The 144,179-nt window shown below is 48.6% G+C and overlaps 1 protein-coding gene across 1 annotated transcript; it reads right to left on the bottom strand.

Annotated features, from left to right (window-relative positions):
- Positions 1-51,074: 51,074 nt before the first annotated feature.
- NID1 (nidogen 1) lies at positions 51,075-133,354 on the bottom strand. The gene is made up of 20 exons (XM_058309502.1): positions 132,981-133,354; positions 110,212-110,511; positions 108,064-108,290; positions 105,281-105,654; positions 102,487-102,636; positions 98,307-98,558; positions 95,981-96,181; positions 93,343-93,588; positions 92,198-92,341; positions 87,590-87,715; positions 80,765-80,914; positions 79,672-79,794; positions 65,822-66,040; positions 64,800-64,972; positions 61,608-61,734; positions 57,438-57,609; positions 56,426-56,583; positions 55,097-55,220; positions 54,290-54,402; positions 51,075-53,303 (listed from the first exon to the last, which is right to left on the bottom strand). Exons 1-20 carry the CDS (start codon positions 133,182-133,184, stop codon positions 53,182-53,184), a joined length of 3,705 nt encoding a protein of 1,234 aa, XP_058165485.1. The 5' UTR covers positions 133,185-133,354; the 3' UTR covers positions 51,075-53,181.
- Between the last annotated feature and the right edge of the window lie 10,825 nt (positions 133,355-144,179).

Below are 144,179 nucleotides of genomic sequence, written 5' to 3'. Positions count from 1 at the left end.
GGAGTGGTTTGCTGTTAGTGTCCCCACACTTGGTTCAGTCTACAGAGCTTTTGAAAAATCCAGGTTCCAGGGGCCCTTTCCAAGAGATTATAGTCAGTGCGTGTCCTGGTTTGTCTTTTGTGGGCCCCAGAAAATTAGATTCTTAGACTAACCCATTCCTGTGGCTAGAAATGCAGTGTAGATGGGCCCTTCTGCGTAGATTCAGTTAAGGGACCGTTTTAATTAGATCACTTGATTAGATCGCTTTAGGGCTTTTGGTTGGACTACATCAGTGAGGTGTGACCAGGTTGGGTCTCCGCTCTCTTGCTGGGTCTTATATAAACTGAGAACACACACACAGAGAAAAGGCATGCAGGAAAAGGAGAGCCACAGCCATCTTTGGCCGGCCACATGAGAGAGAGGACTGCAGGTTCACCGACAGCAGCAGAAAGGCAGAGAAGCCCCGAGAGGCTCAAGGAGACTGACTCAGGGAGAAGCGCCTGATCACCCAGAGCTGAGCTGCAGGAGAAAGGAGAGAGAGACTGGCACACCTGCCACCTTGCCTGGCCACGTGGCAGGACCACAGAATCTGCCAGCAGCTGATCTTTGGTGAGAAAGCATCTCTGATGATGACTTGATTTGGACATTTTGGCAGCCTCGGAGCTGTAAGCTTTTCCTGGGAAGCGGATGTGGCTCAACTGACAGGGCATCCACCTACCATATAGGGTCCAGGGTTTGATCCCCAGGGCCTCCTGACCCACGTGGTAAGCTGGCCCACGTGCAGTGCTGCCGCGCACAAGGAGTGCCATGCCACGCAGGGGTGTGCCCTGCAAGGAGAGCCACCCCCATGAAAAAAGCACAGCCTGCCCAGGAGTGGTGCCGCACACCCAGAGAGCTGACGCGCCAAGATGATGCAACAAAAAAAAGAAACGCAGTTACTGCCGCCAGATCATGTAAGTGGATGCAGAAGAACACACAGCAAATGGACACGAGAGCAGACAATGGTGGGGGGGAGAGAAATAAATAAAATAAATCTTTTAAAAAAAATTCCTATTATAAAAGCCAACTGGGGAGTGGGTGTAGCTCAGTGACTGAGTGCCTGCTTTCCATGTATGCGGTCCTGGGTTCAATTCCCGGTACCTTCCCTACCCCGCCACACCTCCCCCCGCCCCAAAACCAATCCATTTCTGGTATTTTGCACCTGCAGCTTTAGCAAACTAATGCAGTAGGTCTGAAGTGGTACCATAGGAACTACCCCGAAAACAAACAAACAAGCAGATGCTACCCTGACGTGCTGCCAGGTTTGAGAGCCACTTGGTTAAAACATACTGCTGTGTAAACAGGGCTGACCAAGGACTTGGACTTAAATATGAGATAATGCAGTTTGGTGATGCTAAGATTTAACCCTATTGTACTGTGCTAAAGCTGACATAAGAAGAGAAATGCCCATTAGTCATCAGGTAAATGCAAATCAAAACCACAATTAGATACCACTTCACACCAACTTGGGTGGCTATTATTTAAGAAAATGGACAATAAGTGTGGGCAGGGATGTGGAGAAATAGAAACCCTCCTGCATTGTTGGTGGGGATGTAAAATGGTGCAGGTGCTGTGAAAAATAATTTAGGGGTTCTGCAGAATATTAAATATAGAATTACCATGTGCCCTGGCAATCCTACTGTAGCAGTTTGATATCCAAAAATAGATACTGGATTATGTTTGTAAACCAGTCTGTACCTGGGTGTGAATAAATTATGATTAGGGCTTTGATTCAGCCACGTCAGTAGGGTATGTAGGTGAGGACTCACAGATAAAAGGCACAACAAAGGACAGAGTTGGAGATGTTTGATGTTGGAATTTTGATGTTGGAATTTGATGCTGAGCCTTAAGGTGGAGCCCTGGGAAGCAAGTGCGTAGAGAGCAGCAAGCCCCAGGAAGAGAGGAACCCAGGAAGCCTGGACCCTGGCAGATGTTGGCAGCCATCTTGCTCCAACACGTGGCAATAGACTTTGGTGAGGGAAGTAACTTATGCTTTATGGCCTGGTATCTGTAAGCTCCTACCCCAAATAAATACCCTTTATAAAAGGTTGGCTTGCATCAGCACCTCTCTGGCTGACCAATACACCTACTTCTAAGTACACCAAAAAGAACTGAAAGCAGGAACTCAAATAGAAAATTTCCCACTGATGTTCATAGCAGCATTATTCACAGCAGCCAAAAGGTGGAAGCAAACCAAGTGTCCATCAGTAGATGGTCGGATGAATGGATAAGCAAAATATGGTATATACATACAGTGAAATATTATTCAGCTGAAAAAAGTAATGAAGTTCTGATATCTGGCACAACATGGGTGAACCTTGAATACATCATTGTGAGGGAAATTAGCCAGACACAAAAGGACAACGACTGTATGGTTGCATTTATATGAAGTATCTAGAATAAACTAATTGAAAGAGAGAGAAAGGAGGTTGCAGGTTACCAGAGCTGGGGACTGAGGAGGGATGGGGAGTTACTGCTTAGGGGGTGCAGAGCTGCTGTTTGGGGAGATGGAAAGCTTTGATGATGGCAACACAACATTGTGAATGTAATGAATACCACTAAAGTGTACCCTTGAAAGTGATTAAAATGGGAAATTTTGAGTTATGTATATATTACCACAATAAAATGCTAAAACAACCCCAAAACAATCCCCAAACCTGCTGTTAACCGCTGGTGAGGAGGTTGGCTATCTGGTGTCCATATGAAGTGCAATGAAGCCCAGGGGGCAATTCCTCTCCAGGAGACTCCTCCCGTGGGTCATGCGGGAATGTGCACAGGGTGTTTGCTGCAGCATTATTTATGGGGAGCCGGAGGCCTGGGGTGACTGAGGGAGGGAGCTGTCAGGAGCCACGGAGCAGGTGTGCACAGAGCCACATGGGGATCTTAATGCACGGAAGGGAGTGAGAAGGGAAACGACAGGTGGTGGCACAGCACCGAGTATGGCCATCACCTTACAAAGGGACAGAAACAGATCCAGAGAAGGCAGGGTAAGGGTCACCTCTGAGGGGGGAGGGAGTCTGGAGGGGCGTGTGGGGCTTCTGGGGCTGGCAATGTTGTTTCTGGGCCTCGGTGCTGGTTGCACGGTGTGTGCTCCCTGTGAAAGCTTATGAGCTGTGCACACAAGGTGTGTACTTTTCTGTGTCTAGGCCACACTTCAAAGTAACATCAAAACATTTTTAAAAGGAATGCAAACGTCAGGTGTATGGTAAGGGACAAGACTAGCTCCTCATAATGAACATTCTAGGGTGTGTGTGAAATGATTATCGTGTACACACACACCCGAAGTGTCCAGTGACAGAGGCCGCAGAGAGTTACCGTAAGTAGGTGACTAAGAGGTGGCCAAAAAATGAGGAAAACGAGGGATTTCTGGAGGCGGCTTGCATTTCAGCCTGGGGAAGGTGCTGGGGCTGTGACTGCATGGTGCACAGAGCACTAGAAAAACAAACTCACCGCCTAAGGGGACACTCCCAGGATGAAGGCAAAGGGTTCCAAAGAAGAACGCTGAGAAAGCGCAGTTTTGGGGAGACGTATCCTGACCATGAAATGACATGCCAGGCCCAGTGATACATAAGAGGACTCAGGGAAGAGGGTCAAATAAAAGGGACATGGGGAAGTTGATGTGCCTCAAGCAGCTGGGCGCCAGCCTATTTCACCAGAGGTCCCGGGTTTGGTTCTCGGTGCCTTCTAAAAAAGACAAGCAAGACAGTGAGCTGATGTGACAGGCTGGCACAGCGAGCTGATGTGACAAGACAATGCAACAAAGAGACACAGCAAGGACACACAATGAGAGATACAACAAGCAGGGAGTGGAGGTGGCTCAAGTGATTGGGTGCCTCCATCCCATATGGGAGGTCCTGGGTTCAGCTGCCGGTGTCACCTGAAGAAAAGAAGAGAAATAGAGAGCAGATAATGAGCACAAACAACGAGGGGTGGGAGGGAGATATAAATAAAAATAAATCTTAAAAAAAAAGGGGTGGGGCATGAGCAGACCCATCTGAAAGGAAGCCAGTGGAGAACCAAGGGATGGTGGGTGAGCAGGGAGGTTGGGTGTTGGGGGGTGGTCAGATGGGGCGTGTTGCCTGGGGTCTGAGACTAGGCTGGGTGAGACGGGGCTGCAGGAAAAAGGCTGGCAGAATCCTTCTGCTATTTCAGTGGGCGCTCAGTATGGGCAATTTTAACAGTCGTGCTTAATTTCAGCAAATTCATTTTTGCAATAGTTTCTACTTGCTGCCTCAATAACTAGCAAGCTATCACATTTACCAGGTAATGTGCAGGTGCGATAGGGAAGCAGATTTGGGGTTCAATTTAAAGAACTTTGCACAAAAGCCCAAAATAACTCTTTTTTTAAAGATTTATTTTTTATATTTTTTATTTATTTCTCTCCCCTCCCCCCCCCCAGGTGTCTGCTCTCTGTGTCCATTTGCTGTGTGTTCTTCTGTGACCGCGTCTATCCTTACCAGCGGCAGGGGAATCTGTGTTTCTTTTTGTTGCGTCATCTTGTTGTGTCAGCTCTCCGTGTGTGCGGCACCATTCCTGGGCAGGCTGCACTTTCTTTCACGCTGGGCAGCTCTCCTTATGGGGCGCACTCCTTGCATGTGGGGCTCCCCTACGCGGGGGACACCCCTACGTGGCAGGGCACTCCTTGCGCGCATCAGCACTGTGCATGGGCCAGCTCCACACGGGTCAAGGAGGCCCGGGGTTTGAACCACGAACCTCCCATGTGGTAGGCGGATGCCCTAACCATTGGGCCAAGTCCACGTCCCCAAAATTACTCTTTATAACTAGAATCTGCTGGCCTTTCCCTCCGGGCTGGAGCGGGCGGTACTGGGGCCCATCTAGGTGCGGAGGTCTGGGGAGCAGAGCTGGCGTGCACAGTGAAGTCACCCTAAGCCATCACGAGGCGGGGGAACCAATGGTAAATAAAGGCTGCAACCTTTGGAGCGTTTGGCTTTGAAGGGACAAATTAGGGAAGCCCGGTCCGGGCTTCAAGGCCAAAGGGTCAAGGCAAGGCAAGTCTAAGAACGGCTGGCGCCAGGCGGGGAGGCCCAGGGTTGGAATCTGGTTAGAAGCAAGGGCCAGGGCAGGTTCCAAGGCAGAGGGTCCTGGGTGGCGGCTGAACGGTTTTTTCGGAACACGCTGTGCGTGGTTGGTGGGTAAGAGTAGCTCGGCTGTGCGGGCAGGGAAGGCCGCACCATGGGTGGGGCCCAGGGCAAAAGGAAAATGTCGAGCACCTCGTTCAGAAGTTAGTAAGAGCTTCAAGACGACAGCAGCACAGCCTTAGACCACGCGGAGGGCCCTTCTCGGTGTGGGCCTCTGTGAGTGTTTTATTTTTGTGGGTCTCTGTGTGACTACCCAGGCTGCATGCCCACGAAGCCGGCCCTGTGTGCCTGACTGGAGGAAGGGAAGCGGCAGCGCCCTTCTTGCCGGACGTGTGCGGCAGAGGCTGCTGGGGGCTCTGCAGTGGAAACGCCCGCACTGGGCGGAAAGGCCCAGCCAATGCCCTCTCCTGCCCACTCCGGTGTTAACGCTCTTTCTTTTTGCCAGCTAGGAATGCCCTTGGGATCTTGCAGTCGCCCACACATGGTCCAGACCATGCCAGCTAAGGTCCCTGGAGGCTCATGTCTAACAATTATAGGGCCTTTCCCGCCGTCAAGGTCCGCAGCCTGTCCTAGGCACAGGCTCTGGTCCTGCTGCCCTTTTAACTGGGAGCAAGGGCGGTAGCAACCACACAGACAGAACGAGGCAGGGGAGGCGCAGCTCACCATGTTAACTTTCTAAGGTTTCCAGTACATTCTTGGCACCAGAGGTCACAGGCCCTGCATCTATTTCAAAGGGTCTGTTTCTTTTCTGTGGCATCCAGTGATGCTGAGAGGTGAGAACAAGAAGAGTGGCAACTCGGGAATTGGGTTCCTGCTCTGATATGGTGACACTTGTGACTGAGAATAGATTGCAGTGGAAAAAAATACATTATTTGATTGAACCTAGTCAAACGGGTCTTTTTTTTTTTTTTAAAGATTTATTTACTTATTTATTTCTCTCCCCTCCACGCCCCCGCCCCGGTTTTCCGTTCTCTGTTTCTATTTGCTGCATCTTCTTCTTTGTCCGCTTCTGTTGTTGTCAGCAGCATGGGAATCTGTGTCTCTTTTTTGTTGCGTCATCTTGCTGCGTCAGTTCTCCAGGTGTGCAGTGCCATTCCTGGGCAGGCTGCACTTTCTTTCGCGCTGGGTGGCTCTCCTTACAGGGCGCACTCCTTGCGCGTGGGGCTCCCCTACACAGGGGACACCCTGTGTGGCAGGGCACTCCTTGCGCACATCAGCACTGTGCATGGGCCAGCTCCACACAGGTCAAGGAGGCCCGGGGTTTGAACCGCGGACCTTCCCTGTGGTAGACGGACGCCCTAACCACTGGGCCAAGTCCGCTTCCCACAAATAGGTCTTTATCCCTGCTCCTTTCAGAGGAAAAAACTGTTCTGAAATGTCGAGGTTATCAGCATGCAGGAAAAACTTAGAGGTCCCACAACAGCCTTTCAGCTGCCCGTATACACCCCATATGTGCATGTATTGAAAACACTGACGAGAGTTACCATGGCTCTCAACTTCAGTTAGGACCTATTATTATTACTTTTGTAAAGATTTATTTTTATTTATTTATACCCCACCCCCCTTGCTGCTTGCTTGCTGTCTGCCTTCTGTGTCCATTTGCTGCGTGTTCTTCTGTGTCTGCTTGTCTCCCTTTGTTGCGCCATCTTGCTGTGCCAGCTTTCCGGGGCTGTCAGCTCTCCACGGGCGTGGGCCAGCCTGCCTTCACAAGGAGGCCCGGGATGTGAACCCAGGGCCTCCCATATGGTAGATGGGAGCCCAATCAGTTGAGCTGCATCCGCTTCCCAGTCAGGACCTACTTTGTGGAAATAACTTTTTAACGGCATGTTCTAAACCCAGATCTGAATAAACAGTATGAGGAAAAATTATTCCCTGCATGTCTGTCCCTGTGATGGGAGATGTAAACATCTATGTGCTTATCACGAGCTTGTTTCTCTCCCCTTGATTTGCCATGATACATAGTTTGTGAAGCAAGTTTCTCCTTCATACAAAGAAACAGAGGGATGGGAAGTTAGACAGAAGACTGCCAACTGGGCATGCCAGTAGTGTGACTCAGCACCTTCTCCCTGACAAGTTAAATTGGCAGGTGAGAGCCTAGATTGGTAAAAAACTCCTAAAAAGTTTGTTGATTCCAAGCTGCCTGGAAGCCCTGAATTGACAGAGCTATAACCAAAGATTATGCATACAATCCAGGGGGATTTTGACTCCAAAATAAGGACCAGGGTGTTTTTTAAGTCCATTTTCTGTGGTTCCATGGTGTATGGTAAGCACTCTGGACTCTGAATGCAGCACTCTGAGTTCAAATCTTGGTGGGAACTGTTTGCTTAATGCAAGGAAAGTCCATTTTCTATATAAATCTGACAAGGCTGGGTTCGATAAATTGGTTACTGAGACAAACAGGTGAATAATGTGAAAGGGATCAGCGAGTTCTTATTCTTGTAAGGAATAGAATGTTTTAAAAAATATATAGTAGTACTAATGATTCATATAGATTTAACAGCAGAATTAGTTGAGTCATTTACTATTATACTTTTGTTTCATTTTTTTATTTTATTTTTTAAATATTTATTTTATTTATTTCTCTCCCCTTCCCCCCTGCCTTCTGCTCTCTGTGTCAACTTGCTGTGTGTTTTTCTGTGCCTGCTTGCACCCTCAGTGGCACCAGGAAACTGCGTCTCTTTCTCGTTACGTCATGTCGCTTCATCAGCTCTCCATGTGTGTGGTGCCACTCCTGGGTGGGCTGTCCTTTTTTCACATGGGGTGGCTCTCCTTGCAGGGCGCACTCCTTGCACGTGGTGCACCCCGATGCGGGGGCGCCCCTGCGTGGCACGGCACTTTTTGCACGCGGCAGCTCTGCGTGTGGGCCAGCTCACCACACGGGCCAGGAGGGCCTGGGGATCGAACCCTGGACCCTCCCATACAGTAGACAGACACTCTATCAGTTGAACCACATCCACTTCCCTATTATACTTTTAAAATATAAGAAAGAAAATGCTCAAGATCATTAGCCATTAGGGAAATGTCAATAAAAAACCAGGGAGAGGGAAGCAGATGTAGCTCAAGAGGATGAGCGCCTGCTTCCCATGTATGAAGTCCTGGGTTCAATCCCTGTTACCGCCTAAAAAAACAACCAACCAACCAACCCATGGTGAGACACCACTTCACTCCCACTAGCATAGCTTTTTTTTTTTTTAAAGAAAATAACAAGGGTTGGCAAGGATGTGGAGAAATTGGAATGCTCATAGGTACGTTGCTGGTAAGGACATAAAATAGTGCAAATGCTGTGGAAACAGTTTGGCAGTTCCTCAAAAAGTTAAAAATAGAATTACCGAATGTCCCAGCAATTTCACTTCTAGATATATACCCAAAAGAATCGAACTCAAGCTAACCACCAACGGTCTGTAAAAATAAAGCACTGATGGGGAGAAGAAAAGGTTGTGAAAGGGTTTGGTGATGGTTGTATGACAATATGCTACTTAACAGCACTGGATGATACACTTTAAAATGCTTACACTGGTAAATATAGATTTTGCCATAGTGAAAAAAGAAATTAATGAATGCCCACCAGACTTCTATTCAGAAGCGGCAATGAAAAGAGAATAAAAATGTCAAAGTTGCCAAAGCTCATTATCACATGACAGTACTTCAGTTTGTAGACACACAAACATTACAGTCAAAATCACATCTGCTCTAGGAGAATAAGTAACTGAAAAAAACGATAGACACCATGCTTGGCCTATAAGGCTAGCGTTAAGTCTGATACCAAATTAGAATAAAAATAAATAACAAGGACTGGAGGCTTTCAAAAGGAAATCCTCTAAGCCTAGAAGAGAAGCCTGCAGGGTAAGCAAACTCTGGCTCATAGGCAGGGTCTAAGCTGATGCCTGTTTTGTTTTCTTTGTCATATTCACATATTTATTATTATTGAACAAAGCAGCTTTGAAGCTTATCAGACACTGCCAAACAAAATGTTTAGTCCAAAAATCTGCTATGAACTTTTAAACTTTGGGCTAAGAGCCAACTATTCTATACAAGAAAACTGTGAAATATTTCATAGTTTTACTCCTGAAGCTACTTTTTTACCGGTTGATGCCAGTTTTTATGTGGCCTGTGAGCTAAGAATGGTTTTCACATTTTTTAATGGATGGGGAAAAAAAGTCAAGAGAAGAACACTTATTGTGACTTGTGAAATGATACGAAGTTCAGATGTTAGGGTCCTTCACTAAGCTTCTGTTGGAATGCAGACAAACCCACCGGTTGACCTGCTGTCTAGGGCTGCTTTGACGCGCTAAAGGTGGAGTTGAGTCATAGTGACCGAGATGAGACTACACGGCCCGCAGAGCTGAAAATATTTGCTATCTGGCCTTTAAGAAGGAGTTTGCCGACCCTGCTCTGGAGGCTTGTCAGTACTTCAGGAGGAAGGTGGACAGAGGCCACACTGAGGGCCGCCTTCTTGATCAAGTCACCCAACAGAAAGAAGCTCAGGGGCGAGCCTTCAAGAGTAGAGAATCCAGCCCAGAGCCCCCGAGGAACATTCTCCACCAGGCTGCAAGGCCCAGGAGGCTCACTGCGGGTAGCCACCAGAAAGCACCCGGGAGCTGAGACCTCCCATCGGTTAGAAGACCTCCCCTTTCCGTGGGTTCTAACACACCCTTGCCCACTTCCCCGTTGCTTTCTGAGGCATTTCCTCCTCCTTCCCAACCTTCCAAACCTTCTGTAGTTGCTCATGATAACTAAATGTTCCAGGTAGACAAACGTTAGGAGGGGGAGAGATGAAGCATTCCTGAGAACCTAGTAGGAGCCCCACTTTGCAGTGTTAGCTTTTTCAGGTTTCCCAACAAATTATCTGAGGTAAGTATCATTAGCTCCCACGCAGCAAATAACTTGAGCTAGGTTTTCAGTGCTTGTCACAGCTCGTGGCATTGGCCTGTGAGATTGACATAAATCAACGCCTTCAATCTGCACAACAACTCTACAAGTAGGAACAAGTAATTTTCTTATTTCACCACTGAGGTCATTGAAGCCAAGGTGTATGAAGTCACTTTCCCAAGGCCGCTGAAGAAGAATCCACAGAGCCAGGATTTGAACCCAGGTGTGCTGGTATAGAGTCAGGGCCTTAGCTTCTCTGAGCCCAGCTGCCATTGGCGCCAGGGCTGAGGGGTTCTGAAATGTGCTAAGGACGCACAGAAGGGTAGTGGCGGAGCTGGATTTCAAGCCAATGGTGTCCTACTTCAAATTCCATGTCTCTCCACTACCCTCAGCTGCTGCATCCTTCAAGACACTGATTCCACTGTGTGGGGAATTAGTAAACAGCCTTCAGGATTCCATGAGCCACTAAATTTTTTTAGTCTTAATTTTATCTGCTGATATCTAGCCAGAAGGATAGCTATCTTTGTCCAGTTCTCTAGGCAGAACTTGTTTTGTGAAACAAGTGAAACCCGTGGACTTCCTTCATTGTCACAATGGAAATTCTTCCTAGCAAGCACAGAAACATCTTTTTGTGTGTGCTGAGGCTGATATTCTGGATCTGGGTTAAAATTCTGGTGGGAAAGAACTGAGACCAATTTCCTAAAAGGGAAGAAGAGTTCTTAACTCAGTTGCAATTGTATGTCAAGGCTATGACTAAGAAGACAAGTGTTCTCTGATAGACTCCGTTTATCCAAGGAGGAAAGGGTGGGGTGGCTCTACTGGGTAAGAAAGTTTGTTGGTGGGGTGATCTTTGAGGGAAATTACCCATGTGTAAAAACATATTTGTAATAATGTATTATTCAGGTAGCAAAGACATGTGCTTTTTCCAAAAGAGAAAGAGAGAGAGAGATGTTCACAGCAAACTGTGCCTGAAATGGGCTGCAGCTTGTCAGCAGCTACTTGAAGAACAGGACACCATGAGGTGACTTGGAGGACCAGAGGTCAAGGCCACCAGCAGCAACTCCTGTTGCGTGTGTGGTTTTTTTAGCTTTGGGGGAAGGGGGTCTGACTCAGTAAGTGAAGGAGTAAACAGGCCCCAGATGGCACCAGAGAGATGGGTCCCGCCCCTCTCCTTCCTCAGCCTGCCCTGCTCCCCACCTCAGAGCCTGCAGTGGAATCTGACCTCTTCATCCTCACGATGGAGACGACCCACGCCTATGCTCTGGAGAGGCAGTTTGGGAATATGTAATTGCTACACTGGTGCCAATGGGAATACAGTGGTGAACTGGTAAGAATGTTAGTATAAATGAGAGCCAGGGGGAGGCGGCTATGGCTCAAATGATAGCGCTTCTGCCTACCATATAGGAGGTCCAGGGTTCGATACCCAGGGCCTCCTGGTCCATGTGGTGAGCTGGCCTGCGCGGAGTGCTGTCGCACGCAAGGAGTGCCGCCCCACACAGGAGTGCAGCCCGCTCAAGGAGTGGTGCCGCCCACACGGAGACCTGATGCAGCAAGATGATGCAACAACAACAAAAAAGAGAGAGACACAAAGAAGAGATAATATGAGACTCAACAATCCAGGAAGCTGAGGTGACACAAGAGAATGATCGCCTTTCTCCCACTCCAGGAGGTCCCAGGATGGGTTCCCAGAGCCATCTAATGAGAATACAACAGAAGAACGCACAGGGAAAGGGCACAGAGCGCAGAGAAAGGGGGCAGGGGGAGAAATTTAAAATAAAATAAAATTAAATTAAATTAAAAAAAAAAAGAGCCAGGAAGACCTACAGTCTGCAGTCCTGAACAACCAGAAAAAGAGAAAGAAGCCAATAAGGGGCAGTCAGACATCCCGCTACAAAAAGATCTGATAGCTCCTTGGATTTCCTCAATCCTAGATTCTATTCTACAGATATTTATTAAGCAGCTACTTTAGACCAGGCCCTGGGCCAGCTTCTGGGGGAACAAGATGACTCAGGCACAGGATTCAATCAAGGAGTTTACAATGTGGCATCTTCTGCAGACCTCTGAAGGGGGAACCCCCAGGTTTTAGCCTTGCTGGCTTTCTCTTTTGAGGGTAGAAATGCAGTGTGCTGGGCCTTGCAGCTGCCAGCCCCACTCTTCCCAGGGCCCTTGCTCACCTCGGTTCCCACTGCACGGAGGGTGGAGCAGTTTTGACAGGGCTCTTTAAGTTCAGCCACAAAGAGCTGTTCCACCCTTTGTCCTGGTGAGACTCTGGGCTGTCCTGTAATTATTGCCATGCTGCAACGTGGTGCCATCTGATAGGTATAGAGTTCCAAACAGTGCCCATCATTCCTGCTAAAGCCGTCCTGCCAACAGCAGGCCTGCTCGCTGATGCATCCACTCAGCCTCAGCCGAAGGGCGAGTGCAGGCGCTGGAAACGAAAACGAGATGTGAACTCAGCACCACCGAGAATCAGGTCTCACACACGCATACATCCATGTGCACACACCCACGCACACGCTCATACACCCTCTTCGTGGTGCCCTGGCTCAATCGCTTATGATTCCATTTCATATTTCGAGGAAAAGGAAGCTGTCTTGAGCACAGGGCCTTGGAAAATAAACGCGAGCGATTCCATGCTTACTGGAGAGGAGCTGACCGGGCAGTGGTGAGTTTCCTCCTGCTTGCACATGGGAAATGTGGAGGTGGAGTGTGCATGAGCGCCTTCTTCAGCCCCTGATCCTGGAAGCTGACCGCGACCGGGTCGTTCTGCAGAGGTCACCAGCACCCTGCCCCTAGGATAACTCCGCCATGCTCTAAGATGCAGAGAGAGGTCCTGGGACTAGACTAAGTTACTCTGGCCATCTTTTTAGGGTTTTGGAAGGGAAGAATACTCTTGGCAAAGAATTACCCAGAATGAGCTAAGGTCCAGGTCCCGCATGAGGCTTTATGTGCGTTATCCTCTGAAGCACCCATTTCACAGATCAAGAAACTGAGTTTTAGAGAGGTTAAGCAACTTGCCCAATCTATCCAGATGTGGAGCTGGGCTGTGAACCAGGGTTCCACACTCAAGTGAAGTTGGCCAAAGGCTGAGAGGAGCTCCCTGTGTCTCCCTTTCCCACTTCCTCTTTTTTTTGGGGGGGGGGGGGGGTGGGTTGCAGGGGTATCATTTCCACCTTTTGGCTATTTGTGACTAATGCTGCCATAAACAGTTGTGTACAAGTATCTGTTCGAATCCCTACTGTCAATTCTTCTGGGTAGTTGCTTAGGAATGGAATTGCTGGGTCATCTGGTAATTCTATGCTTAACTTTTTGAGGAACAGCCACACTGTTTTCAAGAGGATTTGCACCGTTTTACATTCCTAGCAGCAATGCAGGGGGGTTTACTGTTTGTAATTCTAGTTCTTCTTATTACTGTGCCAAGTATTCCACCCCAGGCTCTTTCACTTTAGCCCTTCCCTCAATGTCCCATTGCTGTGCTTTTGGTCTTTCCAGCTCTTATCACTCCCTGACGTGTGTGTGTGCAGGAGTGTGTGATATTTATTTATGTTCTGTTAGCACTCACTAACATGTCTGGGCCACGAGAGCAGGCACTTGGTTTTATTCATTGCTGCATCCCAGCTCTTACAGTAGTGCCAACCCACAACGGCTTACTAGGTGTTTGCTGAGCAAATGAATGAGCATCCACCACATGGTATTTCCCTATTTCTCCAGTGAGAAACAGCTAGGAGGTCTTTTACTTCCTGCTACCATCGACACCTCAGGGAGTGGAGAGGCCGGGCTGTGAGGTGTGTTCATATTTATTTCACTGAATACTACCAATGACTGCTCTTCACAATGGCTGCCCCAGGCAAATAGGGGACTTCCCATTCCCGACATCAACAGCAGCATTTGGTTTTAATCACCTTCCTAATTTTAGCCAATCTGATAATACAAAGTAGTATATCTCAAAGCAATACATATTTTGGTTAAGAGATATGTGATATGAAACTTAGAAATAGGTGTGCATGTCATCAGGTGATGAAAGAAAGCAAGGAAGTCAGGCGGAAAGATTAAACTGGAATTAGACCACTCTAGTGGATAAGGGAAGAAAGAGAAGAGAAAGTACAAATTAGGTCATTAGATTGGAACCATTCCTTTTTTTTCCTTCTTTTTTTTTTTTTTACATTTTTACACAGGCTTTACTGGATTTGTTCCCCTGAACTTTTTTTTTTTAATCCCCCCCCCTTGTGACTTGCATGCTGTCTGCTCTCTGTGTCCATTTGCTGCGTGTTCTTCTGTGTTGTTGCTTGTCTCCCTTCTTTTTGTTGCGTCACCTTGCTGAGTTGGCTCTGTGTGGCACTTGCGGGCCGGGCAGCGCTCCACAGCGTGCGGGCGAGCCTGCCTTCACAAGGAGGCCCCAGGATGCAAACCCAGGGCCTCCCATATGGTAGACGGGAGCCCAACTGACTGAGCCACAGCTTCCATCCCCTGAACTTATTGTGGAAACTTTCAAACCTACATTAAAGCAGACACTAGTACAATAAACCTCTATGTACCCATCACCCAATTTCAATGGTTATCAACTTGTGTTAATCTTGTTTCATCCATATTCTTAATCACTATCCCTCCAGACATCTAATTTCATCATTAAATAGTTAAATATATCTAACACAATATCATTATCACATAAAAAATCAACAATAATTTCTTAGTATCAAATATCAAATCAGTACCCAGATTTTCAATTGTCCTGTAAATGTCATAATTTTTAAAAACACATTTTTTAAAAGGAGGTACCAGTGATTGAACCCAGGACCTCGCACATGGGAAGCAACCACTGAGCTACACCCACCCTACCTTTTTTCATAGGAGTAAAAATACTTTTTTTAAAAAAGAGTATCTAAAGTTTCCTCTACCTTATTTTCTCTCTCCCTCTATACTAGGCAACCATTACCTGCCCCCCCTCAAAAAAAACACCCCCCAAATAAACAAAAACTACAAACCTCCACTGTTCTTTAAAAAATATAACCAAGTGTGTATGTATCTGTGTATATATATATATATTTGTATCCCTCTTTCTTAGATAATCTGTAGCATATTATATATACTTTTCTCCACCTTGACTATGAGTCTGGTTAGTTTAGGGAAAGGGAAGACTTGGGTTAGAGCTGAAGACCCGGCAGACAACATGGCTGACAGACAGCAGACAACATGGCTGACAGACAGCATGGCCGTGAGACCCTGCCTGGAAATCTCCTGAGTGGAAAGCTGCTGGAAAGATCCTGTGCGACCCTGGTCACGAGGTCCCATTTGGAACACTTTCCCGGGTCAAGGAGAAGCCCCAGATAACCCCAAACAGGCCTCCTCACTGGGCCCTGAGAACTAACAGGAGGGGATTACAAGGTTACCAATCAGGACGGCAGACAGCTGGGGCCCCTCCCCAGCATTAGCAAGGGGGAGGAGGAAAGGCTTTAAAAGGCCTAACCTGGGCCCCAAGCATGTCTCACCTGCAGCACGCCTGCAGTCCATGTCTCAGACTGCACTTTTCTAGTTTTCTTGTTTCCTAATAAATGCTTTACTCCTTTGCCTGCCCTATGGTGTGTCCTTAAATTCTTTCATGGGACATAAGCCAAAAACCCAGAAGCCCAGAACCCAGAGCCTTCTGCCCACAACTAGACTTCATAAATTTCCACTAGTTTTGGTAGATTTTTAGGGAAAAAAATCAAATAGCAGGAAATGTACTCGTTCTCTAAACCAGAACTTCCTAACAGAATAGAAGTGGGAGAGTCTGATGCCCGTGGCCCCGCTGGCAGCTGAGACCCCAGGCTGGTTGCCCCGCCTCCACCCTGTACCTGGGAAGGTTGGGAATCTCTGCTCTCCTTGTTGTCTTTTCCCTTGGAGCGCTCTCTTTTTTTTAAAGCTTCATTTTATTTACTTCTCTCCCCTTCCCCCCATTGTCTGCTCTCTGTGTCCATTCGCTGCCCATTCTTCTGTGTCTACTTGCATTCCTGTCATGCGGCACTAGGAAACCGTGTCGCCCCCTTCGTTGCGTCATCTTGCTGCATCAGCTCTCCATGTGTGCGGTACCACTCCTGGGTGGGCTATGCTTTTTTCACGTGGGGCAGCTCTCCTTGCGGGATGCAGTCCTTGCATGTGGGGCATCCCTACCTGGGGGACACCCCTGCGCGGCACAGCACTCCTTGCACATAGCGGTGCTGTGCGTGGGCCAGCTCATCACACGGGTCAGGAGGCCCCGGGCATCGAACCCCGGACCCTCTATATGGTAGGCAGACGCTCCATCAGGTGAGTCACAACCACTTGCTGGAGCTCTCTTTTCTTTCCTCCAAATTGGGTGAACAGAATCAAATTAATCCCCTGGGCAAAGCAGAAGTTTTGAGATAAAACTGAGTAGAGAGAATCTAAAGATTTTCCCATGAAAGCCAAATTTCTCCAAGGTTTTGCCAAAGCAGCTTCAGCTGTCCTCAGGGCCATGAGGAGGAGACCTTCCAGGGAGGGCCAAAGGAAAGGGACACCTTCAGAGCAAAATGTGATTTTTCAAAGGCTAAGATAAATGTAGATCGCTGCTGGCTTTGAAAAGAAGGAATCTGTGCTCTTTGAGGCCCTGTGCCAATTAGCTATGAACCAAATCCCCCCACAGGCCTACTGCCGAGGACTGTATCTTCCTGAGACGTACAGGACTTCAGGTCATACACTTTTTATTTATTTTGATTTGGCCAGCATATGGAAGCACCTGCCCTGTGTAAACCTCTGTGATAGGCAGGGGAAGGGGTAGGGAAGGGTGACAGGCAAGGGCCCAAGATGCAGACCCTGTCCTCAAAGTGGGGAGCAGAGGGGCAGGTAGAGAGGGCACAGGTAACAGCCGGGAGGGTGGGGAGCGGGGTGGAGGGTGCCGGCGGTCAGCCGCTGGGTGCAGTTGGGCTCAGCGGTGTCAGGGAGTGCGCTGCTGTCGGGTCTAATCTAGAAAGCGCTGGGTCCAGGTCTGAGAAGAGGATTAAAGCAAACACCAGGTGCCTCTCGCTATGCAGCACCCAGAGGACATCACTTGGGGTTGCCCAAAGTGCGTAATCTGAATCTAGTCCTGGTGAACAGACCTGACAAGCCCCAAAGCAGGGGCTTCTGCAAACAACTATGTACTTCTCAAAAAGGAAGACAGCGTGAAGGTCCAAGTAAGCTGGAGGCACTGTCCCAGCTCCAAGGAGAGGGATGTGGCATGGCATCTTGTAGGAACAGAAAAACCCAGTAAGGCTTAAATATTGAGGCTTGTTGTAACTGAAGGTTACGAATTTACAAATTGGGAAGAGGATGTGGTTCAACTGATAGAGCGTCTGCCTACCATATAGGAGGTCCAGGGTTCAAACCCCAGGGCCTCCTGGCCCATGTGGTCAGCTGGACCACGCGCAGCGCTGATGTGCGCAAGGAGTGCCGTGCCACGCAGGGGTGTCCCCTGCGTAGGGGAGCCCTACGCGCAAGGAGTGAGCCCCACAAGGAGAGCCGCCCACACAAAAAAAGTGCAGCCCACCCAGGAGTGGCGCCGCACACATGGAGAGCTGATGCAGCAAGATGACTCAACAGAAAGAGACACAGATTCCCAGTGATGCTGAGAATGCAAACGGACACAGAAGAACACACAGCAAATGGACACGAGAGAGAAGACAATGGGGAGGGGGTGCGGGGAAGGGGAGAGAAATAAATAAATCTTTAAAAAAAAAGAATTTACAAATTATCATGATTACTAAATCATTATATAGGTGCCTTTTTACTTCCAGTAAAGTATGGAGTAGCCAAAGGTTAATATCTGAGCCTGGCTGGATTTAGCCTAGACCTGCTATTATCACGGTCCTTCTAACCAGGTCTCACCCCTGTTTATGGTGACTCAAAATCTAGCCTCTTCCTTGTGTATACTTATTATTGTGATGGTAATTCTAGACTGAACTTACCTTTGTTTATGGTTATTTCAGAACTAGGCTACCCCTCGTAGACACTGGCCATGGGCATGGAAACCCCTCCACCCTCCTGTTTCTTACCCGTTTGGAAAATCTGGTGACTGACCCGCTACACTGTACTTTCCTATCTCAGAACCTTGTCCTCTGATGATGGCGACTTTGAAACTCACCCTGGTTTGGTACCCACCCCACCAGGTTCAACCCCTTAATGCTTCTTAGTGAAGGAACCTGTGTCCAGCCTCCTCCCCAATAATTCATTAGTACCCTGATGGTATAAAATATTAGAATTTCTGAAGTTCGGGCAGGCTGATTTGATACTATCCATCTCCAGCCTCCCGCTGGCCAGTGAACCCTCTTTCCCTTCCTAGCCTAGTTTGGTGTGTCTGGACTCTTCTGCCGCCCTGAGCAAATGACCCCAGCAGAGGAGCAGCCCAGACCCTCCTCAGTCTAAGAGCAAGGAGTGATTGTGGATTGAATCCTGGAAAACGGAGAGACAATTTCTGTAAAAGGCATGCCTGCGTCAGTTGGTGAAACTTGAAAATGGACTGTATGCTAGACAATAGTACTATATTAGTATTAAATTTCATAAATATGGTAATTGTATTGTGGTTAGATAAGAAAGCGTCCTTGATTTCAGGAGTAAAAGGTCAAGATGCCTGCAACTTAACCCTCCCCTTCCTTCCCTCCTCCCTCCCTGGCCCCTCCTCTTCCCTTAATACCATCCAAGGTTTCTGAGCCCCGAAGCCCCACAGGAATCACTGCGTGTAATACTATTTGTGGGACTGCGCTCTCCTGGCCATGCTAGCCATCTACCACCTGAGCGGCCGTTCTACTGGGGACGGTGCAGATTCCACAAGCCCCTACGGCAACCCCAGAAGAGGGAACAGGAATTCAGGAATTCTCCTATTAAAGGCAGATCAGTCCTGTAGACTACTTTGACCATTAGTTGGTCATTCCTTTATGAAGCTGGAACCTATTTATGGGTATAGAGAGATATAGAAAGAGAGAGAGAGAGAAAAATGGGAGAGAAAGAGAATTAGCAATTTGGAAAGGAAAATTTGGAAAAATGACCAACAGGAAGCGGTTGGGAATCAGACAACAGCTCTGATGGGCAAACAATCAAAACTAATCCAAGCATGACAAAGACAAGGTCAGAGAAAAATGAACACAAGGAATTTGGGGTTTTTTTTTAGGTAATTGGCTTGGTTAACTAGGAATTTTTCTTGCTTTTCTTCAGAGTCTGGAGGGTGTAAGGCACTTAGCTTCAGGCCACAGCTTGCTGGGTACAGGGTGAGGCCACCGGGGTGGATTTTCTTGGGGGAGAGATGGGGCCCAGATAGCTCTCCCAGGAGACAAAACTTTGAAAAGGAAGTTTCAGGTAATGAATGCATCCCAACACTTTCAAGAAACTGTAAATATTTTTAGGCCACAACCAGTAAAATGTGTTCTGGAACTTGAGGTCACACCAGTTAACATCTAACAGTATATTCTTAGCTGCCCCCTCACACTCACACTGTCCATGAACTGGGACCTCAACTTCTTCTAGGTTCTTAAGATTCCTGAGGGGATGGGGAAGCAGACTTGGCCCAGTGGATAGAGCGTCCGTCTACCACATGGGAGGCCTGCGGTTCAAACCCCGGGCCTCCTTGACCCGTGTGGAGCCGGCCCATGCCCAGTGCTGATGCGCGCAAGGAGTGCTGTGCCACGCAGGGGTGTCCCCCACGTAGGGGAGCCCCATGTGCAAGGAGTGCACCCCGTAAGGAGAGCCGCCCAGCGCAAAAAGAAGTGCAGCCTGCCCAGGAATGGAGCCGCACACATGGAGAGCTGACACATAAGATGACGCAACAAAAAGAAACACAGATTCCTGTGCCACTGACAACAACAGAAGTGGACAAAGAAGATGCAGCAAATGGACACAGAGAGCAGACAACAGGGGGGTTGGGGGCGAAGGAGAGAGAAATAAATTTTTTAAAAAAATCTTTAGGGAAACGGACTTTGGCCCAGTGGTTAGGGCGTCCGTCTACCATATGGGAGGTCCGCGGTTCAAACCCCGGGCCTCCCTGACGTGTGGAGCTGGCCATGTGCAGCGCTGATGCGCGCAAGGAGTGCCGTGCCACGCAAGGGTGTCCCCCGCGTGGGGGAGCCCCACGCGCAAGGAGTGCGCCTGTGAGGAAAGCCGCCCAGCGTGAAAAGAAAGAGCAGCCTGCCCAGGAATGGCGCCGCCCACACTTCCCGTGCCGCTGACGACAACAGAAGCGGACAAAGAAACAAGACGCAGCAAACAGACACCAAGAACAGACAACCGGTGGGGGGGGGGGATTAAATAAATAAATAAATAAATCTTTAAAAAAAAAAAAAAATCTTTAAAAAAAAACAGATTACTGAGGGGAAGCGTCTGTGGCTCAATCAGTTGGGCTCCTGTCTACCATATGGGAGGCCCTGGGTTTGTGTCCCGGGGCCTCCTTGTGAAGGCAGGCTGGCCCAGGGAACCACAGAGAGCTGACGGCCCATGTACCACAGAGGGCTGGTGCAGCAAGAAGAGGCAACAAAGGGAGACAAGCAGGTACAGAAAAAGCACGCAGCAAATGGACACAGAGAAGAGACAGCAAAGAATGGAACCAGCCACAAAAGGGGGAATAAATATGTAAGTAAATAAATCTTAAAAAAAACAAAGTTACTAAGAGGGTGATAAGCCACCATGGAAACACAGCAGAGGGCATAACCGCAGACCCAGCTTCCTACTCAAGGTGCATTTCTGTGTTTATTTTAAACGTGCCATCACCAACCTGCGTATTATTAGACCTCCTGTGTTGAAAAAGAATGTTCTTTGAGGAAGCTGAGTACCCTGGAAGGAAGTTGCTCAATCTGAGTGGAAACCAAACCCTAGCTTTGGTTTCCTTGGGAAATTTTTCAGTAACTGCTTCTTGATAATTAGTGAGTGTGAGGCTGAGTAGGTCCCTTGCCTAGAGACAGACGTAGCCTCGTTTAGACGTGAGTGTGGACAAACCCAAGGCCAACCACCTGGCCCTGCGCCATCCCTGAACCGTAGAGGTGTGGGGTCTTGGAAGTTTACCTTTGAAGGAGCTCTTGCAGGATTTTCTCTAGGTTCTTGGCTAAGCAACAAAAAATGAATTTTAAGTGCAAGCCAGTTTAGTCAGGCTAGTAATTTATTAAGGAATGGAGGGAAGAGAAATGGAAGAAAATGACAGATTATGAGTCCCAGGCAGAGAGAGGAAAGAGGCTGAAAAGAGATAAAGATGGCTGATTCACAGACTACTAGTCTCCATTAGAGGTTACAAATTCCCAGGTTTACTTGAGTGTTGTTGATTCAGGCAGGGGGAAAAGGCAAGAAGAGGGTTGTTTGGATTTCACGCTTGCTTTTTAAACCATTAATTATTCCACTCCTTTGCTAATGTCAGGGGAGGAATCCTGGTTGTTTGTTGTTTTGATTGGTTACCCTACCCATCAATCCCCCAGGAGGGCCCAATGATAAGGCCCCTGGAGACTATCTGGGGCTTCTCCTGGCTTCAGGAGGGACTCTCCATCTGAATGGGGTTTCTCACAGCCTCTCCCAGCAGCCATCTTGTGGGGTATTCTTGGCCCCACTGGTTTCCTGCTAGGTTCCAGATCCATCTATTGATTCCCTAATTTACTAGCCTGCCTCAGAACTCTCTCATGGAGAGTTGTGGGGCATGTTCCGGCAACTTCACTTTTATCTGTTGCATATGGACAGGTTCACATTTGAAGAGGGGGTCAATGCTGATAAAAGGCAAAGAGGACTTAAAAGCCATGGATTCATCTAACTTGGCTATCTTACCAATGAAGAAACGAAAATCCAGAGGATTAACTGACTTGCCCAAGATCACAAGTTTATGGCAAATCCACTGAGAGCACTGATGCAGTGGAGTGACAGCTGCTGTTGATCAGTCAATCGATAGATCAGTCATTTGTTGACTTCTAAAGCAGACAGCATCGTGCTAGCCTCTGGGAGGGATAGAAAGAAGTTTAAATCAGGTCTTCTCTCCCACCAACATGGACTGCATACTTGAAAAGACCAGACACAGACTCAAAACAGGTGTGACCGAGTATCAAAGGCAACATTCCTGGAAACAGAAGAGGGGCCTTGGTGAGGGGCTTCGGAGAGGCGGCGAGGCTGTGGCTGAGCTTCGGAGGATGTATTATGTCCACACAAGGCAGGCCCCGCGAGACCCAGGTGTCGACTGCAGAAATGGAGGGAATCATGGAGAGGTGAGAGGTAGCCAGGGTGGGGGTATACGTTCCTACTAGGAAATTCAGAGAGAGATGTTGGACAGGGAGGGCCTAGACTGCAGCCCGAGCAGGGCTGGAACCGTTGTTTTGTCACTTTTACAAGGCTGGGGGAGGTTCCTAAGAAAGAACACTGATGGGATGAGGGAGTGCCTGGGAAGGTTACTGAGCTGCAAGATGCCACTTACAGTGCTAGGAAAGGGCCGGAAGCCAGGGAGTCGATGGGCACCCAGAACTTGGTGCTGGGGTAGGAAAGCCGAGGGTGGTGGCCGGCTAGGACGGGTGGCCCCTTGTCCTCTCATCCAACTGACCTGCAACTCAAGAGAATTCAGTCTCTGGAATGCCTTTTGTGTTTTTTTAAGATTTATTTTTACTTATTTCTCTCCTCTTCCCCCCCCCCCCCCCGCAGTTGTCTGCTCTCTGTGTCCATTCGCTGTGTGTTCTTCTGTGTCCGTTTGCATTCTTGTCAGCAGCACCAGGAATCTCTTTGTTGCGACACCTTGCTGTGTCAGCTCTCCATGTGCACGGCACCATTCTTAGGCAGGCTGCACTTTCTTCCGCGCTGGGCGGCTCTCCTTACGGGGTGCACTCCTTGCACGTGGGGCTCCCCTACGCGGGGGACACCCCTGCGTGGCATGGCACTCCTTGTGCGCATCAGCACTGCGCATGGGCCAGCTCCACACGGGTCAGGAGGCCCTGGGTTTGAACCCTGGACCTCCCATGTGGTAGGCAGACGCTCTATCAGTTGAGCCAAATCCACTTCCCTCCGAAATGCCTTTGGAATCCACCCCCACGCCCAAGCCAGGCCCTTGGCAGCCTCCTCACAGCTCTTCTAGCCTTGGCCCTGCTATCCTTCCCTAGTCACAGCCACCGAGTCCCCTCGCTGGACAACCATTGCAAGCAGGCCTGGCTCTGCTCAGGACTCTTGGGGTGAGCCCACGCTCCTCAGCCTGGCGGAGCCCGCCCTTCAAAGTCTACTCGATTCGTCCCCGAGGCTCCAGGCCAGAGGCCTTCTCCTGACTCCTTCCCATGAACCACGCGCCCTGCCCTCCAGACCTTCCTAAAACCTGCACACCTTTCTGGCTCTGTACCTGTACAAGCCCACTTCCTTCCTTGCTGCAAGTCTTTGCCGGTTTTTTTCCTTGAGACTCCCCTCCAACGCACACCTCCTCCGTGGAGCCTTCCTTCCTTGATGCTAGGGGCTCAGGAGCCCGTTGTTCCTGGACCTGGCCCATCTGTTTAAGGAGCTGCCTCCTCTGCAGGCCCCAGCCCGCTGCCCATCCTGCACATTCCCAGGGCCTGGCACGACGCTCATCGGAAGGGGCTGTGTAAATGTTGCATGAACGGGTGGACGAGGGGAGGACGACAAGGAGGAGGAGAGAGTGAAGCCATTTGCCGGCCTCTGGGGCAAACGAGTGGGAGGCACTGCGGGCAAATGTGGAAGCACCAAGAGCCCGGCCGCGGGCCGCCTTGTGGAGGTCTCCTTCGTCCCTGTTCTGAGACTCCTTCCCAGGCCTCTGAGGTGGAAACTGGGTTCCAGGCTGACTGCAGCAATCACACCAGCAGGGGATTAACTCTCTGAACAATGATTTTACTCTCAAAAGCAAAAAACAACTTTACAGGAAGGCAGGGAGACAGAAAGAATCAGCCACGGGCCTGCAACCCCAAGGCATTTTCTTCAAATTCCCTCCCAGTCTTTCCCCTTACTTTTATGGTGGCAATTATGGTTCTTCCATATACCGTCAAAGCAGGATTTTATTTTCTCCTGGTGTTCTGCACGCAATGAGTGCCTAAGAGCTAATTTTAGGCAGGCCTACATCTATCTTGACTAAAAGCTTTCTTACAGGCTGTATCTCGGCTACAGCCACCCTGCCAGAAGGAAGCGGGTAGCAACTTCTCTCCTATCACCTCCAGATCTCTCTTTCCTGCCTTGAAGTCATAGTTTTCATTCATTCAACCAGTCATTTGTTCAACACCCAAGTGCACGCTTGGAGAGGGCGCTGCGCTGGGCCCTGCGCTCGCTGCGCGTGGCGTCCTCAGCCCTCGGCGGGCTCACGGGCCCTCCTAGGGGCTCATCCAGCTCATGTGAGAGCCCAGTGTGGACCTCGGCCCCTTCTATTGTGCTGGCTGTGCCCAGGAGCAAAATAATTGTCCAGCTGTCTCCAGATCAGCCAACGGTTCAGATTGTGTCAGCAAGTCTTTGTTCCCTTCCCATAAAGGATTGCCTATTAGGTAATAAATCCATTCCAAATGGAAAGCAAGCCTTTGCGAAGCCCTGAAATAGCCTATTGCCACATTCCCCTTCCAGCCCACAAACAGCTCTTTCACTGCAAAAGAGCAGGCCGAACCAACTAGAAAGACTCTCGAAAACATCTTGTCTAGCTTGTAAAAATGCGGAATCTGGCTTAACGGACGCGCCAGGGATTCTAACGTGAGAAGAGAGCTAAAGGTGAATTTAGTTAAGCCGGAGGGGGGCCCATGAGAACAAAACTGGCACTGTCCTTGGACGAAAGCCGAGTTTCTCAACCAGCCTCTCGTCCCCGCGGGGAAGGCCGGCGGGGGTGGGCTGGGGAAGGCAGCGCTGTCCCATGCCAGCACTCAGGGGCCCTGTGGCCTGGGTGGAGGCTGAACTCAGGAGGAAGTCGTCTCCAGATCCCGAGAGCTGAGAATCCTCTTGACCTGGGAGGTGACGCAGCCCTCTGCCTCTTCAGGAACGTTCCCCCACCAGGGCTAGGCAGGAAGGGAGGCTGGATTCCCTACATGCCGCAGCTCTGACAGGGCAGGCAGCCTCTCTAGAGCTCTCCAGAAGGGCAGGTGTTCTGTAAGGCACCCCCTCCCCGGCCCCTGGCCCGCGCACGCACATGCTTGCACATGCATACACCCACGGACACACGAGTACACCCACGCGCATACACACACGCTCGTCACACACACGCACTCCCCGAGCCCAGGCAGGGGGGTGCTTGTGGCTCGCACCCTCCCTGAGGCTGGTTCTCTTCCAGGGCGCAGAGGCTGTTTGCTCTCTTCCACGCGCAGTCCTCTCTCTGGTCCTTGAGTCCCTGACGCGGGCTCTGTGCCGGAGCCTGGCTTTCTCTCTGGTGTCTGGCTCTTCGACTCCCATCTCCCAGTTTGGGTCTCCTGGTCTTGGCCTGGAACAGGAACTGGGAGGGCTGGCCTCTAGGGACCTTGGGTCAGTAGCTCACCACTGTGAACCTCAGGATTCTCATCTGTAAAATGAGCACAGGGCTTGTCAACGTGCGGTCCCCTGGCCAGCAGTTTCAGCATCACCTGGGAGCTTGTTAGAAATCCAAATTCTTGGGGTCCATCTCAGACCTACCGAATCAGAACTTCTAGGGACTAGAGCTCAGAAATCTGTTTGATCAAGTCCTCTGTGTGATTCTGATGCAGGCTAAAGTTTGAGAATAGATGATCCTTGAAATTTCTGCCAGGGAATAAAACATCCTCCACTTGCTATAAAGGGAAAGGATGATAATTATAAAAGACATTATTGATGAAATGAAATAGAAGCGTGTTCCTGGCCCTTTCTACCCATTATCTCTAGAAGTGAGTAAAGTAGGTATCATTAAAAGCATTTTCCAGAAGAGGAAAAGAAGGCCCAGAGAGGTTAAGTAACTTGCCCAGGGAAGCCCAGCTAGAGATGAGCAGGAGGATTCAAATGAGGGCCGTCCCCCATGTGCTCTCTGCACTACCCCACATGGGCCATCGTGCTGACATCAGCAGCCCTCGATGAAGGCCATTTCCTGGTGGTTCTAAGACCTTTGGGTCCCTCCTCCCACCTTATCCAATCTCCTCAGCCTTGGTCACGGGCTCGCCTGATTGACAGTCCCTTCCAGCTCTGCCCCCACCCGTCCACCACCCAGTGCTGCTTTCCTGTGACAAGCCGAGCTCCACAGCCGTGCCTCGCAAGGCCTGACAACCGCACTTCAGTTCTACAGCACAACCACCCGATGCCACGAGCCTGCAGCCGGCTCGGTACTCAGGGGAAGAGGCCAGTCCACGCTCAGGATCTACTACCGTCTAGAGAGGTGCACCCTGCCCCACGGCCTCTCCCTAAAAGAAAAGCCTCCTGCAGGCCGAGGTTGAGAATCCCACCACACCTCCACGCCTGGGGGAGAAAGCGGGCCTCTAGTTCCTTCGATGAGGCCTGAGGCTCACGGGCCTCCACGCGGGGCCTGAGTGGGGCAGCGGGGCCACCCACAGGCACACCTGCCTCTTTCAGGTTGTATGGGGGGGGCCCAGGTGGCCCCTCAGCTCGCCCTGACCTCCTGAGTGCTGCATGGCTGGGCCATGCCAACTAGGATACGAGCCCCACGGCACAGGCATGTTGTCCAGTTTTTCTCTGCTGTAGCTTTAGCGCCTTTTACACACTAAGGGCCTAATAAGGATTGTTGGTTGAATGAATTGATTACTGCCCACTTCAGGCAGGCACACATGCACTTGCGCACACGTGCACACATAGCGACGCTTACGCTCCGAGCGGGCACCGGAGAGGGCAAGGAGAGAATACGGAGGAAGGGACGGGGTGTCCTTGGCAGAGGGAGCGTGGCAACAGGGCAGGAGCAAAGCACAAGGGAACTGGAGTGGGGGAGGAGGATGAGCGCACTGTGGGGGCCTAGAAAACAGAAATCCAGCCCAGGCAAAGGGAAAGGGTATCCTACAGTGGAATTCTGGCCTGACACCTGATAGCGGGTGGTTTGTTCGTTTTTTAATTTCTCTCCCCTTCTCCCCCCGCCCCAGTTGTCTGTTCTCTGTGTCTATTTGCTGCGTCTTCTTCTTTGTCCGCTTCTGTTGTTGTCAGCAGCACAGGAATCTGTCTCTTTTTGTTGCATCATCTGTTGCATCCGTGTGTGTGTGGTGCCATTCCCTGGCAGGCTGCACTTTCTTTGGAGCTGGGCGGCTCTCCTTACGGGGCACACTCCTTGCGCGTAGGGCTCCCCTACGCAGGGGACACCCCTGCGTGGCGCAGCACTCCTTGCTCCTGCACATGGGCCAGCTCCACACGGGTTGAGGAGGCCCGGGGTTTGAACCGTGGACCTCCCATGTGGTAGCTGGACGCCCTAACCACTGGTCCAAGTCCGCTTCCCATAGAGGGTGTTTTTGAAACTACAGATGTGATCTGCTTACAAAGCTCACTAAGTGTTAGTGCAAAAAGGGCACTGAAATGGGCCAAGATGGTCCCAGGCACCTAGACTTCCCCGTTGTGACGTTCCCTTATGTGAAGGGCTAATTTGGTAGTGTCCGGAAGCACACCAGGGGGTTTTGTGGACTAGACGCTCACCCTAGTGACACTAGTTTTGGGGCTCCATTTTCCGGTCAGAGAGAAATGTCCCCTAGTTTTGGGGAAGTGTTTTGCCTAATGTTATATACTGTGTGCCTTGCACAAGATTTCATTGCAACATACCAGGCTTGGTCACCACGCCTTCCATTACCTAGTGAAGAATGAATCCTCTTGCCCCAAGCGCTTCCTGCTCACCTGGGCTTGGCCCCTGCGTGGTCCGGTCATTCTGCCACCCAGGATCCAGCAGTGGGCAGAGTGGGCTCAGTTCCCCTTCTTCTTCTCCATTGCTCCCGGTATTCCTTGGAAAGTGCTGGGCCCCGCATGTGGTACCTTTGGATGGCCTGCAGTTGTGAACAGGTGTGTCTCAACTGCCCTCTGGAACCAGGTGATGGCTAGGGGGAACAGGTCCTAGACAGAAGGGCATTAGAACAAAACTCAGGTAAAGCAGGTGGTAAAAAGAGTGATCTGTCAGTCCTCTCCAGCAGTCTGCCTGAGCCTGATAAGTGGACATTTACTGAGGACACACCATATGCCCAGCCCTCTGCTAGCTGCTTTCCCACGGGGAAAGCCCATCAGTGTGAAGGCTCCACAGGTAGAGAGGAGGAGGTCTAGTGCCACTTGGAAGGTCACGTGCCATAGCTGGTAAAGAGGGAAAGCCAGGGCTCAAATCTGTATCTTCTGAGCCCAGATCCCATGTTCCTTTTACTGTTCTGTATTAGTCCAGCATTCTCTGGAGAATAAGAACCAGAGGAACACAAACACACACACAAGGAAGTTTATTTTAAAGAATGGTTGATGTGACCCCGGGGCCTGGTAAGTTGGAGCTCTGTTGGGTAGGCTGCAGGCTGAGGACTCCCATGCAGGTGATGATGAGTCCTTACGCCACATTCCCCAGGGGAGACAGGCTGGCTGGGGATTCTAGCAAAGGTTCAAGTTGAAGTAGAAGCAGAAATTCTTCGGAGAGTTGAAACCCTCAGTTCTGGTTTTCAAGACCTCCAGTTGATCAGATGAGATTAACCACATGGCTGAGGGCAAGTTCCTTTGCTGGTTGTAGATGCAATCAACTGATTGCTGATGCAAATCCCATCTGAAATACCTTACAGCAACAAGCAGGCCAGCGCTGGACCCAACAACTGGACACCATAAACCTGCCAAGTTGACATGTGAAATTAACCATCACCTATTCCATAAAGCCTAGTTATAAACAACTTGTAATTACTGGAGAAACTGCCTCATTGGAATTCAATAACCAAGCAGTGAAACTGTTCCAGCAGCAGTCCTCACTCAGCATTAGCAGGCGCCATGTCAGCCAGAGGGCCCATCTGTCCCATCAGCCTTCTTGCTCATGCTGTGCTCCCTGCTAGGGGCTGTGTTTGATGCCAGCTGAGGCCCCCCACCAATTGCCTGTATAAAACTGTAGAGAGTAAAACTACAGCTGTCAGCTTCCTCCTGCTCAGCAGAGCAGAGCATGTGGGTCCTTCTCGTATTCCTGTAAAGCTAATAGTACATTTTAAAGGGATTTGGTAGCTGTGAAGGTTTGTCAGTAAAACCTAACTATTGAGCAGATCTTTAAGTAGTAAAGGAATAAAGTAAGATGGTAAAGAAATGTAATCACTCATTAAGCCCATGCTAATTCCCTATTAACCGTGTCTTTTAGGCTTTCAAAGGATGTGTGTACAATGAACTGATGACACTGTGCCGCAGGAGAGGAGGTCAGTTTCTTCTTTGCTTATGCTCCAGGTGCGAAGAAAATACTACAAAAATGAAATGTCTGACCAATAGCTTCTTGCTTTTGGGAACACAGGAATAATTCCACAGTCCTCTCCCCAGGGGATATCCAATGGCAGGAAGCGCTGAGGAAATCAAAATAGTCAAAGACTAAGCTTGTGGCTGGATGCTCACAAAACCCAAGTCAACACATTGAGGAAAAGAACTCCAAATAGGAGGAGCAGCTTTTGGCCTCTGTGGCAGTTTGAAGCTTTCGTGGACCCCCAGAAAACCCTGTTCTTACAGCTAATCCATTCCCGTGCCATGTAAACAGATGGACCCTTTTGATTATACTCAGTTATGGGACCTTCCTTTTGATTAGATCACTTCAGTAGGCATGACCTAGGGTGGGTCTTAATCCTCCTATTGGAGTCCTTTATAAACAGAGGAATAAAGAGCCACAAACACAGAAAAAATGAAGCAAACAGAATCATCCAGAGTTGAAATCAACAAATGCAGAGGGAGAAAAGCCACACAGTCGCAGTCAGAAGCTGAAGGCAATGAGGAGAGGAGAGCGGGTGCTGTCAAGTGCCTGATCACCCACAGCTGCGGCTTGGGGCAATATCTTCAGGCCTTGATTTGGGCACTTTCACGGTCTGAGAACTGTAAGCTTTTAACCTAATAAATCCCATTGTAAAAGCCAACCCATCTCTGGTATATTGCTCAACGCAGCTTTTAGCAAACTAAAACAGCCTTTGAGGAGGGAAGTCAAGAATCTGATTGTCCCCTGAGAGCAGATGGGGTCACTGGGAGAGATGCCCAAGGCAGCCCTTTCCTCCTCCCACTCTTCAGACATCCCACGTCCTCTCTGATGCACTTTACTTTGCTTAAAATGGCTTCATTTCATTTTTCCCACTTTCCATTTCAGGTCAGGGTCAAGGGCACCTAAGGTAAAATGATTGCAAAGCCTTCCAACATCGTGTTCCAGGACACAGAACTCCTTATCATCCACAACATCAATTTTCCCTAAGCAGCAGCTATCTCAATTTCTTTGGGGAAAGAGGTGAGGTATAAAATATTTATATTCATTAAACTGAATTATTTTGTCTTGAAATAACATCAATTGACTTGCCTGTGGGCAAAAAAAATATCTCATTTGTCGATGAACACACCCATCTGTTTCTGCCAAGGGTACAAGTGTCTGCCAAACAAACAAAAAAACCCTGGGCAAATAAGCAGGAGTAGCACTGTTCCCTCATTAGGCCCCAGAGCAAAGGTCTCCAAACCCAGAGCTTACTCTTAGGTGTTCAGTCTCTGTTATTCTATTAGCTCTGGTCAGTTGATGATGGAGATGTGATTCAGGGGCCTGGTGGACCACCCATGCTGGGTGGGCACAGCCTAGACCTGTGGCCTCGTTCATTTTCCATTCCTTGACTCCCTGTAAATAGTGGCGAGGGGTGCACAGATGGCTACAGATGTCTCAGCAGCAGTCCTGCCACTACCCTTGGGTCCCTAAACCAGCCCTTGGCAGGACTGGGGAGACGAGTTTCCTGTGTGCAGAGATGCACCTGGGGAAGGCCTGAGCACCCAAGACCTGGCCTCCAGCTGCGTTGCCCCAGGTGTATGGACAGGGGAGTCTTCTCAGGGACCACCACCCATCACCGGTCCTTACAAGGGCAAGGTGGCCTCTTCTATGATGGTCCTGGACGGCAGGTGTTGGATCTGAGGGTCACACTTTCACCCATTCCACTGGTATAACCAATTAAATCATTGCATTCGAATAGTCCAACAATCCCTACCAATGTACAATTCCATAACAGCAAAAACTCATTCACAACAGGCATCGGGAAAAGCTTTCCGAGTGTTCTGTCAGGGATATTTGCAACCCTGGAGGATTGTCCCATTGTCCTGAGCCACCCACCCATGGCTCCGCCATGGAAAGCAGCCATATTTTGTACACATGACCCTCCTCTTGCTTCACTCCCCACCTCAGGCTCTGTTGATTAGAGCAGGGAACAGGTGCAGTCAGGGTGGGACAGACACCAGGTGAAGCAAAGTGGCTGGTGGGAGAGAAGAGAACGAGTGCTGAGAGGCAGAGGGTGCCTGGTGGAAACTGGTGCCCTCAGAGCCCTGCAGCCCTGAGCTCTGCTGGTTTAGGTTTCCTTGAGCGTCTGTGTTTTTCCTGAGGTGACAGAAGAGTCTCTTTGGGTTCCTTGTACCTCCCAGGACAGTGGTGACTTGGCAGTTTCGTCATGGTACAGGTCTCTCCTGGTGGCCAGTGGATGCTTCCATGAGGTTCTCTGCTTCAGCCAGTCCTGCATCTTCAGACAATTCCCAGCACTTTCATCTCTAGCCCCAAAACAGAACCTTTGGTTTTGTATTTTATTTTACCTTGTCTTAAATATTTAAGCAAAACAATATCTGTGTATAGTTTTAAAAGTCAGTTAGTACAGGGAAGCAGCTGTGGCTCAACCTATTGGGCTCCCATCTGCCATATGGAAGACCCTGGGTTCATGTCCCGGGGCCTCCCTGTGAAGGTAAGCTGGCCTGCACATGCGGAGAGCTGGTGCAGCAAGATGACCCAACAAAGGGAGACAAGCAGACACAGAAGAACGCTCAGTGAATGGACACAGAGAGCAGACAGCAAGCAAGCTGCAAGGGGGGATAGAGATAAATAAATCTTAAAAAAAATAATTAGTATACAGAAGTCCATATTCAAAAGGCAACAGTTCCCTGCCTCTTGCCTCTGCAGTCCCAGCCCCACTACCCAAAGGCAAGAGTCCATGGATTTAGCTGGCAGGTGCTTGCACATCTTAGCACAGGCCAGGTCTGGAAGGAGCAGAGGAGAGACTTGTTCTCTGTCCCAAGAGCCATCTTACTAAGGGACATCCCTTGGAAACCCCAGAGGAGCTGAAAGCAGAAGTATTCATGGGGAGCAGGAAATAATGGAAGTAGCTGCCCTGATTTGCCAAAGAGATTCAGGTACTTTAGGATGGGACTTGTAGGGTCCACAGCGTCCCCGTGGTCTCCTAGTCACAGTGCGATGACAGGATGAAGGGCAGAGCCCAAACTACCCAGATGGGAACAGACTGTCCCACTGCACTTCTAGGCCCCCAGCCCCCAGTATTCAGCCGGGCACAGAGGAGGCACATGCTTGGTAAATATGTGGTGGTGGTTATGGTGGTAGGAAAAGGTTATTACAGTTCTCCCTTCCACAAGCCAAATCTAGTTGGTGGGGGGGGAGGGCAGGCTGCTCTCCACGCAGAGACGCCGGATGAACTATGAGAACAGGCACTTGGTGTGCTTGTGTGTGTGTGGTGTGTCCTGCTACCTGCAGAGGTGCCAGGGAGACATGCCTCATCCTGCCCACATCCTGGGCAGCAGGCTGGTATGTGGGGCCACATGTAGGCAGTGGGGGAGTTAGGCTAGAGGAACATTTATTTTTGTGCAGCTTCCCTGGCATTAGCTGGATCCATCCATCTACTCCCCAACCACCCCCCTACCCATCGACCCACCCGTCCATTCAACCATCCACCCAGCCACCCACTTATCCACTTACTCATTCACCCACCCAGCCACCCACCCATCCATCCACCCACCTATCCATTCATCCACCCACCCACCCATCTATCCTTCCTGTGTTCATGGAGTACCTAGTATACCCTGCATGATACTAGACATTAGCCAAGCAAAGATGAATGAGGCAGAGTTCTGCTTTCAAAAAACTCACAGGTCAGTGCGGAAAGTAGACAAAGAAATAGATCATTTCCATGCTCTGCTGAGACATGCCCTGGTGCAGTGGGCTGTGGAGAAGGCTGCTGGGTATGGGATGATGACAGAAGGGAGAGGGAGAAATCAGAGGGAAGATGTCACCTACTCCATGGTCCCCAGGGACGCCTGAGGCACCTGCTGAGACAATTTCATGGGTGGGGTCTGTCCATGGAGGCAAAGGGCAGGGTGGCCCTCCCCACACCCCACTCTCACTGTCACAACCACAGCTTCCTCTTCATCAATTTCATGTTGTATCTTTGTCCCCAACAGGAACTCCTGCAAGGCTTTCAGCAGGCATGGGTGAAGCGGCCTGGAGGTGCGGTAAGCGCCTGCGAACCCTCGAGAGGCAATTGACAGCCCAATCTTGGGGGCAGCAACTATGGCTGCAGCTCGAAGTCAGCCCAGCAGAGGAACCCCGGGGGCACAGCAGGCATGGGTTTGCTCCCTAAAGGGTGTGGGGGTGTGGGGTGTGCACCTGTCTTCCTCCCCACCTCCTCACCCCTGCAAGTGGAGCACATACCAGGGCTCCTACTCAGGAGGATGGAATTACTCCATAATCACTGCAGTTGTGAAGGGGAACCAGGGGACTTCCCATATTCAAGGTTCTGCAATTGGCCAGATGGGGAAGTTCTCTCCCCACCTCTCTCAGCTAGAACGTCTTTTAATCATAAAGGTAATGCACAGTTACAGTAAGACATTCTGATGACGGTAGAAGGCAGTGGACGGTGGGAAGTTCTCACTAACCCCCTCACCACCGCCTTAACCCTCCCCAGACAGAGCCACTGTTGAGAAGTTCTTGTCTCTGTCCATACCTTCCTCTGTACAAATACACGTCTTTGGTTGTACAAAAACAGGTTGGAGAAGACATTCACTCGTGTGACTTCCTTATGCTCTTTTCTCTGTAGCTTGGACATAGTTCCATGTCATTGTATGTAACCCCATCTCTCCTCTTTTTTTGTTTTTAAAGATTTATTTTATTTATTTCCCCCCCACTCTGCTCCCGCAGTTGTCTGCTCTTCGTGTCCATTCACTATGTGTTCTTCTGTGTCTGCTTGTATTCTCATTACGCTGCTCCGGGAACTGATGCTGGGACCTTCTAGAGTGGAAAGAGGCGATTACTCTCTTGCTCCACCTCAGCTCCCTGTTCTGCTAAGTCTTCTTAATTTCTCTCCTGTGTGTCTCTTGTTGCATTATCTTGCTGTGCCAGCTCTCCGTGTCGGCCAGCACTCCTACACGGAGTGAATTTTCCATGTGGGCGGCATTCCCATGCAGGGCAGAACTCCTGCATAGGGCAGCATTCCACATAGGCTGGCACTCCACATGGGCCAGCTCGCCATGTGGGCCACCTTGCTGTCACCAGGAGGCCTTGGGCATCGAGCCCTGGACCTCCTATATGGTAGATGAGAGCCCAATTGGTTGAGCCACATCCGTTTCCCTCATCTCTGTTCTGTTTGTATCAATTCCTCATCTCTTTTCTAAGGTAACTGATGACCCCATGAAATGTCCTCCACTAGAACTAGCTGGGGTGCTGTCAGCCTCCTTATCAGTGGGAAAAGGCAAAAGAGTGAAGTGGAAAGAGCGTTTGATGGACTGAGCCTGGAATCTCAGCCTGCTAGCTCTGTTGTCTTGACAGATTTCTTCACGTCTCTGGGCTCGGATGCCACGTAACTCAAATGCAAGTAATACCTGGTTTAGCGAAGAGGCCAGAGTATAATGGCTTCAAGAATGGTAGCTCTTCTTAAATAAGCAAGGAGATATTCTATATTCATGAATTGATGAACTCCCTGGTTCTAAGATGGCAGTTCTCTCCAATGATCTATAGATGCAAGGCAGTCCCTAGCAAAAGCCCAGCAGGATTTTAATATTTTTTTCACAGAAATTGACAAGCTGATCTAAAATTTATATGGAAAGGCAAAGGACCCAGAATAGCCAAAACAAACTTGAAAAAGAAGAAAAACGTTGGAGGACTTCTCAATTTCAAATCTTAGTGTAAAGCTACAGTAATCAAGACAGTGCAGTACTGGCACAAGGACAGATATATAGACCAATGGAACAGAGCTGAGAGTTCAAAAATAAACCCACACCTCGATGGTCAATTTATTTTTGACAAAGGCCAAGACAAGTCAGTGGGAAAAAGATAGTCTTTGTGATAAATGGTGCTGAGACATTGGCAATCCACATGCAAAAAGATGACTCATTACCTCTGCCTACACACAAATTAGCTCAATTGGATCATAGGCCTACATGTAAGAACTGAAACTACAAAACTTTTTGAAGGAGAATAATGGTTGTGGCTCAAGTGGTTGAGCACTTGCTTTCCACATGGAAGGTCCTGGGTTTAGTTCCCAGTGCCTCCTTTTTTTTTTTTTAATCTTCAAATACAGTTTTTAAATAAAGGTGTAATGATCTTCTGTATACTGAAAGTTGCACTTCGTTACTTGTGCCTGAGAACGTTACACATAAAACTGATAGCAATAGAAATATTGAACAGTAATTTAATTTGCAACTTTAAACACTTGGGTAAACAAGCCATAAAATGTGTTGTACTGTACTGTGTTCGGTACAACCCAAACTTTTAAAATTAACAATACAGGTTTCATCAATCTTGGGTATTTTTGTATTATTTATATGAATACTATGGGTTTCATTAACAAATACTACTTTCAGCATACAGATGCAGATTATTTTCTAGTTATTACTAAATAGTAGGTGGGATGTTCATGGACGGGTTAAATCATTCACTTGGTTATTTGCTGCTGCTCTTCCTCTCTACCATTTCTTGTTGGCAAATTGTATCCTGTGCTGCTTGCTGCATTTTCTCCAGTTTTTCCAGAGTCAGAGATTTTAAAGGTAAAAGTTTGGGTTTACAAAGCACCAATGTGGTTACATCTTCCACAGACAACTGCCCTTGTTTTGGAAGGACTTCTGCCACATCTGAATTGTTGGATACAGTAAATTTGGATTGTTGGTTACTGTTCCTTACTTCATAACTCGGGTCGAAAATGGGCGCCCTATGGGCAGGATGGGGCACAGGCTATACCCACCCTGCCTCATGATCCCATGATGTGCCATTCCCAGCACTGGCAAACAAACGAAAAAACCAACTCAGGGGAGCCGTTGCGGCTCAGCGGTTGAGCACTGGCTTCCCACCCACCAGGTCCCAGGTTCGATCTCCGGCTCTGGGCCCTGGTATCTCAACAACAACAACAAACAAACAAACAAAAAACAACTTTTCGAAGGAAACATAGGAGAAAATCATTGTGACCTTGGGTTAGACAAAGTCTTAGATATAACACCCAAAGCAGGATCTTTAAAAGGAAAAAACCTGACAAATTGGACTTCATGAAAGTTGAAACAAAACAAATCTTTTGCAATTCAAAAGACACCACATGCTTCTGTACCTAACAGCATGAACTGTAGAAGTTAAGAACTTGAATTGAGGAGTCAGACCTGGATTCAAATACTCGCTCAGCCATGCACTCTCTTGTGACTTTGGGCAAGTTCAATGCCCTGTGCCTCAGTTTCCTTGTCTATAAAATAATAACACAGGGCTCCTCTTTAGAATGATGGAAATGTTTTGGTAATGGATGGTGGCAATGGTAGAACAATATTCTGAATATAATTAACAGCCCTGAACCATATCCCTGAATGTAATTAAAAGGTAGAAACATTAGGTTGTATGTATGGTAACAGAAAAAAAAAATTATAAAAATTCATGAAGCTACACTAGACACACAGTGAACCCTAGGTTAAACCACGGACTGTAGTTCATAGTACAGTTATAAAAATGTGCTTTCAGGGAAGCAGATTTGGCTCAACTGACAGAGCATCAGCCTACCACATGGGAGGTCCGCGGCTCAAACCCCAGGCCTTCTGACCCGTGTGGAGCTGGCCCACGCGCAGTGCTGATGCGCGCAAGGAGTGCTGTGCCATGCAGGGGTGGCCCCTGCATAGGGGAGCCCGACGCGCAAGGAGCACCCCATCAGGAGAGCTGCCCAGCGCGAAAGAAAGTGCAGCCCGCCCAGGAGTGGGGTTGCACACATGGAGAGCTGATGCAGCAAGACGACACAACAACAACAAAGGGAAACCCAGATTCCCGGTGCCACCAACAAGAATACAAGCAGACACAGAAGAACACACAGCGAACGGACACAGAGAGAGACAATGAGGGGAGGGGGCGGGGAAGGGGAGAGAAATAAATAAAAAAGAAATCTTAAAAAGAAAAAAGGGCTTTCACCAGTTGTAGCAAACGGTCCACACCAACGCAAGGTGTTGGTGGTGAGTGGAATAGGGACATCCTGTCTTTTACACATGATTATTCTGTAAAACCACAACTTCTCTAATAAAGAAAAAAATGGATACTAATAATCGCTACTTCCCACGCACTTCGGCTCTTGCAGTTTGACCGTGAGCAGGCTGAACTATGCAAATTGGCATCTGTGGTGTGGCGCTTTGACACGGATGCCCCCGGTGGCCTCCGGGGCTCTGCTTTAAAGTGGGGCCGGTGCCGCCTGGCTCAGGGGCCCTTTCGAGTCCGGGGGGTGCTGAGAACCGTGGAGGTTCCTAGTCCAGAGCCCACGTGGCTGCTTCCTTCCTGAGGCCCCCATGCTCCTTTATTCCCAGGAACGCAAACATTCGTAAGAACCGAGTAAAAGCCCCTGAAAACATCTGTTAGGCACCGAATGGCAAGTGTTCTCTCAGGCACAGCGCTGGGCCTAGGTCAGATGACTGCCCAGGGAGGTGCTTTTCTGAGGAGGAAGCCCAAGGAGTTGGACGAGCTGCTCCTGGTCTTGTGGCCAGAACACAGCTGAGCCAAGCTCTGCCGGTTCTGCTCAGGTCTAGCCATTCAATCCACGGCAGCTGCTTTCACCAGGTGTGTACCGGAAGCCTGTTCTGAGAAGCCCAGCTCCTTTGGCCTGGGGCCTCCAACCTTGGGCCGCAGACCCTGAGGGAAAGGAGGTCCCAGCTGCTATGGCAAAGGGGCCACAGTGTGTCCCAGATACGGGCTAAAATGAGTAGATGAATGTGGTTTTGCACATGCCCCCATTTCAATGCATCTAGACGTTGTTGGGATTCATCATATATAATTTTTTAAAAAAATTTATTCCGCCCCCTCTTGTGGCTTGCTTGTTGTCTGCTGTGTCCATGCACTGCATATTCTTCTGCGTATTTGCTTGTCTCCCTTTTTGTTGTGTCACCTTGCTGAGTTGGCTCTCCACGGCGCTTGCGGACCGGTGGCACTCTCCGGCATGCGGGCGAGCCTGCCTTCACAAGGAGGCCCTAGGACTCGAACCCAGGACCTCCCATATGGTAGATGGGAGCCCAACTGATGGAGCAACAGCCGCTTCCCCATCATATATAATTTTGTTTAGAAGAGTCACTAACTTCAGGGTAACCATTTTATCTCTCTTCTTAGTCTGCAGACTTTTTTTTTCCTGAGGTACCAGGGCTGGGGATTGAACCAGAACCACTTATGTGGGAAGCTGGTGCTCACCTCTGAGCCACACTGGCTTCCCTGAGTTGTTTTTTGTTTTGTTTTGCTTGTTGTTTGCTTTTCCGCAGGCACCAGGAATGGAACCTGAGACATCCCATGTGGGAGAAAGGTGCTCAATGGCTTGAGCCACATCTGCTCCCACGCAGACATTTTTTGATTAATAAGGAAATCTACCGCTTGAATGTGTTGAGAACTCTACCTTGGGGCTTTGGAACCTTCCCTGCTCAGCATTTATGTACGTACAGTAAAGACTGGAGACCCAAGACCAAGGAAAGGAAGAAAGTTTAATTCAGTATCTTAAATTTGCCATTCAAACAAAATTGCTAATTGTTTTGTCTAATAGATATACTTTGCTTCTCATGGACGTGGTTGAAAGTGTTAGAATTTCCAAGTATTGCATTTCTTTCCATGCAAGTCCTTTAAATTAGACATTTTTTAATAGTCTTTTTTTAAAAAATAAATGAGACATATTAAGATTTAAATTTAGGAGTAAAGGCAAACATAATTTGTTAATTAGTTTATTGCTTTTCCTTATTGCAGAGATGGGCCTTATGTTTTAAAGACACACCATGCTTTCATTTCATTTTGTCCTATGTTTATATTTATTTCTACAACTAGCACCCACGTTCCCTCAGCGTAGGAATCATCTTTTGCTTCTTTGGTATCCTTTACAGCTAGCCTACAGTATGTACCTAGTACATGCTTCCCAAAGTCATGACTAACATAAAACTATAGTTTTGGCATTCCAGACAGATTTATTCAAGTGGCTTCCAGTACTGGTACTATAAACCTGGTTTTGGCTTTTTTCCATTGATTAACATATTGACCCAAATTCTTCTTTCTTGGGAATAGGTTCACAGTTGGACACTGCCGAAATGAATATTAAATGCTACCATTTTCTGGCTCTTCTCTGCCTTTTGTCTTTCCCTTTGAATCATGGTATCCAAGTAGAGTGGTGGATTTGAAAGACCAATAACAAGCTTTAATAGAATGCTAGGAGGGTTTCTAGATTGCATCTGTAAGAATTATACCTGAAAACATCCTGATCTTTGAGCCAGTTTACTTGGAACAATTAAAGAGTCAATTATCTACATTTTCTACACCTATGAGCTAATTGAGACTTAGACCAATTTTTCTGGCACATTTGTGGTAGATTTCTAAATCAGACTTTTTGATGTCATTACCATTTTCTGAAAGTCTCTTTGCCTTTCCCTTCCTCTCCATTCTAGTAACTGACATTTTTTGTATTCTTTAAGCATTTAAGCATTTATGCTTTCCTTGTATTTGCCTCTCTACGGAGGTCCCCTGCGGTGGGTGTCAGCTAGGGTGAAGTGGGTTTGGAGCATCTTCCTTGAGGTACAATCATACTTAATGATGAAGGTTAAAATGGTGTTTTACTTTTAAAAAATGGATCTGTTTTGGAGGGAATGCAAGCTTTCTGTAGGTTTCTAAAGCTAATCACATGGCGTGTCCTGGCACTGTCCAGGTTCTGGCAAGTGCCCGCCTTCCACTCGCACTCCCACATCTCCTCACATGCCCCTCCCCAAGCTCTGTAATTCAGCCCTTGTGTCCTAGAGAGCATTTTGAAGGTGAAGCTGGGATGTCCTTGCAAGTGGGTGCTACCAGGTGAGGAAACTAAGGCTGGGAGAAAGGGGACTGATGGTACCTACCCCATACTGGGCCCGATAAAGATATTTATTTCCCTCGACCAAAGCAGGGAACAGAATGCAGCTCTAGTTTCTGAGAGTTTATGGCATGTGGAATCTAATAAAATCCCACCACCCATTCCTTATCCACCCTATTAAATATCAAGAAAACTGAGAACACATTAATAATACAAGGGACATCGAAGGCCTATAATACATTTATATTTTTGACCCTTGACCCAGTTGTCTCATTCAGAAACCGTGAGTGGTCACAGATCCCGGAAGCCCCTCAGCGCGCCCTGGTGCCATTTCCAGTCTCTTTCGCAATTGTCTCCCTCGTGCATCTCCGCAGATTTGTCCTCCACGAGGAGAGTGCCAGCGAGGCCTGGGCTGGCCGCGCCACCCTGCTTATAACCCACAGTGGATTACTTAGACATCACTGACAGACAGACATTATTAGACAGATATTATACTGTGATGACCACTGAAGACCAGAGGATGGGCGTTACTTTAGCACCGTGGGGTTAGCGATGAATTATTTCCTTGTGTCTATTTTCCAAATATTCTGTGATATCCTGAGATAACATTTAATAAATCTTTGGAACCACTTATCCTAGGTAGAAATACCCGTTATTATCTATAGCTTCTCACAGATGAGAGCGTGTCTTTGGAAATCAGACAGAAGGTTTTCCTTTAATGATGCATCAATCCTTCGACTCAAACTGGCCAGTAACATGATTTCATATTCCAAGATTTTCAATGACTTAAGAAAAAGGATGTGTTTGCTTTCATCTTCCCTGAGTCCTGGCTTCTGTAGCACGTAGCTTTCAGCTCACATCTGCGAGAATCAGGGCTTAGAACTCTGGGTCTCCTTTCCATCTTCAGAAAGGCCCTGGGTTCCTAGGTGGGGGTGATGCCACATTTCAGAGCCTGCCCGTGACTTCTGCTTTTACCTGCGTGTTTTCTGGGCCTGCAAGGTAGCAGCCAGGCCACACATCTGAGTAGGACACCAGAAAAGAAGGGAGTGGAAGCCTGGAAGCCAGCAGAAGCCACAGGCTCTGCTCTGAGAACATCTTAGAGCTGTGCACTCCGAGGGCTGGAGCAGATGGGATCAGAGCCACCACTGGCTGCGGCCGTTCTGGGAGGGAGGGAGGGATGGACCAGCCCTTCGCCCTCTTGCCTTCCTCAAGTATAGGCAGGAATACAACCCTCATCAAACCCCAGGAATGGAGTTTTGGAATCTCCCCTCTCACCTGTTCCCAAGTCTTCCCTTAAAGAACAGCCCATTGTTGACAGCCCTGCCGGAGTTTCTTAGGCTGTGTTTCAGTCTGCTGCGCTGCCAAAAGCAATAAACAAGGATGGGCTGGTTTTTACAATGGGGATTTATTTTCTTACAGGCTTACAGTTTAGAGGCTGAGAAAAATGTCCAAGTCACAGCCTCATCAGGCAAGGATCCTGGATTCCTCTGCCACATGGTAAGGCACGTGGTGGCATCTGCTGGGCTCTCCCTTCGCTTCCGGGTTTTGTTGCCTTCAGCTTCTGGCTTCCATGGCTGTCTCGCTCAGTTTCTGTGGCTTTCTCTGTCTTCCTCTGAATTTCATTCTCTTATAAAGGACTTCAGTAAGAGGATTAGGACCCTGGGCCACACCTTCCTGAAGTCACCTAATCAAAAGGTCCCACCCCCATAGGTTCACACCCACAGGACTTAGCTGCCAGCACGTGATTATTCTTGGGTCCATGCAGCTTCACACTGAGCAGGCTAGTGAGATAGGGAATCAACAGATGGGTCTGGAACCTGGCAAGAAGTCCACGCGGGCATCAATAAACCCAAGATTCTGCCACTCGAAAGAAGACTTCCTCTGGAAGCCAGGAGAAGCCCTGGACATTCCCTAAGGACTTTATCATTGGGCCCTCCTGGGGGATTGATGGGGGAAATAAGCAATCAAAATGGTGAACAGCTGGAATTCCTCCCCTGCCATTAGCAAAGGGGTGGGATAATCAATAGTTCAAAATGCAGGCATAAGGCCTGAGCTCTCTCTCTCTCGTGCACTCTCTGGCCTGTGAACCCTTGTTCCTGCCCTCTGTGCCCTGCTCTTGCTGTTTTTCCTCTGCCACGTGGCCACGCATAGAGATTTATAATCTATGGGAAATTGTAGCCTGTAAATCGGCCCACTTTATCACTTTTCAGCCCCTTCCTCTCTACCTGGGACCCCTGATCTGTTATTTTCTCCCATTTCTTATTCCTCCCTTCCTGAATAAATTACTGGCCTAACTCACTTGATGTACAGCATAGTCAACAACCTAGTCAAAATCTGATAACAACACCATTACTGGGAAGTGAATTTGGCTCAATTGATAGAGCATCTGCCTACCACATGGTAGGTCCAGGGTTCAATCCCCGGGGCCTTCTGACCTGTAGTGAGCTGGCCCAGGAGCAGTGCTGATGCACACGAGGACTGCCCTGCCATGCAGGGGTGTCCCCTGCGTAAGGGAGCCCTACACACAAGGAGTGCACCCCATAACGAAAGCCACCCTGTGTGAAAAAAGTACAGCCTGCCCAGGAATGGTGTCATATACATGGAGAGCTGACGCAGCAAGATGATGCAACAAAAAGAGACACAGATTCTCAGTGCCGCTGACAAGAATGCAATTGGACACAGAAGAACACACGGCAAATGGGCACAGAGAGCAGACAACTGGGGGGGGGGGAATAAATTTAAAAAATAAATAAATCTTAAGAAAAACAAAAACAAAAATTAAAAAACCACCATCACAGGCAGTATCTACAGACCTTCGCATGTGTGAGCCCTCTGTCTGACAAACCCCTTTCCCTTCCAAGCTCAGCTCAGGTGTGGCCTTCCCTATCTACCTCTGCATCTTGTGTCTAGCCTAGGATCTGGTACATAGTAGGTTCTCCACAAATGTAGAGGACATGCACGTACTTTACGCAAAGATGGTGTGGAATATAGAAACAGCATGGGCTTTGGCACAGGAGAAAAGTGACTTTGAACCCAAATCTGAAACTGATCATGAGACCTTCAGCAAGCTACGTAACTTCCCTGACCTCAGCGTAATCATTCCTGAAATGAGAGGAGCAATGTTTAATCTACGTTCCCCCAAAGACTTTATAAAGGCAAAAGCATTTTGTGAATTCTAAGGTGCTATAAAATGTATGAAAAACCAGACATACACTGTGCTGTTGCTAAATGCCAGGCACTTTCACTTGCTGTCATCTCCTTTAGCCCCCAATTCCTGTCGAGGGCGATTAACCCGTGCTCCAGGTCCAGTGCTCACTCAGCACATTGCCTGGTGTACTGCAGGCAGAGCACATTCTGAGGCGCTGACTCCGATAGCTCATCCTCAGTTGGCTGCAACGAAACAAAATCTCAGCTAGGAATTATTCAGGCCTTAGCCCCGCTGAACCTCTAATCGCACCAAATGTTGCTGTTTTTCTCAAACGTCACAAATAATTGTTCCCCCTCTCCTAAAGGATCCCACTTGATTCTCAAAGCTACAAATGTGTTTTCGGCTCAAATCAGATTATTTCCCAGCAGACCCGAGTGAACCAGGGCAGAAGGCAGCTTCTAATCTGATTATTTGCTAAACGCATTCCATGGCTGACTCGAGACCAGGCAACAGCTCGTCTCCTCCTCGTTCTTCCTGCCAAGTGGCTGGAACCAAGGTCACTTCTCAAGAGCGAGGAGGCCCTATGTTGCTTGCAGGCTGTAGGGAAGGTCCACCGGCATGCGGCAGGCACCCGCTGCAGGGGCCCTCAGCAAATGCCAGGTCTACCTGCTGTGTTATGAATGGTCACCAAACTTAGGGCTGAGAACAACGATGGTCACTTCATTATTATCCCCATGGCCCAGGTGTCAATTAGAACCTCCCGGCCTGGTTCCACTTGGGGTGCTCTGGGACAGCAGCTTGGGCTGGAGTCATTGAAGCTTTCTTCACCTGCCTATCCAGAGGTCCACTCTGGCTGCAGGCTCGGGCTCAGCCCTCACACCTACACGTGGCATCTCCGTGGGGTCTGAGCTTCCTCGCTTCACGGAGTCTGGCTCCCAGAGGACAGGATGGAAGTTGCTTTGCCTTTTATGACCAGTCTCACTTCTGCCACAGTCTCAGACCCACCCAGGTTCAAGAAGAAGGAACATAGGTCCTACTTCTTGATGGGAGGAAGGCCATGTGCACACTGTAAGAAGAACGTGTAGGATGGGAGCTCGTGCTGAAGCCATCTTGGAAAATACCATTTCCTGCCGTGATAGAGCCTGGACATATGGGGACTCATGGCTTCAGGTCAGTGATTTTATTCTAGTCTGTGCTGCTTTGAAATGCATATAGTATAGTAGAAAAAGCAGGAATTGACTATATATTGATTAAAACTACCATATATAGAGAGAGAGAGAGAGGGAGAGAGAAAGAGAGAGAGGCCATGAAGCTACTTAGCTTTAAATCAATAAGATTGTCCCATTTAAAATAAGGAACTAAGGCCATGAAGAGGCAATTTACAAAAGAAATTAAAATGGCAAATGCACATTCAAAATGTTCAACTCAACCAAAACAATGTCAGTTTTAATAAGCAGACAAATCTCTCCCCGATGTTTACCTATCTGATTGGGAAGGATGAAAAACTATCCAAATGCAAAAGTATTGGGAAGGGGGACCCTCAAACACTGCTGCTGGGGGGAGTATAAATTGGTACAAACTTTCTGGAGGGCAGTTGGGAAGTTTCTATCAAAAGCCCTAAAATTTTGAATACTGAGTTGGAATTCATCCTACAGAAAATATCCTAGGTACTAGGGTGTATACTAACAGTTATTTACCATAGCAAAAAACACACACAAAGAAGAAACACCCTAAATGTTCGTCAATAAATAAAAGATGTTTCTCAAGAGACAGGAAACCATAAGTTGATGGCCTCCTCTCTGGTAGGTATTTTATGGTCCATTCATAGAATAGAATAGAATACTATATAGTCATTAAAAGTGATGCTTGGCATGACCCTGCAATACCACTACCGGATCTATACCCAGAAGAACTGAGAGCAGTGACATGAGCAGACATCAGCACACCAATGTTCACAGCGGCGTTATTCATGATTGCCAAAAGGTGAAACAGCCCAGGTGTCCATCAACTGATGAACGGATAAACAAACTGTGGTGTATTCTTATGCAGCCATAAGAAGAAATGAAGTTGTAAGGTATATGACAACATGGATGGACCTGGAGGATATTTTATGTTGAGTGACGCAAGCCAGACACGAAAGGACAAGCACTGCATACCTGCGTTACTATGAACCAAATATACTGTGTAACATATTGTATGATTTTAAAAAAACTTATACACATCCAGTACATGTAATTAAATGTATGTTTTTACTCAACTGTGTTTTCTTTTTTGTTTTTAATTGTTTATATTTTCAATTATTAAATGTACAAAATAAAATTTAAAAATATCTATATCTAAGATGATGCTTGGGGACTGGATGTAGCTCAAGTGGTTGAAGGCCTGCTTCCCATGTACGAGGTCCTGGGTTCGATCCCTGGGACCGCCTAAAAACAAAGAAACAAACGAAAAGCTCAGTGATCAGCTACCTAAAAAAAAAAAAAAAATCCCCCAAATGATGCTTACACGTGCATTCGTTTACGTGGAAAGCAGAAATACCCAAAGGTATGTTTAGGATCCCAGCTGGGAAATCCTTTGGTAAAAGGCTAGGCAACGGACCAAAACGAAGACGGTTCTTGAGCAGGACCCTGGAAAGCCGGAACACGGTTTCTCCGGGGAAACTAACTCGGGCGGCAGCCGGGGCTGAAGCGGCCGCCGCCCCGCCCCGCCGGCGTCGGGAGGCCCACGGCGCCCTCAAGTGGCCTCCTCGGGCACTGCCTCGGAGACGGCGGCCCGAGCCAGACCCTCGGCGCCCGGGCCCACTCACTGGGCCTCCGGCGAGCGGGCGGCCGCGCTTCCAGCCCGCTTTTCACGCCCTTGCAGGCCCTCCCCGCTCTTCATTTCAACAAACTCGGGGTACGGGTCCCGGGGAGCCAGGGTTGAACTTCCCACCCAGGGCGCGCGGCCCTCGGCCTGCCTCCTGCTGCGAGAGCAGCACGTGCGCCCCCGAGAAGCTTGCCCAGCAAGGTATCTCCTCCGGTTTAAACCGTCTCCAAACATTTTTCACCAAAGGGATGGCACTTCCACTGTATTGTAAATACCGGCATCTAAAAAATAAGTCGCATTACCTTTACAAATGTATCCAGCAGGATCGAAACGCAGTTGTCATTTGATATCCTCCATCTGCTAAAGGAGACAGAAGGATCTTGAACAGTCCCTCCTCTCCCTGGCCTCGGGCGCCCCTTCCACTTGCCCCACAGCGAGTTATGGTGAGGTCAAGCTCTGGTTCCGGAAGTCTTTCATGGATCACCCGGAAGTGAAGGGAGAAGATGTGAGAGAAAGGAAAGGCTCCTGGGGCCCGGCGGCCCTGGGGAAGGGCCGGCCTTCCTGTCAGGGGGTGTGGACGCCGGGCCCGCTCCCAAGCCTGAGGCACGGGGGGGAAGGGCAGGGAGGCCGCGCTGCGTTCCTGGGGACTGCTTCCTATTGTCCTCGTCCCGCTTTGCTGTGAAACCCTTCAGGGGTGTCTGTTTCCCTAAGTGAGGAGTGTGAGGGGGGGCCTGCCCGGCTCCCGTCCTCTCTTGGGAAGCCCGTGAGGAAGGAGGCAGCCCGAGCCCACAGGGGCGGCCCCCGCGTGTCTGCGCCCGTGGCGAGGGCCCTGGAGCCCCCGCGGGGCGGGGAGGAGCAGGGAGCCCGCGGGGAGCCGGGGGCAGCGTGGCAGACACCGACTGCCAGCTCGCTTCCCCACCCGGGCCCTTCCCCGCCTGTCCGCAGGGAGCGGGGAGCCCACCCCTCGGCTGTGTTCCCTGCCCCGCGGGCACGTCCCGCGGGCACGCTCACTGAGCCCGTGCTCCGCGCGGGGCAGCGGTTTCCCGCGTGGAGGTGAGCGAACCCCCTAGCAGTCTCCTCACCCGCAAGGTGAAGCCGGCTCTATCATCTCCCATCGCCTCCTGGTCCTCCCTTTCCCGGCGGCATCCACCGCCCCGTTTTCACACGCATTTTCTTTTCCAATCCCCAGACCATCCGGGCTTCACACACTCTCTCTCATTCTTAGAAAGGGAAACTATTCGAGTACTCGCTTCATGCCGCTTGTAGTGTCAAAATTCTAAATGTCACGTTCCCCCAGCACCATATGCGCGGCAGACACCGAGTGCATTAAGGAGTAAATACATCAGAGAGCAGATGAATGGGAATGGATGAATGAAAGAAGGGGAGCCTTCTGGGCATAGTGATCCGACCCCCAATCCTTTACTCTTCAGGGAAAAGACTTAGTTGCTGTAAGTATAGATGAGGAGAGTCACCTGGCATTAGGCCCACTGACCGGAAGGAGCTGCGCTTGCCCCGCATCTGTCTCACTCATGGTCCTCATTCCCATCTAACCTCTTGGATCAAGCCTGCCTCGGGTAGTTCTTTATTGGACTGAAGTGTGCGTGGTGAGTAGCTGATGGTTGGGGGCACTCGGGAGTGTCCTTCCTCTCCCCACCCGGCTCTGCCTTTGGGCCTCCAGGACAGGGCCACCCTGTACCCTGGGGGGATGTTGCTCAAATGACCGGAACTGCAAAGGTGTCAGACAGGAAAGGTGAGCACAGCCATGCCTGCCTGCAGAGGTGCCTCTCACCCCTCCGGTCCCCCAAAGAGCTCTGAGCAGAGGAAAGAGGGGTGAAAGGAAGGACACAGTGAGAAAGCTGGAGAGTCCCCGGAGCCTCCTGCCCCTGGCCCCGCCCCTGCAGGGGCAGCCTTGACCATGATCCCGCGGCAGGGGAATTAAACTGCCCAGCCTCCCGCGGTGAGGAAGGATGGCCGAACCTGACCCTGTTTGCAGAAGGGGCGAGGAGGGCAGCCAAGTGTGCCAGGCGGTGAGGAAGCAGAGCGGCGGAGCCCAGTGCCACCCCATCAGGGGCAGTTGGCGTGGCCGGACCAGCCTAAGTCCAGGCCAGGCCAGGCTCGGGAGGGGCATCCTGAGCTGAAAGTTCTGGGGAGTTTAGATTTGAGTCCAGGGGAGAACACTGAGAACGGATGGGCACCTAGACTCCTTGAATGCAACTAAGGTTGCCACCTGAGTTGACCGAGAATTGACTGTACTGAACTGAGAAATCCCTCAAAGTGATCAGACTAATAAGCTGTCTGCCATTGGGAGCGCAGTCTGAAAATCAGTGAGCTATGGAAGTGTAGAACTGTGTAGTTCATACCTGTTAGTTATTCTGTAACTACTGAGTAGCATAACTGGGCACAATTATATGTGAGGTATGATTATAAGATAGCACTTTAATGTTTTAAAAACTGAACTACAGAAAATTTTCAAATATACAACAAAAGTAGAGCTCATAGAGTTCAAAAAGATGTACTCAAACTACATGTTAGAGGTTTGCAATGATTAACAAGCTGTAACTCAGTTTCCCCTGATATGCACTGGGAAAAAGGCAAACCCCCTCCCCCGTGTCTTAGGGCATGGCGCTTTCACACAGGTTTAGCAAAGAAACCCCATAGAGACCGGAGTAAAGGGAGATAGAGAACTTCACCATCTGCACAGAGGGAGATGGAGATCTTTACTACCTCTACCTGCATATCAGAGGGAGACAGGAACCTTCACTATTTACTTATTGAAGGGAGATAAAGAAACCCTTTAATCCCTACAGATCAAAAGAAACATCTGCTCCTGCAGCATTCCAAGAAACCATAAACTCCCTAACCCACTATTCTCTAGGCACTATCAAGCAAAGTTTCCACCTCTAGGGCTTCCTATTGGCCCTTGCATGTCATGCCAATCCTCAACCCCCTCCCACCAACTAGCTTTTCCCCGCCTAGGAAAGTTCTGTATAAATGCAAGTCCCCCCCTTCTAGGAGTGGGCAGAAGTCTCTCTTCAGACCCCCTCCATTGGGAGAGCTTCTCAATAAATTCTTTCTTTGCCTGTGGTCATATCGGTCTCCATGTCCCAGTGAATGCCGTTTTTCTCCCACACTAGGATAATTTGGGTGAGGCTAAAAGTTATGGTTGGGGTGTGGGAAACCGAGGAAGAAGGAAGAAGAATAGAGAAGTCCTGGAGATAGTAACTATTACTTCCCTGAGGCCCAAAGAGTATGGGGAGAGAGGGACATCTTGAGAGGGCTGTGACCTTTGGCCAAGGAGTACAGCCCTCCCTCATCAACCTGGCAGGGAAGGGGAGGAATAAACACCCTCTCTCTCTCCATCTCCTGCCACGATTCCTCACTGGCCAGTGGCAACTTGAGGCCAGGGCCAAGGGAGCACATAGATAGAGTCCACAGGGATTAGCCTTTTAGGGGCACAGGTCAGGGTGGAGAAGGGTAGAAGGGAAAATGGAATAAACCTGGCATAGCCCCTGTAGACCAGTCACCCAGCCTCCACGTCGCATCATTTTTCCACTGTTGCCATAACAAAGGACAAATTTAGCAGCTTAAAAGAACCCCCACTTCCTATCCCACAGTTCCATAGGTCAGGAGCCCAGCGCGGCGTAGCTCCGCTGGTTTTCTGCTCTGGGTTTCCTAGGGTTGAGATGGAGCATCAGCAGGGCTGCATCCTTTCTGGAGGCTCCATGGGTGGAAACCCTTCTAGCTCTATCAGGCTGTTGGCAGAATCCCGTTCCTTTTAGGGCTGAGTTCCCCATTTCCTTGCTGGCTGTGGCCAGGGGTCATTCTCAACTTTGGCAGGATGTCCTTGGCTGATGCCCCCTTCCTAACTTCAGAGTCAGCAATGGTGGGCTGGGTCCTTCCAATGCTTCCAATCTCTCTGACCTCTCCTTCAGCCTCATCTCTCTCACTCTCCTGCCTTCCTCATCTGTTTTTAGGGGCTGAATTGCGTAATCCAGGATCATCTCCCTATTTTAAAGTAAGCTAGTTAGTGAATTTAATTATGTTTGCAAAACCCTCTTCATAGCAGTACCTAGAACTAGTGTTGGTTTGGATAATCAGGGGACAGGAATCTTGGGGTATAGGGGGATGATCTTCAGTATTCTGTCTATTGCAACAATGATCAAAATTTTGCCAATCATAGATAACTAAGGTGTTTTTTTTCCTCCCCCACCCCACCCTGCTGTTTTTGCTGTTTGTGTCCATTCGCTGTTTGATCTTCTGTGTCTGTTTCTCTTTGGTCTTCCTTCTCATTTTCTCCTCTAGGATTCACTGGGATTTGATCCCGGGGACCGTCGATGTGGAGAGAGGTTCCCTATCACTTGCACCAGATTACTAGGTTTTATGACCAGAACAAAGCATCAGAAGTTTCACGCTCTAATATAAATTGTCCCCTTCAAGAATTTCACATTGGCAAGAAGTATAGTTACATGAGCATTGATGGTGCTATTTCACAGATGATCTATGTACCATTTTCCTTCTCTACAACAACTGCTGTTCTGAGCACCCCAGTCCTGCAATTTCTGACCCCCTACCTGCACTCTTGCAGTCAGAGGCCCAGGGCCCAGCATAGTTGGCACTGCCCATTGCTGGTTGCTTAGGACAGACCAGTGGTCTCACTCCATGGCCAGTGTCAGGAAAGCATCTTTGTTCCTTTTGGAGATCAGTGCCCGGTGGGGTGGGCAGAACACAGCTCATCAGCAGAATGGAATCAGGAAATTGTTTCTATCACCTACAGGTGGAATGCATCTTTAAAAAATCAAAACAAGGTTGAAAAGGGTGATTTGGAATCTATCATATAATTACCTTTTAAAATCAATTACAAGTCCATAGGTCTTTCTTGGACTGGCCTAGGAAATTAACTGCTCCTTGTAACACTGGGGTAATAGTCTTTAGGCTGTGTAAGTTTGCAGTTTATTAAATGGCTGTCTGTCTTTCCATTGTGAATCAACTGCTTGGCTTTAAAACTGTGCATTCATAAAAGACAGAGGAAGATTTTCTTTTTAACAAAAATTTCTTTTATTTTCTGTACTAATAACGTGTACAGCTGTAAACTCAAGAAGACACTTGCATAATTCAGGGGGAACAGTTAATAAGCACCATCAATGGTTTCCACAGTTTAAGAATTTATAATATTTTAAAAATTTTAGAATGAATATATTAAAATGAAGGAAACAATTTAAAATGATACAAAACCATGACAAACATTTGATATAGAGGTGTTGATACTGAATGATAAATACACAAAGAAAGTGAAACTGATTTATGGGGTTGGGCTATGTAAAAGAACAACCTGTTTCCAAAATTTTGTGATTCTTGGGGATATAGTTGCCTCTTAAAAAAAAAACTCCAGTTTTTCAAAGAAAGACTCTTTACTGATTCAGGTTCCAATGGGCTGCCTCTGCAAGGAGGTGAGAACAAAGGCAGAAGGGGATTGGGGTTATTAGGGCTGAGTGTATTGGGGTTTGAAGAGAAGGGGAGTGATCCCTTCCCCAGGGAGGAAATCAGGGAAATTCTTCCATGTGCTTTATCATAATATTTTTTTTGCAAAACGTACTATTTCCTCTTTGGAGTTATTTAAAGGTTTTTCTTATTGCTTTTGTTAAATCCCTCTTCTATTCCTTCTTCCTGGGCTTTCCATACTTGCTACTGATCAAACTCTTTGTGATACATCTCATTCTGGAGTCTTCTCTATCTCCCTAACCCATATTTTACTGATTCAAACCCCTTATTCTCAGCTTTGGATCCAAATTTTCTATTGTTTTAAGACTCTGGGAAGCATCTGATAAAAAGATAACATGTTAGCTACTCATATGGTCAGGGGATGTTTTCTATACCAAATTGGAGAAACAAACATGAAATGAGGCAATGATTCCTTTAATTATACCAATGAACAATAAAATATCTGAACCATTAAACAGTCAGTTTGGTTCTACTGGACTGAGGACAGCATCCTCCTGTTTCATGTTCTTAGATGAAAACATAGCCAGCAAAGGGCCAAGGACAGAAGGAGAAAGAAAGAAGCAAGTTCACTGATTGTAAACAAGCTCTCAGGAGTGGAGACCACAGGCAAGGGACTGTGGTGGGTTATCACCTGGTTAAGAGCCCCAGCCTGTATCTCAGCTGGGTCTCACAAAGGGCTGGACATAGGTGCTAGAAGTGGGGCTGTACTACCCAAGAGACCAGATGCTGCAGTCAGGTGCTCTGGATGGAGAGGAGTAATTTGGTGACCTTTGGTGTAATTTAAGGCACAAGAAGGTATCTTCAAACATCTGACTCAACACCTTGAAATTCCTATCATTGGATATGTCTCTGACGTAAGGCTTTGACTATTAAAAGCCAATGCTGAGGGGGGTGGGGAGCGGGTTATATGAGAACCTCTTATGTTTTTTAATGTAATGTTCTTTGTGATCTATTAACTTTAATGTTAAAAAGTATATATATATATAAAAAGCCAATATCTTATCTGGAAGGAGCTGTTCATGATCATTTGCCAAATACTTAGTATATCTCTAAGACATGGAGGGCTTTGATTATAAGGCAGGGCATGCTCATTATAATAAGGGCCTTGGGCAGAATGAAGGTGGTGAAGACCTGGAGAGGAAGAAGCTGGGAGTATAACAAGGGAAACCAGAGCAGCAAGAGAATAAATGTGGGAGGGCTGGCTCCCTACTTCACTCATAACTTTACCTAAAGGGTCCTGGCTGGTGTGTTGAGGGACCGACAGGAGACTGGGTGACTCATAGTGAGACTGAGCTCGTAAGGCCACAGGGGACAGGGCAACTGGGGCCTGGAGAGGTTCTGTTCACCACTGGGGTGTTAAAATGGGAAAAGGTCCCAGGGTAATAAGACAGGGCATGCAATTCTCACTCAGGGCTGCACAAGTTTATCTGAGGGTTGGGGGTTGGGGAGTTTTCTTTCTTCACGTAGGGGTAGAGGCTGTCAATTACAGAAGCCCAGGGTTTGGGGGTGGTGGTGAGGGGAAAGTTGTTGGGGCTCAGACGGGGCTGGCCCTGGGCCAGACAACAGTTTTGAGTCTGCACCTTTTCAAGTAGGGTGCTGCTGTGAAATACTCAAGAGAGGGAATGAGGCACTCCTGTCTTCACTTTCGCTCGATACAGTCAACTCCCAGGGTGTTGTCAGGGCATCGGCAGGTCCTGCTTCCTGGGGTGGCCAAGCAGAGGTGGGTGCAGCCGCCATTGTTCACTGAGCAGTAGTTGTGGCCTGAAAAAGGCAGAAATAAGTTCAACCCTCTGTTCTCTGATCTGACCAAACAGCCTTCTCATTAACCCCCTTTTTCAGTTTCCATGAAGCCAAGCTTGTGAGTGCTCTAAGGGAACAGCGAACACTGTACTGGGCAGTTAGCTAAGCTATCTACCGTCCATTTCCTCACCAAAGAGGCAAAAAACACTGAATCCTGATTTGGGGGCTGTGCAGATTTACCATGAAGGCTTTTAAACAGCTCTCAGGGAGTAGTCTCCCCTACAACCTGGAGTTGGACTTTTAAAGTTGAAAGTACATAGTAAAAAGCACTCCCTATTCTGCCTTCCTACCTGACTGGGGGAGAGAAGGGAAGTCAAGAGGGGAAGTGCATTAGGGGAGAGAGCTTTAAGAGGCAGCAGAGCCCAGACTCTTGAGCCAGGCTGCTTAGACTCAGGCCCCACTGTGCCACTGTGAGCTGTGTGACTTTGGGCAAGTTGCTTAACCAATCAGTGCTTTGGTTCCCTATTTATAAAGCGGGCATAATAATAGTAACTAATAGTGTTACCTCATAAGTTTGCTCTGAGGATTGAATGGATTCATGAGTACAAAGTATTTAGGAACTGCAAGTGAGTTAATACATGTGAAGTGCCCAGCACACGATAAATGTCACATACACGCTTAGCATTATTATTGTTGTTCTTAGGCCGTATGGATGGCATTCTAAAACAGCAGAGAGCCTAATGCTGATCTTCCTTTTGGTACCGGAAGACCCTACACTTCTAGACCCAACCCAACACTCAGTGCTTTTCTTCACCCTTGTCCACTTCATTTCCTAATATCTTCTATTTATTATCAGGCTCATCCACTAAATAACTAAGATCCTTGATGGGAGGGACAAGGTCTCCCCTACCATGGATCCATGCTCCTGGACTCCTACAGGTAGCAGAGTGTGGGCTCTGAGCCCCATGGTACCGTCCATCACCGAGCAGGGAAACCAGGTGAGTTACCTCGAGGGCACTGAGAAAGGGCGGTGGTGATGCCGTACAGCCGCGTCTGTTTGTGGGGGTGGTAGTCATCCATCTCTTTGGAAATAGCAAGATCTACTGCAATCACGGAATTCCTACAGAGCATCAAAGGGAAGACGATCAAAACACCCAGTGGCTTGAACTTTTCTCTATAGGGCAGTCCCTTTTGTAGCTCCAGGGATAAACTGGAGGCCACAAATGGACACCGTGGCCTCCTAGACCATCCTCTGTCTTCCCGGAAGGGGGCCAAGACTGCATTTCATTAGTTCTTTTAAAAAGAACAACAATCAGCTAGCTTTCCCCTCCCACCCTAAATTCCAGGCTGGGAAATCAGCTTTCTATGAAGACACCCCTGGCCAGCAGCCTCCTTGGTTTCACCCCTTCTCCTAAAAGAAGGGGCCATTAAAAATGGGCTATGGAAATGCTGCGGTTGAAGATGGATAACGAAGTGTGCACAGGGGTGGGGGCACCAGGGCAGGGAACCCATCAGCCAGGTGGTCTGGACCCAGGAGCCTGGGTCAGCTCCTGGAGGAAAGAACAGACATCTCAGGAAGTCCAAGTTTACAGACTTGAAACTGCCCAGCCAGGAGCGCCACACTCCTGCTCCTCTTCTAGAACTCTACCCTCCTCCTTCACCCTCTTCCTTGTCCTCTGACAGCCAGAAGGGTGAGGGAGAGGGGGACATATATCTGGAGGGTGAGAGGCCAGAGCAGGAGGGCTCTGGCTTCTCAGAGATGGGGTGGAAAGGCTGGGCCCGCCCTGGCCCCCGCACGGCGGTGGCTGACATACGTCTTCCAGTCTGTGTAGTACAGATTCTTCCCGTAGCTGGTAACGGCGAAAGGATACTGGAGCCCTTCAAGAACCCTGCGTTGGCTGGGCTGCTGGGGGTTCAGGCATTCCGCCCGGTGGGTGCCTGTGTGGAGGGGGAACAAGTCGCTCATTGTTCTGGGAAGAAATGGCCCTTTTGTGTCAAAAACAAGAGTGACGGGGGCAAGAGAGAGAAATTCAGTGTTACAACGATGAATCCTAGAGAACACAGGGGACTCGCTATTAAAAATGAGAAGGCTGTCTCTTGAGCCTCCCTTGCCCCTTTCCTCGGTCAGCACCCACCTCCTCTCTGCTCCCACACCGGGTTCAGATGGGCAGAGGTGAGCCAGAGCAGACGAGTCAGCGACCCCCAAGTTGCCTTTCTCTCAGTAGCCAGCGCGCCGCCCTCCAGCTCGTGCTTAGTCCTGCCCTCCCTGAACACAGAGCTTCAGGATCGCTAGGCTGTACCACTTGTTTGGCAACTGTGCACAGCCCCTATCAATGTGTGCGGTACGACTGTAATTAATGCTCGTGTTTTCACTTAACCCATGCCCGCCTTACTCCTTATCTTCTCCGACAAGGCAGAGACCGTGACTCATGGTCTCTGTATCCCCCATGGCACCTAACACAGCGCAGAGACTTGACAGCCGGTTGCTACTCCTTCTCTAACCGAGCCAGCCTGCTCAGATCTCAAGCCTGAGGGAGGTCTCCAAATCTGCCAAGTAGCAGAGGCACAAGTCAGGGACTCCGAGTCCTGCCTAAGCTCTTAGGGACAAGAGGGAGCTATAGAAATGTAAGCTGTGACATGCTCAGTAGATCTCAAAATGACCACAGGCTACGCACAGTCCCACTTAGAAGAGGGGCTGGCAAACTTTTCCTTAAGAGGCAAAATAGTAAATATTTTAGGTCTTGTAGGCCAAGAGGCAAAATAGAGGATATTATGTAGGAACTTTGCTCATCATTTACAGCAGAACCACTCAAAATGGCAAAAACATTCCTAGTTCCTCGGTTGTACAAAAACAGGCGGCAGGTTGAGTTTGGCCCATGGGCCATAGTTGGCCGACCTCTGACTCAGAAAATTGCCAGCTCTCCCCGGACAGCATCAAGTTTGGGGCCCAGGAAAAACAACATTTCAGAGCACACGTGTGCTAGCTTCTCGTGCAAGGAAGGAGAAAATACATATCTTATGCCCTCCTCCCAGTAACAGATATTCTTGATGCACGGATTGACCAGCTCAGGTGTGTAACAATAAGTTAGAAAAAAAAAGGCCCTGCTCAAACTCGAGGGGCCAGGCCTTGGGTTTTCCATCACCTGCATCCACCCAGCAGAGCTGCGACGTGTACGCATCGAAGGTGAGCCCGTTGGGCAAGCCCAGGTCTTCCTTCACAAGAACCCTGCGGTTTGTGCCGTCCATGTAGGAAGTTTCAATTTTGGGGCTATCTCTGTTCCAGTCTGTCCAATAAAGGTTTCTGGAGGAGGAAAAGGAGGGCAGGGTGTGAGAGAAACAATAACGGTCCATGAGGAAGGTTTACAAAAAGCATTTTTAAAGACCCTGGGATGAAGGGACCAGCAGATAGGAAAGCACAGAACTGCTAGAAAGGACATGTATGGGCAAAGACCTGTTTTCCTCTGGGGATTTGGCCATTCTATTAGTAGCCCATTCAGTGTCCTTAAATATCACTGGCGCCAATGGACACCTTCTCCACATGCTGCCATCACACAGCTGGGCACAGCAGACCCCGAGGGGCTCAGCTATGGAGGGCGTGGCAGGGTCTGGTCAGGCATGGCCTCAGGGGGAGGTGGCCGAGTGGTCACAGAACAAGGATGTGGTCTCAAAGGATATCGTGGTGTCAAGCAGCAAAGGGACAGGGGCATCGGGGCAGAGCTGGTAGGGGCGGGAGGGAAAGCAGTGGTGTGCTGGCGAAACCCATAGGAGTGGGTCTCCAGGGCGTTTCAAGCTGGGTCTGCCCCCAGGGAGGAGCCCCAGTATATGCTCCCCCAGATCCTTCTAGGGTTGATAGAACCTGGACGTTCAACCCATCTGAAAAATGACTGATTTCTGAGCTGTCAACTTACAAAGTCTTTTGGTAAAAGATTTGAAAGTGGAACATGGTTTCACATCCACTTCACCTTGCAGCTCTGATTACAGGGGGTTGTGAGAAATATTCTGGCATTTCACAATGGATAGCCACAAGTCACCAGCTCTACCTTGCACTCATTCATGTCAGGAGAATGGTATTGGAATTCGAGGCTAACATTTGAGACTATCCAAAAGGGCAGATGGAAAAAGAATTGATGCACACACATATTTACACAAAGATACCCTCTCACGGAATCCGTAACGATGCCCCTGGGATTCACCAAATCGGACTCAAACAGCACCCGGCGCTGGCTGCCATCCAGCTTTGCAACTTCTATTCGGTCCTGGTGAGAATCCGTCCAGAAGATGTTGCGGCCAAGATGGTCAAGGGCAATGCCTTCTGGGCTTCCGAGATCTAGGACCAAGCACAGAACTCCTCCGAATTTTGTAAGCAAGTAAAACGAGATTTTTCTGATCACTCAGTGCTATTTCACATGACTTCCCAATCCTTCCACTGGAGAAACCGAATGGGAATGTGAAATGCTTGTTGCTTATAAGGAGCATTCAAATCACAAATTCAGAACCCCCTCTTCACTCGGCAGACACCCACGTGGCACCAGCACTACAATGACGGCGAGAAGCCATGGTCCCTGCCCCAGTTAGGCACGATGCAGACAGCGTTTAGGGTTCAGCAGGCATGGAGGAGGCACACTAGTCCCAGCTGGGGAGACCAGGGAAGGGTTCCTAGGGGCAGGTGACACTTTGGGAAGCTGTTCTTTAAGGGGCTTGTGGGCACAGATGCTGGATAAGCAGGTGGGTATAAAGGAAGACGGGACGTGGCTTGAAGAGAACTGCGGGCAGTCTTCTTTCCATGGCTGGAGACGAGGGTGGAGAGTGGCCAGGGATGAAGCTACGGCACGTGGTAAGAGCTGAGAGTCATCTCACAGGCAAGGGGGAGGAATGGAAAGGTGTGATGACCGGGAATGACGTGAGGGATTTACCTTTTTCATTAGCAATTGAACAGAAAAACCAAGGCCATTTCGGAAAATCCTAAGTTCAATAGATAAGATGTGGGGCATTTTCAGGACTTGGAGTTGTCCTGGGTGATGCTGCAGGGACGGACACTGGACATTGTGTGTCCTGCCATGGCCCACTGGGTGGACTGGGGGAGAGTGTTGACTACAACGTGGACCACTGTCCATGTGGGGCAGCGGTGCTCCAGAGTGTATTCACCAGGTGCACTGAATGTGCCACGATGATGGAAGAGGTTGTTGTTGTGGGAGGAGTGGGGTGAGGGGAGTGGGGGATATATGGGACCTCGTATTTTTTAAATGTAACATTTAAAAGAAAATAAAGAGAAAAAAAATAAAGTTATACTACTAGCCTTGCAAAAAAAAAAAAAGAAATCTAACTTGGCTGTTATAACTTTGACAAGGAGTACCAAGGGGTGTCAGGCATAGCAAACCAGCCTTTACTAGGTCGTAAGCAGCAGCTTCTCAGACCTTCAGGGCCCGTCTGACAAGATGGGACGTTCACCACTGCAGCCCTCCCGACTCCGCAGGAAAACAAACTGAACGGCCATTGGGGATTTACCAGGGTCCCTGACGATGCTTTCCCCTGTCCTGCCTAGAGAACTGAAGGTCATTTATATTTTTTTAATTTTTACTTTTTTTAAAGACACCCCCCCCCCCATTGTCTGCTGTCTGTGTCCATTCATTGTGTCTTCTTCTGTGTCTGCTTGTATTCTCATCAGGCAGCACTGGGGATCTGTGTCTCTTTTTATTGCATCATCTTGCTGCGTCAGCTCTCCGCGTGTGTGGCGCCACTCCTGGGTGGACTGCGGTTTTGTACAGGGCAGCTCTCCTTGTGCAGGAGCCACTCCTTGAACGGGGGTGCACCCTTAAGAGGGGGCATCCCTGCGTGGGCCGGCACTCCTTGCACGTAGCAGCACTGTGCATGGGCCAGCTCACCATATGAGCCAAGGGGCCCTGGGGATGAACCCTTGGACCTCCATATGGTAGGCAGACGCTCTGTCAGTTGAGCCACATCCACTTCCCTGAAGGTCATTTAGAAGGCAGGGAGGGGAAGAGGCCAAGATCGAAGGCCCCCTCCCCGAGGAGCTGCCCGCCCAGCACTGCTCCTGCTGACATCTAACCTGCACAGACCCTCGCTCCCCGTGGTGGCCTTCGCTGGACCCCTCACGGGACCCTGGCCGTGGGCACTGGGAAATGTCCAAGCCCCCTAACGGACCCCTGCTGGAGGGGGTTCATTCAGGTTAGAAACAGCTGCCTAACAAGGTCTTTATTATTCAAGCCAACAGGAGAGCTAGGGAAGTATTAAAATCGTTCCCAAGGCTCCCACGGGTCGGGGGCCTGGCCTCCAGAGGCCCTTCCAGCTTTCAGACTCTCTGGGGTAAAACCAGAATAATCCTTCCAGGGTGTGTCCTTTGGAACCAACATATCTGTGTGAGCGGCACCGGCCACCCAGCCCCCACATCCACACACACCCACACTACCCACGGAGGCACACTCATGCCCACAGCCTGCCTGGAGGCAGCTCCAGGTCATGCCGTCTTGTTCAACAGTCCTGCTCCTCATTCAAACCCAGAGCGACCAAGTCCCCTCTCCTCCAACCAGGAAAGTATTTCTCCTCGGGCCAGAGTGCAAGGGGAGGCCTGGCAAATCTCATCTTCCACTGTGGGGTCAGAGGAGGACACATGGAAGGGCAAAGGCCCCTGGTTTATGCAGCTTTTGGAGGCATTATTATGATACCGACAAATATTTGGGAGTTTGAACTCAAGGAAATAAAGAGAAATGCAGGATCCGGACTATGAAATGAAGAGGAAAAGGAAAACAGAAGATACCTGCTGCTCTTTTCCTCACTAGTGATGTCCCAACCTGGACCATGACCAAGGTTTAAGCTGAAGTTTCTTTTTTTCTTTTCAGCTACTCCCAGGGAACTTTCTTCTTTAAAAATCACATTTTGGTTTAATTCTTTGTTTTTGCAGTCAGCGAGCCTTTGCTTGGAATGTTTCTTGCTGTGCTTAAAGCATTCTTGGATTATTATCATCTCCAAAAGCAACAGGAAATAGCAAATGGTGACCTACACCCCTCTTCTGCTGGGTTTTGAAATTAAACTGTAGATAATAGCAATAACGTTTTTAACAGAGAGGGATAAAAGACAAAACTGCATTTTCAGATTTCTGCTCATTAAACCAAAGCATCAAAACTACAAGTTATTCAAATAGCACATTGGTTTCCAGAAAAAGATTGAGGGTATGTGTCCAAAGTCAGACACATTTAATTCAACCTCAGCTTAATTCCTGCTGCATCATCTCTTATGAAGCCAAGGAAGGGAAAAAATGCCTCAAGGGCTGTTCCAAAAGCACCAGTACTCTTCCGGAATATCAAGTGTTAGGGAAACATTACATTGGAAACTGGGAGAGTATAAGGAAACACAAAAGAGAGGCTCATCTCTTTTAAAGATGCATCTTTGAGTATTTGCAAAGAAAACAGTTTGACTTTACATAACAAATAAAATCAGTGTGAAAATGTCTTTTGAGCAAAAATATTCCCAAGTCAACTGATGTGTCACTTATTTAGGCAACATCTAATACTTGACCTATTCAGTATAAGATTTTTGTGGGTGATTGGGATTTTGTTGTAATGGGTGTTTAACCTAGATAAAGCATACGTACATACAGTGGTCCTGATTTGCTGAATTTTGGCATTAAAATAATGCATGTAGTCCCTGGCTTAAACTGGTATCTCTAAATTAAGGAACTGAGGTTTCAATCTTTGAGGGTGAGTGGGGCCAGAGTATTGTGTGTTTTTATCATAAGTAATGCAACAAAAATTAAGAATGCCTGTAAAAGTTCAGTCTAGTTTACTGAACTCTTCTCGTGTAGGCCATCTGAACGAGTGCTAGTGAGGGTGAAGTAGAGAACAGGAAAAAACTAACAATATTCCAGGTTAAGTGACAACCCTTGAACTGGAAAATTGCCTTGAGAATAGATTCAACTATCAGAGTTAATATTTGCCAAGATGCTTGTGACCCTCCCAGCCTTATGAGTCATCTGCATGTTGCCTTTGGGAAAATCCTAATAGAGCATACCACATCGCACAAACTCAGAATTGAATTCAGGCTCAGCAGCCAGAGGGAAAATGCAATCAAAACTGGAAGGTGAATGTGGCCTCTATTTTTCATAAAACTGACCACATAAACTTTCAGAGGGAAGGAGGGACACTTACCCTGTTGTAATTTTAGTCTCCTCAGGCTAGCAAGGTGTTAATGATGAGTCCTTGGACCCTCTCAAGCCACCACACCCTGTAAACAACCATACACTCCACCCCTCCAAGAGCACCCTGGCTGCTAGAACAAAACCAAAAAGGAAAACTGATATCGCCGCCCCACCTTGTCTAATGATGGTCATTGGCTCCCCGCCGAGCAGACTGGCCCTCCCAATGGAAGGTTCACCAATGTCCGTCCAGTAAACCATCTTGTCCACGCAGTCGAAAGCAAGTCCAACGATAACTTTATCCTGTAAATGAACACCAGAGGGGAGATGGCTCACCTACAAGCATCTGAGTAACTGAGGATGTTCAGAATCTTTTCATGTGCTTATAAAGGCATTTGAATTTTTTTTTTGTAATATAGTGTCATCAATTCTTTTGCCAATTTGAACATTTTTATCATTGAGTTGTGGGAGCTTTGTGTGTGTGTATATCTAGTTTGTAGCTTGTCTTTTAATTTTTTATGGTGCTTCGAAGAATAAAATTTTAAATTTTCATGAGGCCCAATTCATTTGTTATTTCCTTTTATGGCTAATGCTTTGGTATACTGCCTAAGAAATCTCTTCCTACCTGACTATCAAAAGAAAAAAGGGAATAAAAGGGATGAAAACTCTGGAGAGGAAGAAGTAAAAGCATTCTGTTCCAAGACAGTATGACAGTTTATGTGGAAAATCCCAGTAATCTATAAAATAATTATAACTAATCATTGAATTTAGGAAGGTTGCAGTATACAAATCAATATAAAATTCTATCTCTAAATACTAACAAAAAATAGAAAATTAAAAAATAATGTTTATAATAAGATAAGGAACAAAATATTTAGGAATAAATATTCTTTGGAGGAGCAAGATCTTCACACTGAATATTACAAAACACTGCAGAGAGAAATTTAAAAAGACCTAAATAAATGAAGGGACTGTAAGATTTAATATTGTTAAGATGTCAGGTCTCCCTAAATAGAGCTATTGATTCTATGTCATCTCTATCAGAATCGCATTAGGGTTTTTTGTTTTTGTAGAAACTGGCGAGCTTATTCTAAAACACACATGGAAAGGCCAAGAATCTAAAATAGGGAACCAATCTCGGAGAACAAAGTTGGAAGCATTGCATGCCCGGATTTCAAGATTTACTAGAAAGCTACGGTAATCAAGGCAGTGTGATACGATGAAAGGACAGAGCGGTGAGGCAGGGGGACCCAGAAGCAGACCCCCACACATCCTGGGCTCTGAGGACAGGCGCCAGGGTAATTCAGGGGGGAAAGACGATCTTTTCAACCAACAGCGTTAGAGCATCTGGATGAACAGATGGGGGCAAGGGACCTTAAAATGACATCACACCATAAGCACAAATTTAAAAGCTGAAACTATAAAGCGCCTCAAAGAAATCATAATAAAATCTCTTTATGGCCTTCTGAGTAAACTCACCTGCCAGGCCAAGCTAGCATAAAGCTAGCATAAAGCCATGACAACTCTGCAGAGAACTGCAGGTGCTAAACTGGGGCTGTAAAACTCACTCTCTGTATTGTTACTGCTATTAACTCCTGAGGCGGCTTCTGAAAAGAACAAGAGGGCTCTTGGCATGCGTAGGGCATGCAAAATATCAGTGTAAAAAAAAGCGTCAAGGCCCTGGGGTTACTTATTTCACGCAATCCTTTGCTCATGGGTTTCTCGGGGCTTCCACCTTATTAAGGAAAGAAAACGTTTCCTTCAGTCAATGCACTCAGAGCTCCTTTCCACACCTTGACTTTTACGAAAGTGAAATTAAAAAGGAGTGCAGGAAGCAGAGTAGAGTATTATTTTACATTTAATTTGAGTTTAGCAAAAACCTACTGGGTGGTAACTCTTGTTTGAAGAGCCACTGGGAGTTCACTGGGAATAGACCAACCTCTCCTCAGAAGAGGCAAATGCATTATTTGCCACTAATTCATTGAACGAGTATTTATTAGGTGTTCATCGTGTATGGCAAACCACAGTGATGTTCAGACAAGGCTCCATCCTAGTGAGGACACCTCGTGACTCGAATCACCCAAAGGAGCTTGTCTTCATTACCCCCACATCAATATATAACGTATCAAGCAGTGCCGAGTGCTGGATGAACAATACAGCAGGACAAGGAGACAGAGGGGCTGCTATTTGGAAAGGGTGTTCAGGAAGGGCCTCTTTATGAGGTGACGTTTCAGCAGAAATCTCAATGAAGCGAAGCAGCGAATGGGCAGGTGCCCAGGGTGAGAGACCCCTGGGCAGCAGGAAGCCGGAGCAGCAGGTGCAAAGGCCCGGGGTGGGCCCGTGCTTGGCGAGTCTGAGGCTCAGCCAGGCGGCCAGCGTGCTGGAGCTGGTGAGTGAGGGCCAGAGCGCTGGGAAGGGGGTGGGCGAGGTAGCCGGGCCAGATGCTGAAGGTTTTGAGAACCACAGAAGGGACCGGATTTTATTCTGAGAGAAACAGAACCCTTGGGAGGATTTTGAGCAGGGCGGGGTGGGAGTGGGGTGTGCATCTGGTCAAGGTCGCTTCACAATTGGCTCTTGAAAAGTGCTTTTGTGTTTTGTTTTGTTTGCTTATGTTTCCTCCATGGTCCAAAAGAAGAGGGGGGTATGACAGTGTGTGGCATCTATGATCTGGGAGACCAATATAGGAAGAGGAAATGGGGAAAGCAGGAAACAGTGAAGGAGAGAAGGGCAGCAGAGAAGAAAGTCTGGATACTGGGCTGGTGGCACACAAGAAGGCACAAGCAGCATTTTTACGTGGAATTTTTAAGGAGACTCTGCCGCCCCAGTGAGGAAGGATAAGGATTTGCACTGGACTTCTCATTGCTAGAGTAGGGTCACCCCTGCTCCCTGCTCCTTCTTTCCGCTTTAGGGAGCCCCTCGGGCCCCTGGCCACTGCTCAGGGAATTCAGACCCAAGCCTGGCATCCGGAAGCCCCACAGGCCTGATAGTTTTGTTTCTTGGCCCAGAGTTAGGGCAGATAAAATAAAGTGGTTTTCAGAAGTGTCCCATCTCTATGTAATGGATAGAATTCCCATCTCAGGAATGCTTCCCTGAAGCATTTAAATGCCAGCACTTGTCCCTGCCTGGGCAGACGGGGAGGGTCCTGAGCTCAGGGGCTGCTGGGAGATGAGCCCCTTCGGGTAGTTGGGATGGAAAGGCCAAGCCCTCACCCCACGGAAAGGTCGATGGGCAATATGTCTGAAGGACTCCCCATTTCTGCTCCCGTCCCACCCAGGGGCCCGGCCGCCGAGGAGGCCCCGCGTCCCCGCCCGGAGCCGGACACGCGGTGCCGCACGGGTGGGCACGGTGTGCCGTCAGCCAGCACTCACGGGGGCGTGCAGCAGGGCCTTGGCCTCCGTCTTCCTCATGGAACTTCCCTCCAGGGGGAGGCGCTCGATCTTCCCAGTCTGGGCGAAGAGTAGGTGGGTCCCGGGCGGCAGGGGGAGCACGGCGGTAGGAACCGCCGGTCCCTGGTGAATTGGGGGAGCCACCGTGCTCAGACCTGGGGGGGCAGAGATGCCGGTGAGCCAGTGTGCAGCGGGGACGCAGAGGCCCCACGAGCCCGGCATCTGCACACGCTCGTGCACATACATACCCACGCGCACACACACACCACCTTCACGGCACCTCAAACTTCACAGCCCATTTAGTATCTGAAAGACCTGCCAATCAGAGGGCACTTGTGAAGAAGGGAATGCCCCGTATGCATTGCACGTCAGAATAACAAAACACAAAGAAAGGCTCAGCTCCCCCGACCAGAAGAGTCTTAGCTATTAGTGCACGGCGAGCTGTGGGCCAAACTGGTGCAGCCACCAGGGACGACGAGCGCTACGATCCCTGCCCGCGGGGGGTGCACATTCTACAAGGCTGAGGGGCTTTTCAGTGCAGTGGAGAATATCAGGATGAATTTGCCCTCATCTCCTGTCCCACAGGGATGAGGGGGGCATCTCAGGCCCAACAAGCAGGGACAGGCCCACTGGGCCTTCCAGAACAAACCAGCGGCCAGGGGCTCACGCCCTCAGCTTCAGCCTCGTCTCCCTGGCTGCTGGGGGGACAGGTGGCAGGCGGTGAGCACTGAAGGGCCGCCTGGAACCTGGCTTTGGGCCTGGCCCGCCCCCGGCTTGCACTGGTCTCTACTGCGCCTCCAACATTCCCACACGGGGCACTGCCAGGACCTCGGGCTGCAGACCTTAGAGCACAGACACCTGTCCGCTCGCAGTTACTGCGCGCCCACTGGGCATTCATACAAAACACATTTTTGCACGATAAAGGAAGAGAGGGAGAGGAAGATTTCATGTCAGGCAGAAAGCGCCCGCTGCAGCCACCCGAGTGCGCGCTGCCGTCCACTTACAGGGCGGCGTCACTCCGGGCCTGGTCCTGGTGCCCTCGAGCTCGCGGCCATCCCGGTCCACGCACCAGCACTGGCCGGTGCTGCCGTGGCACTGGGTGGGCACGTAGTTTCCGAGCTCGTCACACTCGGGGACGAAGAGCCCCGGGGGCCTGGGCCGCTGCGGGTCTGCCGCCCCGAGGATGTGCTCTCGCTCGTGCTGGCACCGGGTCTTCTCCACCTCTGCAAAGAGACAAGCAAGGGAAGGCACCGTCAGCTGTGCTCTCTGTCGGAGACCGCCGGCCACACACGACGACAGCTGCTTGTTTGCTGCTGGCTTTTCCCTGATTTCAATTTTTTAGAACTTAAAATAGCATTATTATTGAATGGCTTTAACTGCCAAGAATGTATTTACATTTTCTTTTCTCTCCTATACATTTTTTTGTTTTCACTCTTAAAAAGAGGTGAAATTCACATAACATAGCATTAACCATTTTAAAGTGAGTAATGCAGTGGCATCTAGTTCACTCACCATGTCATGGAACCGCCATCTCTATGTAGTTCCAAAACATTTTCAGAACCCCAAAAGGTAACCCCGTATGCATTTAACAGTTGCTCCCCAGTTCCTTTCTCTCTAGCTCCTGGCAGCCAGCAATCTGCCTCATGCCCCTATGGATTTACCTGTTCTGGATATTTCATCTAAAGAAGCACACAATATGTAGACTTTTTTTTTTTTTAAGATTTATTTATTTATTTTATTCCCCCCCCCCCCCACCCCAGTTGTCTGTTTTCAGTGTCTTTTTGCTGTGTCGTCTTCTTTGTCCGCTTCTGTTGTTGTCAGCGGCACCAGAAATCTGTGTTTCTTTTATGTTGCATCATCTTGTTGTGTCAGCTCTCTGTGTGTGCAGTGCCATTCCTGGGCAGGCTGCACTTTCTTTCGCGCTGGGCAGCTCTCTTAACGGGGCGCGCTCCTTGCACGTGGGGCGCCCCTGTGCGGGGACACCCCTGCATGGCAGGGCACTCCTTGCGCGCATTAGCACTGCGCATGGGCCAGCTCCACATGGGTCAAGGAGGCCTGGGGTTTGAACCGTGGACCTCCCATGTGGTAGACGGACACTCTAACCACTGGGCCAAGTCTGCTTCCCAATATGTGACTTTTTGTAGCTGGCTTCTTTCACTTAGCACCCTGCCTCCAAGGTCCACCCACTTAGTTGCATGTAACAGAACTCCATTCCTCTTTGTGACTAGTATTCCATCGTGTGTATGTAACACCGTTGGTTCTCTATTCATCCCTTGATGGGCATCTCTGGGATTTGTTTTAAGGAGCTTTCAGTTTTGCTTAGATTTGCCCTTTACCATCTCAAGCTTCTTGATTACCCAGATTGAGGCGAGGCCCAAGATTTTGGGGACCAAAGACCACAGGGCAGGTTTGCCAACATTGTGTGTTTCGCCCTTCCCTTTGACGGCCTCCTCGTGTTTCCCATGAAACCTGCCCTCTGAATTCACCAACCCAGATCCCAAAGCAGGGAAGTACTTGTCTGTGGGGAAGGGCCAGCAAGTAGACTTGGGCCTGGGACAAAAACTCCCAAATCCCCACAGGCTAGCGGGTCCAGCCAGCAGGAGGGTCCGGCCAGAGCCACCTCCCCCGTGTCCACCACACACAGCAGTGCCCGGCGGTGGCGGGAGCCCCCCTCATCTGCCCCACTGGCTGCTGGGAGCCAGGATTCCGCCATTCTGGGCCCAAGGCCTTCCCACGTGCTGTTCCCTTCCCGTGCCACCTCCGCCAGCCTCGGCCCCACTGGTTAATCCTTCCAGCATCGACTTTGTCCCACACCCTCAGGAAGCCCCCACACCCTCCAGCCTGGCCCAGGCGCCCCTTCCACGCGTCCCCAAGGCACTCCTGGCTCCTCGCAGCTCCTCCTCTCAGTTTCCTCGGCTGGAAGGTTCCGAGGGGGCAGTGACTGAGAATCCTTAACTGTTCCCTCAAGAAGCACCGACTGGGCCGGGGGTGGGGGTGCAAACGTGAATAAAACACAGAGCCCGCCCTCCGGGATCTCACGGTGAGAAAGGACGCGAACAAGTAAAGGCTCAATCGCAGTTCGGTGAGGAAGCATGTTGACGGTACACAGGGCGAGCGGCTTCTCCTTAGGGCCAGAGAGCTGAGGGGTACCCCAGTGCTTTCTGCTGATGTCTGAAAGTGTGTGGTTCTGCAGCTCTAGGGCAGGGTCAGCTGACCTTTACTGTAAAGTGCTAGAGAACAAATATTTTTGGTTTTGTGGGCCATATGATCTTAGCTTTTTCGACCAAATTCATCCAGCCCTTGTAGCATGAGAGCAGCCATCGACACTCTTCAAATGAACGAGCAAGGCTGTGTTTCGATAAAACTTTACTTGCAAAAGCAAGTGGCGGGCCAGATTTGGCCCATGGGCCAGTTTGCCAACTCTGCTCTAGGCCATCACCAGTTATGATGGGGGTGACAGGTATATTTATTTTTATAGAATTTTGAGTCCGAAAAATGTTTTTCTCGGATCTACCACTTTTAGGGGGACCTTGAGCACACCAGCAATACTGACCAAGCCATTCCCACCTTGGCTGTAGAACAGAGATCGAGTGGCAATAATCTCACAGTATTATTTTGAGGAGTAAGTAGGATATGACAAGACAATGTGAGCAGATAGAATTTTAAGGTCTGGACGCAAATGTTCATCTACAACGGCGTCTGCCAGGGCAGAAGGCAGCCTTTAGCACCGTGCTGCCAACGACTGAAGGCCTTAGGTCTGTGCCGCTAACTCTCCCGTTAGCCTGCTTACGGCGGCTGTCCCTTTCCTAGAAGCGGTTAGCCTGCCAGGAAAGGGTTTGTTGAACCTGGCAAGAGAAAACTGTGTATGCTTTTCCTTTTGTCCCCGAGGCGAATGGAAAAAAACAAACAAAACATGTTCGATGTAGCAAAAGCCAAACAAAGACATAAACAAACCATCTGCCTGAGAAGAAAAATAATGGTTTTCGTGCACTCTTGGGCATGAAATGTGTTTTCTGCCTCAACATCTTACATCGTCCACATAGGCTGTCCCCATTCACATGTGTAATTCACGTAATTCTTGAGATAGGCAACTATGCTTTTTGCAGCAAAAGAGAAAACTGGCGCTTAGAGGGGCTCAGGGCCTCCTCCCCCAGGTCACGGGCTGGGTAGTGGCAGCACCTGGGGCTCTGGATTCGGGGCCCTGCCGCCTGCCAGCCACAAGCGCCAGGGGCCTCAAATACACGAAAGCAACGGTGGTAGACGCGCTGGACTTACCTGTGAGCCCACAGGCTCATTTTCCTGCCGTAAACTTTTGTATATGACGCTACTTTCCCAGCTAGGAAACAGGCCTGGTGCTCTGTGGACTGGGCTTTCAGAGGAGGAGGGTTTGTCCCAATTGGGGTGGCTGACGGCCAGAGCTTTGTGTCATTGCAGTGTTTGGCTAACACACAAAATCTCCGGGAAGCCAGAATTTGCAGCGTAACTTTCAAGTGATGTATCTTGTACTTATAGAAAGGGAAGGGGGGGCTCAATTCTGACTCAGAAAACGGGATTTCAAGTGCGTTTATGAAAAGCTGTGATAACATCAGATTTCCTGGGGTGGCTTCTCAGCCTGGCTGGCAGGCAGTGCAGAGCTGCTGGGGAGTTCCAGCCACCCCATGGGGAATTTTCCATGAAGGGTCTGGTGGGTGGATGGGGGTGGGGGTGAGAAAAACACATTTCCTGAGCTTGTGTCCAGCTGATGAAATGATAATTCAGACAGGAGTTTTCTACTCATCTGGTCTGCACTCCTCCGGCAAGGACGCTTTCAAGACCCAACACTTATCTGGGAACGTCAGGAAGTCTGGGGAACTTTTCTCGAGGTGGGGGATGCGAGGAAAATGAAATCCAGGGAGACATAAGAAGAAAGCTCATTCTTGATAGTTCTGTGTGTATTCCATTCCCGAGCTGATTAAATTTCTTGGTGTTAATTCAAAGAAATGACTAGCGTGGCCTCTGATGGATTTAGTGGAGTGAGGGAGCTCAAGAAATTTTAAATCTTTGGGAGGAGAAGACGTACAGCAACGGAAGGACCCATGGCACTACTTAAAAGGGAGCTGGTTTGGGGGACCGCCATGCACCCCATCTTTTCCTGGGGAGTCCACGTCCCGGGCAGCGCCCGCTCCTGCAGGTGGCAGCGCAGCCTCGGCACGCCCACCTGCGGACACCCTTCTCTGGACGTGGGACCACGCGTCGGGTGCACGAAGCCCAGACTCTGCCCAGGTTGAGACTTTCTGGCTCACAGCCTCACGCTGCTAGCGGCCAAGCTGACCCTTGCTAACCCAACATTGCCAAAGTTCCAAGAATGGGAATTTGCCAATAAAGGGAATTTTGCAAGGAAAGAAAATATGTCTGAAGCGGTTCTGTCCTTACGTGACTAGGAGTTTACTAATAGCAAAAATAATCATGAAAAAAATAAAAATATCTCTACTTATGAATTCTCTTCAAGGCCTTTCCCAACCTTTACCCACCAACCGTCGCAGCACTTGAGAGGAAGGAGAACGCCGAGGGAACGGAAATGAACTGGCAATGAGAAAAGGGCGAGTGGAGGAGGCAAACAAAGGTCATGGAAGACCAAGCAGGAGAAAGCCCACTCCCAGGCTGGGCGCGGCCTCCTTGCCGTCATGTCCCGCTGCATCTCTGAGCTGTGCTCACGTGCCTGGCTCCTGGCTCCAGCTGCTCCTGAAATCCCACAAGAACAGGCTGTTGGAATCACTGTACTCGTTACGTTTCTCGGGAGCCCCAGGACCATTGAGTCATTTATTTATTTGTGTTTATAAGCCTTTCCTGAAGCCTGCCATGAGACAGGCCCCCTGCAAGACCCAAGGATTACAGCCTTCGTCTCATGGGAAAGACAAGTCCCTGATGCTGATGAGATTCAGAGAGAGAAGTGGTTGGCAGGGTCGGGGCGGGGGGCACCTCACCCGCCCTAGCGGGCTGCGGGCTCGGCCAATGCCACGGGATCAACACGAGGTGTCCCTGACGTGAGCCGTGGCGGGAGTCAGCCCGGCAGCCTGGCCTGGCAGCAGAAGGATTGAAGGGCAGAGCTAAAGGCTGCAAGGGTAGGACAAGAGAGTCGCGGTCCTGCTGAGAACAGACGGCACGAGACTACGTTCGAGAGAACTGCAAGAGGAGGCATGGAGGAGCTGAAAGGCTCCCTGATGCCCCGGCTTGTTTGGACACGAGGCCACGGGAGAGCTGCAAGGTTGGGGGCCCCGGGTATCCACGGAGATGGCGGCTGTTCTCGAGGCCCTGGAGGGCCTGGGTGTCGGGACCCTCCCCAGCACGGTCCCACCCAGCATGTCTAACCACGTCTCCTCCTCACTCCTCCTGTCTCCAGTGCATCTCACCCCAACTTCTCCAGCCCCCTGAGCTCTCCTCCCAGCCACCGGTCACCACATCCTGGCTCACTAATATTCCACGTCCAGGGCGTTCGCCTCCAGGATGGAGACGTTCCTCTTCACGTGCTGAGCACAGCGCCAGGCAAGTAAGAGATGCTTAAGAAATATTTAATAAGTCCGCTCTGCGACCAGTCAGCTGGGTGCCTTGGGCAAGGCAGCTGGTCTCTCTAAGCCCCTTACCTTCATCCATTCAAAGGGGTACTCGCCCCACACAGCCAGGACATGGTGCAGCCAGGGCCTGAACTCGGCGCCACCTGGCTCTGAGGCCCAGGCTCATCTGCCCCACGAACTGAAAACCTGCTCAGGTGTCTTGTATCTGGAGCTTGCCACTGGGAAAGACCAGAGAGGATGATCCAACGAAGAGGACTGAAAAGCTGGGGCTAGTGGTGCAGAAAGTCATGAGGGGCAGTGTCCTGGGCTGTGAGCAAAGCAAGTTTCAAGGAGGGCACAAGCAACTGTGCCATGTGCTACTAAGAAAGACGTGGTCCAAGATTTAGCAAAGTGAGGGTCAATGCTGACCTTTACAAGAGCAGTTGCAGTGGGGTGACTGGGGCAGAAGCCCACCTGGAGCTGTTCAAGAGAGGATGGGATGGCTAAGAGAATTCAAAATGAGTTGGGAGGTCATCAGACGGGTCGTGCTTATGCACATCTCAGCAGGGTCCCAGAGACAGCCAAAGTACATACAACCCCAGGTATTGGTTCTCCTGAGGGCTACGGAGACACACAGGTTCTACAGGCATGGCAGATGGTTCTGCAGTTCAGTGCCTTGCCTACTTTGGAATTTGTGCTCCTAAGTGTGATGGAGTTGGACTCATAAGTGATCTCTACACATGCCTCTTCTGTCACTTTTACTGAACCTGTGATTGGCTCTGGGATTTGTATATATTCAGGAGACTTGACTCTCTGGACTGTCCATGTGCCAGCTGGGCCTTGATCCTCAGCAGAGCTGCAACACCTACTCTCCGGTTCATTGGACGTACCCAGGTCAGCTAATGGGGAGGTGAGAATGTTCAACCACCACACCAGGGAACTGAGAGTGTCAACTGTAAGCAGGAGAATTGCATCCATCAGCCATGCGGGATCTAAGCCCCATCTCGATTTAGAGGTGGAGTGGACATCGCCATCCGTGGTCCACGAGATGCAGAAATATAATGTGGATTGGAGTGGACTTGCTGGTATTCTACCATAAAACTGTTGTGACTCTAGCAATGGAAGAAATTGTATCACTGATGTGGAGAAAGTGGCCATGGGAGTTGCTGAGGGTGGGGAGAGGGAGAAAGAGGTGTGATATGGGGCATTTTCGGGATTTGGAGTTGTCCTGAATGATACTGCAGGGACAGATGCAGGACATTGTTTATCCTGCCATAACCCACTGGATGGACTGGGGGAGAATGTGAATTACAATGTAAACTATGGTCCATGTGATGTGGCAGTGATCCAAAATGTATTCATCAAATGCAATGAATGTGCCACACTGATGAAAGGGGATGTTGATGGAGAAGGAGTGGGGGTGAGGTGGGGAGTGGGGTATATGGGAACCTCTTACGTTTTTTAATGTAACATTTTCTGTGATATGTTTATCTTTTTTTAAAAAAAAAGACAATTTAAAAAAGATTGAAAAAAAAGGAGAGAGAATGGGAAGAAGGCAATAGCAGTGGTAGCCTAGTTTTAGAATCTAGTTAACGAGTAACTAGGTAGGAAAATGAAATGGCCATGGAGGACATTTACAATGGAATGAAGTGACAAGGTGGCCCCCTGAACCCAAAACATAAGCAGATGAGGACATACCACCAATGGCCATGTGACCTGGCTCATATCAGTGTCTGTGTGGAAGAATCTAAGGAAAGCCACGCGGCATCTGACAGCTCTGGGGAGAGGAAACCCCAAAGAGTGAAATGGTCCTCTCTAGAAAGCACAGCAGGCCAATTGGAGGACAGCAGCCAAAACTGGAAAATTCCTTCTACTCAGAGGTCAAATCTAAAACCTAAAGATGCTGAAACAGTCTAGCCCCTGGAGAATTCTCAAACTGACCTGTCTGCACTGTTCCGTTTTAGTCTCCCAGTTGCTAAAGTAAATGCCATCCAATGGGTTAGCTTAACTACAGGATTGCATTGCTCACAGTTTTGGGGCTCAAAGGCTGGCTGGGATCAGCCGTCTCTGGGGCCCCTGCCTTTGCGGTCACATGGCCATGCCCAAGGTGGCGCCTTCTCTTTTCCTTTCCACTGACGTCAGCTCCTGGCTGTCCCCATGGCCGCGCCTCCAGTAAGAGGATTAAGGCCCATTCTGATTCGTCTGGGCCATTCCTTAACTGAAAGTCGCTTCATCAAAAGCTTGCATCTACAACGTGTTCACCCCAACCCCCCTCCCCCACAATATGCTTTCCTCGGGTACAACCCCACAGCTCCGCATCGGGGGTAGACTCAGACCCAAACAGGATAGCTGAAGATGTGGCGGGGTCAGAAGATTCGGGGCTCCAGATCCCCACAGAACTTCTGAACAACCAGTGAGAACTGGCAGAAAAAGCTTTCTCAAAGCCCCAGAAGGCAGTTGAGGATCACAGTTACAGGGCAAGTGCCAAATGAAGAAAAGGCATCTTAAAAGCAGCAGGCTCTCCTGTCACCCTGGCTGGCCCCTCCCCCACCTCTCACTAGTTCTGGGCAGCACCCGCCTGTGCCCCAAGAATGGGTCCCTGGTCCCAGTTCTGGAGGGAGAAAGCAGCTCACAGAGCTCTCTTACAGTGGACACTGTGGGAGAGCAGTCAAGTCGTAGCTGCCTGGGGCAAGGGATTACTGGTTGTTGACACATGGTGCAGTACCCAGGACCAGGAGGAAGTATTTCCTAGGGAAGAGGGGAAATTCTTGTCTGTGTAAGGAGGGGAATTCATAGGGCCACATGTGCATGGCCAAGACAAAACACACGAGCAGAAAGGAATAGCACGTCCCTTATGCTTTGGCCTGGTGCTATTCTCTAAACTCATAGTATGGATAAACTCTGAAGGAGAGCACTTGCATAGCACAGCAGACTGGGAAAGGTGTTTTCTTTTGTCCTTTTTTGTTAGCTTCTGGCATTCAAGGAAAGCTCTGTCATAACACCAGCTGGACATACAAGCTAAACAAATGCCTCAGAGAGTAATTTCAGCAATAACACATTAAAACAGCAAAATGTGCAGGTTTCAACAAAAGTTTACAAGACATACAAAGGAATAGGGAGCCATGGCCCAGGCAAAGGAGGAGAATAAAGCATGAGAAGCCACCAGAGAGAAGGAGGAGGCCTGGCTCTGGCTAAGCATCCCTAGTACTTAGACTGTGGTTGTGCAATAGAACTTCCCATTGAAAGAAACCAGAGCTTCTTGGAGAAATGGGTGGTTCCAATTCCAAGGGCAAGAAATATACAATATGAGCCCAGAACATCTTGCCACACCAGAGAGCAAGGAAGCTATCTAAGACTAGCACAGGCATGTCCGAAGGAGCAAGGGCCACCTCGAAGAAGTGCCCATGGGTCAAAGAGAGGACTCTGAGCTACAGTAAGAATAAAAATTATGACCAATGATACTCATGAGTTTGTAATGATATTATGAAACGAAAAGCTCATTAGCTACCTTGAGTGGCTGATTAGGAATAAATTTGTTACCTTGACTGTGTAAATAAGGGAAAGCTCCAGCATTTATCCTGCCTTTCCTATATGAAAGGCACCACCAGGCAAAAGTACACGAGGGGAAGCATTTCTTTATAAAAATATTCCAAGAAATAAATGAAAAACAAAAAACAAAAAACCCCAGGATAATAGACTATCATCATTTTGCCATCCCATAGAAATGAATGGACCTAGGCAATGAGCATCAATTCCACTGAATAAATGGAATCAATCCCAATCAATAAATGGGGGAGGAAATGATAGAATCTCCCTGTCACTCCTTAGACATTAATGGAGAAAGGCAATGATTATCAATGGCTCTGAATATCACAAAAACTGAGACAACCAGACATGACGTGCTCTAGATGAAAGATCATTATAAACCACCTACTGCCTTGCAGAAAGGTTTGCCTCCGAATCTGATCAAGCCTCTGGACTCAGCTGCCAGTTATCAGGCAGTAAGGGAACAGGGTGTTCACCTTGGAACACGAGCTACACACTTATTTTATGTGAGTTTTTGGATCTATGTTTTATTTCACAAAAAAAAAAGGTAGGAAAAAAAGAGTGGCAGAAGAGAATCTGGACATCTCATGAGGAGTTAAACCATAGACGCAGCCAGAGTGGTGAAGTTGCATTTTCTGTTTATTTGTTTTTTAGATGAGAAGTATCACAGCTGCTTTGTAGATGGCCTGGAATTATCCAGAAGAGCCAGAAAGGGTGACTGTGCAGGATGGGGTGAAGACTGTGGCAGTGGCCATTTCATTTCAGAAAAACAACATCCGGGCACATTAAATTAATGTTGCTTGAAATTTTGATTTGTAATTTTGTTTGTATTTAATTTGTAAATTTGGCTTGATTTTATAGTTATAAAAGACATTAACTAGCTGTAAAATAAGACAACACTGGAGACCTTAAGCATGTTTTTTTCTTTTAAAAAGGGTCTACGTATTACTCAATGTTGAGAAAAACTATGGAAAATTCTTTTAAATTAAGAACCTTTTGAATTTTTTTAAACTAAGAAGTTATTCAGGCCTCATGTCCCTTATTTATAAAACAGAGGAGATGAACTAGTGTTTCTAGAACCCCTTCCAGCTCTAACTGGGAAATTCAAGTTTTCTCACATTGGGTTTGCGTGACGCAAAGTGTAAATTATAACACAAACAACAGAAGCATAACATGCATCACGTACTCAACCATTTCTCGGTTTTCTTTCCTTTAATTTGCATTATCCTGTTTTCATCTTTCCATGCGGCCCCTACTTTCTGACCTCTTTAAATTCTCTCTCTCTGAAGATGTGTCGTGCAGAACTAGACAGAGCACGCCAGTGCGTGTGAGCGGTGCCAAGTGTAAAGAGACGTCATCGGACATCTTGGAGCTTGCTCTCTGCCCTGAAGGACCAGGTTTCACATTTCTAGCCCAGGCCTTTTTAGATCCCCCTTTGATCCTCTAAGACGCTGCCCTCAGGTACAAAATCTGGCCAGTTACACTCCCTCAGACATTGTCCAGGCAAGGTGGCCGGGGTGGCCAGCCAGGATGGCCCCAATGACCCCGGCTCCTGGCACTCACACACGCAGGCAGGGCCCTCTCACACTGTAAAAGGGGGTCTGCGAGTAACAGCGTACAACAGTGTGTCGCTTCCAAGACGAGGCCGTGAAGGTCCGTGGCCTCCATCTGGGGCTTGCTCTGGAGGAAGCAGCTGCCATGCCTTGAAGACAGGTAGGCAGCCCTGCGGAGACCCACGCTGCAAGGAACATCGGTCCTTGGTCCAACGGTGTGTGAGGAACCAACACGGACAACAGCCAGGTGGGGCCTCCAGCCCCCGCTGAACCTCAAGGAAGACGGCGGCCCCCACCAGTGGCTCAACGGTGGTGCAAGAGCCTGACCCAGGACCACCGAGCTAAGCTGTTCCTGGGTCCCTCCCCTGTAGAAACAACTGGGCAATTGGTGTTGACCGTTTTCAGCTGCTGCGCTTTGGATGATCTGATATGCAACAAGAGTTAACGGATACAGAGGCTTTCAAAGATTCTCTGACCCACAGAAAGAAACACATTCTACTCAGCAGCCAGCACACACATGGACACTCACGCATGCATGTATATACCAGCATATATAGGTACTGTGTTTACGGAGCAATACCATATATGATGCACTTAGCTATTTCCTTACATTATTTCCACTTTCATTCTACTCCACTTAAAATCACAATCCTCACAAAGGTTGTGCAGAGACGCGTGGGAGAGAGGGGGAGCAATCATTCTCACTTCTGTTTTGCCAGTCATTGGTGGACATTGCAGATGTCCACGACCTTCACTTCAAAGCCAGAGTAATTTTATGTTTTTAACTATTCCCCTCTGTATAGAATAGGTGCCAAATAAGTGCTGACTGTTTGATCCCTGCACTTCCTATGATTGGCAGACAGATCCCAGACGATGCTACACACTATTTCCCCCTCTGTAATGTTTAATAAATTATTTTAGTCATATAAAATTAGAAAAATATGAGAAAAACCTTAGTGTTCATGTTCTGGCTGAAAAAGAAAACATTAGAAATACAAATGTGGCCCAAGTGCCCCCCATCTCCCTAAACCCCAATTCCCGCTCCCCACCACTGAGATGATCTCCACCCTTGGTTTTTTTCTCATCCCCACACATGCATTTTGTAGTTTTCTTACATGTGTATATGCATATGTAGGCTTGTTTTCATACAGGCTTAAATTTTATATAAATGTCATTATACTGTCTACACCATTTTATAACTTTTTTTTGCCAACATTTTGTCTTTGAGCTTTATCCATTAATTCGAGGTCATTCATTTTAACTGCTGAATATTATTTCATTGGGTGCACATACCAAAAGTCAAAAGTCATTCGTCCATTCCTCCTGTTGCAAGTCCTTTTGATTTTTCTCTATTACAAACAATTCTCAATGAACACTCTTATACATTTCTAGTTTACATCCTCTCTTGTATATAGGACTAGACTCTGAATGTTTTAAGGGAACAAGATTAAATATATGAACAATCCTGACAAATAGCTCTTATTGGTTTTCACCTTGTCCCATCTTTGCAGCTCAGCCTATAGATCTGGTTTTGTTTTTGTTTAGCAAACAGAGCCTGAACGAAGGGACAAGGAGTCAGGTTAAAAAAAAAAACAAAAAAGAAAACATTGGCTTCTTTTTGAAATGGAGATCTGAAACAAGCCTAAGGAAATAATCATCTTTAGTCATTTTTAATGACTGTTGGAATGTCTTGTCTCAAATAATCATGAACTCTTCTCTTTGTAATTTTTACTTAAAATTTCAAGAACAAAAGGTTGGCCTCAGCCTGGGTTCATCTAAACTAGTGGTTGGAAAATGTTTTCTGGAAAGGTCCAGATAGCAAATATTGTAAGAATCTGCGGGCCTTGTTGGTCTCTGTTGCAATTACTCAACTCTGTCTTTTATCATGTGCATAGACAGAATGTGCATGAATGAGCACAGCTGTGTTTCAATAAAACTTTATTTACAAAAGCTGGCAATGGGCTGGATTTGGCCTGCAGGCTGTAGTCTACTGGCCTCTCATCTAAGCAGAAGAAAATTTATACCAGCAGTATTACAATGTTATACGTCAAACTTCAAACTTTAATATGTTTCTCCTTTTAGATCAGCAACGATTCTACAAACTGTTAACACCAGTCCTGGAGAGTAGGGATACGCAAATACTTTCATATACTACTGATGGGCGTGGAAACTGATGCATTCATTTATTTCCTCAACAGCTATAAATAGCTGTGAATCCCATCATGTGCCACATACCCTTCTGAATACTGGGGACATAGCATTAAATGAATATGCACCCTTTCCTCAAGGCACTCATAGGGTAATAAAAGAAACACATGTAAAAAGTTATTAACTGTTTAAAAAGGGGGTGAGATGAAATTTTCCATGTCTCTTACTGAAAACACTGACAGTAGGATGACTATATCTGGTCAACCACAGCATCAGCAATTAAAAATAAATAACGCCATTGGCGACCTCTGGACCAAGGTGTCAAAAATATTCTTAACCTCGTGTCAGGATACTGTGAGGTTTAAGGGACTGAATACGAATTTGGAAGCCATCTAGCAGACCTGGGCTTGAATCTTAGTTCTAGCACTTACTACCCACAGAACCTTGATCAGGCCTTTATCTTTTTAACTTTCAGCATCCTTCTGTAGTACCGGCACTGACCTTAAAAAGACAGACAGGAGGTAGTGTGTGTAAAGCACCTAGCCACGGTAAGTTCTGCACAAATGGCAGCCCTCTCTACTCATTCATTCAACAGCATTTGTTAAGCGCCTTTTTTGTCCCTGGACTCAGTGCTGCCCCCTTGCTGTCATTATCTGTATGATCTGCAGTGATATCATTTGAGTCTCTGGTCAGCACCCACCTTTACAAGTTGCAGATATGACAGGTAATATAGAGAATTCTGTAGAAACCTCAACCTGCTGGTCCCCTTCCCCAGTTTTGCCCTCCATGACTCCAGGTAACCAGTTCTTACCCAGCACTGTTTGCTCAAGTTATAGCCCCATATAGGATGATTAGATTCCAGGATGCCAGGACAGTTATGAGCCACTGGAGTTGTGCAGTGCACAGCCCGCATGACTCTACGTTGCAGCCTTGTGTTCTTTCTCCTGCCTTGACCACCCTCAGCACTCTCCATGGAGCCTTCCACTTCCCCACTTCCCCTTCTCTCCCAGGGCCACGTTCTCAGTCCACATGGATGTGGCGATGGGCTACCAACTCCAAACCTCCCCTACACCTTACCTCCAGGCACACACCGGAAGCCGTCTCCCTGATAACCCGGCTTGCACTGGCACGTGAAGGAGCCTGGGGTGTTGTAGCAGAAGGCCTCAGGGTGACATCGGCTGGGCTGGCATTCATTCACATCTGCAAAACAGCACCCAGGCCCAGGGACGATGAAACTCCTCCTGGGATTCATAGTTTGCAAATAAATTATATGCCCAACTTCATGGGAATATGATCTGGGAACAGTGATTTAGAAATCACTAAACACTCATTCTCAGGGTACTGACACCTCAATTTCTACTACTGCATTTAAAAACGTGTTTCATTTTGACGACAATGCTCTCAAGAAAACTCAAGTTTGCAAAAAGAAAAAACAGAGAGGAGTCTCCTGAATGGTAAAATGATCCCTTACTTCATAAATGAGAGCTTTAGAAATGTTTGTTTACCACGGCGCAGCTGAGCGTTGGGAGACAGATTATTAACTGCATGACTGGAAAACCTCAGGGATGAGAAGAAATTCACATGTTCAGTAATGAAGAAAGAGTCTCTCAAAAGTTATCTATTTCAGAAATATTCTATTGCAAACTGCTCAGGAGTTTTGCAAATCAGGAGACCTGGAGGAGTATGTTCACAGGTTATCTTACCTAATTTTATCTTTCAGAGCACCCAGGCAGCCAATATTGAGCTGACCTCAGCTCTCAAAAGGTCCCTGCAGTCGTCCAATCAATAAGGGAACTTTGCTTTTTTGGAGGAGAAGGTTAGAGCAGGCCAGCGGATATATATCTTAGTAAAGAAAAGCCTGGAATTTAAACTCCAAGCATGCGAGGGTTATTTCTCTTTCTGTGGAAAATAAGCCGTGCCCTCAGTTCCTACAGAATCATGCAGAGAAGAGCAGTCCTGGGAGGCCAGCGCTTCAGCCACGACAACAACCTCCAGAATCCAGGTCCAAGTTCAAGCAACCAGAGAGAGGTATACGCGGCTGAGAGTTCCAATAGGAATCCTCTCTTCTATTTGGCAATGAGTTGGTAAGGGACAAATGACAGGCACCACACGGGAACGTTTCCAGGCTAGTTTCTTGGTAAAGAAAGAGAAAACACAAGTGACCACGCACCTTGACAGGCTCGGCCGTCACCAGAGAAGCCGGGCAGGCAGGCACAGGTGTAGGAGGAGCCTCCGGTGTAGACGCACCGCGCCCGCTGGGGTATGTCGCAGTCGTGGAGGCCCGATGAACAGTAGTCGATGGGGCGCTGGTCCACGACGGCTTCAGGAAAGGGCGAGGCCCAGTGTGTGAGAGGAAGTTCCCCGCGACCCTCCAAGCTCCCTCCACACCAGGAGAGCAGGCCACTGGCGCTCAATTAAGGGGGCTGCGCCTGACCCCAGCCCTCCGGGCACTGTGCACCGCTCAGCCCCTGGTTGGGACATCTGGTTTCCACTCCGTTTCCTCCCACCTGGACGCGGCCTCCAACCAGTCTCCGTGGACTGGCTCTTGGGCATTCGGCCTGGCTTTCAACCTCAGGGCTTTGCCTCAGGTCACGCTCCATAGCAGGCCCCCGAAACAGGTCCTGAGAACCCAACCTTCTCTTAACCTGGGTGGGGAGTTGGAGCATCTACAGATGTACAAACACACCCTATGGCGAGGGCTCGGAGACTTCAGCGGGGCGTCTTCTGGCCTCTGCCCGCCCCGGGCACAAATGCCTGCGTCTCAATCATCCACTCCCTACCAAGGATGAGGAAAGATACGTTCCCACAACAGTGAGAGCGGGTGGTGGAAAGAACGTGGGCCTTTGCGGTAGGCCGCCCTGGATTTATACTTGTGTCAACCACATGGCCCCAGGTGAATCATATAACTTGATGGAGATGCGTCCCTCATCAGTAAAACAGGAATCACTCCAATATGCTAAGCACGGTGAGGCACAGTAGGTACCCATTAGATGGGGCTACCATTTTCTATGGGGCCCTGATGATAGAACTCCAGGAAGCAGGCAAATGACTTAGTGGGTAGCCAATAATGCCCCACCTGGTGCTTTTGCCTCAAGGTGAAAGTCAAGAGCTAGAATCTAGAGGGTGATACCCAAGAGCTGGTTCAGGTACTCTGAGGTCACCAAGGCACCATTTAGCCTCTGATTTTGAGCAAAGACTAAGAGTCAAGACTGAGTCCCATTTCTTACAACACCAGAACAGGATCTTATCCTTTCAGGGGGATCCTAAGTATTAGGATTATCCCAGATGCAGGACTCCTTGTCTTCCTCCTTAATGAGTCTTCTGAAGACTAATTCCACCTTATGTTACCTCAAGCACTCAGAGAGAAAGAGAGAGCTCTGGGGACTCTCAGGGGACAGGTAAGGATGAGAAGATCTTCAAAGGTCTATGACAAAAGAAGAGATTGACAAAGTGTTGGAGGATGAAGGCCTGACCTGTGAACTTAGAAGCTTTGGCTCCTGAAGTCAAAATGGCAACTAACTCCTGGAGGAAAGGTACCATCAAACCAAGTCTTATGGGCCAAAGGTGGTCCAAACGTGGGGAAGAAATTCTGGCTGGACAACAGTAACCTCGAATGTGCCTCATCAGGCCAAGAACACGTTTCTCTCTCTGGAGCCCCCTCTCTTCTGTCTATTCTCTCTGGTACCATTTCTAATGTTCTTCTTTACTCCAGGGTCCCCCTTTCTCCCAACTCCTCCAGCTGGCAAATCTTGACAGGAAACATTATCAAAGACCTGGGATAAAAGGAAGGCTGTAGAAATACGGTAGAAATATTCCCATCATGGACATACTGAGGAAATGAGCACAGCTCCACTTCCCTCTCTCTATCTCTTAAGTCAAACATTTGTGTCACTGAAGGCTTGTATATTACCATTTTATAAGTAGTGTTTGGGTAGAGCCTCAGTTTGCTCCACTTTTAATGACAGAATGGGTCTTACTGTAAGTGGGTTTTAGTCATATCTTCCCCACGCTTTATTTTCCTGCTCAACCATCATTTTTTCACCTGTGTTTCTGTAATCCTCATATCATTTATATAATAAAGCAGTTTATAATTCAATTTTAGAATCACGTTTTCCTTCATGCCAAATTGTTCACACTAAAGCTAATTTATTCTTACAGAGGCTGAACAAGTCAACACTGCAATCGGTTTAGTTTTGCCTCTTCAATTTTTAAAATAAAATGCAGCAGTTTTAAACAAATGTCTTCACACTGATTAAAAGGAAAATAGTTCCTAAGGACTCTTTATGGTCACTGCATTCTCTTCAGCTCTGGTAGGTTTTCTCCAATCCTCACACAAATGGAGCTAATAGAGCTAACTGATGATGTTCCTCCAAAAAAAAAACAGGACACAGTCAGGAACCCCACCAGTATGAAACAGCCGCTGCTGCCAACAACCTAACGGAGGCCTAACAAACACGAGGGGACACGGTCGGCGCAGCACTGTTTCCTCACAGGTTCCCAACCTTGTCTAATGGCCGCCGACCTACGGCTCCTGGCCCTGCCCATCAACCTTAATGGCAAGTGGCTGGTGAGGAAAAGCAGAGGAAAGGTTTGGAAAGCAGAGAATGTGGGGCTCAAAATGGCAACTGAAGAGACTGTAAGTTGGGATTTCACTTTTCTAGTTCCTTGACTTCTGAAGAGATCCCTGGGGAAAGAACGTGCCAGTCTGAGACGCTGCCTGAGAGACTCAGGCAGGCGGGCTGGGGCCGGGAAGTGAGGAAGCGGGGACAGAAGGAGAAGAAGTCAAGAGGAAGAAACGCAAACCAAGGGAAAGGAGTCCCTTCCGAGGAGGAGGAAAGGCAGTGTATAAAGAGCTCTCAACAAGGTTATTTCCTACAACCTCTAGTTCCTTTTAATTGGGAAAACAAGATAAACAGGTGCATTAAGAGACATTTTCCATCAACCATGTGGGATCTAAGCCCCCTTTCAATATAGACGTGGCGAGGACGTCACCAACCCAGGTCCACAGGATGGAGGAAAATAAGTAGAGTACACAAATTCATAAATTTAAAAACCAGAATGCAGGTTTCTAGGGGCTAGGTGAGGGAGGAGAATGAGGAATTCATTTTCCATTTGTATGAAACTTCTGTTTGGAATGGTGGAAAAGTTTTGGCAATGAATGATGGTAATGGTGGCACAACTTTATGAATGTAATTAACACCACTACATTGTATATTTGAAAAGAGAAAAGGGGAAATTTTAGATTGCATATAAGTAACCACACATAACAACAACAGCAACAAACAGAATTATACAACACGAAGAATGAACCCTAATGTAAACCCCTGGAAAATTTAATGGCATAATTATAAGAATACTGTTTCACCAATTGTAACAAAAGTACCACACAAACATAAAATGTTAACAATAGGCAAAAAAATGTGTTTGTGAGAGGGGTATATGAGACTCTACTATCTGCATGATTTTCTGTAAATGTACAACTGCTCTAATAAATAATAAACCACTAGAAAATAATTTTTAAAAAATATAGGGATTAGAGTGGATTTACTGGTATTCTACCATAGAAGTATGACTCTAGCAATGGAAGAAACTGTAGCATTAATCTGGAGAAAGTGGCCACGGGAGTTGCTGAGTGCAGGGTGAGAGAAGAAGAGATGTGATGTGGGGGCATTTTCGGGACTTGGAGTTGTCCTAAATGATATTGTAGGGACAGATGCTGGACATTATATATCCTGCCATAACCCACTGAATGGACTGGGGGAGAGTGTAAACTACAATGTCAACTATAATCCATGCTGTGCAGCAGTGCTCCAAAATGTACTCACCAAATGCAATGAATGTGCCACACTGATGGAAAGAGGTTGCTGATGTGGGAGGAGGGGGGGTATGGGGTATGTGGGAACCTCTTACATTTTTTAATGCAACATTTTTTGTGATCTATCTAAAAAAAAGACAATTTAATAAAACAAAAATTAAAAAAAGACATTTTCTGACCATGACTAGCAAGGGAAGGAGACCCTAAACACTGGGGACTCCAAGGGCAGGGGCTTCCATCAGCATTTTGCCTAAGGCCCTATCCCTGCCCTGACAGAAGGGCCACTGCGCAGAGGCGCCCCAGCCAGGGGGACGTGGGGGTGACAGTCTCCCCATATTCCTGAGGGGACACCAGCTGAGGCCATCTTCCCTCCACACAGGCCTACTCTGTATGTTCAGGTTAACTGTCAAAGTGCCTCCTGAGGAGAAGAGCAAGCCACAGGTTTACGGACAGCGTCACGCATGGAAACTCACAAAACAGGCCTCTCATCGTGAAACGCGCTCCTCAGGAAAGGACAGGGACGTCCGGAAGCCCCCTTGCCCTGTGTGAGCCCCCGTGACTAGGGCTCCAGAGGCCTCTCAGGAGCCGGAACTCTTCCCTCACCCTCCCCAACCAGGCTCCGGCACAGGACGCTGGTTAACCAGGAGCCCTGGGGGAGGCAGCCCTGACCACTAGCCCATCCGCTGGCAAAGCCAGAGCCACTGGTGTGACCATGTCCAGGCGGACTTGGCTCCTCAGTCGGCCCCCTCTCTACGCCCTGTGTCTGAAAGGGGCGGTCAGCGGGGTGCAGGGCCGGGGGGATGGGACTATGTGGGGCAGCAGCAGCGCAGGAAACCTCACGGTGTCAGGCCTCGGCGGAACTTAAACCACCCAGGGGTTTTCACTCTTGCTCCAGAGCAACAGAGCCTGTTGTTCGCACAGACTCCTCCTCAGAATTTACTATCTGGAAAAAGGAAAGGCTGAGGTTGGGGGGGAGAGGATAGGAGCCTGCCGACCGGCTGCCCCGAGTCCTCACTGACAGCCCCTGTAGCAGTTTTATAAAATTGATGAATTCCAAAAAGAAATATTGGATTGTGCTTGTAATCTGATCTGTACCTGGGGGTGACTGAGTTATGATTAGGGCGTTGCGTCCCCACCCCTTGGTGGGTGGGGACTCCTAGATAAAAGGTAGGGTGAAGGACAGAGTTGAGGGTTTCTGATGTTGGAGTTTGATGCTGAATCTTAAGCTGGCACCCTGGGAAGTAAGCTCGCAGAGGAAGGAGAAGCCAGTCCCAGGAAGAGAGGAACCTTGAACCCAGAGAAAAGCAAGCCCCGGGAACGTAGGAACCCAGGAAGCCTGAGCCCTCGCAGACGTCGGCAGCCATCTTGCTCCAAACAGACTTTGGTGAGGGCAGTAACTTCTGCTTTATGGCCTGGTGTCTGAAAGCTCCTACCCCAAATGAACACCCTTTATAAAAACCAACCCATTTTTGGCATTTTGCATCAGCACCCCTTTGGCTAATACAACCCCCGAGTCACCTCCAGGGGGTCCAGGAACACAGTTTGAAAACCAGGGATCTGATCCAGTTGCCCCATTTTACAATTGAGGAACCGAGGCCTAGAAAGTTTAAGGGTCTTTCTCAAAATCACAACCGGAGAGAAAGCAGATTGGAGTGGGGGTGAGGGAAGAAAAATGGGGAGTTACTGATTAATGGGCTCAGTTTCTGTTTGGGGTGACGAAAAAGTTTTGGCAATGCACGGTGGTGATTACCATTTACGTCACACATGTAATTAATACCACTAAACAGCACATTTAAAAATGGCGAAAATGGCAACTTCCATGTTATACCTAAGTTAACACCATAAAATTGTTTAAAAACATCAACTGTCTGGGAGGGGAATTTGCAACACCACCTGCCTGCGCCCTGCCCTGTCTTTCCAGAGATGGGGAGTCAGGACCAGAACCGGATCCAGAAGCCGAGTCAGGCAACCGGTTCTGAGGGCTGCCCGCTTCCCCTACAGCTGGCCTGGGACAGAACTCAGTTACTGTAACGTCAGCACCCAGGGGTAGGGGAGCCACCGCCCAAGTTTGACCCAAAACGTCAGACAAATAGAGCTGCAGCTGAAAGTCTACTTCTGAGTCTCTTTCGCCTCAAGCAGCAAAGAAGGAAGTCAGGCTGAATATACAGAAACTGATGTTTTCTATTGAAAAAAAAAAAGAAGTAACTTTAGCAGAGCTGAGAGCTCAACCCTGAAAAGAGGACTGGCCTCTGTAAGCGCGCAGATGTTTGGGTCACACTCAACGTCCGAGAACTGCCTGTTCCCTCCCGCCCTTGAGAAACCACCTCACCAGGGACCTCAGCAGCCTCGTTCCAGCTGCAGGACGGAGCAGAGAGCATGCGAGAGGTTAGTAAACAACGAGGGAGGGACAAAGAGACCGTCCACTGCTTGAGTCTGGAGATGTCAGGTGTCTGGTTTACTCTGCTGCCCTCCAGACCCGGAAATCTCCAAGAATCTCTGAACCTGAAACTCTTGTAACCAACAGGCCAAAGTGCAGCAGGAGGAAAAAGAAGAAAACTTGAGCCAGTCTGGCTCTTTGTGGTAGGCCCATCTTCACCGAAATCATCACTGTCCAAAAACGTGCTTAACCTGATCAATAGAACCAACTACCTTAAATAGGGCTGAGCTGTTATGCTACTACTCATAACCTGTAAAAAATAAAATCGATCAAGAAAATGTCCCCACATGGATTTTTAGATACAATCTAAGGCAAGGGACCAAGGTAGAATTCAATCACAGGCAGGCGGTGACACAGGGCCTTAAGGCGGTCCTGCCACTTGATTCCCAAGGCCACTGATGATAAGGAGAGGCAAGTCTCAGTGTTTTCGTACCTACTGAAAGTATAATAAAAAGAATTTAAAGGAGTTTTATAAGAACATGTAGGATGCAAAAGCTTGCAAGTGCTCAAGTTAGCAGGTGCAGTGATGGCACCACCAGTGTCCTCGTACATCCGCGTCTCCGGGTAGCTGGAGGACGGGGATTAAGTCTCCTTCATCTCCATTAGCTGCCCTCCCCACACCCAGAACCCGACACCTTCTCCCCAGCCAGGCTAACTCCCTGGGACGAGTTGCACCCAGGAGGTAGCCCGTACCCTATAAAGAATGCTTTCAATCAGGAGGGAAATTGACCTGGACAACTTACCCACACACGTTCCCTCGTCTGAAAACCGATAGCCCTCCACACACTCACAGCGGAAGGTTCCTGGGTGGTTGTTGCAGTGTGCGTGGCTCCCGCACACGGAGGGCTGTTCTACACACTCGTCAATATCTGCAGTGAACCGGAAAAAAATCGCGGCTTTTATTTCAGCCTCTTCAACTTTGCCGAATATAATAAAACAGAAAACATTTTTGCGTTGAGAACATGTATAAATTGAGTATAATTACATTTTAAAAAAATAGACTATAAAACAAATCTTCTTATATTTCAGTGTACCCTTAAGCGAGACTTTTTTCTCCGTATAACTTTATTTAGCAAGAGATCCTAAGGCCTTTTTCCTAAGGAAGCATGTGCTTGGGTCCCCCATATCCAACTGGACTTGGTGGTTCAGCCTGGGTGGGGCTCAGGCACCCATGTCACCAACGTATTAGACTAGACGGATGGAGAAAAAAGGGTCTGGAGTCTGATACGGCTCCCAACCTGGAGAGAATATTTAAATATGCTATTGTTCAAAAATATTACTGGCCACCAATTGCAGTTACAAAGAGAACACTCGCAAGCCTATTCATGAATTTTGATTATTATCTAGAGCTTAATGGGCTAAAAGGAAAGCTACTGTCTCGTAAGATTGCAAAGGAACAGTGGGGTGCTAAGGTGACAATACCACACCCATCACCACGGGGTAGTGTGGAATATAAGACGTAAGCTCTGGAGTCCGACCTGCCTAGATTCAAAGCCTGTCTCCTTTGATGACTAGCAGTGTGACCCTGGCTAAGTTACTTAACTACTCAGCCTCAGTTTCCCCACTGGTAAAGAAGTGAAAACAATTTGAGTTTATTTCTAGGATTAAATAAGACAGGTGTGCCTGGACAGGGGTTTTGGAAGTGACGCTTCCATAGTTGGGTGAGCTGCCTTTGTCTGTTGTTTTGGTTTTTTGAAGTCAAAATACAGTTAAAAAATAAAAATAAAAAAGAAGCATAATGATATTTTACATTGAGGAGTTCTGAGGATTACAATGGATGTACACCTACCATGCCCAAGAATATGATCTGTTTCTTATAATTATTAGGGATACACTCTGTTTCACGAGCTGTGACGATGGATTTGGCAGGCTTGGGACACGGCCCTCAAATGACCGCCAAGCTTTGGGGGCCATCCTGTGGCTACCAACCAGACAAGAAACTGAGCAAACTTGTCACTGCCCTCGGGCCACCTGTCCCCTGCTGGGTTAGAGTGCCTGCAGCCACCAGGTCCTCCCCAGGAGGTGCAGTGACTTCTGGAATCTCCAGAACTCCCCACCCAAGCCCCCCTGTATGACCCCTTCACACTTGAGAGACAAAGCCCTGAGGCCCAGGCTAGCCCATCCGTTCCTCTGCTGGTGACACAGATCCCCTGCTGGCTCCCCCGACTGCGTCGCACAAAACCAGCTCTTCTTTCACATCAGCCCCGTAATCTGCCCGGTACTGGGGCAGAAACCCAAACCAAATGCCGTTCGGCCTTTTGAAAGCCGACGGAAACCTGGGTTTCTGTGAAGGGTTTCTGATGCCAGGTCTCAGAGGAGACTGTGGCAGGCACAGGTGGAAGGTTCTGGAGCAAAGCCCCTCCAAGCGGCCTCTTCCACTGGCTAGATCCAGTGGAGGGGAACGCCCAGCAAGTGCGGCCTTCACGGCTCCGTCGACCAGCCACTGTCCCGGTGACGGGGGAGAATAAAGATCCGCTGGCTTCCCCCCTCGCACCGCAGATCTCGGAGGAAATTCCCAGCACAGATGTTTTGGACATGCTGTACAGGCTGCAGGGCTCAGTGACTTCAGTCCGCCTGCCAAAGCAAATAGCGGAACAGCAGGATTGCATCGAGCAGACAGAACAAAATCACCGGGGGAACGTTCTCGAGCTCTGTGCCTCTGGGGGGGATTCAAAGGGAAGCTGTGACTGAAAAAAAGGCTTTGGGGTGAGGAGGTGGCTCTCCCCTCAGGTCCTCCCTGCACCCCCGCCGGCGAGTAGCCGCTCGGGGACCGTGGGCTGGAGAAGGTGGCACCCTGGCCCGACGGTGTCAGCCAGGCCAAAAGACACCAGTCCTTTGGAGAACAGACCCTAGCAATGGCTCTGCTCGTATCTCATGGCCCTTGCACTTTGGAAATGCTAAGATCTAATTTAAATCCTCCCTTTAGGAAATTAAGGCCAGGCCCCTGATCCTTTCAATAGTGAATTGCTAATAACTGCTTCTCAAAAAGAAAAAGAGAAAAAAAAAACAAACCAGAATCTGCCAGAAGATTATTATTCAATATCGGCTCAATCTTGCCCCTGGGAAGAGAGTTCCTCATCCCATAAATCCCACTCTAACACAATAGGAGAATCCCGAATTATTCTTAAAATTACTGCTTCCTTTTTGACTTTTTTCCAAGTGGCCACTTTTCTCATATTCACCAACTGTGAATTTCCCCAATTTGTCTTGTTTTTTTAAGGTTCTACCAGGAATTGAACCCAGGACCTCGTACATGGGAAGCAGGCGCTCAGCCACTGAGTCACATCCACTCCCCCAATTCGTCTCTTACGAAGAGCGGGCTCTTTGAGGAGAAGAGTCTCATTGTTGATTTGTTAAATACCTTATGTGTACTCAGAAAAAAAAAAAATACTCAATGAGATGTTAACCCAAACTCTCTACAGACCCCAATTTGAGAAATCCATGAATTCCATTTCTCTAGGCACCAGAGCTCTGCAAGCCAACTGATAATCTCCAAAAATACCTGGGGACTCACTCTCTGATGGTCACCCCAAAGCAGCCTTGTTTTGGACAGTACATTCCATTACGTCCGCGCTTCGCCTGCCGAATTCCGGAGGTGCATCCCTGGGGAAAGGATGAACTTGCCCTCCTCCACAGAGCGATCCGCGTAAAGCGTTTGCTATCGAATCAGTGCATTACGCTTTGAGGCACGTTCCGCCTACCAAGAACAAGGGCTGGCCTCCCTGGGAAAACCCGACATTCCACCACACTGACACGCCCCAACAAGGCCCGACCAGCGTTTTGCCCACGCGTGACCATCTGTCCTCCTGCCAGGGCTTCGGGGGTTTTCTATGACAGCAACAGGCCCCACACGGCCTTCTGAAGCGATGCGCGGTCGCTAGGGCGGGCTCGGTACCAGGGGCAGACCAGGCGACGGTCACGGCTCAGCGCGGCAGGGCGGACCATCTCCGTGCCGTCTTAATATTCGGCCGTGTCCTGCAGTTGAAACTAGGCGGCCCAAAGCCCGGAATGTGTGTATCCCCCACATGGGGCCTGGCCCCGCCTTTGGGGCCCCGTGAGGATCTGCTCATGCCACGCAGGGTCACGCTGCTTCCGGCCGGCCTACGCCACTTCAGCCGTTCAAAACCGCCAGGCTCTTTTGGGAGCTGCCAGGAAGCGCCGATGACGAGACGTGTCTCCTCCCCAGCGAGAGACAAAAGGAAAGCCAGTCTCACATCGGACTCGGCCACAAGCACACAGCTATGGGCAAGCAGGCCAGACAAGTTCCACAACCAGCTCCATTATTTCAGGCCTCCCAACAACATCTGACACGACAGGTTCACTCGGAAGCCAGTACGGCAATCCCTGGCGGACAGCAAGGTCTGCTGACCTTCAGGTTTCATCAGCAGACCACACCCTGGATCTACCGGGGCAGGGAGGCGCTGGACTCGCCGTCCGAGGTACCATTCCTGACCCACGAGGCTGCAGGCTCACCAGCTTCCTAAACCCCACTTACTCACACAAGCGTGGAAGCCGCTGCTTAGCCTTCTAATCAACCATCCCTCTGTCCACCATTCATTTCACCTGGGGAACTTACTTCCCACATTCCTTATGTCCATCAGTGAACCCTAAGTCCTTAGGCAATGCTCAAGGAAGCGTTGGATATTCCCCAAGTAGTTGCCTCCGGTGTATGAGTTCTTCATTGAGTCAGAAGACAACGAACCACCCCTTGGTAAAGGATTAACATTTAGTCATAGCGGAGTGGGTGTAGCTTAGTGGCTGAGCACCTGCTCCCCATGTAGGAGGTCCCAGGTTCAATTCCCAGTTCCTCCTAAAAAAAACAAATTAAATTACACTTACAAACTTGTAACCATTAAAACTATCTACATGCAAGTATTTGAAATTAAATTATAATTAGTAAAAGGGGTATATCAAGAAGTTAGGATAATGAAGACCCTCAGGTCAGAGATGTGAGTTCAAGTATGGTCTTATTATTTATTTGCTTACCTTAATGAGCCTCATGCTCCTCATGGACAAAAAGGAATAAAACGACCTATCTCATGAATGTTGGAGAAAGGACGTAATGAGGTGGCAACCTAGAACTAGACTGATGCTACGATGGTCAGAAACTTGCTGACGTCAGCTTCCCGCCACCTGCCTTTTGTGAGAAAGCAGGTCTGCTCAGATGAGAGGCCAGGGGCCCTAGCCCTAGCATCACCGGGGGAACATGCAGCACGATGCATAAACAATCAGGCGTCCGCGGCATCCATCTGCATCCATCTGCATCCCAGCTCACGGCCACCGCCACCTCGCTCCGCTCTGGTTTAGAGTCCTGACGCTCCCCTGCCCCGAGTCAAAAGGGAGGGCCGTACCTGCGCAAGTCCGTCCATCTCCTCGAAAGCCAATGGAGCACTCGCAGGAGAACTGCGTCCCGGACCCGGGCCGACACACGGCGTTGGTGTCACACCCGTGGCTGCCGATGTAGCAAGGATTCTGAAGGGCGTCCGGGGAGCCCTCTGTGGAGACAGAGACATTCGTGAAGTGAGCACGCAGGAATTCTGGGAGGTTCCATGGAAAGTAAGCCACAGCTGTTCACCAAGAGGCAGCGCTATGAGGGGAAAACAGCCCACTCTCCGTATAACCCTAGGGCAGGGGTGGGCAAACCACACCCCTGTGGCCCTCTGCCTGTTTTTATAAATAAAGTTTTATTAGAAACCAAACACCCCCATCTGCTTACATGGTCTACAGCTGCTTCTATGCTACACCAGCAGACCTAAGATGGCGCGACAGAGACCGTATGGCTGGCAAAGCCTAAAATATTTATTACGTGGACCTTCAGGAAACTCGCCCACCCCTGAGGCTTGGAGCCACAGCTGGAAAAGGAAGAGAATGATACCTGCTTCCTTCTGCTTTATGGAGCTAAAGTACTAATGCCCTGGTTCAGCTGGAGAAGTGCCTTGGGTACTGAGTCAACTGAAAAAGGGAGAACTTAGTCCCTGGACTCCAAATATATATGATCCCGGGGGCTGAAGATTTGGACGGTATGAAGTCTGACACTACGGTATCATGAAACCACCCAGACCCCAGCTCCTTCCGCGCAGCCAGCCAGAAGGACCCACGGTCCAGGTCACAGGCTGTGGTGGCAGGGCAGAGTTCATCCCCAGGTGTAGCTAGATTTCTTCAGGCCCTGAGTGCTTAATTCCTTTCGAGGTCGGCTGTTTGCCAAAGCTGGGAGAACCTCTGGGTGGCCCACCATGTACGTTAACTCAGCAGGTTAGCCTTCTTCACGCTACTTCAACTAGCATAATGAACGAGGCCTTGGCTTGGAAGGATGGCATGGTTAGGTGCTCTAAGAATCTTGGATGGCAAGACATTTTGGCATATCCTCCTCCTATAGACTGAGAACGAGAGGCCAAAACCATCGGGCCAAGAGAAGGCATTTTACTTTTGATGTGTGGGCACATGGGGACCTGTCCTGGCCTGTGCACATGCCCCGTCTCTGGAGCATTCCACTTACCCCTGACGGGACCAATGGAGTTGCTTAGAGCGTATCGCAAGATCCGCTCCTCCTGGTTGTATAGGACAAACACACTGTCCACGGAGAGCTGCTGGGTGCTGGGCAGGGCCGGCCGCGAGGTGTCATGTACACACTCCTGGAAGGTGATGGTCTGACGCCACTGGTAAGTGTAGGTGTGCGCGGCGGTGGCCCCGTCTCGCTCAGGCTCCGTCACCGTGTACTCCCGGGTGGAGGAGGACGTGATCACTGGGGGCGAGGGGGAGAGAAGGAAGGGCAGGGGGTCAGAGCAGAAGATGAATGACGCAAGGGCTTTAGGACGTCTTACCTGGCCAGCACACCACCAGAGGGGAGCCTGGTGGAACAGGTTAAATGAGAGCATTTATTTCCGGGCTGGGGCTCAATCTGTTAGCTAGAAATCCCATACTATTACTGGTATTATTTGCATTAGGAATATTTTTGCTTTTTCTCATCAGGTGATTCTCTAAAAGCTCCTACGACTCTCAGGACTCACCCAGGGACCAGCAAGGTCTAGTGGAAAGGGCGCAAGACCAAGGGGCGGACAACGGAATTCACTCCCTTGTGCCATCATGGGCACACTCTGTGGCCACGGGCTGGTTACTGAATTCTCTAGGCTCGGCTTCCTTCACAAAATGGGTTTGGGTGAGAATTCGACAAGCTGACATATGCCAAAAAGCTTGCAAAATTGAGCAGGAATACTATTACAAAGTGAAACCACTATTTATTGAGCATTTACTATGCGACTAGCACCTTGCTAATTGCTTTATGTAGGTTATCTCTTATAGGAGTCAGTTAATAGTGGTTGCTATCTACAACCCTAGATTAAGCAGTTATATGATATTAAAATATGAGAAATTCAGTGGCTTCAGCAACCAATTTCTGAGAAAATAACTAAGAAGCTCGGAGCAAACCCCGACAGAGAAGAGAGACAGTTTTCCCAATCAGAAGAGAGCTATCCACCCACAATGTCAATGAAACCCACAACTTCCTATTTAAAAAAAAAAAGCATAAAGGCCTCTTTATATTTATGTGCTCTGCCGCAGTTTGCACCATAACAGAAGCACACAAGCCAGAGGATAAATAAAAGAGCAGTGTAAGCTGCTCCCCTCCAGCTCCCACGTGCTGAGCTGCCAGAAACGCCATCTGGCTGTGGACGGCTGCAGGCTGCAGCCCTGCTGCCTTCCCACCTCCCACTCACCCTCGCACACCCCAGAATGAGGAGCCCCAGGCAAGCTCCAAAGCCTGGCGCAATTCGTACAACCTTTCTGCAAAGCAATTTAACAAGAGTTCACCCTGTTGGACCCAGCACTTCTATTTCTAATATTTGAGTGTTAGAAAAGAATCAAAATTTGGCCAAGATATGATGAAGATGGTCATTTCAACCTACAGATGAGAGGAAAAAGATTGGAAATAACCTAAGCTTTAGAAAATAGGGGGAAACGGACTTTGGCCCAGTGGTTAGGGCGTCCGTCTACCATATGGGAGGTCCGCGGTTCAAACCCCAGACCTCCTTGACCCGTGTGGAGCTGGCCATGCGCAGTGCTGATGCGCGCAAGGAGTGCCATGCCACGCAAGGGTGTCCCCCGCGTGGGGGAGCCCCACGTGCAAGGAGTGCGCCCGTGAGGAGAGCCGCCCAGCATGAAGGGAGAGTGCAGCCTGCCGAGGAATGGCGCCGCCCACACTTCCCGTGCCGCTGACGACAACAGAAGCGGACAAAGAAACAAGAGCAGCAAATAGACACCAAGAACAGACAACCAGGGGAGGGGAGGGGAGGGGGAGGGGAGGGGGAGGGGAAGGGGAGGGGAAGGGAAAGAAAGAAAGAGGTTTAAATGAACAGGCATACGATAGAATAGTGCACATTCATTGAAGTATTTCTGAAGCTTACTTAATGAAACTATAAAGCATTCATAATTTTTTGAAAAAGATTAAAATGTGGTATGATTACAGTTTTGTTTAAATAAAAATAATATACCTGACTGCACATTAATGTCATAGTATTGTATTGATTAAATTTCTGAATTTCATCATCTTACTTAGGGTCAAGTAGAGACTATTCTTCTTGTTCTTAGGAAAAACACAGGACATACTTGGGGGATGAATGAGCATACATCTATAACTTACTCTCCAATGGTTCCGAAAAAAAATGTATATACACATGATAGAGAGAGAACAATAAAGTAAATGGGGCAAAATGTTAATTAGGAAAGATGGGCTAATCTTTGTACTATTTTCCACTTTTCTCTAAGTTTAAAATTCTTTTAAAATAAAAGCTTAAAACGACATATAGATACATAAACATTATAATAAAACTATATTAAATTATATATGTGTGTGTGTCCATGTATGTTGTATTTGTGTGTGTTGGGGAAAAAGGTAAAAAGAAATACACTTTAATAATGATTCTCTCCCAGGTTACAATTCCAATTTATGCTAATTTTTTTGCACGAAATTATCTACAATGAGCGCGTACTCTATCATTAGAAATAAAACAGTGTTTTGCAAAGATGACGCCCTGCACGTTTCCCACTTGAGACCAAGCAAGGCACACAGCACTGCAGCAGCCAAGAAGCTTCCAGCTGTGTCCCGAGGAGGCAGGTGGCAGGGCGCCCAGCCAGCTCACCTGAGTGGGAGTAGTGGTAGAGCTCTGTGTAGGGCTCGATGTGGACCGAGGAGCCAAAAGGGATCTGCGGGACACGGCCCTCCAGCTCCGTGTCGATGGTCAGGTGTCCGTGCTCATCGATGCCACTGAATTGCTGCTTGATGACCAGCTTGCCCGGATGCCCCACGAAGGTCACCTCTGCCTGGCGGGTGAACTCCCCACCTGGAAAACAAGGTGGGCTGTACGCTCACGCGGCACCCCTGCCGCCTCCTCGGGCCGACGAGGCAGCGGCAGGTTCGTGCTCCCTCTGCGGGTGGCTGGCAGCGCGTGGGGCGGGGGAAGCTGAGGCTGTAACTTGGACGTCCAAGTGGTCCAGAGAGGAGAGGAGCTACTTCCCAGCCACAAACCAACCCCTAAGGTGGGCGGGCTTCACCGGGGGACCTGGTTTGACTCCCAGCTCTGCTAGATACTGGCTGGGTGAACTGGAACAAGTTCCTTGACCCCTCTGTGCCCCCACTTCCTTCCACTAAAAGAGGGGTCCCACCTATCTTATGAAAATTAAGTGAGATAAGGCATGTTCAAAGTGAACCGCAAATCGTCAAATGCTCTACGACGGCGTGTTATGGTGATGGTTACTGTAACCGGTGAGTCCTGGTCAGGAGGTGAGAATGATCTCCAGTTCCAGAAAGCCATGCCAGGAATGCCTGCTGCTGATGCCGGCTCAGGAACCGCCCGTGGTGGGTGCGGACGTGCAGGAAGTCCTCCTCCTTCTTTCCCCTCCTCCCCTTTCCCACATTTGGATACTCCCCTCGTAGCAGGGGCCGGCAAACTGGAGCCGGACTTGTAAATCGGGCATGCTGCCTGTTTTTGTCTAGCCCGCGAGCTAAAGACTGGCTAAAAAAAATTTAAAATGAAAAAGGAATATTTCTGAAAATATTACTGTATTTAGAATTAAATATATAAATCAGATATACCTAAAACATTTCATTTATAGCTATAGTCGTGGCCAGATGGCTAAACTACTCAGGCAAAGCTTGAAATATTACTATCTGGCCTTCTGCAGGCAATGTTTGACAACCTGCTTTGTAATTACCCCAGTCCTAGGCAGATATCCAACTGATAGCAGAGGTTCTGGGGTAAGGAAGAAGGACCAGCTGTGCAACAGAGATCGGCAGCCAGGAACTTGTAAAGATCCCCCCTGGCCCATGCTGAAGCTGATGGGCGTTCAAAAGGGTCCCGATTTAAATGAACCCACTTACAAAGTAACCCTAACAAGAAAAGCTGTGCAGGGAAGGAGTAAGGTCTGAGAGTCAAGGGCAAAGCTCCACTAGGTTTGCAAAGGAAAGAGCATCTCGTTTGCACAAGACCATGGACATGGTGATAATACTCAGAATACATAGGCCTGAGAAATAGGGAGAGAAAGCATGAGGCTGAAATTAGCATCTTATGGGTAGGCAAGCGCCCTTTCAGATATGTATCCTCTCCTTTCTTAAAATGGCCCAGCTTGGGAAGTTACGTATTTATACACGTCACTCCTAGAGGGATTAACAGCGTAGAGCGGTGTGATTCTGCTTTCGGCACAGACGCCCCAGCTGGGCTCGGGGAGTGGTGGAGAAGGCAGGGCCAGAACAGTGGAGGCACCCACTGATGTGCAGGCGCCACAGCAAAGCAAGCTCGAGGCCCCGATGTGACTTGAGATGGAGGACGCAGTCGCCTCCCCTGCTGTCTGCAGGAATGGGCCTCTGTCGTACACAAGTGGTCGGGCCTCGGTGGAGCAGGGACTGGCCGCGGGGAGAGGCCCAAATGACCGGCCCACGGGCCTGCAAAGGACTGAACCTTCCTTGACAGGTCACAGTCTCGAAGAAACTCTGAAGAAACTCGGGTTTCCTCGGGCACATGAGGATTGCACTTATCGGGCTTCATTTACCAGCTAGAAATGACAGATTCCTTTGCTTCCAGCAGTTGGGAGGAAATATCAAATACCAACTTCAGACACGTTTGAATTTGGAGACAGACTTGATGAAGAGACGGCGGCAGACCGCGAGCCCCTGGCTCTTAGCTGTGAGGCTATACGAGTGGCCAACATCTCTTCTTCCAGGGACTTCTACGCATCCACCACTAAATTGCCCCCTCATCAAAATGGAAGGCCAGGCAGTCTCCATTAACACATAGTAACGAAAAAAATGTGACATTTTACCTCAGAACCACAGGGTACTCCGGCTACAGACAAGGAGCCACGGAATTCTTATCGGCAAGCTGCTCCCGTCAGGAGCCCCTTTTCCACTCACCCCCCTGCCCCCAGGCCCCACGGCACGGCCCGCTGATTTGAACGTAGGACATCAACTACCAGTGAGGCTGAACCCGTTCTTGAATCCGTCCTGCTCCACCGCAAACATCCATCCAACGATGCCGCCCACAGGCGCCAGAGGAAGCAGAGAGTACCCGAGGGTCTCGGGGATCGTGCTGATGGCCGTGTAGGAGCGCCCGTGGTTCATCACCACGTAGGAATGCAGGTCGGTGTTCTCGAAGACGACCGGCGTCTGGCTGCTGCCCACCAAGACCCTTCCTCTCACTTTGCCGTTCACTCGCTGAGGGGACCCTGAGCGGGAAACAGAGAGAGAAGGCAGATACGGCTTCCACGCCAGCCTTTAGAAAAGGACACTATGTCCGTCGTTTCACGAAGCACCGAGGCAAAACAGCACTGGGGCAAAGGCTTTGGGATAAGCTAACGTTCGTTTTGTCCCCGAGAGAGAGTGCCTGTGGCTGGGTGCCCCGGCCCTTAAGAACCCACGGCTCCTTCCTCTTCCGTGTGAACTGAGGGCGTGGGTGCCGGGCAGCTCCGATGCGAGCCTCAGGGGATCAAGGGACTTCGGGGACATATCAACCAATTCCCAGAGAAGAGCAAAACCTCGGGGGATCTAGAATTAGTGAGACCATATGATTTCTCACTTTTGAGAGAAAAGGGCAGAACCTACCATTTTGCTGGGAATGGACCTAGGGGTTCTGGGACGTGTGCAGCCTGACACACCTGAACAAGCACTTATGACTCAAAAACAGCCTCACTACCCGGGGTGAGGTCTGACGGGCCAAGTCCTGGACACCCGTGGTGACAGACAGACAAGGTGAGGCCTTTATGGACCCCAGAAAAATCATGTCCTTAGAGCAAATCCATTCCTGTGGGTGTGGATCCACTGTAGGTGGGACCTTTGGATGAGGTTACTTCAATGAAGGCGTGGCCCAGGGTGGGTCTTAATCCTTCTGCTTTATAAACGGGATGAACTTGGAGAGAGACAAGGAGAAAGCCACAGCAGCAGAGAGAAACCCACAGAAACTGCGAGAGGAAGCCGTGGAACCAAAAATCTGAAAGTGACGAAACCCAGAAGAGGAGGGAGAGCCCGGCAGATGCTGCCACGTGTCTTGCCACGTGACAGAGGAGTCCAGAATCGCCAGCAGCCAGTCTTTGGGGAGAAAGCATCGCCTAATGATGCCTTGTTTGGGACATTTTTCTCTGCCTCAGAACTGTAAGCTTGCAATCTAATAAACCCCCATTGTAAAAGCCAGTCCATTTCTGGGACATTGTGTTTTGGCAGCCAAGCAGAGCAAAACGTGGGCACAGCAGACATCACGGGCCCTCACAAGCACACTCTGAACCAGAACCCGCCCGTGGAACGGGACTGCGGTTGCTGTTGATTCCTCCATTTAAACACTCGGGAAAGACGCCAGTGACATCGATGAGGGGGATTTAAAAGATTCCTTACTAAGCTGCCAAATAGTATATATAGGGCGACAACATTTTTTAATCTTTTATTTTTTATGTTATTTATATTCTTTTATATTTATATTATTTTTTATATTATTTTATTATACTACAATAATAAATGTTAGACTATACCTGGGGAAAAAGAGATATACACAAAACGGTCAACATTCACTACTGAGGGCAAGGCAGTGTCTTCCTTTTCTTTTTTTATATTGATCATTTGTTGTTTTATTTATTTATTTTTAAAGTCTATTTTATGGATATATATTAACAAAGGATACAATTCATTCAAAGTGTACAATCAATGGTGTTTGGCATAATTATAGTTGTACATTCATGACTTCAATCATTCTTACAGCATTTTCATTATTTTAATAATAATATAATAATAAAAACCAGATGAACAAACAAGAAAATTCTTCACCTCTTAATCTCTCTAAGTTTGTATAGTTCCATTTAATATGAAATGTCTAGACTAAGCCAGCTCCATAGAGACAGAAAGTAGATTTGCAGTTGCCAGAAGCTGGATAAATTGGGGAAGCAAGGGGGACAGTTAATGGGTACAGGGCTTCCTTTTGGGGTGATGAAAATATTATGGAAGGAGACAGAGGCGGTGGTTGCACAACTTTGTAAATATATTAAACCTCACTTTATACATTTTAGAGAGGGTGTTGAATTATATCTCAATTAAAAAAACCTAAAGACTAGAATGAGAGGTAAAACAAGGTCACCTTGGACTCTTCGGGTCTGACGTAGAATTAAAATCCTGGCAGTTATTGGCTGCACAGTATCTCATTTCTTCTTCTAGACTATACACTAATAGGGACACAACTTTCAGGCCCAACCCCGAGCTGCGTCTGAGGTCCCTGCACTATGTAAGCTCCCGGCAGTGCTTGGTGGATCAACCCTAGACAGACAGGTGGGCACCTGGCTTTGTCACCTCACATCGTGAGGACATTGTGCTGTGTCCGATATGCCCAAGCTGCTAACCAGGGTCCCGGACAAGCCTACACGTACTCCACACACAGAGTAAGTCTGCACACTCATTGTGTCATTGCACTGGGGAATGCTGCGAAATTAGCAGACTAATAGCGAAAGAATGCTACCCAAGAACCAGCACAGAAACATGCAGGAGAGCCAAGTCAAGGAAGCCAAATGCATTTTTTTCCACCGAGCTCTGAGCTAGGGGGAAAAAAAATTACATAACAAGAATCCAACAAATATTGAAACCACAAAAACTTTTGTGGGGTGTATATTAATGTCAGAATATGTAGCAGGGCAGTTTGTCATATCTGAGCTTGCTGCCAGACACCAACTGCTCAGCATTTTGAGCTCTGATACTTGGCATGGCCAGAGCAAATGAGGTTGCTCTCTAAGAGGAAGCTTTCATTGTGGATTTTGGAAGCTTCTCCTAGGGTAGGAGAAGTATAAAAGTCAAGCATGAAACAAAGAAGCAAAGCCACACTATCTTGGGGTGGTGGGGTTTAGAAGAAAATAGACAACACATTCTAAGAAGTCAAAAACATCCCCCAAAAGTTAATATGAACATTATACTAAATTTTTTCTTTGCAGGAGGTAGTATTTTTTTTTTAACTCTCTCCTTATCTAATTGTGACCCCGAAGAAATGGACTTTTTTTAGCAACTTAAAATTGTAACTGATTTCATGATGCTATGGCAAATCCTCTGAAAACGAGAAAACATGCCTCCAGCTGCATTTTGTTTAGTGAATTTTCCCAAGCAAGGGAAAATTACCTGTGAGCAGTGAGGCAACTTGTCAGGACCTGGGAACAGAGTTCGGTGGGGTGTTTTTCTATTGTTTGCTAAAATTCTGGCCCTCGGTCCCAGGTTCCCTCACTTCTACCTCTCTGAGTAAACCCGGATTGGGAAATCCTAGATTTGCAGAGAGAGGATTCTTCTTGCCTTTCTTTTGGCTCATTTCGGGGCAGAGTTCAGAACTGATGCAGGCCTGTGGCCAAATCCATTTTGGAGTCAGTCCCAGAACGTGTCTGGAGCTCTAGAATTACCTGCGTGCTCCCCTCAATCTCCCCAATAACCACACTTTGGATTCAGGGGCACAAGGAGAGTGAGACAGAAGGGTAAGGACGACCGAGCTAAATTTCACCATGACGAACGTTGGTCTCCGTCAGCCCTCTGTGGCCCTGCTGGGGTTAAAATAGGTCTGTGACTCCTGCTAAATGAAACTGGAGAGACCCTAAGGACAAAGACATGGAAGAGGTCTGAGAGAAACTGAGGAAAATGGGAGGGCATCAGCACTTCCCGGCCCAGGCCGCATCATTTCCTCCGGGCCTCTGCCCACCGCTGGGGCAGCTGTCAAGTTGGTCTCCAAATGGCTGTCACCTCAGGGGTGGAGAATCAGCACAGGAGAGAGGGCACCCTCATCCTGTGAGAACAAATGGATGTGGCACAAGAGAACGATGGCCTCTCTCCCACTCCAGAAGGTCCCAGGATGGGTTCATGGAGCCACCTAATGAGAATACAAGCAGACACAGAAGAACACACAGCGAATGGCCACAGAGAGCAGACAAGGGAGGGAGGGGGGAGAAACAAATAAACAAATAAATCTTAAAAAAAAAAAAAAAGGACATTCCACCAGGAAGGATGGGAGATGAAATGCCATCCCCATACTAGAAACACTGGATACTTTTAGAGGTTTGGGCAAAGGCAGCTTTGAAAAGGAAGCACAGAACAAAAACTCCACTCCCCCACCTGCTCCCCCAAGGAATGGGACTTAGAAAGGCAAATTACCTTCCGTGACACACTGCCTGCCGTTGCCCGTGTAACCGGCGACGCAGCTGCAGCAAAAGCCAGTGGGGTAGTCCCTGCACTCTGCATACACGGAGCACTGGTGCCTGCTGTTGGCGCACGTCTGGCGGGCGTCAGTGTTGTAGCTGAACACTGTCCAGAGACAACAAGCGCACACCTGTCAGGATGTCCCAGAACTGCGGAACAGGTCGCTGCGCCGCGCGGGGGGCCTTCGAGCCCCGAGGGTTTCCCATCTGTTGTGGGCAGTTCAAGGGCTGAGGCTTCATATGTGGCTGCTTTGCTGCTCAAAGCACCAAGATTTTTATGGACCTACTTTTTTTCATCATAGCTTTTATAGAGATTTTTAAAAATTTTAATGTAGTTTAATAAACTGTTTCTTTAAAAAAAAAAACCACCAAGGTGAATGGGTCTAAAAAGAGTTTTGAAACATCACAAGACTAATTCAGACTTCCTGAGTACGGAGTACTCAGTATCATGCAATCAGTCAGGTTATTGCCATTCAATTTCAATCTTAGATGTTACTCATCCAACATAGTCAGAAGGATCAGCTTCAGGCTTGGGGGGAACCTTAAAACATTTTTTATTTATTTTTTGCCTCCAGGGGATAACTCAGACACTTACACCCAAAAGCTGTTCAAAAGGAAGCAGATGTAGCTCAAGTGGTTGAGAGCCTGCTTCCCATATGTGAGGTCCTGGGTTGGATCCCCGGTACCTCCTAAAAACACACACAAATGAAAAAAACAACTCTCCTTGGGGAGCAGCTGTAGCTCAGAGGTTGAGCACCTGCTTCCCATGGATGAGATGCTGGGTTCAATCCCCCATACCTCATTAAAAAAACAAAAGGCTATTCAGAAATAAGCCCACAGATATACCTGGGCCAAAAGCCTTTGGCCCAAGAAACGAAAAGAATTTCTTCTTACATTAAAGTTCTACCCCCTCCCCAGGTTCATTTTATTAGAATTATGAACTTGGTCATTAAATTTAATAACCCAAAGCAAACTAATTTGGGATGTAGTTCAAAAGCACACAAGGGGATGAACTTTTAAAGGGGATAATAATCCAACTTATAATTGACTGCGATGAGTGAAGATGAAAGTAAAATGTAACCCCAGGTAGCTTCTATTAATCCTACGTGTTCAGAAGGGAATTTCCAGAGTGTGTAAAGATGATGCTTGGAGCCCAGAGCACGTCGACCCCAAACTGCACATGCAGATGCTGCTGCTGATCGCCTAAGCTCCAGCTGTGCGCCCAGCTTTCAAGTGGCCCATTACCGCGGCGCGTCTGTGGGTGGCTGTTCTAACAACACTGGAATTATGCTGCTGGCTACAGAAGACTGACCTTTCTAACAAAAACAGTGAAATAATTGGGATAGAAGGGCAAAAAAAAAAATCCATTCCAGACAAATTTTGAGTTCAAATCTGGGCTTTTACAAACATAAGGTAATATACAGTTACACCCTGTTGGATCTGGATAGGGTGTCATTTATTATTTCTTTATTTTTATTTGGGGAGGTGTTGGGGATTGAACCTGGGCCCTCGTCCATGGGAGGCAGACGCTCAACCACTGAGCTATATCCACTCCCAGGGTCTTGTTTAAATGTGATGGGTTCACAAAAGAGAATTTCTGGGATACCTGGATAGAGTGGAAACAGGATGGAACTCAACATCTGCAAGTAAGCACCCCCATCACATCCAGGGGAGGTCCTCTGAAAGCAGCCTGGAGGCAGACGGCCACGGGCTAAGAGAAGCTGGCATCTCTGGGGAGACGGGGGGGGGGGGGGGGGGGGGGGGGGGTAAAGTGTGTGGAGGAGGCCTGAGGCATGAGACGCCCCCTCAGCCTGTCGCCTCATGGCCGCCTCTCTTCTGAGCCTCGCTCTCTTCTGCTCCGAAGTGAGCCTACTACCCCTTGCCACCAGCCTCATCCACGGATACTCAGGCAGAACAAAAATCTAGGCTTATTGCTATGAGATCAACCAAAAAATGTAAGAAGAAATAAAAAAGGGCAGGTAATGCGGAAGGACTGTACTTTTCTGAGGGCCTCATGAGAACTTCACAGTACAAACAGTGAGGGGTCTGAGTACACATCATTGAAAGCCTTAGCCCATCCCATTTGAATTTTAGTGGATTAAATGTCAACCTGAAGAGAACAATGACACAGTTTAGTTTGAACCTTTCTTATAAGACAAATTAAACCCATGCTGGGGTTCAAACTATTTTCCCTCAAAATGTCGCCAAATCTGATTGACTTAGAAGAGACCATACTGTAAAGCCAGCTTTAAAAGGCGCATTTTAAAGAATGTCATATTCTTTATCTTTATAAACCAGTTCTGAGTTATCAGGACCTGGGAGGAAAAAAATATAATCAACCATTCTAATTCCAAAGCCAAGAGGAAATAACTGTCAAAGACAAGCTGCTTAAATGACCAAAGGGACTTGTAAAAGGCTTTTTTTCTTTTCCAGGTAGATGAAGCTATTTCTGATGTTAGGAGTCACCAGATGAGAACATCTGACTTCCACAGTGGTTCTAATGCGCTCTCCTCTTCACAACAGGCAGGACAGAAGGAAAGCTAGGCTGCCTGAGGGAGGACACACTCGGCCGTCGCCACAGCCACGGCCCGAGTCCTGCGAGATTCTCTGGGGCTCTCTGAGGCGCCAGGCCCTACAGGAAGGCTTGACACTGAAGTCAACCCGTCGATGTTACAAACCACTGGACAACCCGCGCAGCCGCCAGCACCCGCCAGCGCCCCTGCCCGCCGCGTGCCCAGCACCAGCCTTACCCACTTCCGTTTCCTCGACTTCATCCACGTCAATGACCTGGGGGTGCGGCTGGGGAAACCTCTCCGCCGGCAACTGGAAGGACCTGGCCCTCTCCACGGGAGCTTCCGGGGGCCTCTCCGTGGCCGCCTGGCGAGGCGAGGGGACGCTGGGCCCGTGGTGCCGACCGACGTCTCCCCGGCCCGGAGCCTCGTGGGGGCGGGAGGTGGCGCCCACGTCTTCCGGACCCACAGTGGTCACCAGGTCGTAGTCGTCCTCGTCGTCGTCGTACTCTGCCCCGTCGTCGAGGTGCACGTCAGCGGGCACCACACCGCTGGCCGTGGCCGGGCTCCCTGTCTCGAACACCCAGACACCCTGCTGCCCGGAGTTGCTGCTCCTGGGGAGGGACAGGCCTCTTGGAAACACACCGACAGCCCACGAACAGCCCCTACTACCCAGCAGGGGACGCCCACGGCGCTGGGGGGACCCGAAGCCCGGCCCCTCGCCTGCCTCCCACTGCGGCCAGACTGGGGGCTGGGCGGAGGAGGTGCGGCCTGTCCATCATCACAGAGCTGGAACCTTCCAGGGCTACTGTGGGGGGGCGAATCCCAACAGGTGCAGCAGTGGCCTACGCTCAGCCACTCGGAGGGTGCGTTCTAGGGAGACTGTCAGGCCTTAAAATGTGACTTATTCACACCAGTGGTTGGTTCAATGCCCTCACGTATAAGCACCTGTTACTTGAAGCCATTCCTTTTTTTCACTATCTTTTTTCCATGGCACAGCTTATTGGGGGCCCCAGCTCCATTAGCTGCGGGATCTTGGACAAGTCTCAGTTTCCCTTTTTGTGCTCAAAGTGGGGAGAAAATGATATACAGAATCCAAAAGCATTTTATAATTACAAAACGCAATGAAATAACTCTAATCTTTACCTCTTGCTCCCCCGGTTTTACTACTCTTATAAGCCTGTGATTGGGAAGTAGTCCACTAGAAATTATATTAAACTACCAGATGATAAAATAAAAGAGAAGACATCATTCCCTGGAATGGGTCTTTGGAGAACACCGAGCAAAAAATGGGGGCGGGATGGGGGATGAGGGAGCACGGAAGTCTTGTAGCAGGATGTCTGATCCACCTGCCCGCCTTGGACTCAAGGAAAGGCAGGGGTCTGCAGAAGCTTGCTTGTATCTGCTCATGAGAGCAGCCATTGTAAAACCTTAAATCATCTAAGCTTAGAATTAAATAAGTCATATTAAAAGCAAAGGTAATAAATACACAAAACTCATCCCATCTAATTATCTTACTATCATCTATGCTCTTGAAGTGACTGAACTCCAGTGTATAGTACGTACATATATAATATATAATGCAATATAAGGGTGCATCGTCTCTTGACTTCACATTGAGTGATATTGTATTAGGGCTTGAAATTGGCCATGGAAAGAGGATTTACACCACAGAAATAGACAAATGCTGTAAATTAGGGCTTTTCACTCCTTCAGAAAACCAGCTGTTAAGCATTTATCAGCACACTATTTAGGAAAGGGCAAAAGAATTTTAGGCTCTGACAATATGAAATTATGGAGGAGGGAATTTCTTTCTTTATTCTTTAAAGAATAATGGGGGAGGAAAGACATTAATTTTTAGAAAAACCAGTCCTGACTTTTCCTTCTTTTGCCAAATTCTGCAAAACAGCCTGAATATTGTAACAACTAATCACAGCAGGAAAAGAGGTTGGGTAACCCTTATTGCTAAATTTATACTTAGAAAGGAGATGGTAGAAACTGCTTAAAATGAGGATATCTAAAAAACAGGACATCTGTTCATTCCAAGGGGACATTTCCTTAAGTTCAGCAGAAAAAAAGTACTACATCATATAAAAACTATTTATATAGGTGGCGGACTTGGGTCAGTGGTTAGGGCGTCCGTCTACCACATGGGAGGTCCGCGGTTCAAACCCTGGGCCGCCTTGACCTGTGTGGAGCTGGCCCATGCACAGTGCTGATGCACACAACAAGTGCCCTGCCACGCAGGGGTGTCCCCCGTGTAGGGGAGCCCCACGCGCAAGGAGTGTGCCCCATAAGGAGAGCCGCCCAGCACAAAAGAAAGTGCAGCCTGCCCAGGAATGACGCCGCACACACGGAAAGCTGACACAGCAAGGTGATGCAACAAAAAGAAACACGGATTCCCGTGCCGCTGACAACAACAGAGGCAGACAGAGAAGAAGACGCAGCAAATAGACACAGAAAACAGACAACCGGGATGGGGGGGGAAGGGGAGAGAAATAAATAAATAAATCTTTTTTTAAAAAAAAACTATATATAGGGAAGCAGATATGGCTCAAGCAGCTGAGCTCCTGCCTACCACATGGCAGGTCCTGGGTTTGGTTCCCGGTGTCTCCTGGAGAAGACAAGCAAGACAGTGAGCTGGTGCAATGGGCAGGCGTGGTGAGCTGACATAACAAGATGATGCAACAAGAAGACACAAAGAGGAAAGACCATGAAAGACACAACAAATCAGGGAGCTGAGGTGGCTCAAGTGACTGAGTCCCTCTTTCCTACAGGTTCAGTTCCCGGTGACTCCTAAAGAGAAGACGAGCAGACACAGAGAGCAGAGAGGGAGTACAAGGGGGGAATAAATAAAATAAATCTTAAAAAAAAAAAAAAAAACACTATATACAAAACTTAAATCTGTGGGAACATTTTTAGGTGACATTCTATAAGGTCCATAACCTTATCCTTAACAAAATAATAAAATGAGAATCTTATAAGGAGAAAATAAAATCTGCTGAAGAACAAAGAATGCATACCTGGCCAAATTTTCAATTGATTCCCTATCATTAGCAAATATATTGTAAGCTCCATCGCTCTTCCATGTGAATTCCACTAAGCCTTGGCTGAACGCGACCACCGCGGGCACTTGGTTCTCGTCCTTCTTGGAGTACGCCGTGTAGAACTGCAGCCCATCCTCTGGATAAAGGAAAATGGCGTAGGAGCTGGACTCAGAGGAGGCCAGTGCAGCCTGGAACGTGTTTCTCTGGGAAGAAGAGTTAAAATTCAGTTAACCTGGGAAAATACCTACAGATCTTAAAACATGTTCACCAGACAGATATAGAAAAGTGAATTGTTAGGGCATAACAGCATTCTCATCTTATTCTGAGGGACTTTGAGTCCTTTGGCAGCAGGGAACAAGTGCTCCCGCACGGCTCTACTGAAACATCTCTAAAGCTTCTAAAGCTATGAGAACTTCAGACAGGGGCATAAATTGCATCCAATTTAGGGAATTCTCATCCCTTAGAATTAACGTCATGAAGACTATGGGACGTAGCACATGGGGGGCGGACACAGCAGAGAGGGTCCTCCTTAAATCCTGGTATATTTCCTGGGTGCCAGGCATTGCTCTGGGCCATGGGATGCACAGAATAAAAATACATGGTCCCTGACCATCAGGAACAAAGACTGATGTGGAAAAAAACATGACAAAACCTGGGGATAGAGTCTAAAATAGGGATCTGGACCAAGAACTACAGGAGCCGTAGGAAGAAGGGCCAGATGCTGGGGGGCGGGGGGGGGGGGTGGGAGAGGCCATGGCTGGTCAAGGCTTCTCAGAAGGGTTGAATTTGAATGACCAGGAGAGAGTTGACCACCGAGGGAAGGGTCAGGGGAAAGGACACAGAGCAGAGAGGGTAGCATGTGCAAGAGGCTGGGAGTGAAAAAACAAAACGAAACAAAACAAAGGCATGATCAGGGAACTGCAAATAATCAAGAATTGATGAAATAAGCTGGCCCAGCTGCTGTGCAGCATGGAGGAACACCGGGAGATGACCGGGCACCGGGAGATGGCGGGCGAGGGCTCTGTACCAAGGACTGAGTAAATATTATGCCAGTGAAAGGAAACATGCGAGAATTTTCAGATTTTTGAACATCTTTCAAGTGGAACACTCAGATAACAGTTGGCAAAGCAAAACATATGTCACACACACCCATAAGAAACTATCCAAGTGTTCAGTGGGTTGTAATATGCTTTACTTGCAGGGGAAAGAATGGACAAACAAATGAGTTCGGGAAATGCTAGTTTAAACATCATTAAACAGGTTTCTCTACTGCAGGACTTCTTAGAGTGAGTCTCCGAGAGAGACACAATATTTAGCATTTCCCAAACTAAGTTGTCCAAGAAATTCTTTTTTCCAAGGACCATCTTGTGGGACTTGTGCTCTGGGGCAGATATTTGGGAACTAGTAACCCACCTGGAACATTTCCCATTTAGATGGAGGGCTTTTGGACCTTTCAATTGCCTCACTACCCCACAATTCTATAAAAAAATTAAATAATGGTGGGGAGAAATTATTTTTCCAAGGAAAATTCGAGGAATGTCCTAAAAAGTCACACTGGGTCTATTGATGGCCTATTCAAATAACCCCCTTCCTCCAAGGGCAAATACAAGGTCTATAGACCCTTACAGCCTTAAAGTAAATTACAGCACTTGCTTTCTGAACCACTCCTACTGTACAATGGTCTTGTCCGCGAGACTAGAATGTGAGGCCTGGTCTTTGTTTCTTCACATCCCTCAGGTCCACTTTGTTCTTTTACACCAATCACCTTACAGTAATAACTTCCCTAATTTGAAATTACCGTCCTCACTATCTGCTGCCCAAGGTTAAGGTCCTGCCATTTCAAGCACGGTGACAGGATGCTGTTTACCAACACTCTCTTGTCATGCAGGTGTCTTTTCAGGCACTGGCTTTCATTACTTCCAATCACCATTGAAGCAGAGATTTATACAGTCTTGAAAATAAGGCTGTGGGACTTTTAGACCTGCACTAACCAACCCACGAAATCTGGCCTTGGGTGCCACCTTTGCCAGTAAAACAGGCACGAGGTACATCAGAGTAGCACAAACCAGAAGACCACAGAGCCTCTGAAGCCAATCTGTCACCCTGCACCTGCTGAGTGCTCACCTTGCCTTCCTGGGCGGGGTCCCTGCTGGGCCCCTGGTAGGGGGCCACAGATTCCCAAGTGACAACCACCACGCTTCTGGGCTGGAAAGCGATATCCGGGAACCCTCTCTGGACATGCTCTGCTGCCAGCCGAGTGACAGAAGGGGACAAGTCTTCTCGATAATAAATCTTTCCAACACCATCGGTCGTGTCCAAGTCAGCCAGGAAGGGCGCGGCTGCTCCGAAGGTGGGTGGGAAGAGTCCGGGGTGGAATTCTTCGGCTGGCGGTTCACTCATGGCGATGATGCCATTGGTGGTGACCTGTACAAAACCAAGCATGGCTAAAAGGCATGCAGAAATGACCTATCTCCTGACGGTGATGGGGACTCCCCCCCCCCCCGACGCAATGCTGCCGCCACGTTGCCACAGGATGTTGAATACAACAGGGGAAACGGATGCGGCTCAACCAATTGGGCTCCCGTCTGCTATACAGGAGGTCCAGGGTTCGATGCCCAGGGCCTCCTGGTGAGGGCAAGCTGGCCCGTGTGGCGAGCTGGCCCGCACAGAGTGTCGGCCCACGCAGGAGTGAGGCTCCACACAGGAGTGCCGCCCTGTGTGGGAATGCTGCCTCGCGCAGGAAAGCTGCCCCGTGCAGGAGTGCCGGCCAATGCAGAGAGCTGGCACAGCAATATGATGCAGCAAGAGACACAGAGGAGAGAGAATAAGAAGACGTAGCAGAACAGGGAGCTGAGGTGGTGCAAGAGAGTAACCGCCTCTCTCCCACTCCGGAAGGTCCTAGGATTGGTTTCCAGAACCGCCTAATGAGAATACAAGCAAAGAAGAACACACAGTGAATGGACACAGAGAGCAGACAGCAGGGGGAATGAGAGGAGTGGGGGAGAAATAAATAAAATAAATCTTTAAAAATAAATAAGTAAATAAATACATACATACAACAGAACTTAAGACACGACCCCACATTCAAAAACACAGCCCTCTTTTTTCTAGGCCAAGTAGCCTGGTAGAAGGAGCACTGGACAAGAACCGCAAGCCCAGACTCTGCCATATGCCAGTCATGGGGCGTTGAGCAGGTGCCTTAAACGTCAAGTTCAGGTTTCTTCATATGTCCTCCTTACCACAAATAAGATGATGGGAATAAAAGGGCTTGGTGTATCGCAAGACACTATTCACACATAAACCACTGTTAAATCCTTAATTAATTTATTTTAAAAATTGAGGAATCATTACATCCCAGGACTGTGCTACGTGCTGGGGTAAGACACAGTCCTCTGAGAAACCCACAGTCAAGACTGGTAACGGCTGGAACCGATGCAAACAGATGCTTATTCAATAAGTAAGCAATAACTTAAGTGTCGAGAAGTAAATACAGGGAAGCGGACGTGGCTCAAGCGATTGAGTTCCCACCAACCTCGTGGGAGGTCCCTGGTTTGGTTCCCAGCACCTGCTAAAGAAGATGAGCAAGATAGCAAGCTGACGGTTTGGGCTGACTTGGCGAGTGACACAAGATGATGCAACAAGAGACCCAAGAAACACAACAAAGCAGGGAGCAGAGGTGGCTCAAGGGATTAGGCGTCTCCCCCCCACATGGGAGGCCCCAGGTTCAGCTCCTGGGGCTTCCTAAAAAAGGAAGACGCGCACACAACGAATAGACAGTGAGCGCAGACAACAAGGGGGCGGGAAGAAATAAATAAATAAAATCTTTAAAAACAAAAGAAGTAAATACAATGGAGCATTATGGAATCAACCATCATTTTGAGTAGGTCAATGTGTTAGAATAAAAGCTAGTATTTACTGAATGTTTTATCATGCTCCAGGCATCTTACTAGCATCGAGTCATCAGAAAAACCCCATAAGACTAAGTACTGCTATTACCCACATTTTTCTGATGAGGAAACTGAGGCAAGTTAACAAATTTGTCCAATATCACCAAATAATAAGGGGCAGTGCTGGGATTTGAATCTAGGGGTCCAGGCTCCAAAGCTGACCCTCTTAACCACCAGTCTTCTTGAAATCAGTTATTACGAACGATAAAAAAGATATCAGCAAGCAGATTTGGCTCAACCCATAGAGCACCCGCCTACCACATGGGAGGTCCAGGGTTCAAACCCAGGGCCTCCTGACCCATGTGGTGAGCTGGCCCATGCACAGTGCTGATGTGCGCAAGGAGTGCCGTGCCACGCAAGGGTGTCCCCTGCGTAGGGGGACCCCACAAGCAAGGAGTGCACCCCTTAAGGAGAGCCGCCCCACATGAAAAAAACTCAGCCTGCCCAGGAGTGGGGTCGCACACATGGAGAGCTGGCACAGCAAGATGACACAACAAAGACACAGATTCCCGGTGCCACTGAGAATGCAAGCAGACACAGAAGAACACACAGCGAATGGACAGAGAGCAGACAACTGGGGGGAAGGGGAGAGAAGTGAAAAAAAAAAAAAAGATATCACTGCTCTTAAATCCACAGTCCTTGAGAAAATGAGGCCACTGAGACGTGGTGGTGAGCCCACCCCCTGGTGGTGGGGCCCTTGGACCTCCCCCAAAGCCCCACACGGCAGGACGAGGCTTTGACCGTCCCCTCACAGCCCACTGATGATTGATAATGCCACCCCAATGGTCTTTCTTCTGAGAGAATCTTTGAATCATTTTTAAAATTCCTTGATCAAATAAGGGTTTACAAGTGCCACAATATTTAACCCTCTAAAAGGCTGCATGACAAACAGATTGGAACAACACCTCCTTACTAGAGGAGGGGCCGGGGTGGGGGAGGCAGATAAAGAGAGGAAACTAAAATCAAATGCCTGCAACACCCCATCAATGTGATAAAGAGGTTCAACGTGGTGGAGGAGATCTGTACCCAGAGAGGGAAAGAGACGAGAGCTTGGGGAGTTCAGTGTGGTTTAAACCAAGCCTTCTCTTTTCACCAAACTCCGCAGACTGTTTAATCTTTAAGTGACATATTTTCCATCATCACCTGGCACCAGTGCTAATTTTCAGGAAAACACTGACAGGCTGCAGAGAAGACAGTCAGGGAAGAAATGCTACCAGCTGGTCCCTTGCCCTCTTCTCTCTCTGCGATACAGTACTGCACAAACATCCCGGTTGGATTTAAGCGTGGGAGCGTGGGAAACAGTGCACTTTCTCAAGCCACCAGAAATTGGCCGTTACCAGCTGCTAGGGGGAAGCAGTCACACAGAGGCCACACAGAACCAACTGAGGTTTAAAAAGCTGTTTTCAAATGAAATTTAAATCGGTCCGGCAATTTTGAAAACACTCCCAATGTCTTTTCTTAGAATCTGGGCCCAGGAACGTATCTATTTTTCACAAGGAATGCTTTAGGAATTGAATTGAAGAAAGACCATACCCTAAAGCACTGCAAATGCTACAAAGACCAGGTAGTTTTCATTAATATTATTATTGGGAAATTATTTTGTAGTCTCTTTTTTATTTACTACAGGGTTCCATATGCCACCCTATTATGAGCACTGGGCATTGGTGCCTAAAGCCATGATTTAACTTAGGGTTCATGACTTGTACAGTTCCATGGATTTTTTTTCCTAAATTTTCATTTCAGTAACACATATGCAGCCTAAAATTTCCCCTTTTAACCACATTCAAATATATAATTATATATGTTCACAATGTTGTGCAACTTTACTGCACATTCAAGTCAATAATCTGTGATTCTGAAGAAAGAAGATAAAGATCAATGAAAAATTCAGAAAAGCCAGAAGTTTCATTGGATTCATAGCTTTTAACTTCTCCCCAATAAACTTCTCTTCCTCAGCTATGCCACTCGTGGAAAACTTGATGGACAATGATGCCTTACCTTTGGGTACACATCTCATTTTGCAAAGTCTATAAAGCAGGCGATGCTTCTACCAGTTGTGTTCCTTGTCTCCAAAGTTTGAAGGCGCCATTGAGTAATTCAATGGCCAAAGGGCAGGGAGCCCAAAGGAGCCAGGGTGCAACCCCTCAGGGGGCTACACGGGGCGCCCTGGAGGAGCGGAGCGGCCCCCATCAGCTGCCCGGGCCCACCGCCAGGGCCGTCGGTCACCTCTTGCTTAAGCCGCGCAACCTGAGTTAGCTTGCGCCCTTCCTCTTCCTCACCTCCCAGGCCCTTGTGTTCTATCTTCAAAGCAGGCGGCACTTTCTTCTTCCGCCGTCACCCCGCTGGCGCTCCTGAAATGGTCGCCGGCTGGCTTTCAGGATCTGGACGCCAAGTGCAGGCTCGGGCTGCCTGGAGCCCTGCCCCCGCCTCCCCACGCTCCCCCACGGTTATTTCTACCTTGGTCGCCCCTGTTTCCTTCACAGACCGCGAGTTGGAAGTTTCATTGACGGACGAGTCTGCACCTGCCCCGCCCCCCCCCCAACTCCGCTGGGTCCTGGAGGGCAGGGACCTTGTCCCCTCCTGACTCCTGACTCCCGTGGAGGAAGGGGCAGGTGGGCCCACGTGGGCCCAGGCTGGTTTGGAATGAGCGCCTGAGGGCGAGCTGGGGGGCCAGGGGGATGGGGCACAGGGTCCGCGCTGCAGCTCCTCGCTCAGGAGCACGCGGCTGGTCGCCGGCCGGAAGCTGGCCCTAAATACGAACCAACAACTGCAATCTGATCCGGGCTCCAGGTCTACCACCAGCTTACAGGAAATACAGGGTACGGAAGCACGTGTTCCGTGACACCGCGGGGACGCAGTCAGCAACTCCAGAATGTGAGTCACTCCAGAAGATCCACACCCCCAGTTTCTTCCAAGGAAGAAAAAAGAGGTAGGGGGAAACCTACAGGTTTAAAAAGTCCTAAGGAGAAAGTGGCCACGGTAGCTGCTGAGGGTAGGAGAGGGAAGAAGAGATGTGATGTGGGGCATTTTCAGGACTTGGAGTTGTCCTGGGTAGTGCTGCAGGGACAGATGCTGGACGCTGTGTGTCCTGCCATGGCCCACTGGGTGGACTGGGGGAGAGTGTAAACTACAATGTAAACCATTATCCGTATGGTGCAGCAGTGCTCCAGAATGTATTCACCAAATGCAATGAATGTGCCACGATGATGAAAGACGTTGTTGACATGGGAGGAGTTGGGTGAGGGGGTGGGGGGACCTCATTTTTTTTAATGTAACACTTAAAAAAAAATAGAGGGAAATAAATAAATAAACAAATAAAAAGTCCTAGGGACCACAGGTACCAAATGCAATGTGCAGGCCATGTCTGGATCCTAATTTGAACAAAACAATTGAAAAGCAAAATAAAACAATTTAGAAAATTTGGTGGATATTTGCTGATAAGGATTATTATTAATTTTTAGATGGAATCATGGTTTTGCAGTTTTGTTTTTAAAAGAGTCATTTTTATGAGATACATTCTGAAATATTTACAAGGTTAATAAAATGTTTGGAATTTGCTTAAAATAATTGAGTTGTTTGTTTTTTAAGGGGGGAGGGAAGGAAATGGGAGGGCACTAGAGGAACTAAGATAGGCCAGAAATTGATACTTGTTGACACTGGGTGCTGGGTGCATGGGAGTTCATTCTATTATTCTACGTTTGTATGCAGGATGTTTGAACTTTTCTATAATAAAAAAGTATTATTTAAAAAATAGATCATGAACGTAACTGAGCTAAAGTTTAACAAAAATAGCAAAATGACTTGAAAAAAAATTTTTTTTAATATTTATTTATTTCCCCTTCCCCCCCTCCTCCTGTTGTCTGCTGTCTGTGTCCATTCGCTGTGTGTTCTTCTGTGTCTGCTTGTATTCTCATTAGGTGGCACTGGAGCTCAGTGTGTCTTTTTGTTGCGTCTTCTTGCTGTGTCAGCTCTCCATATGTGTAACACCACTCCTGAGAGGGCTGTGGTTTGGCACTGGGCAGCTCTCCTTGTGCAGGGGCCACTCCTTGCGTGGGGACACCCTTCCATGGGGCATCCCTGTGTGGGCCAGCACTCCTTGCACAGCAGCACTGCACATGGGCCAGCTCACCACACAAGCCAGGAGGCCTTGGGTATCGATCCCTTGGACCTCCTATATGGTAAGCGGATGCTCTATCTGTTCTTGTGTTTTTTTAAATGTTAATTTATTTAATGGGGTTTTTAAAAAAATTCTCTCCCCTCCCCCCCCCCCCCCCCATCCCCGTTGTCTGTTCTCTGTGTCTATTTGCTGCGTCTTCTTTGTCTGCTTCTGTTGTTCTCAGCAGCTCGGGGATCTGTGTTTCTTTTTGCTGCATCATCTTGTTGTGTCAGCTCTCCGTGTGTGCAGCACCATTCCTGGGCAGGCTGCACTTTCTTTCGCACTGGGTGGCTCTCCTTATGGGGCGCACTCCTTGTGCGTGGGGCTCCCCCATGCGGGGGACACTCCTGCATGGCAGGGCACTCCTTGCGCGCATCAGCACTGCACATGGGCCAGCTCCACACAGGTCAAGGAGGCTGGGGTTTGAACCGTGGACCTCCCATGTGGTAGATGGACGCCCTAACCACTGGGCCAAGTCCATGGCCTGGATGCTCTATCTGTTGAGCCACATCTGCTTCCCCAAAAGGGCTTTGATAAATATGTAAATCAGCACTAACACTCCCTCAGAAGCGGGGCCTGGAGTTCACTGTCTTCAAATGCCTTCCATCCCTTGATCTCCCCACCCCTCACTGCCCTGCACGCCTCTCCCCTAGCAGGGATTCCGGAAGTGCACGTTGCCCTGGGTAGGCTGGACTGCGGTAAGCAGCAGGAGGTGCTGGGACCACAGTTAGTAATCCAGGTAAGCAAACCTTACCCAACTCCAGGCACCCTACAGGGTGCCCTGAACTGAGAAAGCAACAATTCTTTAGCGTAGTATTATACAACAGCAATCAGTATTACTGTTTTTTGCCCCCTAATTGGTGCTAGTTTTCAAAATTTATCTGGATTATGGGACCCTTTGAAATGGCGTTCTGTTCTCCAGACCCACCATGCTTCTGCACCTCGGTCCCCGGCCTCCAATACCCTTCCCCAACTCACCACCCCATTCTCCTTGACAAGGCCCCCCGAGAGCGCCCCAGGCAGTGCTGACCACTCTGTCCTTTCCTGCACCTCTCTGCCTGCACTTAGGCCAGGAGTCCTAAGGGCACGAGGACATCCCCAGGACAGTCCACCGCAGAGCCCTCTCGGAGCGCACTCTTGAGACAGCCTGTCTGAACGACTGAGAGCACTAAAAAAGTAACGCTGGGGCATTACTGTCTTAAGGTAACTCAAACTAACCCAATAATGCCTAGGAGAGGGTCTCGGCGGATTTGTCTTAAGGAGTAAAATAGTAGCCACTCCTTTGTAAAAAGAGCACATTGGCCAATGGAGTGTTCCCTGCAGCCTTGCTGACGATACCAGGTCCTCCTAGGAAAAAGAAGTCCTTTCGAAAGGTAAACTTCAGCTCCAAACGTTACTAGCACAACTTAATGTCCCTTTACGGGACAAGTGGGGCCTTTCACCCCAAGGAACACGCCAGACAATACGTAAGGCACAGCAGGGCAATTATATCACACAAAAATCCTGGGGTGAAAATGCCAAGCACCACATGGCTAACAGCTGGAGCCACTTATGTGCAGTTGTTTGAACCCAACTGACATGAAGAAGAGGATGGACAGAGCAACCCACTCATAATGGGAGTGTTTCCCTTTTAAAAGCACTTTGGGCTCATTTTAGTCTTTAAAGTGAACTTACAGAGAGCTGGAATCCCTAGCAAAAGACCAAACGCAGAAACCCAACAAATCAAAATCGCATGTTACGTTTCTTATATTGAAATACACGCGGAAGAAGGTGAAACAATCACGGTCTTTATAATGACTAAATGAGTCTGGTAGCAGCCTCCTGGGCAGAAAGCAGCCTGCAGTACTGGGGGAACCTTCTCCAGAACCTGTGCGGCTAGAGGATACTTGAGGGGGGCCCAAAGAAGAAACAAATGGGGTAGTTCTAGAAATGCAAGTAGTTGTACTGGGGAAACAATGAAACTTGCAAAAAGTGATCTCCATAGGTGGGAGGCAGGGGAAACTTACAATAAAATAATTTAGGGTAAATCTGAGCCTCTTTACCACAGCTGTTTATACAACCATTCTTTCACGTGTGTGAAGCAGACAAGGAAGAGATAAGAAACTTTATCACACAGCCAGTGAGGGAAACAAGATTTACACACACATTTGCTAGCGTCCATAACCCATGCTCTTACTGTTATATTTGGCTGTCTGTTTTAGAGAAATTGGGGGCAAGAGTCAGGGAAGTTGCAAAGCTTCCCGGCCTAGATAAAGCTGGGAAGCAAGCTTTTTAGATGGACTTAAGGGCCTTGCTAAAGAAAATCTCGATACAGAACAGCCAAGTTCAGGATCCACTCAAGGTAGAGGCTGATTAATCTACACCTAGGACCCAGAGATGGACCTGGAGCCTAATCAAGTTGCAAGGTACTTTATAGCTTACAAATCATTTTTATACCAGTTTTTTTCATTAAACCTAGTAAAGTAGGCAAAAGTATCATCATCATTCTTCATTTGAGAAAAATGACTTTCGGTTTATATAACTTGCCTAAGCTCATCATGCTGTAGAAGTGCCAGAACAAAACTCCAAGTGCGAACTGCAGATTTTCCCCATTTACTCTGCAGAGCCAGAGAAAAGGCTCTGCTTGAACTAGAAATAGAAACAGAAGGATCAGCAAATAAAGGCAAGGGGCAGCCTCGGCCTAAGGGTCAGGGAAGACTCATGCTTTCAACTGAACCCAGTTAATGTCCAACAAGAGGTTTTGGATTAGTTACAGTCTCTTCTGCAGGAAATTTCTGCCCGAAATGACTTCCAACATTTAAAAATGGTTGCAATCCTTCCATTTTAACTCCTGGCATGTCTATCAAAGAAAAGGCGGGTCATGAACTCTCCACACCAAGAAAAGAAGGAAGGGAGGAGAAGCGCCTGCCCAAGCCCCCGTCTCTGGAGAGAAGGGTGCTACCCCTAACAACTTGGATGTAGGTTCCAGAAACTTACCTGTGGCAGCTGGAGCCCAGGATTGCACCAATTCCTTCATTTGCACGTAGGAAATTAAAGGGAAAGAATTAGGAATTTATCTGCCTTTCCAGAAAGAATTGCTTTGCAATGTAGTCTCAAGGCCCCGGGCAATAAGGAAAAACTCTTTACAGAAGAATGCCAGCTAATAAAGGTAGAAAGAATAAGAGAAACAAACAAAAACACCACCATTTTGCCACCCTTAATTTAATAATTGATTCAGACAAAGACCATCAATGGATAAAAAAACCATTAGGTGAAGGATTGGTGGGCAAGGAAAGGGCAGCATAAAACCAAAGTGTCACATGCTGCTCACAGGGGAAAACAATTTGACAATCACACGATCCGGTCTCTCTCCCTAACACTGGGGATTACTCTTAGTATGGCTAGCACTTGTCTCCTGATGTTATAGAATATGAGAAATACAGCTTCACTTACAAAATAATCTTGTTAAAAACATTAACCTACTTAACAATAAAAAGGCAAATAATCCAATTTAAAAATGAGTAAAGAATTTGACTAGATATTTCACCAAAGAAGATACACAAATGGCCAATAAACACATGAAAAGATGCTCAACATCCTTAGCCTCCAGGGAAAGGCAAACCAAAACCAACTACTAGAAGCTATAATAAAAAAGACAGATAGTAACAAATGTTGACAAGGATCTAGAGAAATTAGAACTCTCTCATACACTGCTGGTAGGAACAGAAAATGGTGCAGCCACTTTTTGGCAGTTCTTCAAAATATTAAACCCAGAGTTATTATATATTCCTCTCCTGGGTATATACACAAGAGAACTGAAAGCACATGCACATATAAAAACTAGTACACAAAGGCTAGTAGCAGCATTATTCATAATAGCCCCCAAAGGGGAAACAACCCAATGTCCATCAACTGATGAATGGATGGATTAAATGGGGTATATCCATACACTGGAATATTATTCAGCTATTAAAAGGAATGAAGTGCAACAACATGGATGAACCATAAGAACATTATGCTAAGTGAAAGACGTCAGTCACAAAATGTCACATATTATCAGATTCCATTTACAGCTGTACCTGGTTTCATTGTGCTTTGCAGATTCTGCATTTTTTACAAGTTGAAGGCTTGTGGCAACCCTCCTCTAGCAAGTCTCTGGGAGCCCTTTGTTCCGATAGCATGTGCTTACTCCATGTCTCTGTGTCACAGTTCAGTTAGGGTATGTACACTGTCTTTTTAGACATAATGCTATCGCACACTTAATAGACAATAGTATGGTGTAAACATAACTTTCATACGTACTGGGACACCAAAAAATTTGTAAGACTCGCTTTACTGCGTTATTTGCTTCACTGTGATGGACTGGCAAAGTCGTAGAGAAAGAAAGTAAATTAGTTGCCATGGGATTGGTAGAGGGGGCAGTGGAGAGTGAGAGCTAAAGGGTAAAGGGTTTCTTTTTGGGGTGATTAAAATAGTCTGGAATTGGATAATGGTGATGGTTGCACAACTCAATGACTATACTAAAAACCCCTAAATTGTACACTTTGAAAGGGGAACTTGATGGTATGTGAATTATATCTTAATAAAGCTGTTTTGCTTCTTTTTTTAAAGCAAAGAACAAAGTCAACTGTATAAAACAAGGATGGGTGGGTATATATACACATACATTAGAGAAGCTCTGTGTAAGGTGAGAAAAGAAATCATTTAATAGTGACTATCTCTGGGAAGGCTATGTAGCTGGTAGCTGCGAGGGTGGGAAGAAAATTTTTCAGTTTTCACAAGTGTTTTTTTTTTTTTTATCACTTGCATGTATTACTATTCCCAAGAATAATTAAACCAATTAATAAAAAATAAAATTCTACATGTTTTCAAAAATGTTTGACTTGAATATTTTCAAGACTTTTGATTCAATTACCAGTTTATAGGAAACTCAGGGATGGAATAACAAATTAAACTATACGGCAAAGAAATATTCAGGCATATGCAAAAGGTGGGGCATTCTACAGGGCAGCTGGTAGCCATTCCTAAAGAAGTTGATATCTTGAATAAAAAGAGGGAGAGTACTGTTCGAGGTTAAAATAGGCTTATGAGACAGAGCCAAATGGAAAGCTTGGTCCTTGACTGGATCCTCATCCAAATAAATCCTCAGCTGTAAAAGCTCTGGGAATACTGGAGAAATTCCATATGAACTGGGCATAAGGTGAAAACTAGGAATTGTTATTAATCTTACGTGTGATAACAGTACAATGACTATGTGGGGAAATGCTCTTACTTTTCGAAAATGCATTCCAAAATATTTGACATTGAAATGTCACCAAGACTGTAATGTACCTTGAACATGTCAACAGAGAGACTGAAACAAATATGGAACATGCTAAAAACCATTACATCTAATGGGTGTTTATTATACTATTTTCTCCCCTTTGTCTGAAACATTTATCATTTTTTAAAAATTACCTGATGGCAAAGCAGTCAAGAAACCTGTTCCTTCGTGTCTGAGAAACAAATTGCCCCCAAGCAATGCAGTAGTGAGCCCCAGGAGCACAGACTGTGCCTGATGTCACTCATCAGTAAAACCCCAACACACTTAGCACCCCAGTCCACACAGAACAGTGGCCAATAAGATATTCTGAATGAACCAATGGTTGAACCAAGGGAAGAAAAGTGGCACTCAATGTGGGGTCGTGTAAAGTGCATGGAACTTGGAGTCACAAGAGCTGAATTCAAATTCCACCTTTGATCCTTTGCAGCTGTGTGCTTTTGGGCAAGTCCCTTAGCTTTGGGGAAGTTTCCTGCTCTGCAGCATGGAGCTCAGCCTATCACACGCCTGTCCTACCTTGCAGGGGTGTTGTGTGTCTCAAGTGAGATCTTGGATGAGCAGGTTCCCTAATTTCACCTCCTAAGTAGTTCTGGGACCCACAACCCTTGTCCACATCACCCTCTCCGCTGCTCACCTCTTTTCTAGCCCTGGAATTTGCAATTCACCTTCCTCTCCTATCCCCCAGAAGTTCTTTATCCAGGATCCAACAAGATCCTCCTCTTGCATTTAGTTAATATGTCTCTTAAATCTCTTTGAATCTATAACAGCTCCCCTGCCTCTTCTTCCATGTCATTTATTTGTTGAAGAAAATGGCAATCTCTTAAAATCAAATCTTGTCACTCACCTACTTAAAAATCCAGTGGGGGAAGCGGATGTGGCTCAATCCATTGGGCTCCCGTCTACCATATGGGAGGCCCTGGGTGCGCTTCCCACGGCCTCCTTGTGAAGGCAGGCTGGCCTGCACCTGCGGAGAGCTGAGGGCCTGTGCCCCACAGAGAGCTGACAGCCTGCACCTGCGGAGCGGAGAGCTGGCGCAGGAAGATGACGCAATGAAGGGAGACAAGCAGACACAGAAGAAAGCACAGCGAATGGACAGAGAGAGAAGACAGCAAGCAAGTGGCAGGGGGGAGAATAAATAAATAAAAATAAAATAAAATAAAATATCTTTTTAAAAATCTGATGGCTTCCCACTGCTTCAGAGAATAAAGTAAAGAAAAGAAAGAAAGAAAAATCCAGCAGTCTTTGCTTCATTCGACAAACCAAAACAGCACCCACGTATTCTATCAGTACCTGGTTAATGGAGGTGAACGCAGGTGATAAGCCCTGCCCTCCCAGAACTCAGACTCTAAAGAGGCAGATAGAAAATAAACAGGTAAGCCAACAAATGATCAAACTAGATTTGGGCATGTGTTACGATGACAATAACACAGGGTGTTATGTCAGAGCGACACAAATGGGGATGGAGCAGGTAGACTGGGTGGGCAGGGAAGGGCTCCCTGCAGAATCTGCATATGAGTAGAGACCCAACCGGCAGGAGGCAGGCAGCCAGGGGAAGAGCCAGGGGAAGATCGGGGGTTTTTGTGTCCCAGACAGAGGGAGGGGGCAGCCAGAGAGGGGGAAGAGAAAGAAGAGGACAGGGTTAGAAGTGGGGATGGAGACAAGCCAGGGCTGGGTCATGTGAGACTTGGAGGACATGTGGTGAGGCATTTGGATTTCATTAAGCACAAAGGAAAAACCCTGGGAGGGCTTTCAGCTGGGAAGTGACAGGTCTGATTTACAAGGGACTGAGGGTTGACCACTGCTCAGCTCTCCAAATTCCTCTGGCATCACTGCCCCCGGCTCACATTGGCTTTCTTTCCGTTCTTATGACATGCTGAGCTCTTTCTTGCCACACTCTCCACGGTCCACACAGGAAGGCTTCTTCTGTGTGAACTGCCCTTCTCCCACGTCCTCTCTTTCACTGGGTTGACTTCTAGGCATCCCTTACTGCACAGCTGGTGACTAACTTCCTTGGGGAAGTATTTTCGTTTCCTAGGCTGCTCAAAGCAGATACCATGAATTGGGGTTGGCTTAAGCAAAGGAAATTAGCTTCCAGTTTGGCGCCAGGAAATTGCGAAAATCAAGGCACCATCGAGGCAATGCTTTCTTTCCAGACTGCCGCAGGCTTTTCTGCGGGGGCAAGGAAGCACTGGGGCAGCCTCCCCTGGTCTCGCTCTTCTCTTCCGGGTTTTGGGTTTCATTGCTTTCAGCTTCTTGATTCCATGGATTCTCTCTCTCTCACTCTCTCTCTCTGTTTCTATTTTGTTTATAAAGGACTCCATTAATAGGATTAAGCCCCATGCTGAATGAGGTGCATCACACCTTAACTGAAGTAGCCTCATCAAAAGGTCCTTCTTACAAAGGGTTCACACCCACAGGAATGGAGGAGATTTAAGACCATGTTTCGGGGGGTACATATAGCTTCAAACCACCCCAGAAAGCATCTCCCCATCCCTCTGGCTAGCTCAGATCCCACCACATATTATTTCCACGCTACCTGTGCCTTCATAGCACTTACCACAATGGCAACTGGTCATTTATCTGCGTAATTATTAGTTTAATGCCTGGCTGCCTAACTAGGACTGTAAACTCCACGAGAGAGAAACAACACTGGTCTTGTTTTCAGCCTGTATCTACAAAGTCTTGGCAAAGTACTTGGCATATGAGGCAACAAATACATAGCTGTTGAGTGACTCAATGACATATCATCCTAACATCGTACCGCAGTTTATGAAAAATAATACCCAGTGTTCTGAAAAGTAAATGGACTTACTCAGCATCTGGTCACTAAATTCAAAGAATATTAAAAATAGACAATAAAATGGACCTCGGGAATAATCATTCAAATCTCTTTATTTTATAAATAAGAAACCCAGAGCACAAGAGGTTGAGTAAGGAAATGACCTGACCTCAAATCAGTGTTCAACTTGATCGATCAATTAAACTTTAGCCCCCATGGGAAATGAATACCCTGTAAATATTCTATGATTCTATCAGGGCTACTGCTAGACCATAGGTGCCTTTGGGTCAATTAGAAACAGGTGTCTCTTCCTGAGAGGCCACAGCCCCAGACCAAGGAGAAGGCCTGGTGAGTGCAGTGTGAGCTGGACGTCAGCCCCATCCACCCCATGGCCCTTACGCTGTGGACATTCTGCTCTCCCCTAGGAGGTGGCCCTGGACTAAACTCCCCGTGTACAAGTAAGTGTGGCCACTCTATGAGTGATGCTAAGAGGAATAAGGCACAATTTCTGCTCTCAGTGAAGAGGAAAACCAGCCATTATCGAGCACGTACCACAAGATCAGCTATTTAAATACATTAATTCAATGAATGCTCATAGCTCCACGAGAAAGGTAATGGTGCCTCCATTTTCCAGATGAACAAACAGAGGCTTACAAGATCACACAGCTAGTAAGTGGCAGAAGAGGAATTCAAATTCACTTCTACTGGACTCCAGAGACCACACGCTTTCCACGCTACCTACTTATGATCTACTTGAAAACATACAATTAAGACACATGAACATTTGCTAATATATTAAGTTCCAAATAGGATGGTACCAGACTATAGAGAGTTCTGAGGACTGAGAGATCAGTGTGGTCTGGGGTTAGCAGGCCACTAGGGCTTCATGCAGGAAGAGGATCTGTGTTGGCCCTGGGAGAATAGGTAGTGTCTGGGAGGTAAAGGGTGGATAAATTGGTAGAGTAAAAGAATGAGCAAAGGCCCAAAGTAAGATCTGTTTTACTTTTCCAGAAGGTCTTATGGCAAAGCTAGAAAAAAAGCTGGAAAGGTAAGGTGTGCCCCTGAGTGCCAGGCCAAGGACTTCACCTTCCCTTTAAGTTAGAGTTGGGGGAAAGCATTAAAATTTTCTGAACACAGAGAAAGAAATGCTGGGAATGATAAGAAAGACACAGAACCAAGGCCTGTTTTAAAGGTGCAATGGGCAGGAATTTGGTGACTTGCCACAATGACCACCGCCATGCTGCTCGGTTCAATGGCCAACTTGGTCCTCATCTCTCTTGGCCTATCAGCAACATCTAACATGGTGGCGCACTCCCGCCTCCTGGAGACAGGATCTTCAGCTGGCTCCCAGGACCCTTCCCTCCCTCCGTTTTCCTCATTCCACATTGGCCTTCGCTCTCACTCTCCTTTGCTGGCTCCTCCTCTTCTCTGCTCTGTTGGAGGAACCCTTGTTGGACCTCTTCTCTGTCTACATGTTCTTCCTTGGTGGGGCTCATTTTGTTCTCTTGTGTTAAATACCATCTCCATGCCAGTGACTCCCAAATTCATATCTGAAGCCCACACTTCTCTTCCAAACTCCAGACTCATACATCCAACTGCCTACTCCATCCCACACCTCAAATCTTCACTCTCCACCCCAACCCCAACCCCGCCACACACACACACACACACACACACACACACCTCCTCTACCCACAGCTTTCCCCATCTCAGCTGAAGGCAACTCCATTCTTCTGGTTGTTCAGGGCAAAAACACTGAAATACATTAATTCGATGATATTAATTATATTAATTTAATATTAATTCAACGGAGCTATATGAGCATCCCACGCCCCGCATTCAGTCTGTCAAGCAACCTTTCCAGAGGCAGATTCAGACCACTTCTCTCCACCTTTTCTACTGCCACTCTGACCCCAGCCACCACCACCTCTTGCTTGGATTACATAGTAGTCTCTTAATAGGTGCCTGCATCTACCCTGCCCCCTTACCATTTGTCCTCCATGTATCAGCCAGAATGATCTGCCAGAACATGTTACTTCCCTGCTCAAAGCCCTGCCAAGACACCCCCTTTCACTCAGCAAAAGCCGAAGTCCTCACAACCACCACATCCCCTTCTCGATGTGGATGCCCCTCTGCCTCTCTCAGCTCCTTTCCTTCCATTTTCTCCTTTGCTCACCTGCTCTAGACACAGCCTGGAACAGCAGGCATCAGCTCTGCCCTCAGGAAAACATTCCTTTGGCCTGGAATCCTCTTCCCCAGTGATCTGCTAGGCTCAATTCCCGGCCTCCGTCAAGCCTTTGCTCAACTCTCACTTTCCTGATCCCCATTACTATGTTCTACTTTTTTCAAAAGTACTTTATCGCCATTGTATTTGTCAGCCAAAGGGGTGCTGATGCAAAATACCAGAAATACCAGTTGGTTTTTATAAAGGGTATTTATTTGGGGTAGAAGCTTACAGTTACCAGGCCATAAGCATAATTTACTTCCCTCACCAGGCTACTGCCACATGTTGAAGCAAGATGGCTGCCGACACCTGCCAGGGTTCAGGCTTCCTGGGTTCCTCTCTTCCCGGGGTTTTCTCTCTTTCCTCACGACCAAGCTCCTCTGTGTGCTTAATTCCTGGGGCTCCAGCTCAAAATCTCCAACCTCCCTTCTCTCCGGTGCAGTTTCCCTGTGAATCCCTGCCCACCAAGGGGGTGGGGATGCAACATCCTACCGACATGGCCCAATCAAAGCCTTAATCATTATTTGATCAAGTAAAAGTAAAACCTCTGAATCCAATACACTTTAATAACACTCAGAGGAAAAGTCCAGTTTACAAACATAATCCAGTATTTCTTTTTGGAATTCATCAATAATATCAAACTGCTACAACCATCTAATATACTATCATTTACTGATGATGTTTGCTGCTCATTTTTTGCTACCCTACTTGAATATAAGCTCCTGGAGGGCAAGCTCCTTTGCTTTGTGCCCTTGTGTCCCACATGTCTAAGACAGTGCCTGGCACATAGTAGACCCTTGATAAGAATTTTTTAATTAAATGAATTAAGGGAAAGAGGCAAGGTGGCCTCAAGCCAGCAGGAGAACCCAAAAGGGGCCATTAACAAGGAAAAGGAAGTGGCAATGAAAGGAGGGAGGGGGTGGACGAGGCGACTGAGATTTGATCTGTCACATGGAAGCTGAAGTGACAGGTGTGCATTCAGGTGGAAACACCTGGTATGATTTGGAAACTCTGGGGCTAGCGCTCAGGAGAGAGCGCCCAGCTAGAGGCCTGGCCAGGGAGCAGGCAGGCAAAGCCATACAGGTCAGCAAGCTCTCCAAAGCGAGGAACCACTGCACAAAGGAAACACAAGGCATGGGTTTCGCAGGTGAGCTGTGGGCGCAGAAGACAATAGTGCAAGCTGCAGAGGAAACATTCCACCACGAGCACAGGGCAATGCGGATGGGGCCCGCGTCTACCAGGGCTCTGGGGACGCGGCAGGTTTAGGGGAGTCGCTCACAGAGACTCTGAGCTGCCCCTCCCCTACTCCGGGTGCTGTTCCTCGCTCCAAGCCCACAGCAAGGCTCCGAAAGCACCTGTTCCCAGGGGCTCCCTCCCGGCACTGAGGGCTCCTTGAGGGCAGGTACCTGGTCCTAACCAGTTGCCGGGTTTCACCCAGCACAGTCCCCGACACACACGAATCCCTAGACAAACCCTGGCAGAATCAAATTTTGAAGAAGGTGAGTGGCCTGTATTGGAAGAAGAGGTGGGGTGAAAATAGCAGGAGAGTTGGTGGATCTTGAAGGATGTGTTCCAGAGGCAAGGAAATGAGTCAGGATAGAGGCATCACAATCCTGCTGCCAATGCTGTTCTTTTATTATTTTTCCATGATAGGAAGGATATTATCTCCCAAACAAACTGCATTTAATAAGCAGTAGTGAATGTATTTCTCCATTTTTATGAATCAAAGACCTAAATCATTTAATATGCCATAAAATCTTGATCCACAAAGTTTTCTGCTGGTCTAGGCATCCAGTGAGAGCTTCCGATCATACGGAACCAGCATTAGTAAAACCGAGTTGACAAAATTCCAGCCAGAGAAAGGAAACAGTTATTGTTCTGGATAATCTCATTGCATTTTTGACGGATTCTTGCACAGGGAGTTCACGTCACTGGCCACGGTAGAAGCACCCACGTGCAAAGCCCAATGGCTCGTTAATCTGGCTAATTAGATTTACAGGTGGGACCTTCCCAGGCTGGGGTTCAGAGAACAGCTGGCTGCGTCTGTGCGACTACACAGGTTTGCCATCTAATTTCAAGAATAAGAGGCTACTCCACGGGGTGAGCTGCATGGAAGGCGTCTGCCGTGGCCCACGCAGAAGCCTGGCGACGAAGATGACTTCTCGCCCCACCATGGACCACTTTCCCAGCAACACCCTTTCCCCGTCTTTGAACTTGTCTCAAAGTAAGGCTGAGGTGTGTGCCGTGTGGACATGTTAGATCAGCAGCTCTCCAAACTTTTGGTCTCAGGATTCCTTTACACTCTTAAAAATGACTGGAGATCCCCCCAAAACTTGTGTGTATATAGAAGTTCTATTTATCAATACATGTCCTAATGGAAACCAAAATTAAGGAGAAATTTTAATATTTAAGTAACAATGAACCCACCACAGGTTAGCATAAATAACCTCGCTTTGAATGAATATAACTCTACCTCCCAAACCAAAAAACAAGTAAGGAGAGAAGAGTCATTGTTTTACATTTTTGCACATCCTTTCACTGCCTGGCTTGATGGAAGGCAGCTGGATTCTCACCGCTCCGTCTACACTCCATCTGCGTCTACACTCCATCTGCTGCGGTCGGTTTCACATGCCAGGCGGCCTCTGGTGAACCCCACTGTACGTGGGAGAACACAGGCCGTAAACATCAAGTCGCTTCTCAATCTTACAATGAAAATAGTTTTGACCTTAGGATTCCCTGCAAAACTCTCCAGGACGCCCAGGGGTTCTCAGACCCCACTTTGAGGACCTAATTCATCCCTCACCGCAGCCTTTTCCAGGGCTCCACGCCTGGCTCTCAGCCTTTCTCTTACATTCTCTCTCCTCTTGTAAACCAGTGTCCCAAAGCCTCCACACCCCACCCCACCCCTCCCACCACCCCCTTCCCCAACCCCCTGGCCTGGCCGGCCACTTGAGGGGCTACTGGCTACAAGGGTTTCCACTCTCTGGTCTCCTTGCTGCAGCCGACACAGAAGAGTCAAACTGAGCTGATGTCTCTCCCCGAGTGAGCCCTCCCAGCCACCCCAGCAGCCCTTCACTTCTCAAGGCTAAGAGGCCGGACAGCCTTCTCTTTCCCATCTCATCGCGTGACCTCCAGAAATCCTGGTGGTGATCCCTGGGTCACCTCTCAGGTTCACCCGCTTCTCCCCTTCCCCTTCTTTCTGTAGCCCTCATGCCCGCAGGTCTGGATACACTTCCCAACTCTCCCTTGTCCACTCTGTTGTGCAAACCACCGTCGGGCTTCGCCCTTCCTAAAGACAGGCATGCCTTGTGACCTGCTACAAAGCCTAAGCCACCAGCCACCCGCTTCTAGCCATCCTCCACGACTCACCACGTGGTATAATCCCACTCTTCACCTCTCCTTGTGTCCCTGCCCTTGGCCAAGGTGGGTAGGGTGGCCTGCCTCTCCCCTTCACTCTGGGCTCACCCAGGTGACCTGCTCCAGCCCAGGAGATGTCAGCAGAAGTGACTCCAGCAGAGGCTTGAGAGGTGCTTACGGATTCCTGCTTGCTCTCTTACGCCTCTGACCTCCCCCCGACAAGGACATGTCTCCGGTGGCCCTCTGAAGCAGCGCTGTCCAGTAGAAATTTTAGCAATGCCAGGAATGTACTATAACCGCCTTGTCTAACTAATACAGTAGCCATTAGCCCCACGATGCTATCGAGCCTTGAAATGTGGCTAGGGTGACCGGAAATCTGAATTTAAATTTTTTTTAATTGTAAGTAATTTTAAATACCTATCTACGGCCACCATATTAGACAAATCAACTCAGATGGTGAGACATGTAGAGCAGGACCAAGTCATTCCAGTGGGCCCTGACAAGGCCACCCCAGATCAACCCACCACAGCCGATACCAGAAAGATGATCAAGAAATGCTTATTATTAGTCTACAACGGAGGTTCCATGGTTGTTTGTTATGCAGCAAAAGCTAACTGATACATTCTATCTCCTGGCTCCACCTACCTATCAAGACAGAAAGTTTTCCCCATCTTTCTGGGACAAGAAACACTCTGTTCCAGTGGCTCACGTCCTTCACTGTCCCAGCACACGCCAGCTTGTTCCTATCCTCCCTTACTGTTCCCTGCAGTGCCGCCCCCCTGGAAGGGCCTCTCCCATTCCCTTCCACCTACTGAAACGTAACCTATCTTTCAATTCAATGTAACTTCCTCTGTGGACTCTGCTCTCAGAACTCGAGCCCACAGCAATCTTTCCTATCCATTTCCACATGCTTTAGGCTTGTGGCTTGAACGCTCTCTTGGTCAGACAGAGACCGGGACTGGAATGCCAGCTCCAGCATTTAACTGGTGGTTTTAAATAACATAAAACTAGCAAGCCCTCTGATGTGCAGGTATACCCAACCCACGAGTGTTTGCTTCCTTGGTAGGTGTTCCTTTCAGTTTTCTGGTCTAGTGCCCAGAACAGTGCAGGACACTGAGCTCATGCTCACCCTGTCACCTTCCCACTCAGAGCCACATGGGGTTTCCACCAGCTCAAAAGAGCCTCTGCTCTTTTACAGGTACAGACTGCGGTGGGTGCCGACCTGTGTCACTCAGATCCCCTTTCAGCCCCTGGGAAAGTTGTCATCCCTCCTTCTTTATCCAGTGATAAGGAAAAGGTTATGTGACAAAGGTAGAGAGACCCAGGCCTCTCTTTCCAGCTTGAAAACTCTGAAAGGCCATCGCGGCGTCAGACTTTCCCTGGTGCTGGCTGAGAGCTTGCAGGGCAGCTCGGCTCTCCCTCTGCTGCTTCCGGCCTCCCTGCCCGACCTTCCACAGGCAGGGACCTGCAGAGCTCCACATGAACCCTGCTGATAGTCTCCATCTCAGGCTGCTTACCGCACCTCACCCTGCAGCCAAGAGAGCTGGAGACCCCGAGAGGACTCTGCGATTCCATCTCATTGAGATATGCAGATTAAACCCAAACAGATAAGATGAAATGATTTGAAAGGAATCTTTTTTTTACGACTAGATTTTCAAAATCTTTAGAAAGTAATGGGCAGAGAAGTAAAGCAGAGTAGGAGGGCCCCAATTTAACACAGAGTGGTTCTAAACCTGGGATCCAGGGACCCCCAGGGGGCTCATAAATAGAATTCAGTGGGTCGGTGAACTTAGATGGGAAAAAGGAACTACTTTTTTATTTTCTCTAACTCCTAACTGATATTTAGCATTTCCTTCCATCACTAACCACAGTAGTAGTGGCACTTAGTGACTTTGCCATTAACAGGAATCGCAAGATAGTCTAATATATTATAGCTGCTGCAGGTGTGTCCAAATATTGCTTACAGTCCTCATGACCTTGAAATTTAACTAGTTATTAGACATATTATCAGATCCCCTGCTACATCTCACTTAATGTGGTTAAAAAATAAGCACACACACGACTCCACAAAATTTTTCTTTCCTTATACTTTGATGTGAGCCTAAACGTAATTCGTTTCCTTGGTAATCCTAAGGATTTTATTTTATGGACTTAAAAACATTATTCTGAGAAGGGGTCAGTAGGCTTCTCCAGGCTACCCAGGGGGTCAGGGCAGCCACCCCGGGCGGCGAGCAGTTTCTGCGCGGCGACCTTAAGGATGCATTGTTTTTATGCAAAACCGACAAGCTCCACGTGGGTGTCGTCCAAGGCCCTTTCTCGGGTAGGTCGGGCCCCAGCCGCGGGCTCGTCCGGTTCCCCCCACTTCTGGAATGCGGGCTGGTTTTATATGAAATCCACATGGTGCGCCGCCGGGGAAGGCAGCGGCACGAAAGCAGTTAAGCGAGCTGGCCAGTCCTGGAGAGGCCGCTGAGAGCTAAAAGACACCTGGCCGCGCGCCTCCCTTGGGGACCCCGTGGTGACCCGCTCTGCCCCAGGACACTGTCTCACCGGGGCGCCCTGCGTCCCAAGCCCTGCCCTCTGCCCTCCGAGACTCGCTCAGGGCGCGGGATCAGTGCCAAGCCTCGCCGGAGGTCGCTCGGGCAAACGCCGGGGACTGTCGCCAGATTCCCCGGTCCGCGGGAGCGCCAGGCTCTCCCGCCTCGGCACCCCGGGGCTCCGGTGCCCCCGCGCCGGCGGCGACCCCGCAACGGCCGCGCCCCACATCTGGCCCCACCAGGCTCCGGCCAATGGCGAGACATGAGCTGACCCCCCGGACGGCCCGGGAGGAAACGCCACGGGGGTCCCCGGTCCGGGGGGCGCAGACGGGGCGAGCCGGCTCCCTGGCCTCGCGTGTTCCCCGGCGACGGCGACGAGGCAGCGGGCGGGGCAGAGGCGGGGTGCCCTCCCGGCGGGGACGCTCACCGCCGCGCCCTGGCGGCCCACGGGTCCCCGGCCCCGCCCGCGACGCCCACCCGGCGCGGCGCCCCCGGCCCGCGGCCCTGCCCTCCGACGCGGGCGCGGGACCCGGCGCGCTCTCGCCCCGCGGCCCGCGCCCCCCAGCCCCCTCCCCGCCGCCCGCGGGGCGCACTCACGTAGACCGAGTCGATGTCCGATCGGTCGTAGAAGCGGAGCCCCCAGCTCAGCTTCAGAGCGGGGGAGACGCGGTCGTCCCCGGCCTCCAGCTCCCGGTCCCCCCGGCCGGGGCCGAAGGGGAAGAGCTCGCGGCGGCTCAGGCAGCCCCCGAGCCCCGCCAGCAGCAGCGGCGGCAGCAGCGCCCGCGTCCACGCCGCCAGCATGTTCCCCGACTGCGGCCCCGCACGCCCCACGGCTCGCGGGCTGCAGGCCGGGGCAGGGCGGAGATGTAACCCGACGCCCCTCGGCAGCCCCTCCACGCCTCCCGCCCCCGGAGGTTCCCACCCCGGGAAGCAGGGGAGGGGACGCCGGGGCACCGGGGAGGGCCCCGCCCCGACCGCGGGGAGCGCCGCCGCCGAGGCCCAATGGCCGCGAGGGGGTGGGCGGGGGGCGACACCCACCTTCCCCGGCCGTCCCCGCAGCATCGCCCTCGGGTCCCGCGGGCCGCTGGGCGCTGGGGGGCCGCGGTCCCCGAAACCCACCCGACTGTCCCCGAGAGGCTCTCCCGGGGGTGGGAGCAGAGGCGCCGAGCCCTGCGCTCGGGTCCCGGCCGGGCGATGGAAAGCGGACGCCAGGGAAAGGCTCTGGGTGCTGAAACAGGGCGCACCCCGGGGCCACTCGGCGGGGTCAGGCCTCCGGGAGGAAGAGGGATGGGTGCTGGGAATGAACGAGAAATGACTGGGCCTGCGGTGTTCCTTTACTCGAGAACCACCCGTCCCTGCGCTCGGCATGTACTGAATGCCCCACTCTGGGGAAGTACGGAGAGAAATAGGGTCCCACGGTCTTAGATGTTTTGAAGGCCAGATAAAAGTCGTGCACAGTTCAGGGCCAAGCTGGACAGGGTTCCCAAGGACATTAGGGCTGGAATCATTAATCGGGGAAAATGTCACATGGGATGGCATGCTGGGAATCGAACCAGCTCTTCGGGAAATGATGACTTTGGACAGGCAGCCTCCGAAGGGTCATTCTGGGCAGCACAGGGCAGGAGTGGGGAGGATCCAACTACCTTCCCCCAGCTGAGAAGGTGCCCGAGGACTGGTCAAAGGGTAGCCTTGAACGGGGACTCACTGTAACTGCAAGAGAAAAGCTACGTACGGAGAATGATTGGCAAAAGGCGCCGAGCGGTATCCTAAATAATTGGTTGATCATTAATGTGGCACCAGGTTGAAAGTGGAGACAGGCAGGTCCTTGGGATGTTGTAGACAAGAAAAAAGAATAAAAAATAAAACCTGGATTAAAGGAGAAATCAAAAAGAAATGCATGAGATATCACGATGAGAGAAGGAACAAGACCCGATTGTAAATTTGCTATTGAGGGCGAAGAGTAAAGAGGTTAAATTTGGGTGCACAGTTGTGAGTCTTGAGGATTGGAAAACAAGCGCTTCATTTTGAAGGCGGGGGAGCCGGGGAGAGAACCCGAGACAGTGGGAGGTGGACTGTGTGTTTGGTGTTAATTCGGGGTCAGCAGGGCATCCCCATTTCCTGTTGGCAGCCACAAGCAAGGACCTGGCCCCCTAGTTGATAGTAATCTCCCAGTAAGCAGAAAATTCGAACATAGTATTAGAAGGAGGGGGTGTGCGAGTCCTGAACCAGCAGAAACCGTGGAGGAAAAAACCCAGCCACTGAAACATGTCTTCTGAACATAAAGTTTTCAGTCTACTCTTTTTTTTTTTTTAAAGATTTATTTATTTATTATTTAATTTCCCCCCCTCCCCTGGTTGTCTGTTCTCTGTGTCTATTTGCTGCGTCTTGTTTCTTTGTCCGCTTCTGTTGTCGTCAGCGGCACGGGAAGTGTGGGCAGCGCCATTCCTGGGCAGGCTGCTCTTTCTTTTCACGCTGGGCGGCTTTCCTCACGGGCGCACTCCTTGCACGTGGGGCTCCCCCACGCGGGGGACACCCTTGCGTGGCGCGGCACTCCTTGCGCGCATCAGCGCTGCGCATGGCCAGCTCCACACGGGTCAAGGAGGTCCGGGGTTTGAACCGCGGACCTCCCATATGGTAGACGGATGCCCTAACCACTGGGCCAAAGTCCGTTTCCCTCAGTCTACTCTTGACATCTTTTCTTTTTCTTTTAATTCATTTAAAAACCGGAGGGCTTCCTAGGTGCAAGGATTCCGTAGGTATTCATTCATTTCACGCTCACAAGCCTGGGGCAGAGACTATCTCCATTCCTGTTTTAGAAGAGGGGCACGAAGACCCAAAGGGGTTAAATCTCTTTGCTAAGGCCGCCACCCAATGGGAGCCCACATGTGACCCAGGGCCCTCTCTTAACCCCTCATTACGTGACCTCTTTATTGCTACGTTTTGTTTTGCCTTTGTTGCTGAAGAGTGACAAATGCTGCCCCCAGTCTTTTGCCAAACCCGGTGCCTTTTCCTTCAGCTACCTTGCAGAACCGCAGAGCTGGGAGTCCCAGCCTACCCCTCCTGAGAAGCGCGGCCTGCCCCTGCCCCATGCTTGCCCCAGCCTCACTGCAGCAGCAGGCGTTTCTTGCCTTCTGGAGCCCAGCACGGCCTGGCCCCCCTCCACACAGAGGCTCTCATTTACCGCTGCTCACTGCGCCCCAGAACGCCCCAGCGCCAGCTCGGCAGGGCCTTTCCTGTCTGGGCCGCAGCCCGCCCCCTGCGCGTCCCTTCCTCCTCACTCAGCAGAGCTGTCTCCGCAGTCGCCGCGGGGGTCTGGAATGCTCCTGCTCCTCTGGAGAAATCGCTCCCTTTTTGGTACTCAGACAGCGTCGGAGACTCCTATTGGCCCGAGGAAATTTCCTCCACTAGTGCAAGAGAAAGAGAGAGCCAGAGCAGGTCTCCCTTTCGCTGGTGGAGCGCAGCCCCTGGGGTCTGGCCCGAGGCTGATGTGCCACCCCACCCTTCACTAGCCGGGTAAACTTGGGTGAATTTCTAAGCCTCAATATCCCCTCATCTGTAGGGGATGTTTATGCCTACAGTCAAAGGATTGTTGAGGATGCAGTAAGGAGAGCCATGAAATGCTCCCAGCACGGAGCCAGGCACAAAGTAAGTGCTCAGTTAATGGTAAAGCTTCATTACGATCTAAATGTTCAGTTTTCACGGTTCTTATTATTTTACCATTTATTGAGAATCTACCCTGAGTTGGACACTGCACTAAGAATTTGAACTACTAAGGACATTAAGACACAACCCCCTTTTGAGGAGCTCACAGTCATTTGGGGGGCACAAAACCCACAAGAACTCAGGATGATACTTAAACAGCTACATACAGAGCAACAGTAGATGCTGTCGTTGAAAGCCTGCTTCTGCCAGATGCTTTGCATAGGTAGCGTCCCCTCTAAAACCAATAGCCACTGCACAAGCCGATGGCCCGCGTAGAGTGGGAAGAGGAGGCTTGTGCAGATCAGACAACTTGCTCAGTTTCACTCAGCAGAAGAGCTGATATTTGAATCCTAACGTGTGTGAAGCCAAAGCTTTTATCCTTTTCACCACACCATCTTGCCCTTCTATGGAAGAAGAGGTTTCTTCAAGTTTCGTCCCACAAGATACATTTGCTGTTGTTTATATTTAAGGTCCACGGTCTGTTTTTGTACACTTTTGCTGCCTTATTTCATCAGTGTCATCTTGCTTCAGTGAAGTCTAGTGTATTCTGCAAAGTAGCTGTCATTTACTACTTCTAGTCCTGCAGTCACGACACACTGCCCAGCGCCCGGGAACGAGATGCTGATGCTGCGCCGCCTGCTAGGACAACGTGGCTGGTGTCTCTGCCACTCTTTTAGAATTTACTTTAGTGTGGGTTTCGGTTTCCCGGCTGCTAAAACAAATACCGTACACTGGGTTGGCTTAAGGACAGGAATTGACTGGCTCACAGTTTCAGGGGCTGGAAGACTTGCTCCCGAAGGAGAGGGCTTCTTCCTGCAGGGCAGCATCCTGGGGCAGGCTGTGGGGTTCCTTGGCGTTCCCGTCACGTGGCACTGCTTTTCCTTCCGGGTTCTTTTTCTTTTGAGTTCCGGGGTTTCTCTCCGTCTGACTTTCACTCTGCTTGTTCCCAGCATTGGGTGAAAGCGCAGCCTGGTTCCGTGGGGCCACACCTTCACTGATCTCTGGAAGAGATCCACTTACAGTGAGTCCACACCCGCCAGAATGCAGACCAGCACCACTGGAGTCCAGCACTGGGTGTAATCTTTGTCTGAGAATTCTTAATTTCCTGTTATTCTCAGGTCATTTCCTAAGTTTACATAATAATTAGGTATTTTTATCTTAGTTGTTTCATTCCTGTCCCTCCCCTCCCCCCTGCCAGATATAAGCTCTTTGGGGCAAGATATAAGATATAAGCTCTTTGGAGCATGTCTTCTATTTCTTTTCAAAGTTCACAAAGTAGCCCAGTGCTGTATGCACATTAATAAAATCAAACTGTTTAAGAAACTCAGTAATACCTTAAGAATCATCTGATACCTGCAGTAGTAAATGCCCCCATAATTAAGTAACCCATCAGTTTTAAAAAAAGCAAACACAGAACCCTGCACTTTGAGACTTGTACTCTTTTTTGACTGTTGTCATCTTGATGAGGCAGGAAGACAACAAACATTTAGAAAGCACTTCTCAGGCTGCATCTCTCAGAAGCCAAGGTAACTAGCCTATTTTATTTATTTTTTAAAAGTTCAGGCAATTGAGTGAGGAAAGAAGTTAGTTCATTTGGGTGTTTCCCTGAAGGTGGTATCAATTCTAATCTCACTCTCCTGGGAGGTTTGGCAGCTGACCACAGATGGCTACGGAAGATTTCTTTCTTTATCAGATGTCACGTAAAACTAAATATGTTAGCATTTCAACTCCAGGGATTTCACTTAATTCATGAGTCGGACAATCATTATGTTAAACAAGCTAAACTCAGTTCTGATCTCAGATAAGAATGATCATAAATTATGAACATCTCCTACAAAGTATGAGAATCCAGCAGGATTTGATGCTCAGTTTATGGCATTTTCAAAGCAGATTTGGATAAAAGGTACTTTGGAGAAGCACAGTTTTGTCCATCTATGTGTTTTGTTTGGAAGGCGCCAAGGATTCCGAGAAAAAGTTTAACCCCTCTATTTCTACATCCTGTTTTCCACTGAACATTATTTGGTTCCACTCTCATTGGACCTCCTACGTAAACTTCCTGATTTCCCCTGGCCTTTTGTTGTTGTTGTTTTAAGTTTTTATCTTGACATAATTTCAGATGTCCATAAAAGTTGCAAGAATAATAAAAATTTCCCGTATAATACCTTTCACCTAGATTTTCCCAAATGTTAACTTTTTACCACACTGACTTCCCTCTCTTACATATTTGTACATTGTGTGTACACACACGTTTTTATCTGAATCATATTACAAACATGACGCCTCTTTACCTCAAAATACTTAACATGGATTTCCTAAAAACAGAATCTCTTACATAACTACAATACACTTACCAAAATAAGGAAATTAGCATTGATATAATTCTACTATCTAATTTACAGATCTTAGTCAGAGTTCACCTAATGTCAATAATGTCCTCTAATAGCAAAAGAAAATCCCAGATTACAAGCTGCATTCAGTTGCCATGTCCCTTTAGTCTTCTTTCATTTGAAAGAGTTCCATAGTCATTCTCTACTTTTGTGACCTTGATATTTTTGAAGTTATTTTGTGGACTGTCTCTCAGTTTGGGTGTATCTGCCATTTCCTTTATAATTAGATCACAGTTTCACATAAGTTTGGGCAGTAATACCACACAAGTGATGTTGTATCCTTTGCAGTGCATGACATCAAGAGGCACAGGTTTTCAATTTGTCCTATTATTAGTGCTGTTAACTTTGATCAACTGATTGAAGTGGTTTCTGCCAGATTTCTCCACTTGACTTTTTTAAAAGGTAAATTTACTCAGCCAAGTTTCTTTGAAACACCAAAATTATTATTAGTGGCAGTAAGGGCAATGATTTATTGCCTTTTACATATTCAGGGAAACTTCATATTATTTAATGTTATTTCCAATCACTTTCTTCATATTATTTAATTATTTTCCTACTAAAGCACCTTCATATTTTTAAATTACATTTTCAAACATTTTTACAAATTTATCATTTTATTATCAGTTTTCTCCAATACTTTGTTTTTTCTCTCCCAAAATCATTTGTGAAACAGACATTTTATAACTATGCCATGTTTCAAGACAATGTTCATCTCAAGACAACATCACAAGAAACTACTAGGAGGTTTATTTAAAAATGCTTTTATTTACAGTTTCTCAAATCCTGTTCTTAATTTTCTGAATGTCAACAATGGGTTTCCATTTTTAAAATTTGATTCATTGTAATAACCTACACAGATCATTCATTTGTCACTGAGTACTTATAGAGTCCCTCCTATGTACCTGGCATTGTTCTAGATATTAGGACATACCTGAGAACCAAACATGGTCCCTCTCTGTTGGAGTTTATATTTTATGTGGACCATAAATAAATAAGCAACTATATAATGTGCCATATGATGAATGAAAGCGCCACGAGTAAAAATAAGTAAGGATAAGAGTCTACAGGGTGCGTGGGCGGGCGTGAGAGGTGCTGTTTTACTTCAGAAGATCAGGGAAGTCCTCCTGGAGGAACAGCCTTTGGAGTGGCCACCTGAGGAGGGGAGGCAGCACACCCTGTGCGCGGAGGGTCAAGGAGCACTTCAGGCCGGGGCTGGACCTGGCTGCAACGCGGGCCCTGGGAACCACAGTGGGAAGGTCCTGGGCAGGAGTGGGCTCCATCTGCTCCAAGGGTAAGGTGGCCAGGAGGGCCGGAGCAGAGTGACAGGGGGAGCGGGGTGAGATGAGGTCAGAGAGCCATCTCGGGGCCGGACTCCTTGACCTTAGAGGCCACAGAAAGGACTTTGGTTTGTGAACCAGCACCGGAGAAAAGTGCACTGGGCTTAACTCAAAAGAGGCAAAGCCAAAACCAGAAAGATTCAACCAAATGACCGGAATAAGATTTTCTTGACTGAGTTAAATTGCTACCTCCAGCGATGGAAAACATGGAGGATAGTACAAATCTAGCAGAAGAGAGCAAGGAGGAAGGGAAGCGGTTCCAACGTGAGACCCAATGGGACATTACCTTCAGAAAGGCAGAAATAAGAAGAAAAAAATTCTGTTGCTTCTCAATGAATTTAAAGACCGACCGTTCCGCTGTAATGCTTGTTTTGAAACTGTGTGTTGCTTCTGAGAATGATATATTAGGGAGCAGTGCAAGCATCGGGTGAATTTCGCAGTGGCTTGTGCTCATGTGAGCTGTCCTCTTAGGGAAACACGAGCTAAATGCAGAGCACCCCCTTGAAGGGAGCGGTGCAGGAACACAGGAACGCGGGCTCGAGGGCCAGTGCCACAGCCACCCACGGCTGGGGCCGCCACCCTCTTAACCTCATCACCGCCTCTTGCATTTTCCCTCTGTCCTCTCAGCCTATTTTGCATTTTTTCCTCTCTGTTTCTGTGGTTTTGTTTTTCTTTCTCTTTTTCCACTGTTCTTTTGTTCTCGTCCACACGCAGAGTGGCAGGTCTGGGAGACAAACGGGCACGCGCACAAGAACGTGGGAGTTCGCTCCCACGAGCAAACGTCAGGCCTGCTTTAAGGCGAAGAGCCCTATGGGCTGTAGTGCATCCGCGTTCCGTAACCGTCTAATGGGGATTGTGATTTTTTTAAAAATACCACTGACGTTTTTGAATGTTTGCCTCTGACCCCAAGTTTCCAGTAAACCCTGCATGTTCATGATGTCTCTGGTGATTTTTAGGAATTCGTATGTTGCGTTCTGGCAGAACTGGTTGTATTTCGGCCACAAATATCAGCACAGCAAAGATAATACTCAGCTTTCATCAGCTCTATCTGATGTCATCTAAGCTAGCAAAAAAATGATTTGTCAACACCATCCTGTCAGAGGAGAGGGACAACACGCTGCCGTGGGGCTGAAGAGGCCCTGGCCAGTTCCCACTCCGGGATAACTTCATCTCCCCGAGGAGGCCAGGTCCTTCCCGAAGCATCATGCTTTCCACATGTCCCTCTGCACGTGCTTTGGCCTGGCATCCGGCACACTGGAAACCATGCACCACCATCCCTTTAGATGGCAACCGTCACCTTCTGACTGCTGCCGGTGATGCCTAAAAAGGGGGGCAGCTGGAAGGCGGTGAATGGAAGTCGGCTTGGAGAGCTGCTCTGGGGACAGGCTGCCAAGGGCACTGAATATCCAGAGCGCAGGATGCCAGGCCTACCTAAAGTGAGGGTTTCGACACAAAAATCTTATGAACGTTAGAGATGATTGGGATAAGGAGGAAAGAGGTTTTTAGAAGACGGTTGGTCAAGGAATTCTTTGAGGATGACTTTCAGAGCCTCCCAGCTACCCATGGAGAGCCTGCTTGGACTGGTGCAGTAGAGCTCTGCCATCCAGGGTCGAGTGCTGCCAGGTTGCAGAAAACTGCGAACGGGGTCGTTTCAAACCTCTTATCCCCCCAATCACATGTCCTGATCCGCCACTGGGCTGCAAAAGCTAGTCATGGTCATACCTCCTGGACGTATAATTTGGGTTCCAGGCACTACGTTGCCTAAACCAGCTCTCTCGGTTTTCCACATGTTGAATAATAATCACATAAGCAGTCACATTGCAGGTATGTACAGTGATCCATCCCTCGACACACACAGTCAGCGTAAGGCGTAGAAGGGGCTGGAAGGAGCGGGCCTGGCCGCAGCCTGCCACATCCTGCCAAAGGACGGCTCGGACCCTGCAGGCAATGGGGATTCTGCCCGTGGTTGAGTGCTGAGGCTGGCTAAGGCGTCCCCATCGGCCCCGCCACGTCTTTCTTAGAATGACACTGCGCCCTAAGATTCTCCGTACCCCGCCTGCCATCGTCCTTCCTCCCCTGCTCCTTCCGCAGGGGTCAGACCAGCACTGAAGCTGAGGCTCCCCCTGCCCACCCTGCTCCCTCTCCTTCAGCCTTTACAGGCCCAAGAAAACAGGAAGTAAGATGACGTTCGGTGGCCGGTGCCCTCCACCGGTGGGCAGAGGATGGATCCATCTGTGTCCCTCACAAAGCACGTGGCCACAGGTGTGAGCACGTCTGATCATTGCAACAGCCCTGTGAGGCTCAGCTACAGCCTCCACCTGACGGTGAGGCACCCGAGGCTGGGAGTGTTTTTTTATTTATTTATTTTTAAGATTTATTTATTTATTTCTCTCCCCTTACCACCTCTCCTCCCCCCCATTGTCTGTTCTCTGTGTCCATTCGCTGTGTGTTCTTCTGTGTCCGCTTGTATTCTTGTCAGCAGCACGGGAATCTGTGTCTGTTTTTTTTTGTTGCGTCATCTTGTCATGTCAGCTCTCCGTGTGTGCCGTGCCACTCCTGGGCAGGCTGCACTTTATTTCGCGTGGGCGGCTCTCCTTACGGGGCGCACTCCTTGCATGTGGGGCTCCCCTAGGTGGGGGACACCCCTGCATGGCAGGGCACTCCTTGCGCGCATCAGCACTGCGCATGGGCCAGCTCCACATGGGTCAAGGAGGCCCGGGGTTTGAACCCTGGACCTCCCATGTGGTAGGCAGACTCTCTATTCGTTGAGTAGGGAGTGTTTAAATGGTTGCTGTGTTCGTTTGTTAGAGGCTGCCAAGGCAATATACCAGAAATGGGTTGGCTTTTACGACAGAGATTTATTAACATATAAGGGTATAGTTTGAAAGCTGAAAAAAATGTCCAAATCAAGGCATTGGGCAGAGCACTCTCCCAGAAGACACGGCTGCCGCTGATCCTGGACTTTTTTGTCACGCAGCAGGGCACAACAGTGGCATCTGCCAGTCTCTGCCTTCTGCAGGCTATGTGGCTTTTAGCTTCTGGCTGCTCCTTCTGTGGCTTTCTCTCTCAGCTTCTGGCTCTCCTGGCTTTTTCCTCTCAGCATCTGTGGGCTCCTCTCGGAGCTCCTGGGTCTTTCCTCTCTGCCCCTGCAGCCCCCTCTCTCTGTGTTCATCCCGTTTATAAAGGACTCCAGTAAGAGGATCAAGACCCACCCCAGGTCACGCCTTACTCAAGTCATCTAATGAAACGGCCCCAGCCACAATAGCTTCACACCCATAGGAATGGGCCAGTTTCAAGAACATGATTTTCTGGTGTCCGTATAGTCTCAGACTTCCAGGGTTGCCCAAGATCTCACAGCTAATAAACGGCATAGCGAAAGCTGAAGTGCAGTGTTCTGACTTTAAATACAGCACTTTCCACCAATGCAACGATATTCAAGTGTTTGTTTTTAAAAATTTTAAAGCTACATAAGTCTATTATCCAGATACAAATATTTTTCCTTTTTTGTATTCTAATCCACTTGAACATGCAAATGTTCTATAGAGGGTTGTCACTACATATGTATTCCATTTTGTATGTACTATTTTTCCATTATTACGGTGATGTAGTAATTTTCCATGTTGCAATATAGCTTTCATAATTATTGCTCTGCATAAAGTCCATTTATTGGAGCATAATTAATCTAACCATTTCCCTCCTGTTAACATTTAGGCTGTTTCCATGTTCTTGGCTATTATTTTAAAATCTGGAGTATTTCTCTTTCTCTCTGGGGGTTATTTCTTCCACTCTTCTTTCCCAGAATGGGCTTACTGGGTCAACAGAGGTGAATATTTTTTATAGTTCTTGAGGTGTATGAAGTTGAGAGAGAGACAGGACATGGGCACAAATATCATCAACACAAACAAATGCAAGCCTGAAACCTAATAATCCAGTTCACATCTATTTTCTGCAAGAATTCATCCCAGATCCCTGCCGACAGAACCCATCTCCCCCTTTCCTATACTCCATTATAGCAATGATTACGACACCCCCTCGTCTTGACCGGGGACCCTTTAGTTTACAAAGAACACCTGCAATCCCATGTAGTCTGCGGGCGTAGTTTTATCCCCATTTTGCTGGTGAGGACACTGACCCTCGAAGTAAATGCCTTGCCCAGGGACACCCAGTTGGCAAGAGGCAATGCCAGGGTTTCTTTTCTCTACAGGGATACAAAAGGAGGGCTTCTATCACCTGTGAACTTTAGGTCTTTGTATGCAGAGGCTGCTCTCACAGGAAATAAAGAAGACTGCGTGTGAAATCCCGCCGGCTTCTCCCCCAGGCCAGGCAGCCTTCCCAGCCTTCCTCTGGAAGGACATTTCAGCACTCATCGT

Source organism: Dasypus novemcinctus, chromosome 13 (assembly GCF_030445035.2).
Source record: "Dasypus novemcinctus isolate mDasNov1 chromosome 13, mDasNov1.1.hap2, whole genome shotgun sequence".
Taxonomy (NCBI): domain Eukaryota; kingdom Metazoa; phylum Chordata; class Mammalia; order Cingulata; family Dasypodidae; genus Dasypus; species Dasypus novemcinctus.
Note: the sequence above shows the minus strand (reverse complement) of the source record. Positions and strands in the feature narration are given on the sequence as shown.

Excerpts from the sequence above, each read along its gene's own strand:
- NID1 (XM_058309502.1), bottom strand. The coding sequence starts at position 133,184 with ATGCTGGCGGCGTGGACGCGGGCGCTGCTGCCGCCGCTGCTGCTGGCG. Across the intron at positions 105,655-108,063 it reads TCAATTGAAAATTTGGCCAG|GAGCAGCAACTCCGGGCAGC; the intron begins GTATGCATTCTT and ends GTCCCTCCCCAG. Across the intron at positions 93,589-95,980 it reads CTACCACTACTCCCACTCAG|TGATCACGTCCTCCTCCACC; the intron begins GTGAGCTGGCTG and ends CCTCGCCCCCAG.